The sequence below is a fragment of the Phyllobates terribilis genome, unplaced genomic scaffold, assembly GCF_046119375.1.
Source record: "Phyllobates terribilis strain yellow unplaced genomic scaffold, ASM4611937v1 Scaffold_11__3_contigs__length_659146591, whole genome shotgun sequence".
Classification (NCBI taxonomy): Eukaryota; Metazoa; Chordata; class Amphibia; order Anura; family Dendrobatidae; genus Phyllobates; species Phyllobates terribilis.
In genome coordinates, this window is record NW_027362771.1 from 311419109 (window position 1) to 311563287 (window position 144179).

The 144179-nt window shown below is 44.2% G+C and overlaps 2 protein-coding genes across 3 annotated transcripts; both read left to right on the forward strand.

Moving 5' to 3' along the window:
* The first annotated feature begins 743 nt into the window (after window positions 1-743).
* LOC141166152 (transmembrane protein 53-like) lies at window positions 744-45025 on the forward strand. 2 transcript variants are annotated; one of them, XM_073652557.1, is made up of 3 exons: window positions 744-1081; window positions 36516-37047; window positions 37939-45025. In XM_073652557.1, exons 1-3 carry the CDS (start codon window positions 1007-1009, stop codon window positions 38301-38303), a joined length of 972 nt encoding a protein of 323 aa, XP_073508658.1. In that variant the 5' UTR covers window positions 744-1006; the 3' UTR covers window positions 38304-45025. The 2 variants fall into 2 exon arrangements, with proteins under 2 accessions (XP_073508658.1, XP_073508659.1); XM_073652558.1 differs by lacking the exon at window positions 744-1081 and adding an exon at window positions 25327-25506.
* Window positions 45026-58121: 13096 nt separating this feature from the next.
* RBM28 (RNA binding motif protein 28) lies at window positions 58122-117441 on the forward strand. The gene is made up of 19 exons (XM_073652559.1): window positions 58122-58345; window positions 63808-63960; window positions 64063-64154; window positions 66190-66265; window positions 66653-66745; window positions 71264-71335; window positions 71438-71648; window positions 71940-72109; window positions 72535-72598; window positions 74125-74234; window positions 75092-75165; window positions 77228-77363; window positions 82457-82521; window positions 82780-82938; window positions 83079-83228; window positions 85640-85714; window positions 95315-95733; window positions 113862-113961; window positions 114830-117441. Exons 1-19 carry the CDS (start codon window positions 58228-58230, stop codon window positions 114968-114970), a joined length of 2478 nt encoding a protein of 825 aa, XP_073508660.1. The 5' UTR covers window positions 58122-58227; the 3' UTR covers window positions 114971-117441.
* Window positions 117442-144179: the final 26738 nt, after the last annotated feature.

The following is a 144179-nucleotide window of genomic DNA, read 5'->3' on the forward strand; positions in this document are numbered from 1 at the left end:
AATACAGTGTACACTCGGCCCACCCTGAATACAGTGTGCACCCCCCATCCTGCCTACAGTGTACACTCCCCCCCACCCTGAATACAGTGTGCACCCCCCACCCTGCCTACAGTGTACACTTCCCCCCACCCTGAATACAGTGTACACTTTCCCCCACCCTGAATACAGTGTGCACCCCCACCCCACCCTGCATACAGTGTACACTCCCCCCCCACCCTGAATACAGTGTACACTTTCCCCCACCCTGAATACAGTGTGCACCCCCCACCCTGCCTACAGTGTACACTTCCCCCCACCCTGAATACAGTGTGCACCCCCCACCCTGAATACAGTGTACACTTTCCCCCACCCTGAATACAGTGTGCACCCCCCACCCTGAATACAGTGTGCACCCCCCACCCCACCCTGCATACAGTGTACACTCCCCCCCCACCCTGCATACAGTGTACACTCCCCCCACCCTGAATACAATGTGCATCCCCCACCCTGCTTACAGTGTACACTCCACCCCACCCTGAATACAATGTGCATCCCCCACCCTGCATACAGTGTACACTCCCCCCCACCCTGCATACAGTGTACACTCCCCCCCCCCCCCTGCATACAGTGTACACTCCCCCCACCCTGAATACAATGTGCATCCCCCACCCTGCATACAGTGTACACTCCCCCCCACCCTGCATACAGTGTACACTCCCCCCCCCCCCACCCTGCATACAGTGTACACTCCCCCCACCCTGAATACAATGTGCAACCCCCACCCTGCAGCTGTCCTGTTCAGGAACTGCGCATTAGGGAGCGTCTGCCAATAGCCATTACTAGTGGAGACGCACAGCTATCCTTACAGCGCATCTCTTGTATTGGATCCTCAGAGTCAGCCCTCCATGGAGAGTTGCTACCACAGCAGCAGCTCGTTGTCACACTCCCAATATGGCAGATCTGGCAGTGCTTCCTGTAACTTGCACACGCTCCCTTACCCAAGGTCCTCAGCACTCCAGGCCGGGTCATGAGAAGGATTCTGGGTGACATGATGTGCGCCCTGCGCCGCACTGTCCAGAGCACAGCAGCCTACCTGCGGACGGTGAGTGCTGGGCCGGGACATGGCGGGTTAATGGAGTGCTGGGCCGGGACATGGCGGGTTAATGGAGTGCTGGTGATCAGAGCAGCTGATGTCAGTACTGGAAGGAGGGGCAGAGGCTGGCAGTGCATGTGCTCACCCTGCAGAGGATCCTGCCAGCACCTTGCTCTTCAGATCCTTCTTTTCTGCCCTCAGGCCTCTTTCAATGTCCGTATTATGCACAGACACCACGAGTACTCATTATAGCCTATGGTGATCTTCACATGTCTGTTTTTCTCCTGGCAGCACAGATGACACAAGCCAATACAAGTCTATGTGTCTGTGAAATACAGGTACATCACACGGATGGCATCAGTGTACCATCAGTGTGCCGTCCGTGTCTGACACCGCTACGTATAGGATCAGCTCTGTAACTTCATTCTTTCTGTATCCATACCGGAAAAACTCTGATGACACCGGTCCTGGTTTTATACGGATGTGTGAAGGGGATCACGTTCAGTATTTGGTCAGTGTTTCACATCAGTATTTGTAAGATAAAATCATGAGTGGGTGATAAATACAGAAGTGGTGACGTGTTTCTATAAGGCTATGTTCCCACGATGAGCCTTTGGTGAGTTTTTGAAGCTGCAGAATTTCTGCACCTATTATTTATAGTAGGTTACTTGTGTTTTTCTCGCATTTTTGTAGCGTGTTGTTTGTCTCTGGCTGGCTGTCATGCTGTAAATAAAGCTGATACTTCCTAATATTTGGCTTTGACACGTTATTGCTATATTAGGATTACATGTGTTTCCACTGCAGAATCACTCTACTAACGAGGTGCGTTTTTTTTTTGCTGCAGATTTGCAGCATCTAATGTAAATCTATGGGGAAAATCCGCACACCAAACTCTGCGTACTCCCAAGACAAATTGACCTGCTGCAGATCTGAAACACGCACCGCAGGTCAGTGAGTGGGGAGAAGCCGGCGAACTCCCTCTTGTCTGACCATAGTCTATAGCGTGCTCTCGGTCACCGGTGGCTTTAGATTGTTTTTCTCTGACACGTCGCAGCATCTCAGAATCAAACATACTTGGCTGATTCATTACAGCCAGTGCCTGTCACATGCGGCCCAAGGATTTTTGTAGCGATCTGATGTGCCAGTAATGAGAAATCTAGTGTAAAAGCAATATGCAAATCAGGCTGGAAGTGCACTAGGGGCGTGTCAGTACAGTCGTGGCCAGAAGTTTTGAGACTGACACAAATTTTTGTTTTTCACAATTTGCTGCTTCAGTGTTTTCAGATCTCAATGTTGGCGTGCTCTGTTTTTTTCTAGCGCAAAGCACACAGACCCCCCCCACCCCAATTTTGTCCTATTCTGAGCCTCAACATCAGATCAGTATAGGAAATGTTACCCGTTTTTTCTCAGATCCGTGATTTATGACACTCCATATGTTTCTGGGTCCAAATGCTTTCAAATAAAAAAAATAAATAAAAAAATCGGACAGCACACGGTCGTGTGAATGCACCTTAAGGCAGACATTTCTATGGTTACTCGAGTACAATTAGTAGCATTTCATACACTTATACATTTTTCTTGAAGGGAAACTGTCAAGTTATTTTCTGATATAACCTAAGGCCACTACCTTTCTGCCCCATTTGACAGAATTCTATAACGCTGCACATATTACTCCAATTCACCCTGCAAGGCAAAAAAAGACCTTTTATTATACTTCCTTACAGTGCGATCCAGTCCAATAGGCATCGCTGCTCTTGGTCCGATGCCTCCCTTCTTCTTTCGATACCGTCTTCCTGTGCTTCATGTGGATGATGCATCCCTACCTCATCCACACAGTGCCCCCCTTCATGCTCCTGCGCCGGCATTCATCTCTGCACTGTCGAGGGAAAATCAAAGTACTGCAGTGCTCCGGAAAAGCATAAGTAGGTGAGGTGAGTATAATAAAAAGGTTTTTTTTGCCCTGTAGGGCGAATTGCATACATACAGGTGCATCTCACTAAATTAGAATATCATCAAAAAGTTAATTTATTTCAGTTCTTCAATACAAAAAGTGAAACTCATATATTATATAGCATCATTACAAACAGAGTGATCTATTTCAAGTGTTTATTTCTGTTAATGTTGAGGATTATGGCTTACAGCCAATGAAAACGCAAAAGTCATTATCTCAGTAAATTAGAATACTTTATAACAGCTTGAAAAATTATATTAAAATCCGAAATGTTGGTCTACTGAAATGTATGTTCAGTAAATGCACTCAATACTTGGTCGAGGCTCCTTTTGCATCAATTACTGCATCAATGCGGCGTGGCATGGAGGCGATCAGCCTGTGGCTCTGCTGAGGTGTTATGGAAGCCCAGGTTACTTTGATAGCAGCCTTCAGCTCGTCTGCATTGTTGGGTCTGGTGTCTCTCATCTTCCTCTTGACAATACCCCATAGATTCTCTATGTGGTTACGGTCAGGCGAGTTTGCTGGCCAATCAAGCACAGTGATAGTGTTGTTTGTAAACCAGGTATTGGTACTTTTGGCAGTGTGGACAGGTGCCAAGTCCTGCTGGAGAAGGAAATTTCCATCTCCAAAAAGTTTGTTGGCAGAGGGAAGCATGAAGTGCTCTAAAATTGCCTGGTAGACGGTTGCGCTGACTTTGGTCTTGATAAAACACAGTGGACCTATACCAGCAGATGACATGGCTCCCCAAACCATCACACTAGACCTCAAGCAGCTTGGATTGTGGCCTCTCCACTCTTCCTCCAGACTCTGGGACCTTGATTTCCAAATGAAAATTGCAACTCTGGGACCTTGTGGAGTGTGTCAATGACTGCCTTCTGGACATCTCTCAAGTCAGCAGTCTTCCCCATGATTGTGGAGCCTACTGAAACAGACTAAGGGACTTTTTAAAATGCTTATGAAACCTTTGCAGGTGTTTTTTGTTAATTATTTTAATTTACTGAGATAATGACTTTTTTTTTCATTGGCTGTAAGCCATAATCATCAACATTAACAGATATAAACACTTGGAATAGATCACTCTGTTTGTAATGACTCTATATAATATATGAGTCTCACTTTTTGTATTGAAGAACTGAAATAAAGTAACTTTTTGATGATATTCTAATTTAGTGAGATGCACCTGTATGTGGAGAATTATGGATCTGCTGCAGTTCTAGCAGTTCTCTGAATGCTATGCTCTGTATAACCCTGTCCACACCACTGATTGGCAGCTTTCTATGTACACTGTGCATAGGCAGAAAGCTGTGGTGGAGACTGGGTTATACAGGTGCAGTCAATGGTGGGGATGGGGCTATACAGAGCTCATGAATATGGAGGACTACGTGGCAGCAGGTTTACTAGTCCTCTAGTGATAAAATCACAGTTTGATCAGCAGATTATTATAACTACAGCAAGCAGCCCAGAAAGGGACATCACGGTCTCTGTCTCTACATTATGCTGCTCTCATATCAGGGAACAAAATCTGATGACAGATTCCCTTTACGCAATTGATTTGTGGGTCATTCCACATCAAGTGGACCAGTTTTAAAAATCGTCCCCACTCGACCTTCTCCGCTTTTGTTGAAAATTTATAAGGATGTACATGTATGTTTGAAAAGAGGTTCTGTAAATTTTTAGGGCCAGATCTCAAATACATTGGGCACTGTTGACCTTTCACTGGAGGTTCCACAAAGCCTGCGGCTTCAGCTAAGAGGATTTTGCAAACTTTGGCACATAGACATTAGAGTTCTATACTGGCTATGATGCTGAAATTTAGCATACTAGCTCAACTTTTGCTGCTAAACACGATAAAATTATTACCGGCTATGACAAAACAATATTTCGGCCGCAATTTTGTGTCAAAGTAGCTTGTAAAACGCGTCGCATAAAATTTATGCCAAACATTGTCCATATATAACTCAAGACCAAAAACCAATAGTAACTGGTGCTTTGCCCTGTACACCAAACATCTACATGACTTTGCATTGCTGCAATATCACGGTCAAACCATATGTATTTGTGGAAATATTCACACCCACATATGATGAAAAACGTAAAAAAAAACGAATTTTAACTATTTTTAGGTCAAATTTCTCAAAAAGGGTACCCCTAAAATATATTAATTCTGATATCATTAGAAAGAGCACATTTTTCTCTGCAAGGATCATTGTTTTTTTTTTTGGAGTCTCTCAGTTTAAGAAAAGAAAAATGCCACTGAACATGGTGTTATTTATTAATAAGCAAAGAATGGTAACTGCACTATTCAAACCCTTGCGTTGGTCCATGGTGGTTATACCACAACCAATTCCCTAAGAATTGGTATTATAATCCTACTAAGAATTGTAATAATGCTGTCTTTCGAGAATTGGCAGCCCCATCGCCTAGGAGCCATGGCCGATAGCCGTGCAAGGCCAGCCGCGGGCGGTCTCTTTATCGCAGGTTCCGAAGCCTGAGGGTGGGTGTCTTTGCCTAGGATCCCAAGCCTAATATTGGGTATCTTTTGTTTGTTCCCAAGCCATAATGTTCAGTCTAAGTGGTCTGGAATTTGCAACATAATCGGTTTAGAGAAGCTGTATTGTCGGCCCATTGCTGTTGCAGCTGGTGCTGGAATTATTGCAATGATTGACTGCTCGGGAATCCAGCATGTATCATTTCTCACAGGCCAGTGAAAGAAGCTAGCTGGTCCATGAGGATGCATACAATTTATTAATGCATCATGGTCGTCGACTGAAATTTCAGAAATATTTCCAATCCACCAGTTCCTATCGTAAATGCAGGCAATGTATTGCCCTGGCTGGAGGTTTGCAATTGGCACAAAAAGCATTTCTGATCTGACAGATCTATCTACATGGGCAATGAAAGATGATGGGTCATTTGACACCCTTGAAATGCAAATCTTTTTGTCATCAATTGGCACAAACTGGTGATTTTCTCTTGTTCCAGCAATTGTATGTCCATCTTTGAACCTTTCCTCTTGAACTACCCGTATTTCGTCAATTTTTTCTTTTGGAACAAAAAAAATTTGATTCCATGCAGTTGCTCGTTGCAAAAGTTGAATAAATCCACCGGGGTCAGTATTTGGTTTTCAGTTGGGCGTTGAAGACTGGCACGAGCTGCCAACCTCTTTGCTGTCTTTCCAATCCCATCACAGGGCGACTTTCCATGACTGGTACCAAAAAAATTCCATTCAGCGCTGATATTGAAATCAGCATTGTGGTGGCACAAGTTGAGAAAATTTTTGTACTGGGCTGCAGATCCATCGCTGAAGTAGTGGATATGACGAATCCCATAGATGAGAGTCTTGAGATACTCCACAATTACTGTTAAGAAAGTGTGGACTGCAACTGTGTCATGTCGTGAGCAATCACTGATTATGCACAAGCTGATGTTCTGCGCAGCTTCACCATTTAACTCCTTAAGTAAATTACAAATGGGTGTACTGTAGCTTGACTATTTTCCCAGTGGAAACCTTGAATGGCATCTTGGGTGTGAATATTTCCACAAATACATATGGTTTGACCGTGATATTGCAGCAATGCAAAGTCATGTAGATGTTTGGTGTACAGGGCAAAGCACCAGTTACTATTGGTTTTTGGTCTTGAGTTATATATGGGCAAAGTTTGGCATAAATTTTGCGACGCGTTTTACAAGCTACTTTGACACAAAATTGTGGCTGAAATATTGTTTTGTCATAGCCGGTAATAATTTTATCGTGTTTAGCAGCAAAAGTTGAGCTAGTATGCCAAATTTCAGCATCATAGCCAGTATAGAACTCTAATGGCTATGTGCCAAAGTTTGCAAAATCCTCTTAGCTGAAGCCGCAGGCTTGGTGGAACCTCCAGTGAAAGGTCAACAGTGCCCAATGTATTTGAGATCTGGCCCTAAAAATTTACAGAACCTCTTTTCAAACATACATGTACATCCTTATAAATTTTCAGCAAAATCGGAGAAGGTCGAGTGGGGACCACTGGTCCACTTGACATGGAATGACTCTTGTGTGATAAATGCAATGCCTGGGGAGTAGGCAGCTGTGATCCCCACCCATGTTATTAATTATGGAATTAGGGCACCTGTATAATGTCTGCTGACAAATAAGGAATATAGAAGGAAATGTTTTTTTGCAGTGATTCTTATAACATAGTTATTGAATTCACACAGTTGTACCTAGCATCTGTGTAAGGGTCGCACAGGCCGAGGTGTATTACAACCCTAAAAACTAGTGACACTGGTTCCCCAGGGTGTATGCGCTGGTGACCTTTGTAGATGTCTGCCTCGATGGTCGCCTACTGGAAGATGACTCAGGGACACAGTGCACACGATTATAAGAAAGAAGTCCTTTCAGTTTGTAAAAATAAATCGTATTTTACTTGGAACTTGATTAAACATATATAGGTGGCAGCAGAAATAAAATTTGGTCAGTGCATCTTCTTTCTTAGGCCGCGTTCAGACAGCTGTATTGAAAATTGGGCCAGTCGTGGCCTCATATTGTGGGCGTAACTGGCTTTGTGTGCTCGTCCGCGTTGCAGATGAGTGCCAGAGCTGCCTTTCATTGCATGTGACGCCCCCCCTGGGCCGTGGGGTACCCGGAGCCGGGCCGGTAGATGCTGGGGGTTGTAGTCACTGTGGCGGTGACCCGGGCCGTGACCCAGGGCGGTCAATCCAGGGGTAGTCTATGTGTAAAGGTGTTTAATGTCCGACTACACCACCTGTGGAATGCGGTCAATAGGACCCGCCGCTGTGGAACAGTCCTCTGAAGCTGGTGGTATAGCAGCTAAGATAGTGTAACTCCCCACAGGAAGAGTGTAGCTCCAGGGCAGCGAGTGTAGTTGATGGTGGTTATGGTGCAGGTAGTCAGTAATGACACAGTCAGATCGTGCAGTCCCAGGGTCTTTACTCGTGGCAATTATACAGGCCCCAACGGGAGTACTGGCTAGTAATAAGGGTCCGGTCGGTCTGGGAGGAAGCATAGAGTCCCCCTGGCCAGGTGGAGTTGTAAGCCTGCCGTTCTTCCCTGAGTGTAACATGCTGCGCTCACCCGTATGGCTGGCAACTCGGGCTTTGTGGATTCCTCGCTCCTCTGTGGCGGTGCTGGTTCCCTTTGTGCTGCTGAGCCTCCGGGCTTCTGATGGGGCCAGGAGACCTGCAATCTCCTGCCCTGCGGTATCTGCTGCTGGGTTTGCAGTCCCCACAGCCTCGGACTCCGGTGTCCGGTACTCTGTGTATACTGGCCAGGACGAGCTATCTCCAGCTCCAGTCCCTGGCTCCTTGCTCCTTGATGTCCTAATCTCAGCTCCCTGACACTGAACTAAACTAACCCCGCCCCCAGATACCAGTTGCCAAGGGGAGGAACTCCCCTTGCTGGCCTGGAACCAGGAAAGTGTTGCATGTGTAGTATACCTGACCAAAAGGGCCCCTGCTTGCTTCCAGACATGGTATTACCTCTTTTGAGGGAAGCAATACCACTGTGGCAACCAGGCCCTCTGGGGTGCCACACATGCATTATTCTAGCCGTAAAACAGAGCAAAGTAGTGCATGTTTCAAATTTATTCCCTCCCCCCACATAGACCATTGGTTTACATGGAAACCAGCCAAGTGTATTTGCACACTGCCTATGATGGGTCCATGTTCTGTCTGTGGTCTGTGGCACATGCACAGCTCACTGACCAATTTATACAATCGTTTCAGGTATTGTGGTTATATGTGTAGGAAGATTTCTTGTAAGGCTGTGTGCCCACTATGCTTTTTTCCGCTGCAGAAACTCTTAAAAAATGCTTGGTAGAAGGTCTGCCATGTTCCCCAATGATAATCCACACATGCTGCGGAAATTTCCGCTGCGGATTATCATTGCGGAAAAATCCGCAGCACTACCAATTATTTTGTGGAAGCACGGCGTTTTCGCCACCATTGACTTGCATTGAAACGCATTGAATCCGCATCACTGCATCTGTACATGCGGAATCCATGCGTTCCAATGTGTGGATAGTACCCGAGTCTGGAGAAGAGGAGACTCTCCTCTGGACCCGGGTACTATAGAACCTGTAAAAAAAAATAATAAAATAAAAAATAAATATTATACTTACCTTCTGATGGCCCCCGGTGTGCTTGTCTTGGCTTTCCGGCAGCTCGCGGTGGACTGAAGGACCTGCGCTGACGTCATTTAGTCATGTGATGGCGCTGACGTCGGCAGGTCCTTAAATCTACCGTGAGCTGGACAAGGACACCGTGGGCCATCAGAAGGTACGGTAAGTATAATATTTATTTTTTATTTTTTTTCCATTCTTTCGGTCACACTATATAAATCCATGGTTTCATGGATTTATATAGTGTGACCAAGTTGTCAAGCACTTTCCAAGTGATGCTAAAATGACCCTCCATACTTTCAGAAAACCTTCCCTTCTTCTGCCCACAGGTTTTTTCAGCCGGGCCCAGGAATGACAAGCTCAGCCTTTTCACTAACATATCGAAGTCTAGCCTACACGTTGCCTTAGCTCTTCCTCTTCTCCTTTGCTGTCTCAGGATTAACCCAAACCCTCACCTATGCCTTCCTGAGCTCCGTGCCCACTTCAGCTGAGCTCTCCTTCCTTTCTGCTTCATTTTCCTGGTTATCAAAAGTGCTCCAGCCAAGTCTGGGGTCTGAACTGCTACTACTACAATCTAGTTTTTTTTCTTACACCTGGTTGTCAGACTTCCTCTCAGGACTCATTCACACCACCATATAAATCGGATGAGTGCTATTCAATTTTGTTATCGGCTAGCGCACTGACCAATGTTGTCCAATGTGGCAGTGCTGATGACCATTTTTTTTTTTTTACTGACTGTATCTGTCTGTGAAAAAAATGATGACATGCTGCAATTTCACTCTGAAATTGGATGGATGTGAGAAAAAAATAGGATGCCATATGGAGCCACAGTACAGCATCTGATTTTTAAAGATACGTTACACTCCTGTGGCATTGGAAAGTGTATATGGTCCTGTTTATGATTAATAGCTGCTTAGAAAAAAACGGATTGCACGCGGATGACAAGTGAGAAAAAAATTGTCCTACTTTTCTGGATGAAAATCAAACCCATTTATGCTAAACCCCTGTAGACCCCCCAAAAAACTTTTTTAAATTCGCGCTGCATGGTAATCCGGTCAGTGTGATCCGATGGACATGGTTCGGGGCTTCTCCATCCCTCTCCCCGGCTGCTGCTCGTCATCCTCCTTCTTTACTTGACGTGGATGACGCCTCCCTGCCAGGCAAAATCTTGTGCCTGCGCACAGAAATCGTGACTCGCGCCTGCGCACTATCCTTTGCCCTACTTCCAGCGCATGCACACTTATGTTTTCGGCTGTGCCCGCAGTAGATGAAATCATAGTGCACAGGTGCAAGCCACGATTTCTGAGTGCAGGCACAAGATTTAGCCCGGCAGTGTGAATGACGCGAGGCGTCTTCCTTGTCAATTAAAGAAGGAGGATGACGAGCAGCAGCTGGGAGGAGGGATGAAGAGGCCCGAAATCTCGCCCATCGGACCGGACAAACCAGATTACGATGCAGTGCAGGAGAATTTAAAAAGGTTTTTGGGGTGTCTACAGCGGGAGTGAGGGGGATATATAAGTATTTATGGAATTCAGCATAGGCGCTGCATAAGGTGATAGTTTTAGTTCATGTAGGACAAAACTGGTGACCAGTTCCCTTTAAAAAGAACCTGTCATCACAGTTATGCATGTTAAACTAAAGGCATGCCCATAATGGCGCTGTTACACTGATTTAATACATACATTCAGTGAAGAAATCCGCATCTTGGTTGTATTAAAATCATCATTTTTGGTTTTGGTGTCCGTGCATGGGGTCGGGCCTGTGGGTAGGGTCTTCGGCTCTGTCACAGTCCCTTCTCTGCCTCTGGTGTCTTTCTCCTTTTGCTTATTTAAATTTCGCGCCTGTGCTGTCCTAGCTGCAAGTGGCACTTGTGCAGATTCATCTCCTGGCAGTCTTGAGAAAAATGGTGCCGGTGCATGTGCAGATTAAGATCTCAGCTCAATGACAAGCCGAGACCTCAACCTGTGTACACGCCGCCACCGGCGCCATTTTACTGAAGCCCACCACAAGATCAATCTGCACAAGTGCTGCCCGTGGCCAGGATGGCGCAGGCGCAATATTTAAGTAACAGGATAAAGACACCATAGGCAGCGAAGGGAACAGGGCACAACCGAAGACCCTACCCCACAGTCTTGGCCCAATGCACGGAGACCAAAACTTCTAATGATTATTTTAAGACAACTAGGCTGTGGATTTTTTCACTGAATGCATGTATTAAATCAGTATAACAGCGCCATGATGTGCATACCTTTAGTTTAAACCATTAGTGACCACAAATACGACTTAAAACTGACCTGAGATATAAAGTGAATAGCATCCCCCGACGGGTGAAAATGCAGCAGCTGTCAGCTGTACACTATAGCTAGCTCCCTGCGGCATCAGCCACGATCAGTGCACCGACCATGACCATTTAATCTTTTAGGTGCTGCTATCAATAGTGACTACAGCATCTAGATGGTTAACAGACTATGCGGGCTCCATCTTTAACCCCATCGGCACCCCGAGATCATGATTGTGTAGTCCTGATGGTTGCCATGGCAATTCACGGCTAAATAACAGCTTTAGAGTCTGCTGGTTATAGCGGCCTGTTCAGAAATTACCAACATTTAGGTGGTAAAAATAATATTTTTCTTTCCTGTCATGCCACTTTGCATTAATTCCTGAAAAGTACTGTAAGGCAGCGCTAGTCATCATGCTGGGGGATACTCGCTGCACCGGGTCAATTAAAGCACACCAGCCACGTTTTCCAGTATTTTACAAACCAGCAGCTTATTTTACTTCATAACTGCTATAACCGAGTCCAACTCAGTGGCTCGCCGACATATTACATATAATGTCCAGGAGCCTTTCAAGTGGCATACAGGCCCACTTGGCTCCAGTTACAGCCTCCAGCAAAGTCACTTATAGCAATGTCCATATAATACAGTGTTTTACCTTTGCCGGGTTTTAGCTGTTTCAGTCAGTTTTGTTCTGCCACCACTGTGGCTTTACGGCTTCCCAGATGGGGGTCTCCAGCCTGCGTTCCTTCAAAGGCTACTGGTATGTTGTCTCACCTAACATCCAGCCTTTTCCTTCCAGGACTCTTGCCTTCCAAGCCTCTGGCCCTCCAAGGCTACTGGTATCGCTTACACCTAAGGATCCAGCCTCTGCCTTTCAGGCTTCACCAGGCTTCACTAGGCCTCACTAAGCCTCTCCAGGCTAGCAGTGTCCCACATGGGAACAGGCCTCACTCCTTACACACCCTGTCTCAAAACTACCAGGGTTTATATATCTTCCAGTGCACACATGTAGCACCCTGAGGATTCGGCTGCTACAGGGGTATTGCACCTCAACCCAGAGGTGTGATATTCCACTCCCGGGTAAGGATGGAGTGTGGAACTGAGCTCGGTAGGCTGCATGCACTACATACATCCCATTTCCGAGGAACAGGCCGACGGTACTCCCACTTAGAAATGTGTAGGTACGACCGAGTCTGTTCCTGGCTGGAGTGGGAGGGGGGTGGTACATCCCAAGTAGTGTAGGGGCAGATAGGGGGAGCAGCCTGGGTAAAGATAGGAGCTCATTGGGTGCTGGTCACCTGAGCTCACACATAGAGGGTGTATATAAGGTGGGCACCATCAAAGAACAGGGTCAGTCAGCCACAGTCAGTCAGGCTGTGAGTCTTTGCAGAGAGAAGTCAGAGGAGCAGAGAAGCCCCAGAGAGAGAGAGAGGAGAAAGTAAGAGAGACCCAGAGGGGGAAGCAGAAGAGAGGACTCTGAGACCCCAAATTCAATCCCCGGGTGAAGAGTCGGCATCAGGGTACCGGAACCCAAGCTGGTGGGGGCAAAAACACACCCCAGCCAGAGACCGGAGGCCGTGGGCAGCGTCTGCCACGGCCACCCACCACATCCACCACGAAGGCATACCACGTGGAGGGTCAGGGAACCCAAGGCCAAGGGTCTCCCAACAGAAGGCCCGAGGGAGCTGGACCTGGGTGGATCACTAGTGGGGACGGCCAGAGAAAGGACAGAAGGAGAGCTCAGGGTCACGCTCCGGACTCGCTTGGGGGTTGGCTGGATCCAGGACCTGGTGGATGCAGCACGGCTCGGGAGGTCACTTGAAGCTGGAGTGACCGGAACATCAGCAGTGAGTAAATACCCTAAACTGCATAACCCGACTCTGTCTTCCTTTAACACCTATGCTGCACCACCACAACCCCCATCCTCTGCACCTGACCCCCTGAGGCTATACCCCACCCGTTGGGGGTTATACCACCAAAAGCTGCACCAACACCATCAGCCTCAGCGGACCCTGCTGCAGCGGCGGCCATAGTGACCGCAATACAACGGGTGGCGTAGTCGACATTAAGAACTTAATAACATCTGTAGGACTGCCACATACAACTGAGTTTGACACCCTGGGCACGGACCGGGTCACAGCCACTCGGAAGACTACAACCCCCATCTGATCCGGCTCCGGATATTCCCCTAAAGAATATGGCCCAGGGGGCGCGTCAACTTTGGCGTAGTCGGCAGGATTACGTGCCCGCAACACCCGGGTACTGCGTGCCTGAAGAAAAGTGCAAGTTTACCTCAAAAAGAAGTCTCCTGCCGGTTCCGGAGGGTCCCCGCCATCGGACCCCATCACCAGTCGATTCCCGCCGGTTGTCCGCCATTAACAGCTTTTTCCCGCCATCTGCAGAGTTTCCCGCCACTGGGAAGCGATTCCCGCCATTTCCAAAGGTTTCCCGCCTTGGAAGAGCGGACGCCATTATGGGCGTGCCAGAGGGTGGCGAGAGGCCACCTCCCATCGTGGGCCAGGACCGAAAATGGCGCCAAAAGTGGAAACCGCCCCCACCAACAGAGACTGTGATGCTAGAGGTGTCTGTCAGCGTGAAAGAACTCCCCCTGGAGCTGACAGTCACCAAGTGGCCCCGGGACGGCCCTCGAGGTGGGAGGAGACGAAAGGAGAGAACAAAGATGGGTGCCGCCTGGAGCAGTCGAGAGCGAGCGCACCCGGAGGCAAGAAGCCTGGAGAAGAGTAGCGGAGGAGCTTACCCGGAGATGGCGAGAAAGCAGAGCAGCACCGGCCCGTTGGCCAGGAGCCTGCTAGAGACAGAGGAAGGAGAGCAGAGCAGCACCGGCCCGCTGGCCAGGAGCCTGCTGGAAGAAGAGCAGAGCAGCACCGACCCGTTGGTCAGGAGCCTGCTGGAAACCACGACCCCACTAGGCCTAGTGGAGGTCCTCGCACAGCTCCCCCGAGACCGGGAGTGTGCACAGACTGCCCTGGAGGGCCTCGCACGGAGGATGGCCCGGGTACAGCGAGAGACATTGGCGGAGTGGAGCCGAGAGATGGCCCAGCAAACCAAGACCCGGAGCACGCCAGCCAAGATGAGGAGACAGACCGCCTCTGAGGATGGCGCGGGAGGACCCAAGGCCGGAGACGGCGCCGAGAAGGGAGCCGAACGCATGGAGGCAGGTAAAGGGGACGTCTATACCCCAAACCGGGAAACCGCTTACCTGCCCCAGCTCCCCGTCGCAGAGCCCGAAAGTCCCCCTGCTGTGCCCGAAAACGCCATGTCACCGACGCAGACTAGGCCCCAACCGGAAGCCGCCGCCGCGACCCCTGTGACGCCATGCGCAACGACCCCGAGCGTGGCAAAACAGGAAGTAACACCAGCCTGGTCGCAGGGCCTAGAATTCCCGGGCGTCGCATCACCAACAGCGCCCCCTACCTCCGCAGGGCCTCCGGCCTGGCCGCAAGGCCAGGTAGCCCAGGGCGCCGCCGTCCTAACGGTGCCCTTCACCTTCCAGGTGCCCCAGGCCTGGCCGCAAGGCCTGGGTAACCCGGGCGCCACCACCACCGCGCCCGCGCCCGTAAAACCAAGGGTGCCGCGTCTGGGAGAGGACTTGTTTGCCCAGCACACGTGGCCGGACGGGCAGCCTTTCATCTGGCCCCAGGAATATTATGGACTGGAGCACCAGAGGAGGGTTGGGGCCATGTGTGCACCCCTGATTCCGGCTCCGAAGCCCGTGATAAGGATCTCGCCCCCGCTTGAAGAGACCCAATTTGAGTGGGACCCCACCGGAGAAGATCTAATGGGGTTCACTCAAGAAACCCGGGCAGCTGCAGCGGAGCGTGCTGAGTGCTGCCGACAGCAGCTCGAGGAGTTTGCGAGGGAGCGGAGAGAGAGGCGGGTCCGGGAACAACAGGCCCAAATAAGGAGCGCCGAGCAGAAGAGCCGGAGCAGGAGAGACCCCCGTGCAGCGCATAGTCCCCGCACCACCGGGACTGTGATAAAGTTTAACCTGCAGCATGGGTGGGGCTTCATCCGAGACCACCACACCCTAGGCGACGTCTTTGTGACCAGAAGAGACGTTGAGTCTCACCTACCGGAGGGACACAGAGGTCGTGACCTTTACATCGGGGCCGAGGTCACCTTCACCCGGCACAAGTGTGCCAAAGGTCCCTACGCCCTCCATGTGCATCGCCTGACGGAGGAAGAGCTGCGGTGTGAGGAGGAAGAACAAGAGGACCCGGACGGGTCTGAAACTAGAGCCAAAGGTAACCAAAAAGCAAGAGCAGGAGGACGCCGTCGCTAAGGACAGCGAAGCAGAAGCTGTATATAGTTGCCCGTCGGGGCACAGTAAACTGAAACCGTGAACTGAAACTGAAACTGAAACTGTTGCTGTTGCTAATATAGTCCCCGTTGGGACCAGCATGTGTGAACTGTTACCCGTATTTCCCTAAATCCCACTGACCGAGGACTGAGAGCGGTCATTCCTCTCTAATACCTGGCCGAGGACTGAGAGCGGCCATATCCTTGTATATAGTTGCGCGTCCTAAAGCGCCCCCTACCGGTTTTATAGGAAAACCAGTTTTCCAGAGAGACTGTCGCACTTTACCCGGTCACACGTTGCACAGTGACCGGAGGAGGAGCCAGAGGCGACGAGAAATGTTTTAAATTGAAATATATATATATAATGTTTTATATGCTTTATATGTTTTATATGTTTATGCAAAAATTTGTATGTTTTGGTGTTATTTATGTCTTACAGCCCGAGGACGTGCTGTGATTTACCAGGGGGGAATGTAGCACCCTGAGGATTCGGCTGCTACAGGGGTATTGCACCTCAACCCAGAGGTGTGATATTCCACTCCCGGGTAAGGATGGAGTGTGGAACTGAGCTCGGTAGGCTGCATGCACTACATACATCCCATTTCCGAGGAACAGGCCGACGGTACTCCCACTTAGAAATGTGCAGGTACGACCGAGTCTGTTCCTGGCTGGAGTGGGAGGGGGGTGGTACATCCCAAGTAGTGTAGGGGCAGATAGGGGGAGCAGCCTGGGTAAAGATAGGAGCTCATTGGGTGCTGGTCACCTGAGCTCACACATAGAGGGTGTATATAAGGTGGGCACCATCAAAGAACAGGGTCAGTCAGCCACAGTCAGTCAGGCTGTGAGTCTTTGCAGAGAGAAGTCAGAGGAGCAGAGAAGCCCCAGAGAGAGAGAGAGGAGAAAGTAAGAGAGACCCAGAGGGGGAAGCAGAAGAGAGGACTCTGAGACCCCAAATTCAATCCCCGGGTGAAGAGTCGGCATCAGGGTACCGGAACCCAAGCTGGTGGGGGCAAAAACACACCCCAGCCAGAGACCGGAGGCCGTGGGCAGCGTCTGCCACGGCCACCCACCACATCCACCACGAAGGCATACCACGTGGAGGGTCAGGGAACCCAAGGCCAAGGGTCTCCCAACAGAAGGCCCGAGGGAGCTGGACCTGGGTGGATCACTAATGGGGACGGCCAGAGAAAGGACAGAAGGAGAGCTCAGGGTCACGCTCCGGACTCGCTTGGGGGTTGGCTGGATCCAGGACCTGGTGGATGCAGCACGGCTCGGGAGGTCACTTGAAGCTGGAGTGACCGGAACATCAGCAGTGAGTAAATACCCTAAACTGCATAACCCGACTCTGTCTTCCTTTAACACCTATGCTGCACCACCACAACCCCCATCCTCTGCACCTGACCCCCCCTGAGGCTATACCCCACCCGTTGGGGGTTATACCACCAAAAGCTGCACCAACACCATCAGCCTCAGCGGACCCTGCTGCAGCGGCGGCCATAGTGACCGCAATACAACGGGTGGCGTAGTCGACATTAAGAACTTAATAACATCTGTAGGACTGCCACATACAACTGAGTTTGACACCCTGGGCACGGACCGGGTCACAGCCACTCGGAAGACTACAACCCCCATCTGATCCGGCTCCGGATATTCCCCTAAAGAATATGGCCCAGGGGGCGCGTCACACACAGGACCTGTGCTGATGTCACAGTCATGTGATCAGACCTACTGTGTGCACAGGCCCTGTGCAATGTCACAGTCATGTGACCAGTCACCTGAGGGGGGAGGTACATGGTCAGCCAAAACACATCCTGGACCATTACAGTAATGCCACAAGCCGCTGCATTACAGTACATAAAGGGTTAATAAACTACCTTACAGCAGTTTTGAATATGTTATCACTTTTAGGGGGTTTCCAATATGTAAGTCCAACAAAGTCAACTCAAGTCTAAATTGGTCTCTAAAAAATAAGTTTTGCAAATTTCCTTGAAAAATTGCTGGTATAATGATGATAATAATAATTTTTATTTCTATATCGCCAACATATTCCGCAGCACTTTACGTTTCAGAGGGAACATGTACAGACAATAAAGGCATTACAGAGTAAACACATTCAATAGATACCAGGAGGAATGAGAGCCCTGCTCACAAGCTTACAATCTATGAGGAATGAGGGGAGACACGAAAGGTAAATGGTAAAAAGTGATTGTATTTTGCGGTCCGGCCATCAATATAATAAATGGGGGTATTCATATAACGCTGCATGAACCGGTTACCAGCCAGTATGTGTATAAGTACAGATACAGAGAGCTATTACGTGCATGGAGGGTGTGTGATCAGACGCTATGAGGGTCCTGATTTGGAAGAAAAATTTGTTCAAAACGGGGATGGTTAGATAAGTGTGGTAAGGCTATAGGCCAGTGTAAAGAAATGCGTTTTAGGCCATGCTCAAAACTGTGGGTATTGGCAATTATTCGAATTGTCCTGGGTAGTGCATTACAAAAAATTGGCGAAGCTCGCGAGAAGTCTTGGAAACGGGAGAGAGAGGTTCGGATTATTGAGGATGTTAGTCTTAGGTCATTAGCAGAATGGAGGGCACGGGTAGGGTGATAGAATGAGATGAGGGAAATAAGTTTATGTTGGACTCTGTAGCGGATGGGTAACCATTGGAACAACTGGCACAGGGTAGAGTCATTGGTGTAGCAGTTTGAAAGAATATGATCCTGGCTGCTGCATTCAGGAGTGATTGGGAGAGGGAGACCGATTAGTAGAGATTTGCAGTAGTTCAGATGAGTATGAATACGAGCAACAGTAAGGCTGAGTGCACACGATGCGGTTTTAATGCTCGGAAACGCATTAAAACCGCTTGGTAAGAGGTCTGCCATGCTTATCAATGATAATCCGCATGTGCTGTGCACATGATGTGGCAATTTCCGCTGCAGATTATCGTTGCGGCATGAACCGCAGCACAACTAATTTGTGACCAATCGCGCCCATTGACTTGCATTGAATCACAGAAAACCCATGTATAATATCTACAGTACAGACCAAAAGTTTGGACACACCTCATTTAAAGATTTTTCTGTATTTTCATGACTATGAAAATTGTACATTCACACTGAAGGCATCAAAACTATGAATTAACCCATGTGGAATTATATACTTAACAAAAAAAGTGTGAAGCAACTGAAAATATGTCTTATATTCTAGGATCTTCAAAGTAGCCACCTTTTGTTTTGATGACTGCTTTGCTCAGTCTTGGCATTCTCTTGATGAGCTTCAAGAGGTAGTCACCGGAAATGGTTTTCACTTCACAGGTGTGCCCTGTCAGGTTTAATAAGTGGGATTTCTTGCCTTATAAATGGGGTTGGGACCATCAGTTGTGTTGTGCAGAAGTCTGGTGGATACACAGCTGATAGTCCTACTGAATAGACTGTTAGAATTTGTATTATGGCAAGAAAAAAGCAGCCAAGTAAAGAAAAACGAGTGGCCATCATTACTTTAAGAAATGAAGGTCAGTCAGTGCGAAAACTTTGAAAGTGTCCTCAAGTGCAGTTGCAAAAACCATCAAGCGCTACAAAGAAACTGGCTCACATGAGGACCGCCCCTGGAAAGGAAGACCAAGAGTCACCTCTGCTTCTGAGGATAAGTTTATCCGAGTCACCAGCCTCAGAAATCGCAGGTTAACAGCAGCTCAGATTAGAGACCAGGTCAATGCCACACAGAGTTCTAGCAGCAGACACATCTCTTCAACAACTGTTAAGAGGAGACTTTGTGCAGCAGGCCTTCATGGTAAAATAGCTGCTAGGAAACCACTGCTAAGGACAGGCAACAAGCAGAAGAGACTTGTTTGGGCTAAAGAACACAAGGAATGGACATTAGACCAGTGGAAATCTGTGCTTTAGTCTGAGTCCAAATTTGAGATCTTTGGTTCCAACCACTGTGTCTTTGTACGACGCAGAAAAGGTGAACGGATGGACTCTACATGCCTGGTTCCCACCGTGAAGCATGGAGGAGGAGGTGTGATGGTGTGGGGGTGCTTTGCTGGTGACACTGTTGGGGATTTATTCAAAATTGAAGGCATACTGAACCAGCATGGCTACCTTAGCATCTTGCAGCGGCATGCTATTCCATCCGGTTTGCTTTTAGTTGGACCATCATTTATTTTTCAACAGGACAATGACCCCAAACACACCTCCCGGCTGTGTAAGGGCTATTTGACCAAGAAGGAGAGTGATGGGGTGCTACGCCAGATGACCTGGCCTCCACAGTCACCAGACCTGAACCCAATCGAGATGGTTTGGGGTGAGCTGGACCGCAGAGTGAAGGCAAAAGGACCAACAAGTGCTAAGCATCTCTGGGAACTCCTTCAAGATTGTTGGAAGACCATTTCCGGTGACTACCTCTTGAAGCTCATCAAGAGAATACCAAGAGTGTGCAAAGCAGTCATCAAAGCTAAAGGTGGCTACTTTGAAGAACCTAGAATATAAGACATATTTTCAGTTGTTTCATACTTTTTTGTTAAGTATATAATTCCACATGGGTTAATTCATAGTTTTGATGCCTTCAGTGTGAATGTACAATTTTCATAGTCATGAAAATACAGAAAAATCTTTAAATGAGAAGGTGTGTCTAAACTTTTGGTCTGTACTGTATACATGCGGATTTTCTGCGTTTCAATGAAAATCGACAGTCGCAAAATTGCACCGGAATCGCGCTGTTGCTGGTACCCACGTCGGGAGAGGAGGCTGATACTCCTCTCATCCAACTGCTGCTCTGGCTGATAACAGCGAGATCAGCGTGGATGGGAGGTGCAGCAGCCTGCTTCTCCCAACCCACATGCCAGCGGCAGTTAAAAATGAATCAAAAGTAAAAATAAAAAAAATAAACCTTCTACTCACCTGTCCGGCGGCCCCCGGTGTCCTCTTGGACAATGCTGTCCCGTCGGCGGCTCGCTGCTCACTGCAGGGCACGGACTCGCACCCTGCAGTGTGCTTCTAGCACCTGCGGTGACGTCACTGATCACCTGATGGTCGCGTGACCATCAGGTGATCATTGCTGCAGAAATCAGCTGATGGTCACGTGACCATTAGCTGATTGCTAAAGCTGGTAATCAGGTGATCTGTCTCATGACCGATCAGCTGATGCTTACCGTGGGAACCTTCACAAGAGAATTTGACATGCTGCGGTCCTGAAAGACACGCCGCATGTCAGTATCTGCGGGTGATTCGCAGCCTCTGATGCACGCATAGCGGACATGGGATTTCTAGAGATCCCATCCACAATGCTGTAACATCTGGACACTGTGGGTTTGACGCTGTATATACAAGCAGCATGTCAACTTCTGTAGCGGACACGCTAGTCTCTGCTTCAGATTTTGACCGATTTAAGTGTCATTATATACGGTGGATTCACATTTAACGACAACAAAAGTGCGGCATTATAACTCCGCGTTTTGGATGCAACATAAATACGTTGTGTCCAAAGCGCTGCTGAGTGCTGATCGGGGGACATAGTGGCTAACGAACCAGCTGGAAATGTTAATTATGGCCAGGGAAAATGTTTGCCTAGTGGCACATTACCAGGCTAAAAAAAACAGCTCACAGCAGACGCATAAATTACGTGAATAGAAATGCTAATGAAGATTGGGTGAATAGGACTAGCTGACGCCCAGCTCTTTTGTTTGGTGGTGTCAAGGTGTCAATCAGACCTTTTCATGATCAAACAAAGTAAAGAAACAGTCAGACACAGAGTAAACACTTTATTTGAAATACAACAGACCCATTCTTTAATAATTTAAATGAACCAATATACTCACCCCAGTTCTTATTGTAATCTAAGGGCTTAAGCAATGTCCCACCAACTTTATTTAGCTCCAAAAAACATTCATGGATACTCAAAAACGCTTAAAAAAACACGTCAAAAACGCATGAGGTTTTTCTGGCAAGGAGAGACAAAAATGCTCAGGAAATTTCTGCTTCAAATCTGCATCATGGGCACTTAGCCTAAGAGTTTTTGCAGAGTCAAAGAAAGGTTGAATTCTAGAGACCTTTTTGCTACATCTCTAGATGTACAAAATAACATGATCACTATTCTCTATGGGTATGTGGTGTTCTATAAAAAATTTGGACTCCACATGGTCATGTGGATGTAGCCTTAGTGTCCCTATCCATGACTGTCCTGCTTTCAAGGTATCCACACAAAATTATATCTCCTGATGTAGTATGACTCCGTTACAGAGCTTCTCCATACACTATGAAATCCCCCACATTTTGCAAGTACAATTTCCCCCATATAGTGTATCCCTCCCACATTATGATTCTTTCTACAGTTCCTTTTAGTACGGTCTAAGGGCCCCCACTGTGACTTTTAATACGGTATGAGGGCCTCTACTGTGACCCTTGCCAATACCAGGGCTGTGGAGTTGGAGTCGGTGTCCATTTTGGTGGAGTCCGAGTCGGGATAAAATGGACTGACTCTGGCTCCTAAAATATATAATAAATTGGGTACAGTAGTTCAATGCAGTTTGTGGGGAATATTTTTTCATAAGAATTTGGGAAAGTTATGAAATGTCCTATAAATGTCTGACCTATTCCTGATCTAAGGGTGTAGACTTTTAGCTGAGATGAATCTGTGCTACAGTAAATTTATCACTTGAACATGAGCCATGTATGAGGGAGTTGGAGTTGGTGTCATGGAAATTGAGGAGTCGGAGGTTTGGCTTACCGACTCCACAACCCTGGCCAATACAGTATGTTGCCCCTCCTACCTTTTTGCAGAAAATGCGTTGACAGAATGAAAAAAAAAATTAAAATACTCGTCTAGTCCTGCTTCCACAATGCATTACTCCAGTCTGCAGACTGAGGCTTTGCACAGGAGGCACGATCTAGTGACATCATAGCGCCTGCATCACCAGAACTCAGGCACACTGACTGGTGTAGCAAGGAGCTGACAGCTCCCTGCTCCACCATCCTATTCAACTGTATCTGCATGTTGCAGATGCAGATATCGTTGTAATTGGGACGCTAGGAAAGGGGCAGTGCTGTATGGCATCAGGTCTCATAGTGCTTTGCCGCCATGGAATATAGTATTTGCTTAAAATCACACAAAAGGAGGTTGTGCTGTGTGTGTATGAACATCTACACATAAGGATGAATTTGCATGCTGCAGATTTTGTATCAAAAATGTCTACAACTGTTTTAATTTATCTAAAACATTGGATCAATGTAACAAATTTTCAGTTCAAGAAGTGTGTGTAATTGAGCGAAAATTTGGCCTAAGACCAGGCTCTGATAAGTGTATAGTGAGAGACAGAAACTCAGATGCAAACAACACAGTGAAGATAAATCTAATCCCAATGGACCCATGTTATTGCATATAGGACTAATAAAGAGAACGGGCCATCATCTTGTAACAATAAAGATAAGGGGGGATTGTTCCTCTGTGAAGCAGAGAAACAAAAAGATGGCCACACAAGTTCAAAATTGTAAAGAAGTAAGAAAATTCCTTTATTAACACATGTAGTAAACACAAATTACAAAGATAAATGCGGACGACAGAGTAGACACAGAGTGCTGGATCCACATGAATAAAACAATGTTAAAAACTGTGACACAGCGCCCGAAAGGTCAGCCTATATAGCAAGTGGAAATATAAGGGGGGGGGAGCGACAGGGTCACATGTATTAATAAATATATACCACCCATCATGAATACCTTTTACAAATAGTACCCCCAAAGCAATAATATCCCATCACAATCAAAATACCCAGAAACAAAAGGGTTAAAACCCTTATACAGATGGAAGTAATACAACCAATTGGTCATAAATAAGCTAAAATAGCTATGTACCTGGGTAAGGCCACCAGACAGGCTCTGCTACCGTCTGATAAGTGTATGAAAAATCGTAGGGTTTTCAACCAGGAAACAATTTTTACCCTTAGGGCGCAGTCAGACAGCCATACAACACAGACGATGATTGCATTGCAATATTTGGACTGGCCATCGGCTGTGCTGACCGGAACATGACCGCCTGTGTTTCTATGCAGCAGTCACGCTCTGGTCAGGGGAGCTGCCAGTCAGTCCGAACACTGCGATGCGATATTTGTCCATGTTATACGGCCGTCTGATGGCGCCCTTATAGTTATTCTTGTGCCTGTGTTTTACGCCCGTTTGACATCTGTATTTATACATCAACATTTAAAAATGTACGTGATCAAATACTGTTTCCTATGTTAATAACTGAAATATATCCGTAAAAACGGATGCAATATTTTTTTTATTATTATTATAGCGACATTTATTCCATGGCGCTTTACATGTGAAAAATGGGTTTACATAGCAAAAACACTTACAATAATCTTAACAAAATGAGTCGACGACTGATACAGGAGGAGAGATGACCCTGCCCGCAAGGGCTCACAGTCTACAAGGGATGGGTGAGGATACAGTAGATGAGGGCAGAGCTGGTCGTGCAGCAGTATGGTTAAGCGAGGGTTACTGCAGGTTGTAGGCTTGTCAGAAGAGGTGGGTCTTCAGGTTTCTTTTGAAGGTTTCCACGGTAGGCGAGAGTCTGATACAGTTGTGCTCAAAAGTTTACATACCCGGCAGAATTTTTCCTCTCTTGGCCTTGTTTCAGAGAATACGAATGATAACAAAAAACCTTTTTCTCCACTCATTGTTATTGGTTGGGTGATGCCATTTATTGTCAAACTACTGTGTTTTCTCTTTTTAAATCTTAATGACAACCAAAAACATCCAAATGACCCTGATCAAAAGTTCACATACCCTGGTGATTTTGGCCTGATAACATGCACAGAATTTGACACAAATGGGTTTGAATGGCTACTAAAGGTAACATCCTCACCTGTGACCTGTTTGCTTGTAATCAGTGTGTGTGCATAAAAGCTGAGTGAGTTTCTAGGATGCAGACAGACTCTTGCATCTTTCCTCCAGCCACTGACGTTTCTGGATTGTGAGTCATGGGGAAAGCAAAAGAATTGTCAACGGATTTACGGGAAAAGGTAGATATCCAAGGAATTGATAATGCCAGTCAGCAGCGTTCAACTGTGATTAACAAATGGAAAATCAGGGGCTCTGTGAAGACCATACCACGGTCATGTAGACCAACAAGAATTTCGGCCACAACTGCCAGGAAAATTGTTCGGGATGCAAAGAAAAACCCACAAATAACATCAGCTGAAATTCAGGACTCTCTAAAAACTAGCTGCGGACTCTTGTACAGGGGCCCACCGGAGGATTCTCCTATGGGCAAGTCCAAGCCTGGTCACGAACATCCTCAAATAACGATGAATTGTAACAATCTATGCATTTCATTGTTATATAAATTTGTGATTGAGGATAATGTCATATCTGCATGTAGCTGAAAAGTGGGGCCCTGGAGTTGGTGTTGGTGGCCCCTTCACACCCCAGTCCAATACTGGACACAGTGTGGACATGACCTTAAGCAGCTTTAATTAAACTGCTACATAGAAAATCAGTAGAATTAAAGTTAACAAAGTGATAAGCTTTGCACTGTACAGATAGGAGACCTACAGGATAAGCAGGTTCTGCCGCTCTTATCTGCTGTCACATGCAGACTTGACGAATAAACCACATTGTCTAGGAACCCTAGCAGATAGGATGGGCGTATGACTTTGACCTAAACCTTGGGAGGGAACTTGCTGTACAGAACAGAATGACTCGGATTCTTGCTATCATTGGAAGAAAGCTGGAGCGGAGGAGCGGAGTGGCCGACATACCTGAGGTATGTTTGATATGAAATTCCAGAATGTCCTCATGTTCTTCTGGTTTGGTAAGACAATCTGTGTCTATGAGAGGAGAATAAGAAGCATGGGTAGCAAAAAGACTAGTTCTTCCCAATAGAAAGTAAAGCTTATGCACCCTTTACAACACCTTGTATGTCATATATAAAACTACATTAAAAATGCTTTTTCCAGTGTTGGTTTTCAGCGGATAACGCTGGAAAAAAACGCTCAAAACAATGATTCTATATATTTCTATGTAATAACGACTTTCCGTCCATGTTCAGGCTTTTAAAGGGGTTGTTGCCTTTTCAATGAGATTTCTCTGGCTGCAGTTTGCCATAAAAAAACAAACTGAGCTGTACCGAGCTGTTTTCCATGACTCCACTGCTGCTCCTGAAGTCTGGCATTGAGTGCATCGCTTACGTCAGCGCTGCAGCCAGTCACTGAGCTCAGCTGCTCTTCATGTGAATGGTAGACCACCGTCAATGTGATGTTAGCACGCCAACCAATGCCAGACATCGGGAACAACGGCGCAGTCCTGCTGGAGGGCTCGGGGAAGATGAGTTGGGAGGAATCTAATTGAAAAAGAACAACCCTTCTTATGCTTTTAAAAGTAGTAACGTGCATTCTTTAGGTGTTTTCCGATGGGAAGACATTCGATGCTCTAAAATAGATGTCAATGGGAAGAATAAAAATCACTGGGAAGATACTTGAATGCTTTTTGTCAAGCAATTCTGCTGAAAAACAGCATTTTCTCTATTGCTTTATGGATTGAAAAAAAAAATTTAGTAAAAAAACCCATAAAAAACAATGCTCAGAAAATTACTAAAAAACAAGAAAGTAAGATGCTCCCCGCTTAATTGTAAAGTGCTGCGGAATATGTTGGCGCTATATAAATAAAAAAAAAACAAATATTATAAAATTATTATTATCTTCTCTAAAATCTTCCTCAAAATCTCTTGGAAAACTCTTCCCATTCATTGCTATAAGAAATTCACTTTGCTATTCATCTTATTTTATTTTTTTTTTTACTTTTTTGAAAAAGGCCTGGTGGGAAAAAATAGTGCCTTTCACTTAAATAAAAAAAACCTCTTCAAAATGACATCAGGCAAAGTAAAACTTCACCAAAAACCCCCAATAAAAGGAGATTTTCCTGGAGTGGTGTCTACTTGAAGAATTCCTGCGCTCCTCAAGCTACAACCAAGACAAAAAAATGTGCCAGGACAGAATGTAATAATGCAAATTACCATAAAATATATACTCTATTAGATAAATAATATATAAATAAATACTTAAAACAATGAAACACAAATAATTCCGAAAATGCAGACAAAAACTGAGATTAGTGGGTGAGCAGCAGTGGGAACCCCAAAATTAATATGGAACACCCAGTTAAAAAGGTTGTCCTCTACTTTTACATTGATGGCCTATTCTTAGGATAGCTCATCAATTTCTGATCGGCCGGGGATCCGGCACCCCCGCCAATCAGCTGTTATAGGTGGCGGCGACCGCCGGCCGGAAGTACCCACTTGCGGAGCTAGCCATCTACTTCATGGCCATGATTAAGATCTCTTTAGGTTGAAACGTGTAGATTTCGCTATTTGCTGGTGTGCACTGCTGCTATTTTTAACTTGATACAATAAAGATATTTTCCTCCTTCCCCCATGATGGCACCACGGAGAGAGGGGATCCGCCCTTCAAGGACAGGAAACCTACAGATAAATAGGGCGGCACCTCTCTCCCGCATCAGTTGGTTTCCTGTCCTTGACAGGGACCTTCAGAAAGAAGAAGGAAAGAAAGATAGAAGATGGACTTACCAGGCCTGGCCAGACTGGTTCAGGCAGCGGGAGTTCCCTGCCTCGGCTGGTGCGGTGTCCTGTAGCGCCACCGCTGGGGTCAGTGGGCCTCTAGGGTGGCAGGGAGACGCAGCACAGGAGAAGACCGGAGTCGCCATGTTCTCCAGTGGTGTCGGGGCCCAGGTGGTGAGTATGCCTGGGCTTCCGGGGCCCAGGTCAGTGAGTATGCCTGGGCTTCCGGGGCCCGGATCGGTGTGCATACCTGGGCTTCCGGGGGCCATCGCGGAAGCGCGCGCGCCGAACGCCTCCCCGGTGTCTGCGTGTCTGGGCTCATTGACGCCTTCCCTCTGACGCGAGCCGCAGTGCACCACTGGGTGTCGGCGGCCTGGGCGCGCGAGCGCACCGGAAGTGTTACGTGCCGCGGTGCCCTCTGGGAGCGGCGCGTTTGAACGCGGGAACCGGGATGCCCAGCAAAAGAAAGCGTTGGGGGGAGGGATGAACTCCCCTATGGGGGGGCGTCCCCCGTGCTGGAAGGTGCACAGGTGGACAAGCCAGGTGAGGGGGCGGAGCCCTATAGGGGTTAAATTGCCGGGAATGCACATGGGAAGTGCTTCCAGGCACACTCTGGCACCTTTTTGGCTATGAGCGAGCAGGAGGTGCAGTCCCTGCACCCCCACTCACCACCACTTCCACAACATGGGAAGCGTATGAAAGGACCCCCCAGTGACCGCCAACACAGCCAAGGTGACTGTGGAAGCGGGCGGTCTGACAGGTCTTCGCAACGCGACAAGGACTCCAGCGTGGTGTCAACCTCGAGGAAAGACCCAGCTACTGGAACGGGTTCCTCTTCAAATCCGGTATTCCCTCTTACAACGGGATGGTAAGTGATCTTCGTGAAAGCTCACTTGTAACTTGGGACCCCCCCTCTCTTTTCTCTCATCAGGGAAGGAAGAGTACGGGCAAGTCCAAACACAGGACCTGCGCGCTTTGCGCAGAGGATCTGCCCACCACATGGCAAAAAAGACTATGCAACTCGTGAATTGAACAAACAATCTGCGAGGAGACCCCTAAGTTCTCCTCAGCTCAGATCCCTGATTAAATCCCAGGTTGAGGATACCTTCAAGTCCCTGCAGAAGGGGGGGAAGAAACGAGAAAAAAACAGGAACCTATCCCCTGTATCAGGATCTAGCAGTTCGGACGGGGAGGTGGTAGACTCAGATTCGTCCTGCTTATCTTCGTCCTCGTCATCTTCTGAGGGTGGGGGTCGTAGCTGTTTCCCTATAGAGGGTACGGATAATTTAATTAAGGCAGTTAGGTCCACTATGGGGTTGGTAGATCCTCACCCTAAGAAATCAGTCCAGGATATGATGTTTAGTGGACTGGAAGAAAAGAAAAGAAGATCTTTCCCTCTTAATGATAAAGTCCACTCCCTTATTAAGAGGGAATGGAAAGAGCAGGGAAGGAAGGGCTTGTTGTCACCTAAGAGAAAATACAAAAGAGAAAAAAATATTCAGCTCACCTGATTGCTGTAGGCTTTAAATGAAGGGAAGCACAGATACGTGTGGCCTCACGTGTTTGCACAGAAAAAGAAGAGAGGAGAAACCAGCTTCCAAAAGTGCAAAAATTTATTGAGATTAATCCACGCAGTTTAAAATATCCAAGTTACTTCGGGGAACCTCACATAAAAAAAAAAACGCAACGCGTTTCGAACACAGACTTGTGTTCTTTGTCAAAGCTAACCTGCATATAGCACACTATGATATTATACCCAGTGATGACCAATGAAATCAATAAACTGGGTCACATGAGAGTGTGAATAAGGTGCATAATTAGTGTGAGCCAATCACATAAAATGGGAAAAACATATAAAACCAATATAGAGGAAAAGAAAAATTAAAACATTTCTTTTAACAACAGGTGTTACATGAAATATATAAGATCAATTAACAGGAACAAGATTAATAGTGAAACATACTGTAATTTCACGGCGTGCATTGAGTCCGTCTGGGAAACGGGATCCGAGATTATAAATCCAGAATGCTTCTCTGGTAAGCAGACAGCGTCTGGAATCTCCTCCTCGATGTGCAGGTTTAACTCTTTCTATACCAATAACCTGCAGGGAACTGCAGGATCTTTGATGGCATTCAATAAAATGTCTAGAGGCATGTGAAATATTACGATTAGCACTAGAAAGAGAAGATATATCAGTTAAATGTTCTGAAATACGAACTTTAAGCTTTCTTGTGGTACACCCAACATATATGAGATCACGTATTTTGCATGAAATTATATAAACCACACTAGAACTATTACAGTTTATATAGTCTTTGATTTTAAAAGTTTCTGTGTGATTATAATTATGAAATTCTTTGGTTGCTGATGTATGTTTGCATGTCCGACATCTATTTTGACCACAAGTATAAAGGCCAGAGCAATTCAACCAATTATTACATTTTTTATTTTTAGAGGAAAAAAGAGAGGGTGATACAATATTACCGATGGTAATACCTCTCTGTGCTACTACAGAACAATTGGTTTGTAAAATCTTAGATAGAATTGCATCCTCATACAAAATGGATATATGTTTGAAAAAAATAGATTTAATGGTATTGAAGTGTGGGCTAAATTGCAATGACAGAACTAATTTATTAGATTTATTAGCAGAATTCTGAGTAACCCGTGATCCAGAGTTCTGATATTTTTTGTTTTTGATTATATGTTTGGCTCTATTTAGAGTCCATTTTGGGTACCCTCTCTCCGACAATTTAGACCATGTATGTGTGAGTTCTGAAGACAGAATATTATCATCATTGCAATTTATTGCTACACGTGTATATTCGCCCACAGGTATCGCTTTAATAGTGTGAAACGGATGACTACTACTACCACAAGAAAGCTTAAAGTTCGTATTTCAGAACATTTAACTGATATATCTTCTCTTTCTAGTGCTAATCGTAATATTTCACATGCCTCTAGACATTTTATTGAATGCCATCAGAGATCCTGCAGTTCCCTGCAGGTTATTGGTATAGAAAGAGTTAAACCTGCACATCGAGGAGGAGATTCCAGACGCCGTCTGCTTACCAGAGAAGCATTCTGGATTTATAATCTCGGATCCCGTTTCCCAGACGGACTCAATGCACGCCGTGAAATTATGTTTCACTATTAATCTTGTTCCTGTTAATTGATCTTATATATTTCATGTAACACCTGTTGTTAAAAGAAATTTTTTAATTTTTCATTTTCCTCTATATTGGTTTTATATGTTTTTCCCATTTTATGTGATTGGCTCACACTAATTATGCACCTTATTCACACTCTCATTTGACCCAGTTTATTGATTTCATTGGTCGTCACTGGGTATAATATCATAGTGTGCTATATGCAGGTTAGCTTTGACAAAGAACACAAGTCTGTGTTCGAAACGCGTTGCGTTTTTTTTTCTATGTGAGATTCCCCGATGTAACTTGGATATTTTAAACTGCGTGGATTAATCTCAATAAATTTTTGCACTTTTGGAAGCTGGTTTCTCCTCTCTTCTTTTTCTAAGAGAAAATACCCCTTCGAAGACCCGGTATGCTCCTTCTGGGGGAAGGCGCCCAAGTTAGACATAGCAATAGCTAAAGCCTCTAAAAAAATTTCCCTGCCATTTGAAGACATGGGGGTGCTAAAAGACCCAATGGACAAAAAAGTGCACTCCTTCCTGAAAGGAGCTTGGGAGGCGACAGTAGGAGGGTTAAAACCCACAGTGGCAGCCACATGCACAGCCAGATCTTTAATGGTCTGGCTAGATCAGCTTGAAGCGCAACTTAAAAACAAAACATCAAGGGATAACATACTAGGCTCCATCCCAGTAATAAAGGGCGCAGCAGCTTTTTTGACTGACGCATCCACCGATTCCGCCAGACTGGCAGCCAAGGCTGTGAGTTTTTCTAACGCAACCAAGCGGGCCCTCTGGCTTAAATTGACCACCAAACAAAATCTAGGCTGTGTTCCATTCCTTGCGAGGGTGAGTTCCTATTCGGATCTACCCTGGATGATATCCTTGACAAAGCCGGGGATAACAAGAAACGCTTCCCGGTCCTCTCCGGTACTTCATACAGGAAGTCCTTTCGGAGCAGGAAATTTATGCGCAGAAAACCCCCCAAAGACCAGGATAGGTGGGAGAATAGGAGGAAAAAGGCCAAAGGGTTTATGTTTAACAGGCCCCCCCCCCAGCGACAACAGGAAACCCGCCCAATGAATGTCAGCCCCAGGTGGGGGGGAGACTTCTTCATTTCCTCCCAGCCTGGGAAAAAATATCGAACAGTTCTTGGATTTTAGACCTGATAAAAACAGGACTAAAATTCCAGTTTCACTCTTTTCCCCATCCGAACTTCGTCATAACCCCCATGAGGTCATCAGGGGTAGAACAACTAGCACTAGAACAAGAGATTCTAGGCCTAATAGGGAAAGCAGTCCTTTAGGAAGTCCCTGCACAGGAGGAAGGCGAAGGATTCTACTCCCCTCTGTTCCTCAGGACAAAAACAGACGGGACATTCAGGACAATTGTAAACCTGAAAAAAATTGAGCAAATTTCTAAAGGTGCAATCCTTCAAGATGGAGTCAATGAAATCGTTGTTCCCAGACCGTTTTATGGCTGTCCTGGATCTCAAGGACGCCTATTATCACGTCCCCATACTCGGAGACTACCAGAAATTCCTGAGAGTAGCGATATCGCTAAAAGGTATAGTCAAACACTACCAATATACGGCCCTTCCCTTCGGCCTAGCGATAGCGCCCAAGGGTTTTCACAAAAATAGTGGCAGAGGTAATGGCCCATCTGAGGGAGCAAAACATCCTGATCACCCCGTACCTGGACGATCTGCTAATAATAGGCAACTCGTTCAACCATTGCAAGGACCATCTAGCAAGGGTCATGGGCTCCTTGACGAATTTAGGCTGGCTTCTGAACCTTAAAAAGTCCAGGTTCGAGCCGGATCAAGTACAATAGTATCTAGGTATCCTATTAGATTCGAGGAATCAGGAATGCCGTCTCCCGGCAGGGAAAAACAAGTTTTTGATGACAAAATTAGCCGACCTTCTAAGCGCTCTTTTAGTGACTTTTCTGCCCCCAAGATTTCTCATTGCAAGTCCCTGGTGTGCAACTGAGCCCAGCGAACCCCCGGGATGCAGGCAGTCATGGAACCTAGAAGCGACATTGCTCCCCGCAGAGTCATAGAGGGATGGTCTTTCACATGAGATATCCGGGCTATCATATTCTGGATTTCCCTAACATGGTGGACGGAGGTGGACAATCTCAGTGTCGCAGGTCCTAACTACAGATGCAAGCCCCAGGGGGTGGGGGGCTCACTTAAACGACCAAATAGCTCAGGGGGTCTGGTCAGACGATTTGGAAGGGGTATCTTCCAACATGAAGGAACTTCTGGCAGTAAAATTCGCTCTCTCAAAATTCCTAAACACCCTACGGGGACACCATGTAAGAGTTTTTTTCAGACAACAGGGTAGTATTGGCATACTGGGGGGACCCGGTCCCATTCTCTACTACAGGTGTCAAAATCCATCCTCCAGGTAGCAGAGAACAATCTAGAGTCCCTGTCTGCACTCCACATAAAAGGAACAGAAAATATCACAGCAGACTTTCTGAGCAGGACCCAGCTGAGACAGGGCGAATGGGAGCTGAATCAGTTGGTGTTCAACTAAATCACAGAGTTTTGGGGGAACCCTTCCATAGACCTATTCGCCAACTGGCAGAACAAAAAAGTGGACATATTCTGCTCAATCTGTTAGAACCCTCCTATTTGTTTTTTCCATCTTGTGTTTTGCGGTCACGTGACCATCTGCCTTTATATTCCAGCTCTGCCCTTGTGGCTGTGCTGGACTTCAGTGTTTCTCTAGCCTGGTGCTTCGGTGCCTTTCTCTGTCAAGTTCGCTTGGTCCTCTGGGACCTCTAGTACATTTTTGTCAGTTTGTCTTTTTGTGTTCTGCAACAACTTCTCTGTTTAGGAGGTGTCCCATTTTTGTCCCAGTCCTTAGTTCTTTTAGGGACCCCTCCCTTAATTCTATAGGTCTTCGTTCAGACTAGCCGAGGACTAAGGCGGGTCTGTTCACTAGGAACAGGCTGCCCGCTACATCGTAGGGATTCAGCTTAGTCTTACTGTAGGGACAGCTTTCCACTATCTTTCCTTAGTACATGTTGCAAATCATAACACAATCAACCCCAAGGGGAACCCAGTGGCATTAGATGCCTTCTCAATTCCATGGAACCACCAGCTAGCCTATGCCTTTCCTCCGATCGCTCTGATTTCGGCGATTCTGAGGAAAGTCAGGGAAGACAAGGCAAACATAATTCTGATTGCCCCCTTCTGGCCAAAGAGGCCCTGGTTTTCCTGACTGAGGATAATGCCCACCTCCGACCCCTGGGTTCTTCCGGAGATTCCGGATCTACTTTTCCAGGGACCGGTCCTCCACCCTCAGGTAGCAAATCTACACTTGACAGCCTGGATTTTGAGAGGGCACTCTTAAGGGATAGAGGGTTTTCCCTGAATTTAATCTCCACTCTACTACAGAGTAGGAAACCCGTAACCACGAGACTTTACAGTAAAACCTGGAAAAAATTCCTCTCATTTGCGGGTTCGAAGGTACTAGGGGAGGCCCCCATTACTTCCATCTTAGAGTTCCTGCAAAAGGGGTTGGAGCGGGGTCTGGCCACAAGCACGCTAAAGGTTCAGGTTGCGGCACTAGGAGCCCTATACAACTGCGACCTGGCCAGAAATAGTTGGATTTCTAGGTTCATCAAGGCATCACACAGGTCTAGGCCCATCCCCCCCGGAATACTCCTCCTTGGGACTTAAATTTAGTTCTTTCAGCCCTAACCAAACATCCCTTTGAACCTTTAGCGAATGCATCTCTAAAAGTCCTATCTCTTAAGACGTCTCTCCTAGTAGCCCTCACATCGGCACTTAGAGTTAGCAACATACAAGCCTTATCAGCAGGGCCCCCCTTTACGCAAATTCTAGAGGACAGTGTGACACTTAGGATTGACCCAGCATACCTTCCTAAGGTGGGATCACACTTCCACAGATCGCAGGACGTCACCCTCCCTTCCTTTTGCTCAAATCCTAAAAACAGGGGGGAAGAAGACCTACACACCTTAGACGTCAGAAGGTGTATTATCCAGTACTTAGAGGCCACACGGGAGTATAGGAAGGACAGGTCTCTCTTTGTGTGCTTCCAGGGACCTCGGAAGGGACAGAAAGTTTCCAAGGGCACACTGGCAAGGTGGATAAGGGACGCCATCTCCCCGGCATACTCATCAAGTGGGGAGACCGCCCTGGAGGATTTAAAGGCTCATTCGACTAGGGCAGTGGCAGCCTCCTGGGCGGAGAAAGCCGGTGCTTCAATTGAACAGATATGTAGAGCTGCAACCTGGTCTTCCCCTTCTACATTCTTTAAGCACTACCGGCTGGATCTAACCTCTTCTTCGGACCTTACCTTTGGTAGGAGGGTTCTGGAAGCGGTGGTCCCTCCCTAAACGACACTTCTCTGCAATTCTCTCCGTGGTGCCATCATGGGGGAAGGAGAAAGACGTAGTTACTTACCAGTAACGGGATTTCTCAGAGCCTATGATGGCACCCGTACATTCCCTCCCTTCACGCATGTGTGTGCACATTTATTTATTACCTATGTTTAGTCACAGGGTGTGTCTGGTAAGCTCCTTAAAAATGTTAAAATTTGTGTTACTAACCTGGCGGTCCTCTCTGTGTTCTGTACACAACTGATGTGGGAGAGATGTGCCGCCCTTTTTATCTGTAGGTTTCCTGTCCTTGAAGGGCGGATTCCCTCTCTCCGTGGTGCCGTCATGGGCTCTGAGAAATCCCGTCACTGGTAAGTAACTAAGTCTTTTACTTTTTTATCCGCTGGATTCTTCTACTATATTATATTTATACTACTAAATACTCACTAGTGCCCATTTAACGCCTTAGTGACCAGGCCAAAGTTTTCAAATCTGACATGTCACTTTATGTGGCAATAACTCTGGAATGCTTCAACGTATTCCAGTGATTTTGAGATTTTTTCTTGACATATTGTACTTTATGTTAATGGTAAATTTAGGTTGGTATGTTTTGCGTTTATTTATACAAATAAATTTGACAAAAATTAGCAATTTTCAAACTTTAAATGACTATCTTTTTAATCCATCAAAACAAGGTGTATCGCATGTGCCTCTGTATCCCGTGCAGACTTGGTATAGCCCCTATTCTAGGTTGTAAAAACGTACTCCAAGAATCCAAGGCACCGGGTATCTTCCTTCCACAAAAATATTTTTATTGACACCAGTGTACACACAGGAAAGTTAGCAACGTTTCGACCATGCAGGGCCTTTGTCAAGCCATGAAAAAAGTGCATCTTGGCTTGAGAAAGGCCTTGCATGGCCGAAACGTTGCAAACTTTCCTGTGTGTACACTGTTGTCAATAAAAATATTTTTGTGGAAGAAAGATAACCGGTGCCTTGGATTCTTGGAATATGTATACCTTTAATTCAGAGAGTCTTACCACACAAAGAAAGTTAATAACATTTTCCTCATGTCTACTCTACATCTGCTTTATATCAGCACAATCTGTAAAATGTTCTTTTTTTAGGATGTTAGAAGCTTTAAAAAATGTAGCAGTAATTTTTTCATGTTTTCAAGGAAATTTTCCAGATGTATTTATTTAGGGACCTATTCAGTTTTTAAGTGACTTTGGGGGTCCCACATATTGGAAAACCCTCAATGCAGATATTTTCTCTGGTCGGATTTGAACCTAGTACTCCAGGCAGTGGTGCTAACAGCTAAGCCTTGGTGTGACCCCGGATGTCTATATTGTTTAGCTACAATTTGAATATTTGTGTGTTCGACTGGTTTATACATCCTATTTTCTACCAGTAGAAGTCCTTGTATACAGAAGAGTGGTTCCTCTTCCTACATCTATGTATAAAACTGCAGAAATTGACTTCATTCTATATCCATTCCCAGTGGTGTTTGAATAGTAGCACTTATGTGTGTACGCATGTTGTCACCAGAACAAATCTGTAGCCAACACCTTTTATTCTTGCCTGTGGGGCCTGTGACCATGAAAAGTGTTTTCCTGTACAAAGCTGCACAAATTTCTGAATTGGGCCTCTAAATGTATCAAGTTTAATGTTGGTGGCTGTTCCTATTCTTTTACAGGGTCGTCTTCTCCATTATCAAGCAAGTGCATCTCCTGTTGACCTTACTATGAAAGCATCTTCTGGATCTGTCCTTCAGGAACCAGCTTTGACTACCACATTGCCTCCTTGTGTGAAAAAGTATTCGAACTCTGTCTCCTTGTACATCAACCCGGCAAAATCTGAACACTGTCCATCTCCTCGTCCACTGTTACTGTTCCTTCCTTGGCTGGGCTCAAATGCCCGATCCCATGAGAAGTACATTCAGCTGTACTTTAAACTGGGCTTTGATGTGTTAGTGGTCGAGAGCTCAATATTGCACTTTTTGTGGCCCAAGACTGGCCTGGACTATGCTGGATGCTTGTTACATCTCCTGATGGAAGAAAAGGATCTTTCTTCCCGAAAACTTTACCTCCATGCAATGTCTATTGGTGGCTACACATTTGCACAGATGTTGGTGGGGTCATCCAGGGAACAACGGGAAATTCTGGAGAAGATACAAGGTCAAGTGTTTGACAGCCTTGTGGTTGGCAGCATGGAAAGGATGGCAAGAGGTGAATAAAGATTTAGGCCTGATTCATCATTTGCGTTTTTTTTTTCTAAATTGCTTTCCTTTTTTGTCTTATGGCATTAGCTGCCGTTTTTTACATGAAATTCTTCAAGATGGCGCACGCGGTTCATGAATTTGGCACAAAGTAAAAAATGGTATATTTTTCTGTTTGAACTGTTTTTGCTAGATTTTAGCTCCAAAAGTTGCACATTTCATAAAATGGTGCAAAAGTATTAGTGTACTCAAATAGACTAGGGGGTGACTTGAGTAGAGGTGCACTAAATTTTGTGACTTTTTAAAGTCCTCATTGATGCATCGGGGAAAAAAATAAGACGCACATATAAAATATAGACTTCAAAAATGGTGCAAATAGAATAATGAAAAAAAACAAAACGTAAAGCACACAAAACTAGACAAAAAACAGGTGCAAAGGCAATGGAATTGGGGCGTCAGTGCCTTAATTTTAGGCAATCTATTTTTATTAAATATTGTGTGCTTTTTATTATACAATTTTTTTAGTTTTTTTCCTCAATATAACTGAAACCTTTCTGAAGAAAACCTTTTGTATGCACATGTTTTCATTGTAAAGTAGGTCCAGAAATGCCCAATGATAGCAGCATAATTTAAGATTATCTTTGAGTATTTATCATGTATGGGCACCTTTTTAGTTTTTGCTTTTTTTGATTACTTTGGCTCATTTATACAGTGTTCTACAATTTTTAGTTCTTTGTTCTTGCCTGTTTTTAAAAAATACAGAATTAGATTATCGTACATCAGAGATATGGCAATGATCTGCTTGGGTTTTTTCTATTGTGTTCTAGATCCTGTACCTCGAATATGCTGTTTTTATATATGAGTCAAAGTCAAAATTACTCATACTTTTATTCTTCTGCAGGTGTGGCACGTATGGTTACTTTCCCTCTTTTGGAGTCATTGATGGTTCGTGTAACGCTACTTTACTTTTCACTTCTAAAAGCCCATACTGCAGACTACTATGAAAAAGGAATTCAAGCATTTTGGGAAAACCCAGTCACCTGTCCTGCCCTGTTTTTCTACTGTATGAATGACCCAATGAGTGACCATACTACAGTGGATAAACTCCTGCAGTACTGGGAGAAGAAAGGAATCGAAGTGCAGGGCAAGAAATGGGAGCAATCAGTACATGCAGGACATCTACGAAGGCATACACAGGAATACACAGATATTCTGAACAATTTCATTGGTGGTCTACAGCCCAGAGTGCCAAAAAGCAAACTGTAACTGGATTGCTGCACTGTTCATTCGCTGCGCTGAAGTGTCATGGCCAGAAGTTTTGAGACTTGCATGAATTATGGTTTTCACAAAGTTTGCTGCTTTACCGTTTTTGCATTTTTAGTCCTGTCTCAATGGTATACTGGAAAACATTTACTTGTCTTGTTCACTGAGCCACTTAGGTATCACATTTTCCTTATGACATGATGCTGTGAATGAAATCCACTAGTATGCCTTTTGAATTCCAAATAATTTATTTTAGAAGTGTTCGAGAAATCAATAAAGCACAGCCTTGAAAGGTGTACTCAGGATTTCCCTTGGCTGCAATGAACAGTTCAGTCCTCTTTCTAAACCTGTGGGGGTCTTGAAAAGAACAACACCACCGCCAGGATGGAGGATCACAATGGTCTATCAGGATGGAAAAAGCATTGTTCATCACTAAATTTCTCTTGGATCATTGGAAAAAATTGCTCTTGGATGATGTTAAGATACCATTCTTTATTACTGACAGTGTTCTTAGGCACAATTGTGCATGAGCCCACTCCTCCTATGAATTGCAATCCTGCACATTAATGGTCTCAGGATGCTTTACAATTAAAATATGACACAGGACTGATGGTAGCACTTACCTTTTCGTCTCCGGACAATCATTCATCCAGATGTCCCAAATAGTATGAAGGGTACTTCATCAGAGAAAATAATTTTACCCCAGCCCTCTGCAGTCTGACCCCTGTATGTTCTGCAGAATTTGCCTGTCCTAATTTTTTTTATTAGCAAGAAGTACTTTTCTTGACACGAGGCCAGCCTATAAAAGCCTTTGCCTTACTGTGTGTACAGATGCACTGAAACCTGTCTGCTGCCATTCCTGAGCAAGCTCTGCACTGATGTTGAACTGATCCCATAGCTGAATTCTCTTTAGGAGACGGTCTGAGTAAAGAATGGTATGTAAACATCCTTCAGTATCAACTTGTCCCAATAAACCAGGAATTATTTGGTGATTGTACAATGCTTTTTCCAGCATGATAGAGCATCATGTCATAAGAAAAAAGTGATAACTAATTGGCTTGGTGAACAAAACATTGACATTTTGGATTCATGGCCAAGAAACTCCCCAAATCTCAATCCCACGGATAACCTGTCGTCCATAATCAAAGCGGGTGGACAAACAAAAATTGTGCTAAACTTAAGCATTGCTCAGGCAAAAATGGATTGTAATCAGTTAGGATTTTGCCCAGAAGCTGATATGCAGCATGCTGGGGCGAATTGTAGAAGTCTTGAAAAAAATAAAGGTCAATGTAAATTTGACCACAATTTGCTGTAAATATTGAGTTTTTACATAGACTTGATGTATTTGTCAGTAACATGCAAACGCATAAAATCCTTATAATTGTACTTCAGTTACCATAGAAACATGTGAGTAAAAGATCTAAATTAGCAAAGTTTGTGTGTCCGTATCAGAACTTTTGTCCACAATTGTACACTGCATTGAAGTAAATATACAACTATAACATATTTTGACTGGGCTTCTCTGGATACTTCTACAATGTGCCACACTTTAACTGAAAACCAATACCTTTTGATTCAGTATAGAGAAGAAAAACTGTATATCCAGCAATTCCTGTGCAAACAACATGTTATTTATCACAACTGTGCATTTATTTAGTATTCAGAAAGATGGAGATTCTCAGAAAAGCACTTAAACCCTTTCCGGACATCTGACCTACATGTACAGTACGTCACGCTCGGCAGGAGATCCAGCAGCATGACGTACAGGTACCTAATATAGGAATATACATTGTCTCACTAATAGCAAGCTATGTGACTATATGAAGAATTCACAGCTATACTAATGTGAAAGGCTATAACCGGATAATAGAATAGGAGTCCAGCAGAAGGTCCTCTCATGGTGGCCCCGCATGTGCATATGTCTTGCTGAGCTTGTGCGTCCTCTTTATTAGCCATGTGGTTCCTGTGTACACTCTCACATAATGGAGACTAAAAGCCCTAAGTACTCAGGCACATGGCTAACAATAAGGAGTTTGGCAAGACATCTGCACACGTGAGGCACAGTGGGGACTTGGGGCAAAGGTAGAGTATACAAGTGTGATAATGTATATACATTACCCCTATGTATATCTGAATTCTCTCTTTATTTACATAGTGTACTATTTGTGGGACAACCCCATTAAGCTCTGCTCCTGATATAAAGGTACACACATTACTATTATATTAATATTTGTATTTACCCAGAGGCCTTCAGATATCAGCGCCATTTCCGGCTTCTGCTCAACATAGAAAAGTGTTCCAGTCAAGTCCTCACTGCTAACTGTGAAGGCAGCTGGCTGAATGGCTCATTTCAGTAACTAAGCCAGGTGAAAGAGAAGGGCTTGTCTTGGATATTAAAATGAGACTTTTGGAAAGTCCTCTTCACGTAGTGCCTTAGTCACGTGTGGCAATGGGAACGCTTTCCTGTATTGAACAGATGCCGTAAGTGGAGCAGCCAGGACCACTGCTGATATCAGCAGATATTAATACAAATATGGCAGTAAAGCCCTAACCCCTGCCCTAGGACAGATTATTCCAGCTATTACCTCCTGTTTTTCTCAGTGTTTATGAATGAGAATGTAAAGTTGTGTGAAATCTACCTCCTGTCTCATCAGAAGCTTGGGCTGCACCTCCGCATCTCCACCATGCGATGTGCTAATGGATATCGTTCTCCACTGTCCACTGCACTTGCCAGCACACTGTGGACTTTGGTGAGCCAGAATGTTTCTAAACTACAATCATTAAAAAAAATTGTGGGTGTAAGATTTTTTGATGAACTGCCATACATCTACTAAGAGAAATAAGCCCCAATTAGGGTGATCTTACATGGTGAACTTAGAAAAACTGCTGCATACACATTTTACCTGTTTCCTTATATGTAATAGCACTAACCAGAAAAAATGCTGACAATTAGGCTAGGGTCCCACACATCACTGTGTCAGGGTTCCTGTTGGATGCCCCAAAAACCAGGAACCCTTACAGGTTGTTGAAGTCACTTTGGGCTCTTTTCCAGAAGTATTGGTCTTTTTCAGATGTACACAAAAATATGGCAGGCCATGTTTTGTGAATGGCTTAATGCCGGAGTGGAGGTCTAAAGTGACTGTCGGCCTCATATTACAGAGTAGCTTTGTCAGGGTTTTTGTCAAAATCTCTGTTTTTTGTGGGATTCCTACAAAATCGCTGACGGGATACTCTGTGGAGAGCACCATATATGTGTGAACCTAGTGTTCGGGTGGTCTCCTCAACATGGAGGCTGGTTCCAAGCAGTGCCTGGAAATACAGTTCACCCCCTTTGCACCAAAATTTGTAGAACTAAAGATTTTTCAATCTGATTCCAGGGATACTTTTGTGAATGGTTGATCTTTAATTCTTACAGGGGTTTTCCAGGTTGAATTGTTTTTACTCTAAAGACTTGTCCTATCTAAAAATAAGAAAATGAACTTTTCTCCACTGCTGCATCCGGTCCTTGTTGATATGGTTGTAGCTTTGACGTCGTGACTATAGCATGTGACCACTACAACCAATCACTGGGCTCACTGGTCTTGTGCTGTGTACATAGACATAACTGCTGAACCCATTGACTGGCTGCAGCGGTCACATGCTGTAGTCATGATGTTAGTACTGCAGCTGAAGAAGAACAAAGGTAATGGCAGGAGGTAAGGCTCATTTTTTTTTCTTTTTTTATTTTAGATACAACAAGCTAGGGAGTAAAAGAAAATGAAATGTGGCAACCCCTTTTAATTATTATACTGTGAACTATCAGAATATTATTGCATCACGGAGACTACCTCATACAATAAACCTCGTTTATATCAAAAAGCGCCTATATGTATTCAAGGGGTATTCTGGTTTCAGCTATGCAGTTTTCTCATATGATATGTATCAATTTCTTATGAATTTGGTGTATGTAGTCAATGGAAAAGAACCTTTTATTTATTGCATCCAGTGGAGAATATAGGTTGTGGTTATGTGGTGGAGAATATAGGTTGTGGTTATGTGGTGGAGAATATAGGTTGTGGTTATGTGGTGGACACACGGTTACAAGGCAGAATCCTGATATCTGTACTGTAACAAACCATGTACCTGTGTCTCCATCACAATGATCAGGATATATTTCATCCTCATACATCACCATTCTCTGGAAGTCAACTATTACAATGCTATGTAAGGTCAAAGATAAAGATTGTATAACTTTTCAGAAACTGTACAATAAATACCCATTACTTGCTGAAACCTATTACTATAACGCCAAACTGGCGTCTTCATCAGGCTATGCTGTCAGCATTGAGACACGTTGCATGGATTTTTTTACCTCTAATTTCATGGCTGTTTGTTGTGATTTTACACTTTTGAGTAACACTTTTAACAATAAAATACTACACTCCTGTAACGGGGCCGGGTGGTGGAACCTCTGTGCCTTGGATCAAGGAGGGACCCCGAGGGGCAGGTGTTATACTGTGGACGACCTTGTAATAGAGCAGGTGGCTCCCATGGGTCAGGTAGCTGGGACTGACCGGAGTAGCGGGTGGACACAACAGGTAGGTAGCAGTCTCTGGGTGAGTAGGTGGGTGGTCACGGGAAGTGACGGCTGAGCGGGTAAGAGTCTCTTGGCTGGCAGGCAGGCGGTCACGGCAAGTGATGACTGAGCGGGTAAGAGTCTCTTGGCTGGCAGGCAGGTGGTCACGGCAAGTGACGGCTGAGCGGGTAAGAGTCTCTTGGCTGGCAGGCAGGTGGTCACGGCAAGTGACGGCGGAGCCTCCAGGTAGGCTAGCAGGCGGGTAGCAGGTGAGCGCTAGCAGGTACGGCAGGTAGCAGGCAGGTAACTGGCAGGTGCTTCCTGGTCCGCTGGTGGACTTGCCCATAGACAGACTGGCGGATGCAGGAGACAGACTGTCGGGCTGAAGACAGGACTGGTAGTCAGGCTGGCAACAGGACCTGAAGCAGAGGTGAGTATGCTTTGCAACAACTTTGCTCGGGCACCTCCATTTTGGAGGAGGTGCCTTATATATGGGAAGTCCTCCGGCTATTGGCCGGGGACTCCTTAGGACAGCGCGCGGTCCCTTTAAGAGAGGGGGAGCGCGCGTGCGCCCTAAGCACAGTGCCCGGGAAGGAGCGCGCGCCGGCAGCAGCGAGGGAAGGAGCGCTGGAGGACGCCGTGCGCTGAACAGGAAGGTGAGAGGGATGGCGTCTCTGCCTAGCAGGAGGCAGAGACGCCGATGCTACAACTCCGCTGGATTAACTACATGTTAATTTGGAAAATCTAGGCCTAGCCCAAAGCATATCATTTTGTGTAAGTGCATGAACACAATGTGCGCTCAGCCTAACTAAACTGTGGCAATCGCCCTCACTTCTAATTCCTAATTTGTTCTCATCACATTGCAGCTTTGTCTTAGTCCAGGATCAGATGAGTGTATGAAAAATCATCCATTCATTCATGTTGTCATCTGTGTATCCGTATTTTATATCCTTGTGACATCCATAATTATGCACTAACATTTTAAAATGTACGCGATCAAATAGTTTCCTTTGTTAATAATGGCAGTATGTCTGTAAACCTCAGATGCTACATAGATAATCATTAAGGGATCCGATTTTAATTTTTTTTTAAAAGGAACCTATCACTAGAAAAAACAGTATTAACGTGCAGATATGGGGTTAATCTGCATGTTAATAGCGTTACGGTGCCCGGCGCCTGCACTTAGCCTAACGCTATGGGGACAAAATTAACTTTTATTCTCCTTGGCAGCATTCCCATTTTAGTCACGGGGGCGGTGCAGTTGTGTTTTCTGTTACTGCTCTGACTACAGAAAGCGGCGGCTGTAACTTCACCCCCGCCCTGACTGACAGCCGGCCCTAATGCCAGGGGTGCAGTTACAGCCGTCGCTCTTTAAATTCAGAGCAGTAACTGAATCGGCGCCACCCCCCATGACTGAAACAGCACCTTCAGCCCTAACTGACACTCCCTTGGGGCCGGCTGTCAGTTAGGGTCGGGACACGGTCACAGCCTCCGCAATGTATACTCAGAGCGGTGACTAAACCCGTGCTGGTGCTGCCCCCGTGACTGAAACCGTAACACTGCTGGGGGGAATAAAGTTCATTTTCTCCCCGCAGCGTTTGGCTATGTGCAGGCGCCGGGCAGCATTATAACACTATTAACTTGCAGATTAACCCCATATCTGCAGGTTAATAGCATTCTTTCTGGTGACAGGCTCCCTTTTAATTTTTTGCGCACTCATAGATTTGGGTAGGCGATACTCATCCAATACTAAAAAAAGAAAAAACCTGATCTAAACGGTTAGATTTTTGTTTTTATAAACATGGATAAGCACTCATACTTGCAGCTGTGCGGCCTCCCGCTGTCTCTGGGGGGGGAGCTGTGCGGCCCCCTACTGTGTATAGATGGCTACGTGCGGCCTCCTGCTGTGTATAAATGGCTACGTGCGGCCTCCTGCTGTGTATAAATGGCTACGTGCGGCCTCCTGCTGTGTATAAATGGCTACGTGTGGCCTCCCGCTGTGTATAGATGGCTACGTGCGGCCTCCCGCTGTGTATAGATGGCGCCGTGCGGCCTCCCGCTGTGTATAAATGGCGCCGTGCGGCCTCCCGCTGTGTATAGATGGCTACGTGCGGCCTCCCGCTGTGTATAGATGGCTACGTGCGGCCTCCCGCTGTGTATAGATGGCTACGCGCGGCCTCCCGCTGTGTATAGATGGCTACCCGCGGCCTCCCGCTGTGTATAGATGGCTACGCGCGGCCTCCCGCTGTGTATAGATGGCTACGTGCTTCCTCCCGCTGTGTATAGATGGCTACGTGCGGCCTCCCGCTGTGTATAGATGGCTACGTGCGGCCTCCCGCTGTGTATAGATAGCACCATGCGGCCTCCCGCTGTGTATAGATGGCTATGTGCGGCCCCCTGCTGTGTATACATGGCGCCGTGCGGCATCCCGCTGTGTATAGATGACTATGTGCGGCATCCCGCTGTGTATAGATGACTATGTGCGGCCTCCCGCTGTGTATAGATGGCTACTTGCGGCCCCCTGCTGTGTATAGATGGCTACGTGCGGCCTCCTGCTTTGTATAGATGGCTACGTGGGGCCTCCCGCTGTGTATAGATGGCTACGTGCGGCATCCTGCTGTGTATAGATGGCTACGTGCGGCCTCCTACTGTGTATAGATGGCTACGTGCGGCCTCCCGCTGTGTTTAGATGGCTACGTGCAGCCTCCCGCTGTGTTTAAATGGCTACGTGCGGCCTCCCGCTGTGTATAGATGGCTACGTGCGGCCTCCCGCTGTGTATAGATGGCTACGTGCGGCCTCCCGCTGTGTATAGATGGCTACGTGCGGCCTCCCGCTGTGTATAGATGGCTACGTGTGGCCTCCTGCTGTGTATAGGATGATTGTGACATCTCATATTGTGTGTAGGGTCTCATACTGTATATAGGGGATGTCAGCATACTTAATTGTGCTCAATATTAAGTCATACAATTTATGTAAAAAAAAATATTATAATTAATATATTAATATTGTGCCAAATTAATTTCACGTGAACTATCACATGATCTATCACAGGGGATCATGTGACATGTCACGTGATATATCAGGTGTGTGTGTGTGTGTGTGTGTGTGTGTGTGGGGTGGGCCCTGCGCCTTCTAAACTACCCGGGGCCCTTGCTACTCTTAATCCACCCCTGCTTCTGTTGCCGGCATCAATGGGAATCGCACTGCACTCGGGTGACATCCGAGTGCAGTGCGATTTTTCACACGACCCCATAGACTTATATGGGTGCTGGCGATCAAAATTCAACATGCAATCACAGCAAGCTGCAATTGTTTTTTTCAGTCCGATAAGATGCCTATGAGCACACATAGATTAATAGTGGACTGGATGCAATCTGATTTTTTTTATCGGATTGCATTCGTCCAATTTAATTGCAAATGAGAGCGAGCCCTTACAAAAAGTTTACCCCAAAGAATGAGGGGATGTTAAGAGAAATGTTGTCTCCTAAGCAATCTTAAGCTGAAGGCAGCCAACATGTTATCATGTAAGGCAAGGACTAGACTTTGGTGCAGCTGCAAGGTTAAAACTGCTGTAAATGTAGAACCACAACCAGTTTTTTGACGTAGCCACATATAAAGAGCTGTACTACTGGTTTTGCCATGTTCATGTAAAAATATACTGTTTTAGCATTTGTCTTTGGTTTATGCTGCCGCTATATCTGTCAACGTCGGTGAGTAAAATATGGCAAAGACGACATGTAGTTGTTCTTTTTCAATACAATAAGTCCTGAAGACTGTGTGGTTTTCAAATGCAAAACATGTCTGATATTTTTATGCATTAATTATGGAACATCTCAAGGGCATAGTTTACAAGAGAGAACTGAAAAACACAAAAACAAACAGTCTGAACACCGCCTAACTTGTTAATGTGCAGCCTTGTATTAGAAAAACTGAGCTCCAACCCCCTACAAATAAATGTAAGGAAATTAATCAGCACAGAATGTTGGCCCGCACGATGAATGTCTCCAAAAGGGGCTCCATTGTTTACTCTCAGGCAGCCAAAATGCTCTGCGCACACGGCTATCCTCCGGACACTTCAGGTTTTATTTAGTATATAGCTTGATCTGTAATAATGATAAAATGTGCGTCTAACAAATGCTCTTCTGATCTGTGCCTCATGTAGGATTCTAGAATACTGACTTGATGTAATGATGTTACATATATTCTATATTTCTTGTACAACAATGTTTCACACAGAAGAGTTAAATATTAATAACTTATGTATCTCAATATAGTGATTAAATAATAAATATTCAAAATGCTGTGTGTTTTTCTTCATCATTAAAAAAATAAAAGTACAAATACATTGTATGGGCAACCAGAATAAAATGCTAAAATCCATTATTGTACATAGAGGGTATATTCACATGATGCGTTTGCGTTGCTTTTTTTGTTTTGTTGTTGTGACTACTTTGTATGAGCATACCCTAAGGAAACAATATAAAATAAACCCTGAAAAAGAATTCCATTCATGTGAATCAGGTTGTTTTTGGTGCATTTGCATGCTTTCTGCAAGCCCCTTTCTGAAGACAAGGATAAGCACAATTTTCTGCAACAATTTTGCCTTATGATGATGACCTTTCAGAAAACAATGGGGCATATTTATCGATACTATTGAATTATTGGCACAGATTTATAATAGTGTGTTATGCCATTTGATAAATCTGGTGCATCTTCAAACTATCTAGTTTAAGGCCACAATTCAAGACCTGCAATTTTCTCGCTGGTCCTGGTGAGAGTGCGTGCTGTAGTCAGACGCTTCTAATTTATTAAGAGATTCACGTCTCTTAAAGGGAATCTGTCAGCAGGTTTTTGCTACCTCATCTGAGAGCAGCCTGATCTAGGCAAAGAGAAGCTGAATCCAACAATGTATTGTGTCAGAACGGTTGCACATAGTAAACTATCAGAGCTTTTAGATTTAGCATGAAGCAGAGCTGAGAAAGCTAACCCCGCCCACACCAGGCTCTGTGTGTACAATATCCATAGACAGTGAGCTGCTCATCATAGAAGGGGGTGGAGTCAGACCAGGAGACACAGCTGCTGTAGTACAAGCAATGATAAACTCCTGGTGCTAAAACAATCATTGTAGGCAAACAAAACCACAGAGGTAGATAAGAGAGGCATCTCTGAAATCTGTGTTTTAACCCCTACAGCAAATTGTCTTCAGATTACATAGCAAAAACCTGCTAACAGATTCCCTGTAATGAATCAGGAGCGTCTGACAAGTGGTGTGCGCCTTGCCAAAAATCTTACTCCAGTAAGACAGACATAAAAGCTTTGATGAATTTTACCCCTTGTTTCCACCAAGTATATTTGGTGTACCATATTGCCCTTTCCAATAAACCTCTCTTCTTTCAGCGAGCTCACACCCCATTGTTGTACAAGGCAGAGAACTCATCTAAGACAGTCTTTTGCACTAATTGTGCCAAAATACTGGCACATTTAGCTTGAGAAATCCACCCACTGATGTAATTTAGCACAGTTATTATGTCCATACTGATGGTAATCTATTTATTTATTTTACTCACTTACATAGTACCACTAATTCCACAGCGCTTTACATACATCATTATCACTGTCCCCATTGGGGCTCACAATCTACATTCCCATTACATCAGAATGTCTTTGGAGTGTAGGAGGAAACCGGAGGAAACCCGAGCAAACACAGAGAGAACATACAAACTCCTTACAGATGTTGTCCTTGGTGGGATTTGAACCCAGGATCCCAATACTGCAGTGCTAACCACTGAGCGACTGTGCTGCCCATACAATGTAGAACATGTAAAGGAAGAAGCGAGGCGAAACGGCGTTGGTTTAGAGGGAAATGGAGCTTGAGACCTCTAAGGCGGCGTATTTAATATAGGTATCTTACCCTCCACATGTTTTACATTGTATGTATGCCATATAATTTGGAACCTGGGATCACCTTAGGCTAACAAGTTGGGTGGGGATTAATATACCCCTTACTACAGCACCGGCACTTTAGGCTCTAATACCCTTGGCTTTTCCTTTGTGTGGATCTCTATTCCATGTTTATTGGTTCTTCAGGCATTTTCTGTGTCCTTGTGGAAGTTTTCCATGTCATTTTATGTCTAGTATTTGATTTTATGTATTAATTCAATAAAAAATGTAATTTTTTTAATTTTATGATTGCTTGAATCTCTTCTTATCCTGGGATAGGAGTATCCTGCTCTCAGGTTGTTTGGGGAATATACACGGTAAGCTTGGAATGGATACAATAGTAACAGACTTCGTGGAATCTTGTGCCATCTGGCTACCATGGAATGATTAATTCTAAAGTTCTCGCTCCGACAAATGCCGGAATAATGAGAGAGAGAGAATGTTTTAAGGCATTTTTATTACTTACTGCAAAGTCAAAATTTTACATACATTTCATTAGTATTTGGTACCATTGCCCTTAAACAGATTGAGTTGGGTCATACGTTTGGGATATCCTTTCACAAGCTTCTCACAATAGTTGGTCGGAATTTGGGCCCATTCCTCCTGACAAAACTGGTGTAACTGATCCAGGTTTGTAGGTCGCATTGTTCGCACCTGCCTTTTCAGCTTTGCCCATAAATTTTCAATAGGATTGAGATCAGGGCTTTGTGATGGCCACTCCAAAGCATTGATTTTGTTATCCTTAGGCCACTTTGTTATCATTTTGGCAGTATGCTTTGGGTCATTGTCCATTTGGAAGACCAATTTCCGCCCAAGCTGATGTCTTGAGATGTTGCTTTAGTATTGCCACATAATCTTCTTTTCTCATGATGCCATGTCTCCAAAAATTAAGGTCTGTGTTCCTGTGTGCATTTGCAAACATTAATCTGGCTTTTTTATGTTTCTTTTGGAGTAATGGCTTCTTCCTGGCATAGTGGCCTTTCAGCCCTTGTTGATACAGTACTCGTTTAACTGTGGATATTGACACAATTTTACCAGCTTCCGACATCATTTTCACAAGGTCTTTTGCTGTTGTCCTTGGGTAGATATGCACATATCGGACCAAAGCACGTTCATCTCTGGGACACAGAACCCGTCTCCTTCCTGAGCACTGTGATGGCTGGACATTCCTATCTGGTTTGTACTTGGGTATAATTGTTTGTACAGATGAACGAAGCACCTTCAGGTATCTTTAAATTGTACCCAAGGATGAGCCAGACTTGTGCAAGTCCACAATTCTCTTCCTGATATCTTGGCTGATTTCTTTAGACTTTCCCATGATGCTACACAAAGAAGCAGTGTGTTTCAGGTGTGCATTAAAATACATCCACAGGTGTCTAACTCAGATGCCTCAAAACGCATGACATCATCATATAGGCAGTCCAGAATTGTTTAAAGGCATAGTCATCTTAGTGTATGTAAACTTTTGACTTTGTAGTAAGTAATAAAAATGCCTTAAAACATTCTCTCTCTCTCATTATTCTGCCATTTGGCAAATATTAAAAATTATGGTAATCCTAATTGACCTAAAACGGGAAAGATTTATTCTGATTTCATGCCAGATATTGAGAAAAACATGCATATATGTCTTTTTATATAGTGTATGTAAACTTCTGGTTTCAACTGTATTTGCCACAGCCCCTTGTCTCCTGTTATGTATATAGTGCAGCCCCATGTCTTTCATTATGTATATACAGCAGTCTGTGTTTCCTTTGTGATGTATATAGAGCAAAGTCCCAGTGTCTCCTCTGTGATGTATACTGCAGATCTCCCACTACTTGGGTTCTATGTTACATGAGCAGTGATGAATTTCCCACAGCGAGGAGACCTGCAGTGTAATATACATCTCTATTCGGTATGACTTACTGCTGCGGATTCTTTACAAAACTAATCATCGCAAAGAGTGAACTGTGCTCTAGACCGTCCCAAATTGGAAAAGCAGTTAAAAGTAGCAACATCATCAATACCACCTAACATCACAGCCGCACCAAAGAAGCCGTTCCAGACGTCACATTAGGGTGAGTTAATTAAATGTTTGACCAAATATAGCAGGATAATTTTCAAGCTAATCATTTTTTACGGCCCTTGATTGATGGTCTAAATATCTAAATGGTCCCCGGCAGAAAAAAGGTTACCCACCCCTGATTTACACTATGGGTTAATTCGGCCTCAGTGTTAGATTTTTATTACATTTTTTTATGGATTTAATCTAGAAAAAAATAAATCAATTGCCATTTTTTTACATTTTTACTGATCGTTATAAATAAAGTGATCACTGTCTTGTGCTGGTTGTTGTGATTACAGGGACACAAATGTGTCTTATTTGCTGATTTGTGCTGTTTATTTAAAAAACAGTAAAAATTACATTATTGTAATAGTTTTTCATTATCTTTTAGTAATTTTAGAGTAAGAAATTTTAATTTCTCTTTCCCTCTAGAATATAGTAACATACATCAGTATATAGCAATACATTTCTATCTCTGTATCAGTATCATTTGCCTGGGATTTCCGAGCCTGCACTGCAGAGTCAAGTATAGAAAATTCTTCCATGTTGATCAGTGTAGGCTGTGGCTCACAGCTTTAGCTGCTTTTTGCAATGATAGAGATTGTGAGTTCAAATCCAGGTGAGAACAAATCACAAGGAAAAAAAGATAAAATAGCATTTTTTGTAATTGTTTTAATTATTTGTTTAGTAATCTTATAGGAAGAAAAATATTTGATTTTTGTTCTCACTCTAGAATACAGGGTGTAATGCAGCAATTTTCACGACATTGCAATAAAGAGGCAGTGACCCAGATTAATCCAATTTCAATGTCTTAATTTTCTACTCACAAACAAAATCCAAAACTTTATCCTCCGGTTTGCAGCCGGATCGTCTATAACAGTCTGTATCTAATCCATTGCCATGGATGAGTCAATGGCTTTGCTTTCTCTGGCCTGTGTTTTAGCCTCACACAGACCTGTCCTGCACAGAGCCTCCTGCTCTGATGCTTGCAAAACAAAAATTTACACACCCAAAAGCTCAATTGAAAGTTTAAATGGGTTTCACAGACATGGGCCACTCCCAAAACCCGGAGTGGAGGGAGAGATCCATCCCACTACCATCCTACAGATCTCTCCAAAATTAAGCCCATGTCAAAATTTTCTTAAATCTGACCTGGAAAAATAGTTTGACCAAATCCAAACTCTCTTCTATATTGCATTGTAACCACAGCTGTGGCTGTAATTACAATGCTCTCCAGCGGGTTTAGTATGCTTCTATGCGCATCCTGGGGGACACATCCCCTCACTGCTTCACAAGGGACATAGAGAAAAATCTGTACATAGTGTATTTCTATGTACCAGTATCATGTGTCTGTGGGTTGGGTTCAGCGTCTGCAATGCAGATTCAAGTATACTAAATTCTCCTATCTTTATCAGTGTAGGCTGTGGCTCATAGCTTTAGCTACTGCCTGCAATGATACAGGTTATGGGTTTGATTTTCTGGGAAACTAGATCCTAAATAATGGAAAACGCCCAGAGAAGAGGATAAGTGGAAGTGAAGACACAGCCCTAAAATCGGGACATTTTGGAGCTATGTCGTAAGGTATGTTCACATTGGACGGATGGCGGTAGATCCATGAGTACTATGGCCATTCTCGGATGTCAGCATTTCAAGATCATGTTTTATCTATGTTTTTCAAGCCTCTGTGCTGTCTCTCCGCTGACTTACCCATTACAATCCCTGGTGCCAGTCTCACACTTGGCTTAGTCCTGACACCGTTAGATGACCTGGAAAAGGAGTAATAATGAATTAATATAGGAAATAACTTTACTGCCACGCAGTTTTATCATTCAAAAATACCAGGTTTGGCTGTTATTTTACTGGCTTCCAGGTAGAAATACTGACTGTACCAGTAATTTACCAGCTTAGGTAGCAATCCTGACATACAGACACAATGCACAGATGTTTGTAATTACAACACAAGTGGGGTGGGCGCCACACTCTCTCCATCACGCAAGATACTTCCTTCAATGCGTTTTACTCTAAGTATTCTCACCATCTTTTAATTACCTGCCACGTTGCATCTATCCTTAGACTGAGATAATACCATTTCCTATATACAATAACTGTGAGTGACAATGATTCCTGTATATTCTATATACACTGATCAAAAAAATAGTTTGAGTTGCAAATCATTATTCATTACATGGTGGAATGCGTTGAGAACAATAAAACATAAAAATGCTCAACATAAATCAAAAATATCGCATGGAGGTCTGGATTTAAATAATACTTTAAATCAAAGTGTAAAATCAAATTACAGGCTAATCCAACTTCAGTGGAAATGTTGCTCAGTAGTGTTCGTGGCCTCCACGTGCCTGTATGACTTCCCTACAATGCCGGGGCATGCTCTTGATGAGGCGAAAAATGTTCTCCTGAGGGATCTCCTCCCAGACCTGGATTAAAGCATCAGTCAACTCCTGGACAGTCTGTGGTGCAATGTGGCGTTAGTGGATGGAACGAGACACAATGTCCCAGATGTGCTCGATTGGATTCAGGTCTGGGGAACGGCCAGGCCAGTAAATAGCATCAATGCCTTCATCATGCAGGAACTGCTGATACACTTCAGCCACATGAGGCCTAGCATTGTGTGACATGCAGAAGTAGTGCTGTTGCTTCAAACGCATCCAGCAACTATTAGAGTTAACACATTCACAGGAGACAGGAAGTGTTGTGCTTCAGAAGCATCCAGCAACTAGAGAGGTTAACACAGTCACAGGAGACAGGGAGTGGTTAGCAGAGCCCCAGGGATTTGTGGGGAACTTGTCTATTAGTCTGGCTGGAGCCGAAGGGAAAGGTGGAGTGTGTGTGTGTGATCTGTATCTCACAGAAGTGCCCGGGACGTGAACAGGATTCAGATCATGAGTGAAGCTAAACACAGGTCAGATAGACTTCCTGAACTAACAGTGCAGAGTATTATCAGGCAGAAAGATAGGGAGTGGAAGGAATTGTGTCACAGGGATTATCTCCCTCATCAAACCCTCCCCTCCTCCATCTCAATGCAGGATAAAGAATGCTGTGTACTACTGTGCCTTTGTGAAGGAAAAGCCTGTGGTTGTGGGTGCATAGAAGTGTGCTGCTAAAGAGACTTGATCTGTGCTGTACTGTGCTACTGGAAAGACTGTTTATTCTTGTGCTTTAAGAAGAAACTACTGTTTGTTACTGGAGCCTGTTGCTCAAGAGACTTAAATTGCACTGGTTAAATGGTAGTGTTCTACTGTTCATGAGGACTCATGTCAAATGTGTCTGGTCAGCAAGTGAATCCACCTACCTGTTTGTGCCTGAGGGTCAATACCCTCTGTATGACAGAGAGCTGCAGCATATGGTCGCCATGAGTAACGGTTCCCCCAGGATTCCAAAGAATTCATGTAACCAGTCTCACCCCTATCTGAACCTAGTGGCGTGCGTGTAACAATTGTCATGCATCAGAATGGACCCAGGGCCCACTGCACCAGCATATGGTCTCACAAGTGGTCTGAGGCTCTCATCCCGGTACCTAATGGCAGTCAGGGTACCTCTGGCTAGCACATGGAGGCCTGTGTGGCTCTCCAAAGAAATGCCTCCCCACACCATTACTGACCCACTGCCAAACCGGCCATGCTGGAGGATGTTGCAGGCAGCAGAACGTTCTCCATGGCGTCTCCAGACTCTTGTCACATGTGCTCAGTGTGAACCTGCTCTCATCCGTGAAGAGCACAGGGCGCCAATGTGGAATCTGCCAATCTTGGTGTTTTTTAGCAAATGCCAATCACCCTGCAAGGTGTTGGGTTGTAAGCTCAACACCCACTTATGGATGTCGGGCCCTCATTCCACCCTCCTGGAGTCTGCTTCTGATAGTTTGAGCAGACACATGGATGTTAGTGGCCTGCTGGAAGTCATTTTGCAGGGCTTTGGCACTGCTCCTCCTGTTACTCCTTGCACAAAGGAGGAGGTAGTGGTCCTGCTGCTGGGTTGTTGCCCTCCTACGGCCCCCTCCACGTCTCCTGGTATCTGCTCCATGCTCTGGACACTGCTGACAGACACAGCTACAATTCATGCCACAGCTCACATTGATGTGCCATCCTGGATGAGCTGCACTACCTGAGCAACTTCTGTGGGTTGTAATGTAGACACCGCCTCATGGTACTGTACCTCTAGGGGTGAGAGCAATGACAAAGTGCAAAAGTGACCAAAACAGCCAAAAAGGATGAGAACAGAGAAATGGTGTATGGTCACCACCTGCAGAACCACTTATCTATAGAGGGTATCTTGCTAATTGCCTATCATTTCTACCTGTTATCTGTTCAATTTGCACAACAGCAGGAAAAATTGATTCACAATCAGTGTTGCTTCATAAGTGGACAGGTTGATTTCACAAAAGTGTGACAGGCTTGGATTTACATTATGCTGTTTAAGTGTTCCTTTTATTTTTTTGAGCAGTGTACATATGTACACTTCAACAGCTTAGATAGACATTGTCCAGTTATTAGCACGTGCATGTATTTTTTATATTCATACTATGTGGCAATTGTCTGCTGACATCATATGTCTTTTTGCTGAGTTTTTGGAGTAGGACATCCACATTTTTGAGGAGATTTGAGAGTTTCTGCAAATTTAAAGCCTCGCTGGGTACTCTTGGTATTTGGTCAGTATTCCATCAGTATTTTTTCTCAGGAGTTGGAACCAAAACCAGGTGAGGAACAATCAGATAACAGGTACAACCCCTGGCAAAAATTATGGAATCACCGGGCTCGGAGGATGTTCATTCAGTTGTTTAATGTGGTTGAAAAAAAGCAGATCACAGACATGGCACAAAACTAAACTCATTTCAAATGGCAACTTTATGGCTTTAAAAAACACTAAAAGAAATCAAGAAAAAAAATGTGGTACTCAGTAAGAGTAATTTTTTTCAGACCAAGCAGAGGGAAAAAAAAATATTGAATCACTCAATTCTGAGGAAAAAAATTATGGAATCATGAAAAACAAACAGACAAAAGAACACTCCAATACATCACTAGTATTTTGTTGCACTACTTCTGGCTTTAATAACAGCTTGCAGTCTCTGAGGCATGGACTTAATGAGTGACAAACAGTACTCTTCATCAATCTGACTCCAACTTTCTCTGATTGCTGTTGCCAGATCAGCTTTGCAGGTTGAAGCCTTGTCGTGGACCATTTTCTTCAACTTCCACCAAAGATTTTCAATTGGATTGAGATCCGGACTATTTGCAGGCCATGACATTGACCTTATGTGTCTTCTTTCAAGGAATGTTTTCACAGTTTTTGCTCTATGGCAGGATGCATTATCATCTTGAAAAATGATATCATACCCAAACATCATTTCAATTGATGGGATAAGAAAACTGTCCAAAATATCAATGTAAACATGGGCATTTATTGAAGATATAATGACAGCCATCTCCCCAGTGCCTTTACCTGACATGCAGCCCCATATCATCAATGACTGTGGAAATTTGCATGTTCTCTTCATGCAGTCATCTTTATAAATCTCATTGGAACGGCACCAAACAAAAGTTCCAGCATCATCACTTTGCCCAATGCAGATTCATGATTCATCACTGAATATGACTTTCATCCAGTCATCCACAGTCCACGATTGCTTTTCCTTAGCCCATTGTAACCTTGTCTTTTTCTGTTTAGGTGTTAATGATGGCTTTTGTTTAGCTTTTCTGTAGGTAAATCCCATTTCCTTTAGGCGGTTTCTTACAGTTCTGTCACAGACATTGACTCCAGTTTCCTCCCATTCGTTCCTCATTTATTTTGTTGTGCATTTCCTGTTTTGGAGACATATTGCTTTAAGTTCCCGGTCTTGACGCTTTGATGTCTTCCTTGGTCTACCAGTATGTTTGCCTTTAACAACCTTCCCATGTTGTTTGTATTTGGTCCATATTTTAGACACAGTTGACTGTGAACAACCAACATCTTTTGCAACATTGCGTGATGATTTACCTTCTTTTAAGAGTTTAATAATCCTCTCCTTTGTTTCAAATGACATCTCTCGTGTTGGAGCCATGATTCATGTCAGTCCACTTGGTGCAACAGCTCTCCAAGGTATGATGACTCCTTTTTAGATGCAGACTAACGAGCAGATCTAATTTGATGCAGGTGTTAGTTTTGGAAATGAAATTTCCAGGGTGATTTCATAATTTTTTCCTCAGAATTGAGTGACTCCATATTTTTTTCCCTCTGCTTGGTCTGAAAAAAATTACCCTTACTGAGTACATTTTTAATCTTGATTTCTTTTAGTGTTTCTTATAGGCCTAAAGTTGCCATTTGAAATGACTTTAGTTTTGTGCCATGTCTGTCATCTGCTTTTTTTCAACAACATTAAACAACTGAATGAACATCCTCCGAGCCCGGTGATTCCATAATTTTTGCCAGGGGTTGTATAATAGAAACAAGTTACCAATTCTGCATTTATCACCCACTCCTGGTTTTGTCTCTCACTCCTGAGAAAAAATACTGACCGAATACTGATAGTGGGGCCATGGCTTAAGGCACCAATACATCTAGGCCGGCAATTTTCACACTGGTCTTGATGAGGGGACGTGTAGGAATCAGGTGCACCCAATTCATAAAGAAGTGCACGCCTCTTAATGAATTCAGAGCATTTGAGGAGTGGTGAGCACCTCCTGCGCCTCACCAGATACCTTACTCCATTCACCCACTGGAGTAAGTTTTCTGCCATAAGTGAACATGAATTATGTGAGCCGTGGCATCATACCCCGTCCTGCACCATTTTGGTGGAGTTGAGAGAAACTAGCGTGAAAATGTAAAAAGGGATAATTTTTGTGCAACTCCGAGTTATGCAAAAAATGTTGTGGCTTTTCAAAGCAATTTACCCCAGAATTCTATGAAAATCTTTGCTGTGATGAATTGGTGTTTATGGACGTTCTCCTACTGACATGAGTGATCCCATTGAAGAACATTACAGCCAGTTCCATCCAAATGGCTGATAACAGAGAACCAATGAGCAAAGTGGGTATTCTGGGAATCCTTTTTTTTTTTTACACTAAATACAATATAACAATAGAGAAATTGCATATACAGCTGTCCCCTCAGAAACAGTTCTCCTATTTGTAGTCTGTCGCCATAAGACACTGGTATTAAAATAATTAGGGACTCCACACTGACACTTCCCAATGGGAACGAGTTCAGTTTCAAGTCTGAGAGCAAAGTGTAGGGAGGCGGGGCCGGAACCAATGCACAGGGCGACTCGGGCGGGGGACTCATTACAGACACTGACTTCCGGAAGCGACGCGAGCAGGGGACGGACTACAGGCACGGACTTCCGGCTAATATGGCGGCGCCCAGGTGAAGCGTGCTTTGGGCTGAAGTGTGTGCGGTGATGGCGGGGCTCACGTTATTTATTCGGGGTCTCCCGGAGAATGCCACCAATGAGCGGCTAGAGCTGCTCTTCAGTGAGTGCGGACCCCTGCGGCAGAGCTTCGTGGTGCGGGAGAAAGGTAATACACGACACGTAGCCATCAGGGGCACTAGTACCGTGTGCTGGAGGGACCCGTGTGCTTGTACAGGTGGTGTCTGTCCGGCCATTGTGCCACATATGTACAGAGAGGGGGGGGGGGGGGGGGAGCTGGGACGGGGCATGATGAGTGGCAGCGTTCACTATGACACAAATCTTACTCCAGCAGGGGTTGGAGTAAGATTTGTGGCGGGGTGCGCGCCTCTTGTCTGCTGCTCCTGATAAATGCAGAGGCATATATGAGTCTTCATGAATCAGAAACGACTGACTCCAGCACACATAATCAAGACCGGTGTGAACAATAGTGGGTTTGATGTATCGGACACCAAGTGTTTATAGGGGTTTCTTACAATAGATATCTGCATAATGTTATAAATGTGTAATCAGTGGGGGTCCCAGATATAGGGCAAACAGTTATCACCTTCTAGTAGACAGATGATATTGTGAGTAAACCCCCTTTTTCTATTAATTTCCAATCTACTGTAGGATGACAACCTGTAATTATCACAGAATCTTTCCTAAACCTCCCTACTGCCAGCACATGCTTCTAGCTATTGACATTCCCAAATTGCTATTTTTGCTGAAGAAATCCTTCTTCCCAGCAAGACGTTATGATATCATTGTATTTGTGTGACAACCACTTTAAAGGGATCTGGTATGTTACAAAAATTGCCATAGTGTAGGTAATGATCTAAAAGAAAGGGATAACCATTACCACCGACCTGTTGAGTCAGCTTCCAATTAGAGACATTACACTAGTGGTCTCCAAAGGTTCTGCAATGATGATGTCCTTTCTATCATTTATGTGACTGCTGCATCTATGTATATAATGCAAAAACTCGGCACTCAGAACTTTAGTTTCAAAATTTAAAAGCCGTAAAGTGAGTGTTACACAGCAGACGTTTCGGTCCCATGGACCTTCATCAGTACACTCTATAGGAGGGATAGGTGTGGGACTCGGTGTCTCCCAGGAGAAGTTTAAATCACTGTCTTGTGCAAGGCTTCATACACGTGTGCGGGTCATAATGCGGTATCCACCGCTTGTTACGATGTGGTGCCACAGAGTGTACTGATGAAGGTCCATGGGAACGAAATTTCTGCTGTGTAACACTCACTTTACGGCTTTTAAATTTTTTAACTAAGTTCTGAGTGCTGAGTTTTTGCATTATATATCTACTGGCATTGGACCCTGCTTGAACACTGTATATAGGAAGTGCAGTGATCTTCTTCTTTATTGCTGCATCTATGTGTCATGTATGCAAACATCACCACTGAGGCCAGTGACTGGCTGCAGTGGTTGTTAAAGTCAGATGGGACTGACATTATCACTTCCAGCATCAATGAGGACCACTAGAGCCGTGGGAAATTCATTTACTATGTAATGTTTTTATTTTATAATAATCCTTATCTTTGGGCAACTTTAGTAAAATCCCCCAAAACACCTCTAATGGGGTACTCTTTTATTTATTATGATTGATGACAGTCGAACTCTCGATCATGTACTTAAAGTGCAGCAAAGCTCCAGCGAGTACTGCCTATATTTTACAGTGCTCCATACAGCACAGTTGTGCACTTTTAATAACTGCTGTGCTGTCACACTGTCGCAGCGTACAGGGGGGTCAGGGGCCTGAGCTGACCCTAGACGGGGGCCCTGACTAATCCCTCAACCTGGAGATACTGTTAATGGTACAGAGGTCCAGGCCGCCAGCGTAACCCTAAACTCCTGAATATCCCTGAACCTAAGTAATCTAGTCCTGAGAAGGACCCCGATCACAACAATGGGGAACAGGATAGAAAATGCCCAAAACACAGTACTAGACAAACGAGACAGTACAAGGGGAAAACCAAAAACCACCTTGCATACAAAAACTAACACCACAATTACAGAGGGAACAACAACAGGTTAGGAGATAAATGATAAGGGGAGGAAGGGAACAAACCACACCGCATACTCCTCGCTCCGAACTCCACCAAACAACGATCCACTCTAAAGGTCTGCAAGAAATGCTTTCACCGACAACTTCCCTATCAGACCAGCAGGTATTTGAAGGAATCCCAATACTGCAGCATTAACTGCAGCTGGGCGAGGCTGAGCCTCGTCAAGCACAGAGAGAGAGAATTAACTCCCTCACAACCAAAAAACACAAAGCACCAAAAACTCAGCTGCGAGAAGTCGGGCTGTGTAGTCGCGACGATCTTCGTGGCGACACACCCATGACATGTGCTTGCTATTGCAGCTCAGTGCTTTTCTCAAACAGCTGATTGCTAGTGGTGCCAAAAGTCAGACACCCAAAGATTTAAAACTCGCAGCCTATCCTAACAATGGGCTGTTCGTTTAGAGCAGGGTTCACCAACTCCAGTCCTCAAGGCCCACCAACACGTCATGTTTTCAGGATTTCCTTAGTATTGCACAGGTGATGGAATTATTGCCTGTGCAGGTGATGCAATTATCACCTGTGTAATACTAAGGAAATCCTGAAAACATGACCTGTTGGGGAACCCTGGTTTAGAGTAACTGGGGAGAATCCATTTAGGACGATGTGCACTTTTTCACCAAATTTTCAGATGGTTGTAAAAAATTAGTCTGGTGTCTGCAGGTCCTGTGTAGACTGGAAACAAACTGTATGCAGGTATTTGTCAGACTGTGTCCTTTGCCGAGCAGTAGGTTTGTTGTCAGTTCTATCATTCTTTGACAAGAATAGTGCAGAATACAGTGCTGTTTGTACCATTACAGTAGTGGAAGTCGTTAATGGACATCAGACTGTACCCACTATAGCTTAGCTGTCATTAGCTCCTGCGTGGCCTGATATAAGCCTTGAACAGATTTTCACTTTACAGCTAGATTCAATGTGTAGCTGCCACTGCCAAGTACTGCAGATTATTTTGTATTCTATTGAGTAGGAAGGGTTCTACAGTATTGATCAGCGACTGCTACACATTGCACAGAGCTGTGCTTTGCAGCTCATTCAGTGTTTACATCAGGCCACCACCATATCTAATAGCAACTGATTGGTGCTGGTACTGGGTATCAGATGCTCACTGATACAATATTTATAACCTATCCTGAAGATAGACCCTCAATAAATTTGCTTGGATTACCCCTTTAAGGTCTATATATCTTATTTAGGAGGGCACCACCTAGTGGACAAAAAGGGGTCAACTGCTACATATCAATTCAAGTATCAGAAAGAAAAAAAAAAAAAAGATATGTAGACCATACTGATCACCTCAAACTATTTTATTTATTAATACCAAATAATAACAAAAACAAGCCACAAAAATCTTTAAAAACATTTAAAAGGTAAAAAAAAAAAAAAAAAAAAAAAAAAAATGGCTGTGTATACAAATAGCCAACATGGTTTAGATGTAGGCCAGGTGATTCTATCCCGTGGTTCCAGATCAAAAAATATTGGTGCATGGTTAGTCAATTTGGTATATTACCATAAAGTGCATTGTGCAACCATAACCTCATGTATGTCAAACTCAAAACATGGACATATTGTAAACAGAATTGTCATGACCTTAGATTTAAAATGCATAAGACATACAAAGCAAAGTTTACATTGAGCCAATTTATAACAAACTTGTATAACAATAATTGCTATATGGTGTGGACTCTCAGTTTCAAGATGCAATAGGCAGATGTAAAACACTTGTAGAGTCATTATATAGTGCAGAGCTATGTACAATTCATTCAGACTTATTCCCCAAATAGATATACAATACCAGTATGACCAAGATGTTTTGAGAGCGATATCAAAAGTACAGTTGGGTCCATATATATTTGGACAGAGACAACATTTTTCTAATTTTGGTTCTAGACATTACCACAATGAATTTTAAACAAAACAATTCAGATGCAGTTGAAGTTCAGACTTTCAGCTTTCATTTGAGGGTATCCACATTAAAATTGGATGAAGGGTTTAGGAGTTTAAGCTCCTTAACATGTGCCACCCTGTTTTTAAAGGGACCAAAAGTAATTGGACAGATTAATTAATTGTAAATAAAATGTTCATTTCTAGTACTTGGTTGAAAACCCTTTGTTGGCAATGACTGCCTGAAGTCTTGAACTCATGGACATCACCAGACGCTGTATTTCCTCCTTTTTGATGCTCTGCCAGGCCTTCACTGCGGTGGTTTTCAGTTGCTGTTTGTTTGTGGGCCTTTCTGTCTGAAGTTTAGTCTTTAACAAGTGAAATGCATGCTCAATTGGGTTGAGATCAGGTGACTGACTTGGCCATTCAAGAATATTCCACTTCTTTGCTCCTGGGTTGCTTTGGCTTTATGTTTTGGGTCATTGTCCATCTGTAGTATGAAACGACGACCTATCAGTTTGGCTGCATTTTGGCTGGATCTGAGCACACAGTATGGCTCTGAATACATCAGAATTCATTCGGCGGCTTCTGTCCTGTGTCACATCATCAATAAACACTAGTGACCCAGTGCCACTGGCAGCCATGCATGCCCAAGCCATCACACTGCCTCCGCCGTGTTTTACAGATGATGTGGTATGCTTTGGATCATGAGCTGTACCACGCCTTTGCCATACTTTTCTCTTTCCATCATTCTGGTAGAGGTTGATCTTGGTTTCATCTGTCCAAAGAATGTTCTTCCAGAACTGTGCTGGCTTTTTTAGATGTTTTTTTAGCAAAGTCCAGTGTAGCCTTTTTATTCTTGATGCTTATGAGTGGCTTGCACCGTGCAGTGAACCCTCTGTATTTACTTTCATGCAGTCTTCTCTTTATGGTAGATTTGGATATTGATACGCCTACCTCCTGGAGAGTGGTGGTCACTTGGTTGGCTGTTGTGAAGGGGTTTCTCTTCACCATGGAGATTGTTCTGTGATAATCCACCACTGTTGTCTTCCATGGACGCCCAGGTCTTTTTGCATTGATGAGTTCACCAGTGCTTTTTTTTCTTTCTCAGGATGTACCAAACTGTAGATTTTGCCACTCCTAATATTGTAGCAATTCCTCAGATGGGTTTTTTCTGTTTTTGCAGCTTAAGGATGGCTTGTTTCACCTGCATGGAGAGCTCCTTTGACCGCATGTTTACTTCACAGCAAAACCTTCCAAATGCAAGCACCACACCTCAAATCAACTCCAGGCCTTTTATCTGCTTAATTCTAAACTCATGAGATGCAACATATTCAATAATATAGAGGCAATCAATTTGCTCACTAGTCCAACAATAAGGGACGCAAGCTAGCCAGGATGAAGCAGTTACACACATTCTTTTCTCTACCTGCTTTTTTCTTTCTTTTTTTTTCCTTCCCTTTAAGGTCTATTTCACATGAGCATCATGTGAGTGCTTTTCTTTGCCCTTATTGCAGCCATAAGTCCTGGCATGGTTGCATGTTTCATAACAGCATTGTAGGTCTGGATGAGACTCACTAGACTTGCTCTATTCACTGTGGATGGTGAAATATGTTTACTTTACTTGCAGGGGTAGAAAAATGTCGTGGTCTTGGCTATGTCACATTTTCTATGCTGGAGGATGCCCAGAAGGCAATGAAGGAAATAAAGGAGTACGATGGAAAGAAAATCGAAGTGATGGTGGCCAAGAAAAAGTTACGTGATAAAGATAAAAAGGCAAAAGGTACTACCAAATGTCGGATTATGGAGTAATAAGTCAAAGTAAATGTGTTTAACCTCTTTTCTGGTTGTATGACTTGAACTTATATGCATTTATATGTTTTAGAAACAAGTGAGAATGCAAAACAAAGCAAACCAAAAGATGTCAAAGTTCCACCCAAGAAAGCCAGACTGATCATCCGCAATCTGAGCTTTAAGGTAAAGTGTGAAGGAGATGCCTGTGATTATAAGGAGCCATGCTATGATAAAATAAATCTATACCAGATCTTCAGATGAGTGTCAAAAACTATAGGAAGTTGTAATGACTTTTTGTGTACAGTCTACATAAAGTAATATGTTATTGTGGGCCTTAAACATTAGGGATATGACTTCAATGAGCTGTTCATCCCTTCAGTAGCTGGATGTCCGTGAGGTCCTGTAGACATTGGCACTTTAGCAATATCCTTTTTGTTTTTGGTGTGATTATTTTAATCTTTTCTATACATATTGAACTGGTCTTGTAAATTTTTGAAACTGTATAACGTAGCTGCCCCCACTCGCAGGAATTGCTCCCCCACTGTGATGTCCATTTCCATCATGGTGAACCACCTTAGAGCTGTCCTGTAATAATGCATGTTAGTGTGTGTGTATTTATGTAGAAGAATTTTGCAGGAAATACAATAGACTAGAGCTTTACTGAGAATGTTTTACAAAACAAGCCATAACACATATTCATATAGGACACCCATTACATGGACATAATGTGAACTGGTACAGTACAGTTTTATTATCCTAGGTGAATGATGTAAATGGCTTTTCCTCTATGTGAAAAAATAAAGGGGTTGTCAGGGTTTGAAAGCAAAGTCTGCAGTCACTTCACATGACTGCAGATCTATCTGCACGCGGTCTTGATTCCCGCGGATTGCTGATGCGAGTGAGTGGTCACATGGCCGCATGTATTCTGTTTGCTTCACTTCTGTTGAGAGAAGCTGAGTGAGCCTAGTCGGCACGTGACCGCTCACTTACTCTCTGACAATTTCGGGGAATCAGGACAGTGTGGATAGCATTCTGTCACTGATCAGAAGTCTGCAGTCTTGTGAAGTGACAACAAACTTTGCTCTCACAGCTGGACAACCCCTTTAATACTAATAGAAATCTAACTTGCCTACATTCTAAAATTGCGCCTTATGACTCTTAACTTGGTTAAAAATTACATTACATGGCCATATTGATGTAAAAATTAAAAACTGATTGCAGGGAGAGATAATGGGGTCAAGTAGTGATATTCTGTTGGGTTTCCTACTGATCCCCCTGTGCATGACCACTACGGTCAGGTGATGATCATGTGTCCTCACTTAGAAGCGTTTTTAAAAAATAGTATAATTTTAGAAAACCTTTTCAGTTCTTAAAACTTTTTATGGATTTGAAACTTGCTTTGAGGCCTACACTGGCTTGGTCCTTTAAGGATCAATGGGGACGTCCACATCCCATTTTTAACAGCTCCACTGTCCACCATAAAATATATGGTGTACTTGCTACGTCATCCAATCACTGTGCTGTGTTCGCCTGTGTTACCTTATCACTGACTGCTGAAGTACAATCCGAAAAAGTAGTAAAGGCTGCAGCGGTCACGTGACATATCAATGTCACGTGACTATAGGGTGGTCAGGAGGGATGATGCCCTGAGGAATGGCACCAGTGCGGGAGGTGAGTATATTGTGTTTTTCTTATGCTGATAAGAGGCTGTTCAGTAGTGGACAATCCATTTAAGAATAATCTTTAGTCGCTAATCGTTATTGTGATAAACATCATTATGTGTGAGCATATAAAGTTATTGACAGTACATGGTTATCTCCATGGCATGGGTTGTCAAGTGACCCCCCCACCCCCCTGGTCACAGAAGTAGAGGTTCCTACTGCACATGGTTAACAGGACTGATGTCTGACCATCTAGGAAAGCATTCTGTCACCAAAACGAAGCGGCGGCCATTTTAATGTAGTAAAGTAATTATTTCTCTAGATAAAATGAGCGTGATTTGAAATTATTTAGGAATTAACTTATGACACTTTTTTTTATTTATCTTTTTTTTTTTTTTTCCTATTCTCGTAAAATTCTCTTAAAAGATGTAAACTTTAGGTCGGTGCTCGCGCTACTAACTCACTCCTCAAGTGGTCAATTATCTTCTCGTGTTCGCTCTTTTTCTGTTCACATACAATCTATTGTGCTGATTGTCCATTATTATTTCCCATAACAGTGCTCTGAAGAAGATCTCAAAACATATTTTTCCACCTTTGGGTCTGTGATGGAGGTCAGCATCCCAAGAAAGCCAGGTTAGATTAATTTTTGAATGTTTGATATAAAATAGTGTTTTTGTATAGAGAGGTCTGGAGTAAAAGCTGTCAAAGGTGTACGGCCTTAAGCGATTTCTCCTCATTCCATCTGTTTAGTACAAGCTGTTTCTCATAGTACCTTATTCTGATGCTTTACATACAGTTGTCTGCTGGTGATATTGGTAAATCATCGTAACCTAACATTTTTCTCTCCATTTTGCATATCCCATTATTCAGCCTTTGCTGTGTCGCAAACCTTCTCAACATGCACTCAATAGGACCTATACAATCCGCTGTCCTCAGGGTTTCTTTGTATATCTAGAAGTGCAATATTCTCATTTTGTTTCTTTACCAGATCACTAGTAATAAACGTGCTTTGTTCAACAGATGGAAAGATGCGAGGATTTGCCTTTGTGCAGTTTAAGAACATGCTGGAGGCCAGCAAAGCATTGAAAGGGACAAACATGAAGAGTATAAAGGGTGAGTAGACTTACAAATGTAATGCATGTGTCAGTCTAACATGCTTTTTTGGGGTGTAAATTTAAAATAGAACTAACAAAGTTGCACTCTGTCTTGCTATATCATGCAAACATGAAATGTGAAATTTAGAATTGTGCTCGGTCAGAGAGCCAATGTATACAGATATCAAAAGACTGACTGTCACTTGAAAACAGATGTGAACAGGTGCTTACTAAGAATAGCCATCTCCATATGTAACTAACAAAGTAACATAGTTTTTAAGGTTGAAGGAAGACTAAGTCCATCTAGTTCAACCCATAGCCTAACATGTTGATACAGAGGAAGGTAAAAAAAACCCACGTGGCAAACACTAAGCTCCACATTGGGGGAAAAAAATTCCTTCCCGACTCCATACGACAATCAGACTAGTTCCCTGGATCAGCGCCCTATCGAGGAATCTAGTGTGTAATATATATATATATAACCTGTAATATTATACTTTTCTAGAAAGGCATCCATGCCCTTCTTAAATTTTAGTAGTGAATCACTCATTACAACATCATCTGGCAGAGAGTTCCATAGTCTCACTGCTCTTACAGTAAAGAATCCGCGTCTGTGATTAGGATTAAACCTTCTTTCCTCCAGACGTAGAAGATGCCCCCTTGTACCCGTCTCAGGCCTCAGAGTAAAAAGATCAGTAGAAAGGTCTTTGTACTGTCCCCTCATATACTTGTACATAGTAATAAGATCACCCCTAAGCCTTTGTTTTTCCACAGTAATTAACCCCAAGTGTAATAACCTGTCTTGGTATTGCAGACCCCCCAGTCCTCTAATAACCTTGTTCGCTCTTCTCTGCACCCGCTCTAGTTCAGCTATGTCTTTCTTATACACCGGAGACCAGAACTGTACACAGTATTCTAAGTGTGGTTGCACTAGTGACTTGTATAGAGGTAAAATTATGTTCTCCTCATGAGCATCTATGCCTTTTAATGCATCCCATTATTTTATTTGCCTTTGCAGCAGCTGCCTGACACTGGGCACCAAGCGTGACCTTGTCGTCCACCAATACACTCAGGTCTTTTTCAGTGACAGTTTTGCCCAGTGTTTTACAATTAAGCATATAATTATACATTTTATTTCCTCTGCCCAAGTGCATTACCTTACATTTATCCCCATTAAAGCTCATTTGCCATTTATCAGCCCAAGCTTCTAGTTTACATAGATCCTCCTCTGTATTGATTACCCTGCAGAGTTTAGTGTCATCTGCAAATATTGAAATATTACTCTGTATGCCCCCTACAAGGTCATTAATAAATATGTTAAAAAGAAGCGGGCCCAATACTGACCCCTGTGGTACCCCACTGTTAACTGAGACCCAGTTTGACTGTTTTCCATTAATAACCACCCTTTGTTTCCTATCACTGAGCCAGTTCTTAACCCACATACATATATTTTCCCCTATCCCCATTGTTCTCATTTTATGTATCAACCTTTTGTGTGGAACCGTATCAAAAGCTTTTGAAAAGTCCAAATACACAACATCCACTGCATTTCCTTGGTCCAGTCCGGAACTTGCCTCCTCATAAAAGCTGATCAGATTAGTCTGACAGGAACGGTCCCTCGTAAACCCATGTTGATATTGGGTCATGAGGTTATTCTTCTTCAGATACTCTAGTATAGCATCTCTTGGGAAACCCTCCCGGATTTTACCCACAGTAGAGGTTAAGCTTACTGGAATATAATTTCCAAGTTCGGCTATTGTCCCCGTTTTGAATATTGGCACCACATTTGCTATACGCCAGTCCTGTGGTACAGACCCTGTTATTATGGAATCTTTAAAGATCAAAAATAATGGTCTATCTATGACGTTACTTAATTCCTGCATTACTCGCGGGTGTATCCCATCAGGGTCCGGGGATTTGTCAAGTTTAGTGATTTTTAGAGGCCGCCGTACTTCCTGCTGGGTTAAGCAAGTGACATTAAGGCTGTGTGCCCACGATGCGTTTTTTAAGCTTTTCCACAGCGGCAAAAACTCTGCAGAAACGCATGCATGGTAGAAGGCCTGCCATGTTCCCCAATGATAATCCGAATATGCTGTGCAAATGCTGCGGAAATTTCCGCTGTGGATTATCATTGCGGAAAAAAAGCGCAGCACTACCAATTATTTTGCGGAAGCGCTGCGTTTTCGCCGCCATTGACTTGCATTAGATCGCATGGATTACGCATCACTGTAGATGCGCATTCCATGCGTTCTAATATGCGGATGGTACCCAGGTCTAGAGGAGAGGAGACTCTCCTCCGGACCTGGGTACCATAGCAAAAAAAAGAAAAAAAGAATAAAATAAATATATACTTACCTTCTGGCGGCCCCCGATGTGCTCCTCCTCGCATGCCGGCAGTTCACGATGGACTGAAGGACCTGCGCTGACGTCATAGTCATGTGACTGGTTACGCGACGCTGACGTCAGCAGGTCCTTCAATGTACCGCTGCCGGCAAGGGAGAACGGAGGGAAGCTGGACACCGGGGGCCATCAGAGGGTAAGTATATATTTATTTTTTACCATTCTTTCGGTCACACTATATAAATCCATGCCGTTTGCATGGATTTATATAGTGTGACCAAGTTGACAAGCACTTTCCAAGTGATGCTAAAATCGCTTGGAAAGCGCTTGTCAACCCGCATGCGGAAATGCAAGTGAAGAACGCTTCACATCCGCATGTCCCTGGCAGGAAAAACGCATGTAGAAATCCGCATGCGTTTTTTTTTCTGCCAGGGAGATGCAGAAACACTCAGGAAACGCTCATCTTATTAACGGATAAATTAAAACTTATTATTTTGTGATCACTATTACCCAAGTGACCCCCAACTCGTATATTTGTTATGCTGTCTGGCCTGTTGGTTAATATTAGGTCTAGCTGTGCCCCTTTCTTGTTGTGAAAGGTAATGGTCTCTCATAGTTGTCAAAAACCTATTACCTTTGCATGAACTACAGGTTTCTGTTCCCCAATGTATTTCAGGGTAGTTGAAGTCCCCTATAATAATGACTTCTCCTTGAGTCGCTGCTTCATCTATTTGCTTTATGAGGATATTCTCGGTTGCTTCCATTATTTTTGGAGACTTCTAACAAACCCCTATCAGTAATTTATTATTTTTGTCCCCTCCTCTTATCTCCACCCACAGGGACTCTACATTTTCATTAGATTCACAAATATTCTCACACAACATGGGTTTTAAGGATGATTTTACATATAAACACCCCCCCCCTCGCTTGTCATTTCTGAACGGACTATAGCCCTGTAAATTAACTTGCCAGTCATGGCTCTCGTCCAGCCATGTCTCAGATATCCCCACCATGTCATAATTATTTTCCAACAAAATTAATTCTAATTCCTCCACTTTGTTGGTGAGGCTTCTGGCATTAGTGTACATGCATTTTATGTATCTCTCTGTACCTCTATTCCTTCTTACTATATTGACTGTTCTAACCCCACCCCCAATTTCTTTCTTTGTGCCCAGGTCACTACCTTCACTATCTTCCCCATCTATAAAATTAATACCCCCCTCCCCCCCCATCCCTAGTTTAAATAATCCTCCAACCTTCTAGCCATTTTCTCCCCCAACACAGCTGCACCCTCCTCATTGAGGTGCAGCCCGTTCCTAGCGTAGAATCTGTAGCCAACTGAGAAGTCAGCCCAGTTCTCCAGGAACCCAAACCCCTCCTTCCTACACCAGTTCTTGAGTAGCACTCTAACGCTATAGCATGGAAACTTGGAATATATGAAATCTTAATTGCATTACTGCTCTAGAAATAGGAAAAAACGAAGATACTTAGTGCATAGATTGGCTAATTCATGTGTACCCAGCCTCTGTGACAAGGCGATCTTCTTTGCTGGGAATCTAGCCTAATATGATTCCTCAAGCTATCAGCCCAGGAGAGGAATCATGTTAGGTTAGTTTCCCAGCAAAGAGGATTGCCTTGTCGTTGGCTACTGGGCATGCATGAATTGGCCAATTATGTGCTAAGTATCTTCATTCTTTCCTATTATCTAGAGCAGTAATGCAATGCCAATTTCATATATTTTGTGTTTGCATGCTATAGTGCCACAGAGTGCAACTTTATTTATAAGTTATATATGGCATGGGCTACTCTTATATGCACTCATTCACTCCTGCTCTCTGGAAGTGACGGTCAGTCTTTAGATATAATTTTAAGATGGAAGTCTGATTTCCCAAATGTGATCACAGAGCTAGTGCTGCACAGTGAGTGTCGCCTCATTGTCTTGGTAAACCCTGATAGAAATATTGCAGTATTTGTAAGGACAGTGTATGGGACCATTGTGGCCATAATGTGATTAAAATAGCCTAAACTAGACCACCTTGTTTTGTCAACGCTGTCCTAAATGGCAGTACAATGGGAAAAATAAGAAACAAAATGCATGGAGAGGATGGTGTGAAGCATTTTAAGACAGACAAAATGTTTCAGTGAATGAAGTGCACTTGAACCTGTTTTGTCTTATCTTTTTTTTTTTCTTCCATAGGTCGAACTGTTGCTGTCGATTGGGCTATTGCAAAGGATAAATACACTGCAACTCAAGGACCATCAGTCAGCGGTGAGTTACCTTTATCTGGGTTTCTTTTCTAGGTCCTGAGGCAAACAATATGCTAGAATTACCCAAGTAATGTGTGCTATGGTTTTCCTACATTGTTTCCAGAAACCAAGAAAAGTGACCAGAAGGAACAGCTCAAGAATTCATCAGATGATGAAGAGTCATCGGATGATGAAACTACAGCTCCACTAAAAGGTGGAGATGATAAAGGTGAGGAGGATGATGGTAGTGACGAGGAAGATTCAAGTGAAAATGACACAGAAGAATCTGACGATGAGAAGGAAACGTCTCAACAGAAAACTAAAGGCAATAAAGTGTAAGTAATGTGTAATTACTTTGAAAAAAAGTGGTTTATCCTATTTTCTCTTAGAATTTACATCACCTATGCTACTTGCTTTTCTTTTCCTTTTAATTTGTTCCACTATTAAATGAATGATTTCACTGGTAAAGCAATAAGAACTATTACACTCAGGCTCGATCAGTATCTGGAACTTAATTGTGAAGGTAATGGTGGATGAGAATAAGAGTATTTAACACTGTTGTTTTTATTGCTGTGTGCAGTTAATGGGCTAACATATGTATATGTGCCTGGTTCTGTGATTTTTAGGCCTATTAAGAAACCTCCGACTACTAGAAACAAGGTGAAGGATGACTCTGATAATGACGAGGAGGAGGAGGATGATGATGATGAAGAGGATGATGAAGATGTATCTGAAGACTCTGGTCAGGAGAGTGATGTAGAAGATGAGTCAGGAGACTCTGAGAGCGAGAAGAAAGGTACATCATGATAACAAAGGGGGAATCCCAAAATGATCGTTTTTAGTTTGCCAGTAGATAAAGCCACTATCGCTGAATCTGTTAGCGGCACATGCTTGTATGAAGTGGACATCTTTTTACTTCTGATCCAATGGGAGAGCATCGCAGTTAAAGCCCTGGGAATGAAGTCTAGCTATGCTGCTCCATTAGCACTCCACTTTTTGTACTTGTGAACTCCTCTGAATTAATGACATTGTATTCCATTGTGTGTTATAATGTCCTCATTATGGGCAATAATACATGCACTACCCAGATGGGTGTCTAATGGGAAAAGCCCTATACCAGGCATTGCACTTATGTTTGTATAGTTTACTAAAATGATATTTTATGATGCTATCATAATGTACTAAAATGACCATCTTAAATTTGTTTAATTTGTATTTTAGTCAAAACTAAAGTGAAGAAACGATTACCGTCAGATGTCGGCGAGGGAAAAACATTGTTCATAAGGTGAAGCTTTAGCTTTGTTCAACTCGCTTTGTCAGAAGCATAATGTGAAATACACCCAAATTCCAGCTCTGTCAGCACTGAAAAGCAGAAAATACCCCTCAAGCAGTTCATCAATGAGATGTGCACCAACAGAGAAGCCACATTACGTGTTTGCCCTTTCAAGTCCTTCATTCAGTGATGTAGTACAACAGGGCTTCTGAATTAATTCCCTTAAGCAAACCTAACCTTGTCTTCCATTTTGACACTTATTCGTGTGTTCGTTGCTCTTGAAATATATCTACAGGTACATCTCACTAAATTAGAATATCATCAAAAGTTAATTTATTGCAATTCTTCAATTCAAAAAGTGAAGCTCATTTATTATATAGAGTCATTACACACAGAGTGATCTATTTCAAGTGTTTATTTCTGTTGATGATTATGGCTTACAACCAATGAAAGCACAAAAGTCATTATCCTAGTAAATTAGAATAATTAACAAAAAACACCTGCAAAGGCTTCCTAAGCGTTTAAAAAAGTCACTTAGTCTGTTTCAGTACGCTCCACAATCATGGGGAAGACTGCTGACTTGACAGATGTCCAGAAGGCGGTCATTGACACACTCCACAAGGTCCCAGAGTTCCAATTTTCATTTGAAAATCAAGATCCCAGAGTCTGGAGGAAGAGTGGAGAGGCCACAATCCAAGCTGCTTGAGGTCTAGTGTGAAGTTTCCACAATCAGTGATGGTTTGGGGAGCCATGTCATCTGCTGGTGTAGGTCCACTGTGTTTTATCAAGACCAAAGTCAGTGCTGCCGTTTACCAGGAAATTTTAGAGCACTTCATGCTTCCCTCTGCCGACAAGCTTTTAGGAGATGGAAATTTCCTTCTCCAGCAGAGCTTGGCACCTGTTCACACTGCCAAAAGTACCAATACCTGGTTTACAAACAACAGTATCATTGTGCTTGATTGGCCAGCAAACTCGCCTGACCGTAACCCCATAGAGAATCTATGGGGTATTGTCAAGAGGAAGATGAGAGACACCAGACCCAACAATGCAGACGAGCTGAAGGCTGCTATCAAAGCAACCTGGGCTTCCATAACACCTCAGCAGTGCCACAGGCTGATCGCCTCCATGTCACGCCGCATTGATGCAAAAGGAGCCCCGACCAAGTATTGAGTGCATTTACTTTACATACATTTCAGTAGGGCAACATTTCGGATTTTAAAAACATTTTTCAAGCTGTTATAAAGTATTCTAATTTACTGAGATAATGACTTTTGTGTTTTCATTGGCTGTAAGCCATAATCATCAACATTAACAGAAATAAACACTTGAAATAGATCACTCTGTCTGTAATGACTCTATATAATGAGTTTCACTTTTTGTATTGAAGAACTGAAATTGACTTTTTTTATGATACTCTAATTTAGTGAGATGCACATGTATGTATAGCTATCTATATTACATTTAGAGATATAGAACATAACTCTAAGTAATAGTAGATGTGTGTGTATACATTATTTTTTTTCATTTCTGTGCTGTAGAAATCTGTCGTTTAACTCTGAAGAAGATGATATAGAAGAGTTGTTGCTGAGATATGGCGAGATTAAACATGTCCGGATAGTATTACACCCTGATACAGAACACTCTAAAGGTAAGCCTGACATCGTGCCAAAGGACTTCTGATAATAAATCCAGGAATGAGAAGCAATTGTGTTTGGTAAAATATATAAATTGTATAGTAATCACTTATAGCAAGCATTTCTTCCCTAACAATGTATAGAAATGTCAAAGGGCTCGCTCACACGAGCGTATAAATCGGACGAGTGCATTCTGATTAAAAATCGGGTTGCACTCAGAGCTAGGTTATACTATGGGGAAGTGCAGATCAGTGATTATTTTCTCATGCTGATTTAGCGTGAGAAAAAAAATGGCAGCATAATGTGGGTGCATCTGAGAATCTGACTGCACGCACCCATGCAAGTTTATGGGTACGTGTGAAACATTGAACTGTACTCGGATGTCATCCCAGTGAAGTCCGATTACTGTGGCGCCGGCAATGAAGGAGATGGAGAAATGACTTTCTCCATCATCTCCGCACCCATGCTGCTATTCTCTCATGCGAGAGGATCAGAGCACAGAACACTGACACTCGGATCAGACTCTGACAAAATTTGAGCTGAGTGTCATTTGCATGATTGGCCTCGACGGCCGTGTGGCCGTGGCCTGATGTAAAGAATGGCTGGTGTGCCTCCACCAGATCAAATCTAGCATGCACAGTGGTTAAAGAGAACTTTTTCTGTTTCTTACATATGTTTTATTATAAAATTGTTATTCTGTAGTTTATAGTCCACTTGTGTGTATTACCAATACATAGCACTAGTGGAAGGAAGTGATAGGTTGGATATTTCTCGATTCTGTGATGTTCAAACTGCTTCTGATTTTTTTGAAAATCCATTTTAGTTATGTTAACTTTCCACCATTTTTTCACCATTTCTTTTTCCCTTTAAGGTTGTGCATTTGTGCAGTTTGTGAATAAAGAGTCTGCAGAGAAATGCTTAGCAGCTGCCAAGGATGAGTCAGAGGTATGAGGTTTATCTCCAAGTTATGCCAACATATTCATAATAGGACCCTTGCTTTTCAATTACTTTTAAAAGGATCTATACTTTCAAAAAACATTGCGTAAATTCTTGTATTCTCATGTACTAATAAACGTTGCACCATATCTGAAAATTCATTCTTTTTTCACTTTTGAGCTACTTTTTCCTTCTCACTCACCAGCTCAGCTTATTTTGCTCAAGACAAAACTGTCTGCCAGCATAGTGAGGTGTCAGGTTACAGCTCTTATTATACTCAATGGGGAGGAGGAGTGAGAGAACAGGCAGAGAGAGACACAGAAGTATCCTGCTAAGAGTTGTATATAGTCTTTTCTATCACTTCAGAGCTGGATTCATGTAACATCCCTGGCGGCGTGCTGATGTGGCTTACCATCTCCCACCATGCAAGACCGCCAACTTACCTACCAGTCCAGGCTATGCACTGTGCTCCTCTACTTGTTGTGTGCATGTCTCTTGTCTGCTGGCTTAGGGCGGCGGTGCTGGAACTTCCTGATTCTTAAAGGGATAGTGCGCGCATTCCTAATGCATCCCCAGCCTATTGCTTTGAGGCACTGGATACTTAAGGCACCCTCGTCCAGTGGGAGGTGACTGAGCAACACTTTCTTTCACAGTGTTCTGTGCAACTGTGAGTTGCCTGGTCCTGTCCTGTATCTATCCTGTTCTGCCACCCTGGGAGCTGAATTCCCAGGCTCGTACCTGGATCTCTCTCCTGTGTTAGTTTCTGTCTGTACTGTGTCCTAGCCCTTTACCTATTTGTCTCTATGTCTGATCCTTCCCTTTGCCTGCAAACACTGCAGGAACTCCTACCTGTTGTCTCTGTACTCCAGCTTGTGAGTGTGTCCACTCGCTACTTCATAGCAAGTACCTTGTGTGTATCTGGCTCTGCTTGTCCCGTTTCCCTGCCCCTGTATGTACCTCCTGTGTTCTAGCTACCTTCCTGTCCCTGTCTGTTCCATGTGAACAGGGCCCACTCCCGCCTGGCCGCTCCTGCGGCACTCCCGCCTGGCCGCTCCTGCGGCACTCCCGCCTGGCCGCTCCTGCGGCACTCCCGCCTGGCCGCTCCTGCGGCACCGCCCCTGTATCCCTGTACTGGTTCCCATCCCGCCTGTGTACCAGCCGTGCCCGCCCGCCTGTGTACCAGCCGTGCCCGCCCGCCTGTGTACCAGCCCGTTCCTGCATACCCCGGTGTGGATCAACAGCTGTGTGACCGGGGTCTGCCTTGGAGTACCACCTGGGCCACCTCCCTAGTCCCTCCTTGGTTCACGGAGTCTACTAAGCCACCCTATGAGCCACGGTCGGATCTGACAAGGCCCCTAGTCAAGCCCCTCCAGGCATTCCTTGGTTCATGGCCCAGTGCGACCACAAACGACACTCACAACAAACAGTCTGGGCGTGAGCGTAACAATTCACATCTACTCTGCTCAAGACTTCTGCATAACCTTCTACATATAGCGTCTTCTTTCTGTCTGTGCTAATTAGGGAATGAAAAGCAGGATTCCTGTGTGCGCTCCTGTGTCCCTTGCTGTGTGTGCGCTCCTGTGTCCCTTGCTGTGTGTGCGCTCCTGTGTCCCTGTGTGCGGGGCTGTGTTTGGGAATCATCCTAGGTGCTAGTATCCTCCCAATAGCTCGAAGTCAATTGCAATATAGAGCCTGCAGTTGGGAAAATTGGGGGAAAATGGCAGATAATTCATACGCCAACCAGAAATAGTATTGCTCATACACACCCACGACAGCTTAGTTTGAAAAGTTAATTGAAAGTACAGATAACCTTTAATTAACCAGTAATTCATTACAGTTCATAATCAATAATCTTTAAATCATTGTGTCCTTTTTGCTATCCTATTCTTGTTTATGGCAGGATACGTTTTACATGCTATAATCTGTTCCCCACGTGTAAACGGTGACTTATGAACCATGTCCTAATCCTATTGTTGGTTATGTAAGCCATTCCTGCAGTTATAATCCTTAGGTTTAGCGCTCACTTACTGTTCTTTGTCACACACCACGTTTTATTTTTGGTCCAAATCAGAATGGAGGGTTGAAACTTGCTGGAAGGAAACTTTTCATGGACCTGGCTGTGAGTCGTGAGGAAGCCGAAAAGCTACGCCAAAAGAAAGTAAAGAAACCTACAGGAACGAGAAACCTGTATCTAGCGAGGGAAGGATGTGAGTACAATGCTGTCTGTGCATCTTGGCACACTTTACTATAATTTTAATTCTTAACGTCAAAGCGTCTAGTAAGTAAATGGTCTGATGCAAAAGGAAATGTCTAACACCTGTTTATAAGGCATAACAGAGATCAGATAAGGGCACATGTTATAAAGATATAAGCTTTATTTAGAAATTCAAAAAAGGAAAACCTAAAAACATGCATGAAAAATGAATTCACACAGCAAAGAAAGAGATCCAAAGACCATATTCATATATACCTGGGTACAAATGCCATTCAGAAGAGAACTGCATACAACGATGCACAATATGTTCCCTACCACAAGCTGGCTTGCGCCAGTAGACACAATGCCAATATAGAAAGACAGAATTGCACATCATATATCAGAAAATATCAGATTGCTTGGTAAATTGTCATTCACAGGCAGAAGCTGTTGGAGATGCAATGACTATAAAACACCATGAGCAGGGAATCGTGGTGTCTAACACAGCCAATGTGCGTTTCACACAGCATGCTTTGTCAGAGGGTGGATGCAGATTGTCATGAGCAACTATTTTTGCTGATACTTTAATACATTCCGTCCTTTGGTCTGTAACACATATTGCATGTGATTCAGACAGGAAACTTTAAATCACATGATCTAACCACATGACTTTAAAAAGCACAAACCAAAGAGAAAACTACCTACAAATGCCAGTAATTAAACATTTTTGAAAAATACCATAGAAAAAATCCGAAAAAATGGCACCAATAATAAGCATTAATGATGAGCGAGGGTGTTCTGTTAACCCTTTCAGCAAGTATGCTTGGGTGGTCGCCAAGTATTTACGATGTTCTCGAATGTTATGTTTGAGTCACTCCGTGTGCATGATTTGCGACTGTTTGATAGCTTTTATACATGTGAGGAATGCCTAACAAACAGGCATTCCTCACATGTATCAAAGCTGTCAAACAGTTGCAAATCATGCACACGGAGTGACTCAAACATATCATTCAAGCACGCCAAAGATACTCGGAAAACACCTGAGCATGCTCGTAATTCTCGAGTGACGAGCCCGCTCGCTCATCACTAATAAGTATGTAACTTAAAAAAAAACAAACAAAACAACAACTCGCGTTTTTAAATGTGTGTTTGTGAAAGGTTATCTCCTGTCCAAGCCACTGGCACTTTAAGGCTAAGTTCACACAAGCATATACAAAATTGTCGCTTTTCATCCAGGAGGAAAACTCAGATTTTTTTCTTTCACTTGTCATTCTTATGCAATCCATTTTTTTTTTTTAGGAGCAGCTATTAATCATTTACAAGACCATTTACAGTTTCCTATGTTAGAACTGTAATGTGTCCACAAAAATCATATACTACACATATGAAATCGTTTTTTTTTTTCTGCACACCCATAGACTTGAATGGGTAGGTCTGATTCGATTTTCAGAATAAATGTGTGCATGCTGCAATTTTTTTTTTTTTTTCCACATGCAAGCTTGGTCTGAAAAAAATCGCTTGTCTGCACTGCCCCATTGAATAACATTCATCCGAGTGTTGTCCTTTTTTTTTTTTTTTTTGTTTACAGACAGCATTCAGTTCAAAAATAGTCGGTGTAATAGCCGTGCCTGTGCTTCGTCTATATAGATATTACTTGCAGATGTAAAACTCACAAATGCTGTGATCTTATACACCTATTAAAGGGAATTGGTCAGCAGGTTTTGGGTACCTCATCTGAAAGCAGCCTAATGTAGGAAAAGAGACCCTGATTCCAATTATGTATCACTTAGCTTACTCAGTGCTGCCGTTCTGACAGTTTTTAGATTTAGCAATGCAGCAGAGCTGAGAAAGCTAACCCCGCCCACACCAGGATCTCTATGTAAATTGTCTTTTGACATTGCGCTCCTTATCACAGGAGGGGGTGGAGTTGGACTGGCAAGTACAAGCTGCTGTAGCTGATGTAGTCCAAACAAGGATAATCACCAGATTAATGTCCTCAATAATATGCTAAATCCCTAATAAATGAAAAACAATACATATATATAACCTACAAAAGAAATAAAGGAATCATAGTGCTACAAAAAATTTAATAAATGAATTTATAAAAGCACCACTCCAGCGGGTTTATTGCACCGCTGAAGTGGTCCTTTAAATGTAAGTCCCCTCCAGCAAAAGTGACCTGTATGCAGCTCCATTGTTTCATGGAGCTGAGGGGAGGTCACTTCAGTACAAGTCTATGGGAGCCTCTTTCCATTTAAAGCGCCATTCCAGCTCTGAATAAACCCCCTTGCTGGAGTGGTGCTTTAAATATAACTCAGAATTCAATAAAATACTATGCATGTAAATAGGAAAAAAGAAGGGAGAAGGAGAGAGATGCCCACGTTGGGGCCAAAGAAGCCTAGTATAACACAGAGAAAAAAAAGTATAGAGAGGTCTCCAATCAAACATCGGCAAAAAAATATTAATTAGTACATATGTATTTTGGTGTCGCTTGACCAAAAAGCACATTAATATGGCATAATTCCAATAAGATATATCTATGGACATACAATGCTGGACTGAATATCTCAAAGGCCAATATAAACATATTACTAAGCCCACAATACATAAAAATAAATTATCAAATATTTAAGTATGATACGACCAATTTCAGAAATGGAGCTCTCTCTGGGAATACAATATAAAGCTAGATTACTTAGAGGACAATGTAAATATTGAGTTCACCTATTGGTGCAGTTGGTAGTAAATATATTGATATACCATGCCCAGAGAGATAACTATTTCCTTTTTCATATTTACATGCATAGTATTTTATTGCATTTTGCATTATATTTAAAGGGAATTGGTCAGCAGGTTTTGCTATCTCATCTGAGAGCAGCTTGATGTAGGCAAAGAGAAGCTGAATCCAATGATGTATCACTTAGATTATTAGGTTCAGCCGTTCTGACACAATCAGAGCTTTTAGATAGAGAATGCAGCAGAGTTGAGAAAGCTAACCCCACCCACACCAGGCTGTCAGTGTACATAGCTATAGACAGTGAGGTGCTTGGTACCAGAGGGGGTGCGCTGCTTTGTCCAGCAATGATAAGTGCCTGGTGCTAAATCAATGGTTGCAAACAAAACCAGGGAACTTGATCAGAGAGGCATCTCTGAAATCTGTTGTGACAATACTGCTTAATAACTTAATAAGCCAGACTTTTAAGGCCCTGTCACACTAAGCGATATCGCTAGCGAGATCGCTGCTGTGTCACGGTTTTGGTGACTCACCAGCGACCTCACCAGCGATGTCGCTATGTGTGACACTTTGCAGCGATCAGGCCCCTGCTGTGAGGTCACTGATCGTTGCAAAGTGTCCTGGACCATTTTTTGGTCGTTGGCCTCCCGCTGGCCAGCACACATCGCTGTGTGTGACCAGCGGGACCAACGATCTGGCTGGTAACCATGGTAAATATCGGGTTACTAGGGGCACGCGCGCACTTAGTAACCCGCTGTTTACCATAGATACCACTCTGCTACGGTGAGCGGAGGCTCCAGCGCACCGTAGCAGAGTGGTATCCATGGTAAACAGCGGGTTACTAGGGGCACACGCGCACTTAGTAACCCGATATTTACCATAGTTACCAGCCTGCTCCTGCTTAAGCAGCAGGCTGGGAACGGGAGCAGGACATCGTGGAACGATTCTTTCCACGATATCGCTGCTCCCCTCATCGCTGGTGAGCCTGCCTGTTTGACAGCTCACCAGCGATGTATTAGCGATGCAGCAACGATCCCTGACAGGTCGTATCGTTGTCGGGATCGCTGCTGCATCGCTTAGTGTGACGGGGCCTTTAGACTTGTTAATCCAAGAGAAATACAATATTATCTTTGTGTATTTATGTGCCTGGTCAATAAGAACAGACCAGTATTTGTATAACCCTGATTGTTGTCTCCTCTTTGGTTCTGGAACAATGAATGTTTGTTAATTATTTTGATTAATGTTTGTTGACCCTTTGGCTTATTGACTCACAAGACAGGAGGACAAACTAAGCAAATTCATTAAATGCTCAAAAAATGAGACATGAGGTTGCCATTTTTCCAAAACCTGTGGATGTATACTTAAAAAGGGGCATATGCTTCTGTAGCCGTCAGACTTGGGGCAGAGATTGATAGAGACGTAAACACTGAGAATCAAGGAGAAGCAAGAGGACACTCACTCTTCACACCATCAGCTTGGTAGTATGGCTTTACCCAAAGAGACACAGATTTGGATTCTACATGATTCTAGTCTAAGGGTATATAGCCCTGACTGGAAAGATATGGATCTGCTCCATTGACCATCAGAGAGACCATGGATACATTTGGGGAGACCAGGTTGGGACGATGAAGTCACCTGGCCCCATTGATATGTTGTTTGGGGTTGCCAGGAGGGACCCACCGGTCGCCTGGAACTCCGAGACCCACCGGTCATCTAGCCCCATGGAAACGGAGAGGCCAGGGTGGGACCCTTGGGTCTCCTGGCCTTGTACCTCGATGGACTGTTAGCTTCCTAAGCTTGCCGCTACCTACTCTCTGTGGGGGCCCGCCAAAAGCGGGGGGGCCACGGGTTGAGGTAGTTGCAGCTGTTCTATCCCAGGCGGAGCGGAGGGGTGAGGATTGTGTAATTTTGTACCATCTTGGGTATCTGCTGGGACTGTTCTGTTTATTGTTCGCTTTGTGGTTCAATAAAGTTTTGCCACTCTGTTTTACCCTTACCTTGTTGTCTGAGTAGTATTACGCCCACGGAAGACCCCAGATCTTCACATCTGTGTTTAACCCCTACACCATGCTGTCTTCATCTTACATAGCAAAAACCTGGTGACAGCTTCCCTTTAATAAATGATAATTGCCAGGTGATAAAACCTTCAGAGCAAGAAAACCGCACACAGCCTGACCTGTGACACATCCTTGAAATCTGTGTTTTAACCTTTACCTCATGCTATCCTCAGATAACAACATATCAAAAACCTGCTGACCGATTGCCTTTAAAGGACTATACCACTATGTTTCAGTTTACGTATATTGTATCCATTGTATATCTTTATTCATTGACCTTTTTTGTTTTTATTAATTTGACCTGTGTACTTCTAGTGATTCGGGAAGGAACAAAAGCCGCTGAAGGAGTGAGTCCAGAAGACTTGGCAAAAAGAACTCGGGTAAGGGCTAATACTAATATGGAAAATATCAGATTTGCAAGAGGAGGAAAACTGTAGCGCTAACGATACTTTCTTTTACTGCTTCATATTATACCGTAGGTTTCCGTTATTATGTAGAAGTTCCACTAAATATGTTTTAGAACATAAAGAATGTAATCTACTGGGAACAAACTTGCACCCCCTCCGTACTGTCAGGATTCTGCCCCATGTTTAGTAGCTTCATTATGTGAGGAGTTCATATCTTGTCGTCTTTTCCAGTTTGCAGAGATAAAACGGCTAAAGTTGAGGTCTCAGAAAATTTTTGTCTCCAAGACTCGTCTTTGTGTTCACAACATTCCTAAATCAGTGGACGACAAGAAATTACGTCAACTGTTTTTGACTGCAGGTGATGGAGATCGGTCAGTCAAAATCAAAGAGGTAAGTAAAAGAATGAATATTGAACAATGCCCACTATAATGTGAGGACCCTAGCGATGTGCCAGGACTGCTGATATAAGGGGAGGTATCCTGATGACTATGCTTTAGCTACCCGTACTGATATTGTGGTCTCCTTTACAGTGCCGTGTGATGAGAGACATGAAAAGTGTGCCAGGAAATCCTAAGGGTAAGTCTCTGGGTTTCGCCTTTGTGGAATTTGTCGAACATGAGCATGCACTGGCAGCCCTGAGACAGATGAACAACAACCCAGATCTGTTTGGACCAAAAAAGGTGAGATTTTATCCATCATATTTTAATACCCACACGTTATCGTAAAATAGTACATTTTTCAGAATACTGATGTAATGTTTTCATAGGAAAATGTCCTTGAGTGGCGCTGTGTACTACAGATTGCTAGCTCGTCGCAAAGAATTAACAAAGGGGTTGCAGACTGAGTATTATAGAGTAACCATCGTTTTAATATGTATTTCATAAATAAATAGTACATATGAAAATAAGCAACATTGTTATATATCTGATCAGAGTCATTTTGCTTCTTTCCCCTCCTGGATTGATCTTTCTTTCACAATTCATATGTAAAAAAAATGTAAAATCTGTTTTAATCGAAGAAAGATTTTCTTAACCCCTTCACAATATATGACATACATTTACATCATATTTCATGTCCCTGCCTTTGATGTGGGGTCACACACCGAGTCCGTATTTTTCCCAGCACATGACTGCTGATTTTAACTAGCCATCATGTGCCTTTAACAGCCACAGATGCTGATGCACTGCTATGTATAGGATAATTGCAGCTTCATTATTATTAAATGCAGTGGTAAGTTAATGCCCGATGTATCAAAATATAAAATTAATCCGATTGGTAAACAGCATAACGAAAAAAGAAAAAACTCCGGACTTACGTGTTTTTCTTTTTTTCTTTTTTGCCTGCTGCAACAATTCAATAATATACAATAACAGGCAATTAAAACATTGCATCTAACCCAAAAGGGTATCAATAAAAACATCGGCTCATGGCGCAAGAAAATAAGCCTTCACACAGCCGCAGATCCCGAAAAATGAAAACGTTGCTGAACTTGGAATATGGCAACAAAAGCAAACTTTTTTTTTTTTTTCTTACAAATTTCCACAAATGTGGAATTGCTCTTTTTCTTGCAATTTCACTGCACTTGGATTTTTTTCCCACAATTTTCCAGTACACTAGGTGGTAAAATGGTGTCATTCTAAAGCACAGCTTGACGGAAAAATAAGGTATGGCTCTTGGAAGAAGGGGAGGAAAAAACTAAAAAAAAAAATCACGCTCGGGGGAAAGAGGCGCAAAAATTGGGCCTCGTTCAGTATTTGACCTCAGTATCTGTAAGCCAAAACCAGGAGTGGAACAATCAGAGGAAAAGTATAATCGAAACACTTCACTACTTCTGTATTTATCACCCACTCCTGGTTTTGGCTTACAAATACTGATGTGAAATACTGAACGTGTGCACATGGCCTATGAAGCAAACACAGGCATTCTGCTGCAAGTTCTGAAATGCCAGTTACAATTCTCCATAGAACTTTTTGAGCACCAACTGTCATTTCTTATTTCAGTAAGGACAAGTACACTTTGTGTTTGATCCCAACATCAGTGGCTCTGTCGGGATTATGTCCGAAGCCCTGGAACATGGGATTTGGGCACCTATGCAGGCTGAGTCACTGTGCGCTCCTTCTGACACCAATTTTGGCCACTTGATGCGGACACCAAAGCACTATTGATCTCATCTTGGTGCCCACCTCAAATAGGCCAGTACTGCTGAATATTGTTGACAGAGCCACTGATGTGATGATGAAATGCAATGTGAACCTTGGGCTAATGGGAACGTCTGTGTTTACTGAAGAATAATCAGTCCATGAAGAGAAAGAAGCGGAGTTCTGTAAAAAAAAAAATATTACAGAGTATATTCTTTTTTCATTGTGTACTATTGATTTTTGGGGAGAAAATAGATAAAACAATGGTTAGTGTTGAACGTAAATAAATACTGATTGGGAGAACGTTGCAGACCAAAGAAACGGTCCTCCCAATGTATCTGCCATAAGATTTTTTTCAGAAGGACTTTGTATTTAGCTGCTCAGAAATCTGGTTCTAGAAACTCATGCTAACCATGGCGAAACATGCATTTATATGGAAATTTAGTGACCTAGTAGAAGACCACCATAAACTTATAGGAGATGTCTAGGATTTTTTTCTAAAATTGCCTCAAACCTCGGAATGTAATAAAATAACTTTTACTTGCCTGGTAAATCTCCCTCAGCTCCAGCGCTGCTACTTTGGTAGTCCCACTAGCCTTTAACTGGCCTGAGCAGTTATGACATGCTGACCTTGCTACCATCACCGTTGTGTCCAGTGATTGACTTTTAGTGGTCACATGTAGATTGTCTATGCATCGTTAAGATTGGTTTGGCAGCCAGAGGAGCGCGTGACTTACCAAATGGGTAATAGTTTATCAGAAATCCTAGACAACCCCTTTTAAGGCATAATTACTAACCCAAAAGTTCAAATTACCTATCCAACATGACCCCTGAATATTGTCCATGTCTACTTCAGTCATGTTACAGGACATGTTGTGTTTGTTAATGAAGTCACATGTAACTTGAGCCATACAGTTTTTTTTTTTTTTTTTTTTGCAATTTTCACATTTCAGAGGCCAATTGTGGAATTCTCCCTGGAGGATATGGATAAACTAAAGTTAAAGGAGAGGAGAGCTCAACGCAGTCTAGTAAGCAACAATTTCTTACATTTTTCCACTTTGCCATGTTATTTGCCTATATTTTTGGTTCCACCTCGTACTGTTAAAGTGAGTCTGATATCAGTATTACTTTATGATCTATATACAGTGGCATGTAAAAGATTGGGCGACCACTGGTAAAAATTACTTTTATTGTGAACAGTTAAGCAAGTTGCAGATTAAATTATTTCTAAAAGGGCTAAAGTTAAAGATGACACATTTCCTTTGTATTTTAGGGAAAAAAATAAAAATTTTAGTCCTGTACATTTTTAAAAATCACAATTAGGCAAATGAGCCGATGCAAAGGTTGGGCATTCTTGGAGATTTGTGTGTTCAGATAACTTTGACCAAGGTTTCAGACCTTAATTAGCCTGTTAGGGTTATGGCTTGTTCACCATCATCTTTGGGAAAGGCTAGATGATGCAAAAAGTGTGTTTTATCATATAGAGCAGGGGTCTCAAACTCAGCCAGGTAAATGGGCGTCCTGTAATAATGTCCCTCATGCTGTAATAAGGTCTTCAGTCCTGTCGTAATGGTCCACAATAAAATACCGCAAAAGGCACAAGCTGAAGGTTTTACAATGGCCCTCACAGGCCACTGATCGGAACATCCTTGAAAATGTGTTGCTAGACCTCAAAATAGCAGTGCATGCAAGACAACCCAGGAATCTCGCAGAACTAGAAGAATTTTCCAAAAAAGAATGGATGAAAATCCTTCAAACAAGAATTGAAAGACTCATAGCTGGCTACAAAAAAAACATTTTACAAGCTGTGATACTTTCAGAAGGGGGTGCTACTAGGTACTAACCATGCATGGTGCCCAAACTTTCAGCAGCAGAAGGGAAGGAAGGGAGACACAGATCCATTACTAGTGGTAGGCGGAGCCCCATAGGATAGTTCACCTCAGATTTATAAAAAGTGACGACCGGCCTCTCCAGCTTAGGCTCCTCCTACTCCCATGTTCCTCAGTTTTAAATTTGAGGTCGCAGAGGATAGTCGCTGCCTTTGCAGCACCTCAGAAGATTTTATTTTTTATCCGGAGACCTGGACCCCCCGTGGTCTAGAGGTCTCAGGGGGTCTCAGCGCTGCTGGGACCACTGACCCTCCCCTGGCGGATCTGCGTACCCCCTAAGGAGGTCCCTGCAGAACCCTGCTGGCCCCGGGGGATACAGGGCGCTCCCTGGCGGAGACTCACACCGCTCTTATGGGGTCCCTGCGTGCTCCGCCATGGGGGGGGAGCAAGGGCCACGGCGCCACACATCCCTGGGGGTCCCTGTGGCGCTCAGCTGGGTAAGTGCTCTTATGGAGTGCTTTCTGTCACTGTATGTGTTTTTGCGGTGACTGCTGTTTTTTTCTGCTTGCAGGGATTTCTCCTCTGCATGCAGCGCTTGATCCTCGGCGGGCAGGGGAGCGGGGACTGAGGATTCGTGCACTCTTTTCATATTCGGCGGGGGGCGTGGCTTAACGTCTCAATGCTGCCAGTTTGTGACAGGAAGTGCCGGGAAAGCGCGCGCTGGAGATGCCCCAGCCCCTTCTTCTTCCGGCCAGCGTCCATCCTCGTGCAGCGTCTCCTACTCCCTGCTCCCCGCTCTCATCACACCGAGAAGAGCAGTTTCTACGCCAGCTGGTGAGTCTCTCCTGCCTTATAGGCAGAAAGTTCCTTCTACAGCGCAGAGCACTTTCCTTATGGCCTAGGCTGACAGGGTGTGCTGTATACGGCGCTGCTACTTCCCTGCTGAGATGGCTCTGACACACACCTCTCAAAAAGGGTAGTGTGGATCAGTAGCGTTAACCCCTTCTGAACGGGGTCTGGCCCATCAGGCTGTTAACCCTCTCTGGAGGTGCACCCTTCTGGGATCAGAGGGTGCTTCTCTCTAGTGTGTCAGGTTAACTTTTGCTCTGCAGGCCACTGGGGTAGCTTTTCTCCTTCTAGGAGGAGCTTTAACCCTTCAGTGCCGGGTGATTTTTTTTTGTGCAAGAACAGGCTGTGATAGTGGAATTTACACATCCTTGGTCACTGCACCCATTGTAAGGTTATTACCGCCTTATCCGCGACGCTCGCAACTGTGTGGGGGCATGTCGGATCAGGGACCAGGGGGCGCGGACCTCTCTCCCGGTCCACTTCAGGATCGGTCACGCGTATCTGATACGCCGGGGTCTTCAACGGCGTCAGGTTCGACGCTAGTTGGGGGTCTCAGTGATGTTAAGGTGGAGGCGCTCACTCGTTCCATTGACAGTCTGTCTGACCTCCTGGGTCATTGGGTCTCTGCTAAGTCCCAACCGACGTCTAGAAGCAAGAAGCGTCTCAGGCCTGTGGCGGCGCTGTCTCCTCCGCGCATTGCGTCGGAGGCTTCAGAATCGCCGACTGACCCTTCTGGTGAGATCTCCTATTCTGATGAAGAGAATCGGCGGGGTCGCTCTGCTTCGCTTTCGGGCCGCGTGGACGCTTTTGTTAAAGCTATGCGGGAAGCGTTACAACTGTCTGAAGAGGTGACGGAGCGCCCTGGCAAATCGGCCCGGCTGTATCAGGAGTCGCGTCGGGCTGCCGATGCACGAGGAACTTAACAAGGCGGTGTAGAAAGAACGCCTGTGTCCGGATAAATGTTTCCAAGGGGCGCGGTTGTTTGATGCCCTGTATCCCTGTTCCACGGAAACGATCACTAATTGGGTCCCCTTTCCTGAAGTGGATGTGCCATTGTCTCAGCTGAGCAAATCCTCTTTGCTTCCTGTTAAAGGGAAGGCGAGTCTCCAGGACCCGCTGGACAGAAGGACGGCAAAGTCCATCTACGAGGCCGCGGGTCACGGATTCCGAGCGGCCTTGGGGGCCATGTGGGCTGATGAGGCTTCACTGCGGTGGTTGGATCAGCTGCGGACGGCATGACAAGATGGAACTCCGCTGTCTGAAGTGGAAAGGCTCTTCCAGCTCTTGGAAGAAGCGGCCCGATATGGCAGGGACGCAGTGCTGGATACTACTGCGGTGATGTCCAGGGCTCAATCCTCGGCCGTCTCTGTCAGGAGAGCACTGTGGCTTAAACAGTGGACCGGTGACGCAGTATCCAAACAGGGTTTGCTGAGTCTGGCGTACAAGGGAGGTCAGCTGTTTGGTTCAGACCTCACGGAGCTGATTGCTAAAGCCAAGGCCAAAGATACGGCCTTGCCGCAGCGAAAGGCAGCGGTTACTACGTCTGGCAGGTCAAGTGCCGGTAGTGGTCGTCGGTCCTTTCGGCCCCGGGGTCGGTTCGGTCAGCCTTCTTGGAGATCGGATCGTCCCTCGCCTTCCGGAAAGAAGTCCTCCCAGAAATCCCGTACTCCCTGGAAACAACATTTCCGTCAGGACAAGCGGGAGGTTGACAAAAAGCCCCCTAAGGCGGACTGACGCCAGGAACCCTCTCGAAGGCTCTCGGGTGGGAGGTCGTCTTCTACAATTCGGGTCTATTTGGGCGTCACACGTATCGGACGCCTGGGTGACGCGGGTTATGTCGGAAGGTTATTTCATAGTTTCATTCTCGACCCCCTTACAGGTTTCGTCAGTCGCGCATCCCGTCCGAGCCCAAGCTAGCTGCCACTCTGCTGCAGGAGGTCGACTCTCTTCTGCAGCAGGGTGTGGTGATTCCGGTTCCGCCAGAGGACCAGGGAAGGGGGTTTTACTCCAACCTTTTTGTGGTTCCCAAAAAGGAGGACAAGTTTTGCCCTATTCTGGACCTCAAAGATTTGAATTTGCTTGTCCGGACCCGAAAATTCCGTATGGAGTCTCTTCGCTCCGTCGTGGCGGTCCTGTCGCAGCACGATTTTTTTGGTGTCTATCGACATCCGCGACGCCTATTTACATGTCCTTATCGGCAGGGCTCACCAGCGCTTCCTGCGGTTCGCCACAGGTCAGGCCCATTACCAGTTTGTGGCCCTACCATTCGGGTTGGCCTAGGCGCCCAGGGTTTTTACACAGATTCTGGCGCCGCTCATGGCGCTCCTTCGAAAGCAAGGAGTTACGATTCTCCCCTACCTGGACGACCTGTTGATTATGTCATCCACAGCGGAGGAGGCGGTAACGGCTCGCAATCTCTCCCTTCAGCACCTGGAGGTCTTCGGGTTATGAGGTCGGCGATGGCAATGCCCCTTCAGAAGTGTATGCGCCTTCTGGGTCTGATGGTGGCAGCAATGGAAGCGGTACCTTTTGCACAATTTCATTCCCGGGGTCTCCAAAATCTTATTCTGACCCGTTGGGACCGATCGCCGGCTTCGCTAGATCGCTGTGTCGGTATCTCCCGCAGGGTGCGAGAGTCTCTTGGATGGTGGTTACGTCCGGAGGCTTTATCCCTGGGGAAATCCTTCCTACTCCCACGGTGGTCGGTCATTACCACCAATGCCAGCCTGACTGGTTGGGGGGGGGTTTGGAATGATCTCTCGGTTCAGGGGGTCTGGTCGTCAGAGGAGGCGTCTCTGCCGATCAACATCCTGGAGTTGAGGGCGATTTTTCTCTGCCTCCGACATTGGACTATCCCCTTGAGCGGTCTGCCGGTCTGGATTCAAGCGGACAATGCGACAGCGGTCGCATATATCAACCATCAGGGCGGGACGAGGAGTTCCAGACTCATGATGGAGGTCTCTCGGATCCTGGTATGGGCTGAGTCCAGGGTCCCAGCCATCTCCGCGATTCACATCCCAGGAGTGCTGAATATCACGGCGGACTTCCTCAGTCGCGAGCAGGTGGATCCTGGAGAATGGAGTCTTCATCCGGAAGTTTTTACACTGCTGTGCTCCTGTTGGGGGACTCCCCAGGTGGACTTGATGGCATCCAGGCTGAACGCCAGGATTTCGACGTTTATGTCCAGGTACAGGGACCCGGAGGCTGTGGCGGTAGATGATCTGGTGGCCCCGTGGGACCAGTTTGAGCGGATCTACGTGTTTCCGCCGGTATCCTTGCTTCCTCTGGTCATCCGGCGGATCAAACTCGAACGGATTCCGGCAATTTTGGCGGCGCCGGATTGGCCGCGGAGGGCGTGGTATTCAACGCTGGTGTCTCTTCTGGCGGTGCCTCCGTTTCCACTGCCTCTTCGCCCGGACCTGTTATCCCAAGGGCCCATTTGTCATCCGGACCTGAAGTCGCTTCGTTTGACGGCGTGGCACTTGAGACCGAGATCTTGACCCGTCGTGGGTTTTCGGCCGAGGTCATTGCCACCTTTAAGGGCGGCCAGAGGTCCAGCTACGACCAGGATTTATCACAGAACTTGGGAGGCCTTCTATTCATGGTGTTCTGGATCGTCGAGGAACCCAAGGGTTTTTACATTCCCAACTTCTTGGCTTTTCTGCAATGTGGTTTGTCCAAGGGTCTGGCGGTTGGTACCTTGCGGGGTCAGGTATCTGCACGATCTGTGCTTTTTCGGAAGGCTATTGCCTCGCGCAGGGATGTGCGCTCGTTTTTTCGCGGGGTTGCACGTCAGTTTCCGCCTCGGAGGGCGTTTGTGGCTCCTTGGCGGCTCAATCTAGTCTTGGAGGCTCTTCAGCATGGACCGTTTGAGCCTATGGATTCAACTACGCTTTACTTACTTTCTTGGAAGGTGGCCTTCCTGTTGGCGGTCACCTCCTTGAAGGGTTTCTGAGTTGGCGGCACTGTCTTGCTCGCCCCCTTTTCTGGAGTTCCACCCGGATCGAGTGGTGCTTCGTACCCGTGGCGATTTTTTTTTTTGCCTAAAGTGGTGTCGCTTTTCCACGTCAATCAGGACATCGTGTTGCCCTCCCTCTGTCCGAATCCGAAAAGTCCAAAGGAGCGAGCCTTGCGCTCGTTGGATTTGGTGCGGGCTTTGAAGTTCTATCTGTCAATCACGCAAGGGTTTCGGAAGTCGGACTGTCTTTTTGTGATTCCTGCTGGTGGTCAGCGGGCCTCCAAGGACTCTATAGCTTGATGGATACGTTCGGTTATCCTGGAAGCGTACCGGCTCAGGGGCGAGCCTTGTCCGGTTAAGGTTCGAGCTCATTCCACGAGAGCTGTTGGTTCGTCGTGGGCTTTTCATCAGGGGGCCTCGGCAGCGCAGCTCTGCCGGGCGGCTACCTGGCGCTTTTTTCACACTTTTACTAAATTTTATAAAGTGGACGTGAGTGCTTCCGCCGATGCGGCCTTGGGACGCAGGGTCCTGCAGGCGGCGGTGGTTTAGGTTATCTTTTTATCTAGTTTTGGCGCTTGTTGCGCGCTTGCCTAAGTTGTTGGGGTGTTGGTGATTCTGCCACTGTTTCCCACCCTTGAGTTCTGGACTGCTTTGGGACGTCCCACTAGTAATGGATCTGTGTCTCCCTTCCTTCCCTTCTGCTGCTGAAAGACGGATTTTGGTAAGACCTTACCTGTAAAATCCTTTTCAGCTAAGGAAGGAAGGGAGACACAGCACCCTCCCAGGGCAGAAGTGTATTATTGTTTTTCCAGATTCGGCGCGACTCCTCTCTGATGGCAGTCATCGGGACTGGGGTCGGCGCGCTAGGGCTCTGTTCCAGCATTGCCAGCTCATCGCAGTTGTCAGGTCCAGTGAGTAGTGCCTGGGACTGTGTGTTCTTTCTGTTACATGTATAACCTGTTCTCTCGCATTTCTGAATTTTCAGAAGGGGTTGTGTTGTTCTGCTGGTGTTGTCTGCTCTTCCTTAGCTTGTGTACGGACTGAGGAACATGGGAGTAGGAGGAGCCTAAGCTGGAGGGGCCGGTTGTCACTTTTTTCTAATCTGAGGTGAACTATCCTGAGGGGCTCCGCCTACCCACTAGTAATGAATCTGTGTCTCCCTTCCTTCCTTTGCTGAAAAGGATTTTACAGGTAAGGTCTTACCAAAATCTTTCTTTTTCATCTGCTCATTTTCCTTTATGTAATTTTTAAAGAATTTGTAAAGAATGAATATATATCATAAAATATAAAGAATTGTGTAACCTTTTAGAGATAATTTCATCTTCAACTTGCTTAACTCTTCACAATAACAGTAATTTCGACCAGGGGTGCCCAAACATTTACATGCCCCACTGTAGCCCTTCAGGACATCACTTAAATGACATCTGTTACTCTGTCATTTTTCAGTTATTTTCACTTTAAGGTTATGGAGTCTTTCCAGAAGAAATAATAATGATGTGTTAATGTAGCAGCGTTGAGGATCAGATTTTATTACATTTCATTTGGAAAAGGGTGAAATCCAGGAAAAAGCATAAATGGGTGAAAGTGTGAAATCCTCAGCATGTCAATTCATAACTCCGATTTCACCCTCTGCAATGCAAAGGGGGAAATGTGTGGCAAATCCACAGTATTTCCACAATGCAGTACACAGTGGATTTTGTTGCCCTGAATTTCCTTGCTGGAGTTCTGCATGTTAGTCTACTCTACCTTTCTGCTTATGTCTGAATGTGTCCAAAGGCTTGCACTCAGATCCAGGTGGACTGCATTGACTGGTGTTCATATTCTGTCATGTTAAGAAATAGAATTCATCAGCAATTTTGTTACATTACATACATAAAATTTAGGACCGCTTCAGTGTAAGTTACTAAAAGAAAATCTGTCACATACACCAGAATACATTTATCATGTGACATTCTACCAATTACAAAGACGTAGAAATACAGCACTTTGGTGACTCTTCTTCAAGAGCTAAGGGAACTTAATCTGTAATTTGAGATGTAAGTTTGTATAAGCACTTCTTGACAAGTACATGTCAGAAAATTGCTATTTTTTTCTCACCTTTGCCATATTGCCAAAAGAAAGAAGAGAAATCAATATGTATGTTCTCTAAAATAGTACAGATTAAAACTAACAGCTTGTCCTCTGAAAAATAAGCCCTCACACAGCTCAACCAATTGAAAAAAAAGCTCTGGATCTCCGAATATGGTGCTACAATCTAAAATATTTAAAAAAAAAAAAAAAAAAAAAAGTCTACAGTAGAAACAAAAAGCTTCATAAATTTGGGATCACTAAAACTGTACTAAATGCACAGAATAAGAAAACCTATCACTATGTTTTAAGCCAGTGAATCACCAGCAAGGCACTAGTTAAGCAAAGGCTCACACAGTACTGGTCATGGCTTTATTGGCACTATGTATACTGCCCAGTACTGCTTGAAGAGGGTTCTGGACTCAGGCTACCCTAAATATCTGCTCCTTTACTGATGGCTAAACACCTAGGGTTGACATGGACATGTTTGGAATACTAAACCTCATCAGCTAACAACATACTGGTTATTAAGAGTCGTAAACGTTAGTGACATTGAACAGTGTGCGGGAATGGGTTAAAAAGAGAGTACTTCCCAATAGAAAAATGTTAATCAATTTAAGATCGCGCCTTTTACCCTCGTTCCTGACCAGGCGCATTTTCATGTGTTTCTTGTGTTTTTTTTTCGTACATGCAATTCAAAGAGCTATAACATTTTTTTTCTCGATCGTATATTCAAGTATTTTTTGCGCTCTTTTTGATACACGGGGGTTCATTTTTATGTCACTTACATTCTCTCTTCTTTTTGCAAATATCTGGTGATATCAGTGGGAAAATAAGGGAAATAATTGTTTTTCCCTTATTAACATTTTTTTTGTGTTCCCCATTATGAAATAATTTTGATATTTCAAACCTTTTTTTAATGCAAGCAAAACCTGTACCATTGTTTTTGGATTGACAATGACATTTTTATTTATTCATTTTATTATACATTGTGCCCCTCCCCATAAGGTCATAAAAGACCTTTTGGGGGGCATTTCAGTATGAAATTACTTTTATTTTCATCATGTTTCCCTTGTAACCGGGGCTGGTATTTTATCCCCAGTTACAGGGAAATGCAGCTGGCTACGTTAGAAAGCTGTCTGGATCGTCTATGACCGAGCAGCTCCTGCTCCCTTATGATACACAACCATCACCTGTATGTAGGAGAAAGTGCCGTCAGTTCTTCCTACTACTGCATGCATAGCTCTTCTTTATCGGTGTTTGTACATAGAGAATACAGAGACAGTAATAAATCGTCTGTGCCTTCTCTGTGGTGAGTCTGGCTGCCTCTGACGGCTGGATCCCCAGCCCCGCAGCTACACGATCATGTTTATTTGTGCTCCTAATCATTGATGTTTTAGAATGTCACCGCAGAGTAGGGGTTGGGACCACCCAAACATTTAAAGTCTGTGGGAGGTTCGGAAGTGGTTAAAAGTTAAAACATGTTTTCTTACATTTATTCCTAATATACAGGGTGGGCCATTTATATGGATACACCTAAATTAAATGGGAATGGTTGGTGATATCTGCTTCCTGTTTGTGGCACATTAGTATATGGGAGGGGGAAAACTTTTCCAGATGGGTGGTGACCATGGTGGCCATTTTGAAGTCAGCCATTTTGGATCCAACTTTATTTTTTTCAAACTTAATTTAGGTGTATCCATATAAATGGCCCTCCCTGTATAATATAAAATGATAGTATCGTATGACAGTTTAGATTATCTGATACCTGTAACTAAGTGATAATTATCCTTTTTTGATAGGGCTATTGTTTATCATGTCAATGAATGCGTACCTTTTCTATTGTATGATGTTGTGATGGATGCACCTGTGAATCTAAATGGCAAGTTATATTAGCCGGTCATTTACATTAATTTAATTTGCAGGAGATTCTGAGACAAAAACAGGCTAAACACCAAGCAGCCAATACCTCCGCGATACAGCCTGTCGAGACCAATGCCGAAAAGAAACAGAAAAACAATAAGGGTAACAATCCTCCAACTCAGATTGTCCAAAGAAAAGTAGAACCGAATCCTCAAAACACACATGCTCACAAGGATGGCACCTCCACACAGGGCTCATCACATAATCCGCAACTAACCAATAAGACCACTCAGAAACCAATGAAAAGACCGCATCCAGCTAATACCAAAGGGGTAAAAACAGAAGGAAAATTGGGGTCGTCTGCTAAGACTCAGTGGTCAGGTTTCCAAACTAAAGACATAATGGAGCAAGAAGAGCTTCCCGATGGCAAGAAGAGAAGGAAGGTTCTAGCCCTGCCCTCTCATACAGGTCCCAAGATAAGGTAAGACTACAGCGGACCCCCATTCTTTGCTGACTCTTCATAGCTCTTTGTATGATCACCTGTTTTTTGTCTTGTTTTCATGTAACAATGGTATAATAATAATTTATTTTTTATTTATGGTATCTGTACTGTCTAGGTTAAGATGAGATAGATATATAGATAGATATGTATGTATATATGTTTATGTGTATATATTTTTTTTTTTTAAAAGTAGTAATCCTTAAAGCATTTATCAGTGAGTATTCTTGTTACCTTGCTACATTTTTATGAATTGATTTTATTACAATTTTGACTTGACCATATGGAAAAATGGTATGCTAAGGTTCATGTTCCAATGTCTGAACATTGGAACATGTCTCCAATCCTGTAATAATGGTCTCCAGTCCTGTCATAATGGTAGTAATGATCATCACCTCCATCTTGTACTGATCACTAGTAATGAGCGAGCATGCTTGCTACTGCTCGGTGCTCACCCGAGCATCTCACTGCTCGAGATGCTCGGCGCTCGCCGAGTATTTCCGAGGTTGCTTGGTGGGAGTTCGGATCCCCTCCCTGCATGTTTGGCGCTCTTTACAGAGCCAATGAACATGCAGGGATTGTCTGCCACTCACTGTAATGCCGCAGCCATGTTGGTTGTGGCATTACAGTGATTGGCTGGCCGCACAGCGTCATCAGGTCTATATCAGACATGGCGCTGCCATGCTTTCCACAGTCTCTCCGGAATCAGACAGTGTAGGGAGAGGTGCTGCTGGGCTAGGGAAAGATTTGCTTGTTTCTAGTTAGTGTAGGTATTCCAAACTATATTAGACACATATCCATCTCAACAAACAGTCCTTCTGAGGACTAATCCATCTGCAGAGATATCAGGCAGGCAGTGCATATAGCAGACTAAAGTGCATATAGCACAAGAGGCTAGATTCCATTTTTTTTCTGATGCTGTTAGATATTTCTAGAAATAGGCCGAGGTCTCAGGGGCCAGGAATATATATATTTTTTTATCTTAATCCTCATTATTTGCTTAAAAAGCAATCCAGAGAACAGTTTTTATCGGTCGACCATGACAGCACCACGAGGGAGGGAATCCGCCCACCAAGGACCGGAAACCTACAGGCTTAAAAGGGGGCGGCCCTCCCTCTCGCCTCAGTTTGGTTTCCTGTCCTTGATGGAGGAAGCCGGTCGCATGCGTAAAACATGGATGGCGACGGCTGTGATCCTGCGCCCCTGTCTGGGGACGGCAGCTCCAGCGTTGGCCGATGCTCGTGCGCCCCTATATGGGAGAGGCACAGCATCCTGAGGCACTGGGGGTTCTCTCTCTTTTTTTTTTTTTGGTTGCATTGGGGCTGCGCCCCTGTCTGGGGTGGCATCCCCTTTTTTCTGCCTCAGCCAGGTGTGCCTCCCGTGGGAGTGTAGGCCCTGGCTGAGCCTCAAAAGTGCGGTGGGGTCTGCATTCCAAGTGGGGGTGACAGCCCACCATCACCCTCCGTAAGTATGGGGAGGGGGGGCGAGGGCCAAGGTGATTGTGTCCCCTCGCCCTGCCCTGGGTGAACGCAGCGCGGTACATCGCGAAAGCGCGGCTTACCTGTGGAAGCGCTGACTGCATGCGTCCTCGCGCGAAGCTCGTGCGGCGCGTACTTCCGGGTTTCGGTAAGTCGCGGCCCGATGTCACCGCCACTCGGCGATCATGTGCAAAAGAGCGCGAAATTCAAAAAAATAAATAAATAAAAAAATAAAAAATAGTGTGCTGAGGCGCTGCTAGAGGGGAGGAGCCAGTACCTATTTAACCTATCAGGTAACATGGCTCAGTGCTTCCCAAACCTTCATTCTTTCATTATGGAGTCTGAAGGTGTCCAGTTGCAGCAGCAGCAGCAGGTTGAGCAGCCGCCATCTTCATCTCAGCGGCTGTCTGGGGAGCCGTTGAACGAAAAAATGTAGGGCTTAATCCTTAGCAAATGGAAAAAAATGGAAAGGAAGGGTGCTCTACCTCCATTCTTCACAAGGAAGTACCCCTTTGAGGAATCTGCCTCTTCCTCCTGGGAAAAAGCCCCCAATATTGATGTGGCCATTTCCAAAGCCTCTAAGAGTTCCTCCCTTCCATTTGATGATATGGGAGCTCTTAAAGACCCCCTGGATAGAAAGGCTGATTCTTTCCTTAAAGGGACCTGGGAGACTTCGGCGGGAGCCCTAAAACCCGCGGTGGCAGCTACTTGTACCGCCAGGTCCCTAATGATCTGGCTGGACCAGCTGGAAGCCCATCTCAAAAACAATTCCCCCAGGAAGGAAATCTTGGCGGACATGTCTCTTCTTCAGGGGGCGGCAGCCTTTCTGGCGGACGCATCAGCAGATTCCATCAGATTAGCAGCAAGGTCGGCCGCCATGTCTAACTCGGCCCGGAGAGCTTTGTGGCTAAAATGTTGGCCGGGGGACATTCATGCGAGGATAAGACTCTGCGCTATCCCTTGTGAAGGGGGACATCTCTTTGGGTCGGTTCTGGATGAGCTACTGGATAGAGCAAGTGACACAAAAAAGGGCTTTCCTAACCTATCTGCCCCCACGTACAAACGTCCTTTTCAGAAAAGAAGGTTTCTACGTAATAAGCGCCAGAAGGGTCAGGATAAATGGGAAGACCGTAGACCGAAAGGTAAAGGGCTCCTGTTCAGATCCTCTTCCGCTAGCCAAGGCCCCCGAAAACCGAGCCAATGACTTGCGGCCCAGGTAGGGGGGAGGTTATTGGGCTTCTTACCTGCCTGGACAAATATCTCTTCTAATAATTGGATCCTTGGTCTGGTAGGTTCCGACCTGAGACTCGACTTTCAGCGAGTCCCTCGTGGGAGGTTCATTCTGACCCCAAACCGGTCCTCAACACTGGAGCAGATGGCCCTACAAGTGGAGGTCCTGAATCTGGTCCATAAGGCCGTCTTAGTGGAGGTCCCGATAGCAGAGAAGGGACTGGGGTTCTACTCACCGTTGTTTTTGGTCACTAAACCTGACGGATCCTTTAGGTGTATTGTTAACTTTAAGGCCCTGAATAAATTTTTGTTAATGGACTCCATTTTAAAGGTGGGAATTAAGTCTACTATAAAACTATTGTTCTCAGGCTGTCACATGGTAGTATTGGATCTAAAGGACGCATATTACCATATACCTATACACAGAAGCTTCCAAAAATACCTTAGAGTGGCCTTGGTCATAGGGGATGAAATCAGACATTTCCAATTTGCGGCCTTGCCATTCGGTCTCGCTATAGCCCCTAGAATATTTACGAAGGTGATAGCGGAGGTGATGGCTCATGTACGGGAACATAATGTGTTAATTATCCCTTACTTAGATGATTTTTTGATCATTGGAGACTCAGCCACTCAATGTCTCTCCCATCTTAAATTGGTCTCCTCTATTCTGGAAGGCCTGGGCTGGATCCTAAATCTGGAGAAATCCAGGGTAGTCCCTTCGAGAGTACAGCAGTTCCTAGGTATCATGCTAGACTCAGACCTCCAGATGTGTTTCCTTCCAGAAGCCAAAAAACAGAAGGTCAAAAGGCTGGTGGAGGGAGCTCTTGCGAACCCGGTCATGTCCCTTAGGGCTGCAATGTCCTTACTTGGTACCCTGATATCTTATCTGCCGGGGGTAATGTGGGCACAATACCACTCCAGAGTTTTACAGTGGGACGTCCTACAGAATGAGGTCTCGTTACATGGGCACTTGGAGAGACGGATGTTCCTATCTCCCCGGTCTATTGACTCTACAGTGGTGGGTGAATTTAGAAAACTTGTCTCGAGGAGTTCCCTGGGTGGTCAGAATATCTGAAATAATTAGAACTGGCGCAAGTCTACATGGATGGGGAGCTCACTTGGGGGATATGATTGCCCAGGGGTTCTGGTCGGACGCTGAGAGAGCTCTTTCCTCTAATACTAGGGAACTACTGGCAGTTGATAGGGCTGTTAATCATTTCTTACCATTCCTTCACAATAAGAACATTAGGATCCTGTCCGATAATAATATAGCAGTAGCTTATATTAACCATCAGGGGGGTACTCGTGCTGGATCGCTAATGAGCGTGGCGGATCATCTCTTTCAGATTTCGGAACACCATCTTCTCTCTTTAACAGCCCTCCACATCAAAGGGAAAGAAAATTCAAAGGCAGACTTCTTAAGCCGTCATTTTTTAAGGCAAGGCGAATGGGAACTAAAACAGGACATTTTTTCCCTATTAGTCCGGAAATGGGGTCTTCCGGTGGTGGATCTCTTCGCCACAAAACAAAACCGGAAGACAAAGGTTTTTTGCTCCCTAGATCCGAGAGAAAGGCCCCTGACAGTAGACGCTCTCCAAATCCCTTGGAACTTCAGTCTGGCCTATGCCTTCCCACCATTAAACCTTCTGCCTATGGTACTAAGAAAGATCAGAGAGGACAAGGCAAGGGTCCTCTTGATCGCCCCCTTTTGGCCCAAAAGACCCTGGTTCTCATGCCTGAGGAACTTGTCCATCTCGGACCCTTGGGTCCTGCCCGAAGTTCCGGATCTCCTCAGCCTGGGTCCAGTGCTCCATCCGCGAGCTCCGGGCCTCCACTTGACGGCGTGGAATTTGAGAGGTCCCTGCTAGAACTAAAAGGTTTTTCCCCAGAGTCTAGTATCTACTTTATTACGTAGTAGAAAGCCTGTCACTACCAAAATTTATGCAAAAGTTTGGAACAAGTTTTTATCTTTTTCTAAATCTTCAGTGGATAAGGGAGCGCCAATTGGGAAGATTTTAGAGTTCCTACAAAGGGGCTTCGAGCTGGGGTTAGCAACGAGCACCTTGAAGGTCCAAGTGTCGGCACTAGGTGCCCTCTATAACTGTGTCCTCGCAGAAAACTATTGGATTTCCCGCTTTATAAAAGCAGTAGGTAGGTCCAGGCCGGTTACCAAAACTAATGTCGTTCCATGGGACCTAAACCTGGTTCTGAAAGCGTTAGCTGGGGCACCCTTTGAACCAATAGATTCTGTATCCTGAGATCTATTACCCTCAAAACAGCGCTTCTTGTAGCCCTAACATCTGCTAGGAGGATTGGTGATATTCCGGCTCTGTCCTCTGGCCCTCCCTTCACCCAGGTTCTGGACGACAGAATAATTCTTAGAGCAGATCCAGCATACTTGCCTAAGGTAGCTTCCCGGTTTCATAGACTTCAGGAAGTAATATTACCCTCTTTTTGTCCGAACCCTAGTAATCAGATAGAAGCAGATTTCCATGCTTTAGATGTGAGAAGGTATGTGGTTAGGTACCTTGCTGTCACTCAGCCCTTTAGGAGAGAGAGTTCCCTGTTTATCTCCTATCAGGGGGTTAGGAAGGGGCTTAAGGTCTCTAGATCCACCATAGCTAGAGGCCATTACGCTAGCCTATGTATCCAGCGGAGAAGAAGCACCGCGTGGCCTGAAAGCTCACTCTACCCGGGCGGTGGCAACCTCATGGGCAGAGAGGTCTGGCGTCTCGATGGAGGATATATGTAAGGCAGCTACCTGGTCTTCTTCATCTACCTTCTATTAGCACTATAGACTAGATCTGGGTGCTTCGTCTGACCTCACATTTGGGAGAAGGGTGCTCCAAGCGGTGGTCCCTCCCTAGAATCTTCATCTCTGCAATTCTCTCGTGGTGCTGTCATGGTCGACCGATAAAGAGATTAGTTACTTACCGGTAACGGGATTTCTCGGAGACCATGACAGCACCCTTATATTCCCTCCCTTCACCCCTTTTTGGGAGCACTTCTTATCTGTTTTCATTCTTTATTCTCACACATTGGTGTTGTAAGAAAATGTATATACTGTTTGTTTCATGATTATGTTGCTATGTCTACTAACCGGGAGGGCCGCCCCCTTTTAAGCCTGTAGGTTTCCTGTCCTTGGTGGGCGGATTCCCTCTCTCGTGGTGCTGTCATGGTCTCCGAGAAATCCCGTTACCGGTAAGTAACTAATCTCTTTCTGCACCATTTGCTTGTTGGCACTGCAGAATACAGCCAGGTCCTTTCCATATTACAGCGCTAAAAATCAAGCTATTTAAAACTGTGGTTTGTCTGTCACACGGATTACATAAAATTGCGCTGAAAATACTGCCATTTCTGGCCTCCATTAAAAAAAAAATTTGTTTGTGTGTCAGTGAAGCTATTGACACCAGTTTGCTGTTTAAAATAGTTACCTACCGGCCAGGTATTTAAAACTGGTTTGTCCGTCACACGGATCACATATAAGTTCGCTCCAAATTCAGCTAATTGTAGTGAGCGTGGAAGATATTGTCCTTCATTTAAAATGGGCAAGGGACTGGTAACTGGGACGTGATGGTGATGGTGCATGCAGAGGCCGAGGCCGTGGGCAAGCTGAAATTGTGCCACAACAAACACCCACATCTTCTCACCTGACCTTCCTGTCCCAATTAATAGGGGACCGCAGAACACTACTATTGAACACAGAGCAGTGTGAAAAGGTTATTGGTTGGATTGGTTGGATAACAGATAATGCTTCCAGTCACTTAGCCACCACTACCACCATCCTGTCTTCCACACGGTCAAGTCTCAGTAGCGCGGAGTCTGGACCGCATATTCCTCACCCTGATCCTCCTTCCTCCCACCGTGCCGAGTTCCCAGAGCCAACTGATCACACACTTAGACACTCCGAAGAGCTGTTCACTTTTTCATTTATAGATTCTGGCCTCTCGCCCGGTCCACTTGAAGTGGGGCAAGAGGAGATCACATGTAGCGATGCCCAAATATTTTAGCAGCCACGGTCACACGAAGGCGATGGTGGGAAAGTGTCGCAAGAGGTGGACGATGATGACACAATTGCCAGAAAGTCAGGAGGAGGACCAGGGTGCAGAAGTGGAAGACAAGGTGGTGGATGATATAGTAACTGACCCAACCTGGCAGGAGGACATGCAGAACAAGGAAAGCAGCACACAGGGGGAGGGAGGCAGAGCACCCCAACAGGCAGGAAGAAGACGAGCAACCGTTCCCCGTAACACCAACACGAAGGAAGTTGCCAGTACAACTGTTATGTCTTCCCGAGTCTGGTTGTTTTTTAAACACTCTGCCGATAACCACAAAAAGGCCATTTGCACCACCCGCCAGACCAGCATCAGTAGGGGTGGCAAAACTACCAGCCTGACCACCACCAGCATGATCAAGCACATGGCAGCAAAGCACCTGACTTTGTCGGCCGAACCCCAGGGTCCAGGAAAGGTGTCGGTGGGTGGCACCATTGCTTCTTCCGCTGTTGTGCATTCAAGCCAATCCCCTGTCCATGGTGCATGCGAAGATGCCTCCTGCCCTGCACCTGTCATTGCACACTCTCAAGTAGCAGCATCAGGAAGCACGTCCATGTCCTTGTCCCAGCGCATTGTTCAGTTGTCCATACCCCAGTCCTTGGAACGGAAGCGCAAATACGCAGCCAACGCCGCAAAGGCCACAATACTAAATTCACGCATTTCTCGACTGCTTGCGCTCGAAATTTTGCCTTTTAGGCTCATGGAGACAAGCTTTCCGCAACCTAATGGTGGCCGCCGTTACTCGGTACTCTGTCCCCAGCTGCCACTATTTCTCCCGGTGTGCCATCCCCGCATTACACAAGCACGTGTCCCAAAACATTAGCCGTGCTCTCAACAACGCAGTTACCGGGAAAGGCGGCTCTGAGGCGAGGCGAGCTCACACACGTACCATGCCTGGCCCATGTGCTTAACCTCGTGGTTCAGCGGTTTCTCAAAACCTACCCGGAGCTGCCGGATCTGCCTGTTAAAGTACGCCGCCTGTGTGCCCATTTTAGAAAGTCAGCTACAGCTTCCGCCGCCCTTGCAGTGTTTCAGCAGCGTTTGCTGCTTCCGGCTCACAGACTGGTGTGTGATGTCCCCACACGTTGGAACTCTACACTGGAGATGTTGGGAAGGATTTGTGAGCAGAAGAGGGCAGTTGTTGAGTACCAGCATCAACAAGGCCGTCGGTATTCAGTTCAGACTCCACACATAAGACCTCAAAAGTGGACATGGATGTCAGACATATGTACCATCCTGCGAAACTTTGAGGACTCCACCAAGATGGTGAGCGGCGATGACTCCATAATTGGCGTCACCATCCCGCTTCTCTGTCTTCTGAAACGCTCTCTGCTCACAATCAAAGAGGATGCATTGCAGGCGGAGCACGATGAGATGGAGCGAGGAACCATACAGGGTGATTACACACAGCCCAGCCTTATCTCATCGCAACATGGATTGGGTGGCAATGTGGAGGAGGAGAAGGAAGAACAGGAGCTAGTTTCATGCGCAATAGATGGTACTACCTGCACAACTGTCTGTTCAGAGAGGAGGAGGAGGAGAGCATGGTCACTCGTCCTCTTGGTGAGGACACGGAAGTCTTGCCTGTTAGTAGTCTGGCACGCATGGCTGAGTTTATTTTACGCTGCCTTTCCCATGACCCTCGCATTCTCAAAATTTTGGGTGACTTTTCTACACACTGTACAAGGAGAACTTTATGTCTTATTCCAGAGGCGAACAGGTCTACAAAAATGGGGCAGTACCAGAAGGCCCTTGTTGCAGAACTAATAAAAAAAAAAAATTCCCATCTGAAAAGCTGGCGGCAGAGGTCATAGTTCGTTGGACAACCAAGGACTACAGGCGAGAGAGAGAGAGAGAGAGACAACTCCAATCCAGCAGAGGCAGGGTAACACTGTCAAAGTTCTGGGAGAATTTTCTCAGCCCCTCCCATCGCACAGGCCCTGAGGCACGGGGTACTCTCACAAGGAGTGCAAAGTTTGGAAAGATGCTGAGGGAGTACCTTGCCGACCGTACCAACATCCTCTGATTCCTCTGTGCCTTATAATTATTGGGTATCCAAGCTGGATACGTGGAATGAACTGTCTCTCTACGCCTTGGAGGTCCTGGCCTGCCCTGCCGCCAGCGTTTTATCAGAGCGGGGTTTTGGTGCCGCTGGTGGAATTATAACTGATAAGCGCATCCGCCTGTCAACTGAAAATGCTGACAGGCTGACTCTTATAAAAATGAACACGGGCAGGATTGGGACAGACTTCTCAACACCACCAAATGATAGTAGCGTAACAAACTCAAATCCAGTGTCCTTTTTTTGGGAGGTGTATTCCCATGCACCTCTTCACACCCACACATGGGTATACGCTTCCTGATTTTGGCTATTTGCTCTTGTCCTTCTCCTCATCCTCATCCTCCACCACCATATCACCAGGGTGACCGTGGTCCGTGATTCAACACCCACATAATTTTTTTAAATGGTCTTTATGATGTCCTTAAATTTTTTTTTTTTTATACAGTATGTTCATGTATACCCCCCCAGGGGTAAATGTTTGTCAGCCCATACACTTTAGTTAGTATGCATTACAAGTATAGGAGACCAGCTCCTTTCTAATGGGAACATTTCTAATGGCATTGGAGTGCCTCCCAATTTTTGGCAGCTTTTGCATTCACTGCATAGGCAAATACTATGGGAGACCCACTTCCTAATAATGGGAACATTCTTTTTAGGAGGCTCTCCGACCTCTACGTCTCTTGCAAGGGGCATTGGAGTTCCTCCAAATTTTTGGCACCCATTGCTTCACTGCATAGCCAACAGTATGGGAGACCCTCTCCTTTCTAATGGGAATTTGTCATTACTTTGGCCCTGCTCTGTGTCTTTTAAATTCTTAGTGGGGTTTTTCCCAAATTTTGGCAGCCCTTGCAGTCACAGCATGGGCATTACCACTATAGGAGACCCTCTCCTTTATAATGGGAACATTTATTTTACTGAGACCCTCCTCTGTCTCTTCAAAGGGGTATTGGGTTGCGTCCAAATTTTTGGCATTCCTTGCAGTCACTGCATACGCAGTAACAGTATAGGAGACCCACTCGTTAATAATAATGGAAACAACAAAGCATAGCCGGCTAATGGCTCTCTAACAATAGCGAGGGCTGCCTGATGGCCTTATAAAAATAGTCTTTGTGATTTTTCAGAGTCCCTCCATCATAAATGAAACAGGATGTGTCTGATAATGTGTCACACACCACATGGCCAGATAAGGTTGTAAAATGTTAAAATGACATTTCCCAGTGAATGCATTTGTCTTAAAAAATAACTTAAAAAAACAAAAAACAAAACACAGTAGGATCTTTTTTTAGTATAAAAAAACAGAGTTGCCAATGTAACCTCAATGTAATCATTGTTCAGCTCCTGCACCACCTCCATCTCTGAAATGACCACATCAGTCACAAGCTGAAAGCACTGCCTTGGCCAAGCGGCAACAGGCTGTACTGAAGATAATATGCTTAATACTTAGGTGACAAACCACCCAGCGCTGCAGAGTTGTTGAAAGCTGTAACACAGCAGCCTGATCTGTGGCTCTCACCACTGAACATACAGCCAGGCATGGTTGTGTGACAATGGGCAGAACCCGGTGACTGAGAAATGACAGCCAGAATAGATACGGTTTCCCTCTATGCCAGTCCTTTCGCCGAGCTAAAGAATATGGCTGTGGTGAAATACAGCTCACTGAGAAGCTGTTTCAGATTGAAAAACATTCGGCCCACCAGAGGATTTGATTCTGAGGGCTCACCTTTCTCCCCCGCTCGAGCCCCATAGCAGCTGCAAAGTTAGCGCTATCATGAACTCTCCTGATGTAGAAGCCGGGGCCCACCGGAGGATTCTCTGGTGGGACCGTCCAACCCTGCCAAGAAACAGTCCTGCCTAAGAAAAGTGTGTGGGAAGGTTTCCGGACACTCTATGGCTGCTTTTTTACTGAGGTGGATACCCCCGCAAACATGGGGAGAACATACATCCTTGCAGATGTTGTCCTTGCTGGGTTTTGAACCCAGGATCCCAGCGCTGCAAGGCTTCAGTGCTAACCACTGATCCAATGTGCTGCCGTTCACCCTCTGCAAGTTTCTCCAGCCTGTTAGATATCACTTACTGCCACTCTATCTTCAGCTCCTTTGTGAGAAACTAATGTATTTGGGCAGCCACTCAGTCTACCAAATATAATTTCTGAGAAGGAAATTGGGGACTGCTTTGCTACTGGTACTGGGGGCAGTGCTAATACCATGGCATTGTACCATAGTTTACTGGAAATATTCCAGGCTGGTAGGAGGCAAGCAGATTACCACAGAAAAGTATCAGCAGTAATGTTCCGGGACCTGCGCCTGTAGAAGGTGGAGACAATACCGGGACAAATAGTGGTGGCTGGGGACCGAGTATGAACACCCGGCCGGCCACCGGCATGAGGTTGTGAAAAGCTTCCGCCACATTTCAAGTGCAAGCAGCTTTAGAGGACTTCCTGGGAGAAATGACAGCTGGAGTAGATACGGTTTAAAAAAAGTCAGTCCTTTCACCGAGCTAAAAAATATGGCTGTGGTGAAATACAACTCACCGACAAGCTGTGTACTGGCTCCGTACCCTCCCTGGCCACATTCACTTGACCACGTGTTTGTGGTAGGCTTTCCTTCCCAGCAAGTTCACTGGGGAGGGCATGGGTAATGATGTAGGACCCGTGCTTGTGGAAGGCGGAGACGACACCGGGACAAATAGTTGCGGCTGGGGACCGAGTGTGGATACCCGGTATCCGCCACCATAAGGTTGCAGACAGCTTCCGCCTCCACGAGCGTAAAAGGCCACATTTCAAGTGCAAGCAGCTGTCAAAAATTTGGCAGTATAGTATTGCAGCCGGTGGGTGGCTGGCTGCCTGCATACTTGCGCTTGCATTCCAAGGAATGGGGTAGGGACAACTGAACGCTGCACTGGGACAAGGACGTGGACGGTGATTGTTGCAACTCTGCAACAACAGGTGCATGGCGGGAGGAATCTTCGCATTCGCCAATGCTCACTTATGATGGGCACACTTTTAGGCAGTGACCTGGAAGTCAGAGATGCTTCCAGAGGTCTTCCCCATGCTGTTCCCATGTCTTTTCAGCACTGTATGCATGTGTCTGATGATGTGTCACACACCACATGGCCAGATAAGGTTGTAAAATGTTAAAATGACATTTCCCAGTGAATGCATTTGTCTTGGTTGAAAGCAATGCAAAAGTGCAAAAACGCAACAAAAACGCTACGTATGAACATAGCCCAAGGTGTGGAGGAGCATTTTTGTTTTTGGTTATTTATTTTGCCTTATATACAAGTCATTACCCTGGAAAGGATGTTCCTTAACATATTTCCCAGGAAAATCCATTTTGGTTTCGTTTTATTGTGAGTCCGTAAAAGTGGCGTAATACCTCTGACAACGTTGTTGACAGCGGTGACCTGGGAGTCAGAAATGCTTCCAGGGGTCTTCCACATGCTGTTCCCATGTCATTTGAGCACTGTTCCCATCGATTTTGGGTAATTTTTAGGCACTCTACAGACTGCTGGGGGGAGCCGCCTGAAAATGCTCAAGTTTCCCATAGACTTACATTGGTCTTGTTGCTCGGGTCGAGCACCCGAGTATTCCAATGTGCTCGACCCGAGCAACGAGCACCCGAGCATTTTAGTGCCCGCCCATCACTATTGATCATCATCCCCATCTTGTAATGAATGTCCTATATTCTGTCACTTTTTACTTACACACAAATTCCTTCTCACCTGACCTTCCTCCCTCGGCCATTTCAAGTACTGAAACATAGGAAAGGAAATTCCAAATGGAATGAAATAATGAAGAAAAAGAAAATAAAAACATTTCTGCCATTCTTTTTCTAGCTTGGTTATTACAGCATTCATTGTGCAGTAGAAATGACCTGGCAACATGATTCTCCAGGTCTGTACAATCACAACAATGCCAAATGTGTATTTTCCCCCCTGTATTTTAGTAGTTAAAAAATTCAGAACATCGTTTATTTTCTTAGACTTTTTTTCTCTCTTGATTTAGCTGTCAATCTGATGATTTTATTAATAAGATTTGGGGTACATACATTTTAACTCTTTATCCCAATGGCACAGGTGGGAAAAAAAAGCAGCCTGGGCTGTATCTGGCTTTCATCAGGAGGCAGACACTAATTAGTTTGCACCCGCCAGTGATACCCCTCATGTAGGCACTGAGCTAATCTTAGTTTAGTATTTGCAGGAGGCATATATACCGCAGGTATGTACATCTGCTCCATTTTACCTCTTTCTCTTTTTTAGGTTGGCAATACAAGGCTGAATAATCACCCTTTTACCCCACATGAGGAGGGAAGATCAGCAAGGCTTTAACAAGCCCTACCTGCAGACGAAATAACTCTGCCTTAGCCCGCCAGCAATAGTGACTCCCAGTCCTCCATGCTTTCCACTGGCGTTACATTTCTGGCCAAAGAGAAACTAAGGCTATGTTCACATGTTGCGTCTTTGCAGCGTATTTTTTAGCAGCCAAAACCTGCTGTGCTGGCAGTGAAAACACTGCGTTCAAAACTCCCATTTTTCACATGTGCAACAAAACTGCTTAGTTGCGTTTTTGCATTTTTTCATTACCTTCTATGGGTGAAAAACCACTGAAAAAATGCTGAAAGGATTGACATGCTGCAGATATAAAAAAAACAATTATACCGATCTAGTCCCACATATAAGTACAGGTCACAGCAGCATATCTTACAGACCCGAACAAGAGAAGCCTGACTAAAGGCCCCGTCACACTAAGCGACGCTACAGCGATCCCGACAACTATACGACCTGACAGGGATCGCTGCTGCGTCACTATGTGGTCGCTGGTGAGATGTCAAACAGTCAGATCTTCCCAATGATGCGGTGACCCGTAGCGACCTGTATAACGATGCACGCCTATGTGTTTGTGTCTGAGTCGTCAACAAGGTCGTTGGTAAGGTGTCAAACACACCGATGCATGCTACCCAGCGGGGCCTCAACGATCAAAGAAATGTCCAGGCCATTTTGACACGACCAGCGATCTCACAGCAGGGGCCTGGTCGCTGCTAAGTGTCACACGTAAAGAGATCGCTACTGAGGTCGCTGTTGTGTCACAAAACTTGTGACTCGGCAGCGATCTCGCTTAGTGTGACTGGAGCTTAAGACCATGTATAAATGCAACAGTGAACAACTTTATTGACAAATAGATAAAAGCATATAAAAAGTATCAGACAAAAGGAAAAATGGACAGGATGGTTAGATGCCCCAAGAGATTGCACAATGTATGCATGCATGAAGGAATGATAAGTAAGTAGATTAAGTATGTATAAATAAAAAGGTGCAATAGTCAAAGGTGAATGATGCCAGTAATACTAATAATCCAGCCATAATAAATAAGCATAAATGAAGATAGTAATGCTATACATCCAACATATATAAAGTAGTGACTGGAAGCACACACATCAGAGAAAATCTCTCAAAATATAATTTAATTTATACAATGTTACAGCATGGTCAAATGCATGGCACCAACCAAAGTAAAGGTTGACTCGCAGTGTCCGGCCAACCTAACATTAGTTTCACACAGCATACTTCATCAAGAGATTTTCATCTCCTGACTAGGTGCAAATCCCAGGGGGTGGACCCACTCTTCATGCCAAAATTCTGTGTCCTCACTAGTGTCCTCACTAGTTCTGAGATCACATGTGCCTTCTCTTTCTGAGAATGTCCATTTTCTCCAGACTGCTAAACTGGAAGCAAGCCTCCTTTCTCTTCTAGTTCCAAGAAGTCTGTCATCTCTGTGGACCCTTGTAATTTCGTTTGACTGTAGGCTCTGCAATTGGTGGTTTCCATGTTTGAATAGTGTTCCCAGCATTTCCTGTCTGCAGCTGCTAGACTTGAATAGCTACTTGAATCTAGGTGTGCCACCATGTCAGAATCCTGGGGCAAGTGTTACTGTCAGGAAACAGTAGAAGTATGCCATTTTGCATACTCCCACTGTAGTCTTAGATTTCCATGCGATCAGTCAGAACCTCATGCAGCCCCCACCGCTCAGCCCCTGCTGGGTCTCAAAGCAGAGTGGGCACTCTCTATAGCATCAGAACTGACACCTCATTCAGACATCTAGACCCATTGGGAACATTCTGGGTTGTTTAACTGCACAGACTCAGCCAGGCCAGGTCCCTCAGATGTTGAAAAAAACCTCTACTGCAGGGGAACCCTTTTGAAATATTGTAAATGGCTAAGGTCCAAACACTGCAGCTAACTGTCACCATCCCCTACCTCTTCACCCTCCCCTACACCCAAGGCACAATGCTCCATGTTTCATCCATAGTCAAGGACCTCTCTGAAGGAGAGATTACCTAGTCAGTCTCGGACTTGGATTAGGTCTCCAAGCTCATTCATAGTCTACAGGCTTATAACCAGGGCTGTGGAGTCTGACTTGTATAAAATGGACCGACTCCTAAAATATATATAATAAATTGGGTACAGTAATTCAATGCAGTTCGTGTGGAATATTTTGTCATAAGAATTTGGGAAAGTTATGAAATGTTCTATAAATCTGTCCTATTCCTGATCTAAGGGTGTAGACTTTTAGCTGAGATGAATCTGTGCTACAGTAAATTGATCACTTAAACATGAGCCATGTATGAGGGAGTTGTGGAGTCTGAGTCGGTGTCATGGAAATTTAGGAGTCGGAGGTTTGGCTTACAGACTCCACAGCCCTGGTTTGAAGTGCCATTGTTTGTTTATTTATATCCAGTTTTGATACTAGACCCCTGTTAACATGCCAGGTTTTTGTCACTTAAACATGAGCCATGTATGAGGCAGTTGGAGTCGGTGTCATGGAAATTGAGGAGTTTGAGTCGGAGGTTTGGCTTACCGACTCCACAGCCCTGCTTATAACTAATATCAAGCAGACTGTGGCTGTCATTGACAATGACTACACTTCCTTCTAGGAGACCATATCTTTACAGCGCCCTGACTAAATAAAAAAAAAAATGTTCCCCTTACATCCAGACTTTAAGAATGAACTCTCCAAAGTATTGTGCTGACAGTTTTTTTTCACCAAACCTAAACATTTAGATGTCATGTATCCCCCCTATCCAGAGGATGCACTGAAAAGATGGTCTTCCTCTTTTGTTGTCGACTCTCCAATTTTCCATCTGTCAAAGCACAGATGCAGCTCTATTCAAAGACCTGCTAGACTGCAAAATCAAGTTGTTTGAAAAATCTTCCTTTAGAAGCTGCTCGTTTTGGTTCTCACCTCTTGCCAGGTTGGTAAGGCTAGCACCATCTTGGCCAAACTGCTACAAGACTGTAATCTTGTCTGGCTTTTTCCCTCTGGAGATCTGTTGCATGAGACCTGCTAAATCCCTAAAAGGGCAGACATATATATTTGAGGTGACCTTTACACTTCTTTTCTCTTTGGCCACTCTTTGGTTCTCTTTTTACTTTTTTGTAGCGATCCTCTACATCCAATGCCTCATATGCTGTGGCAAAAAAAAGGCTCTAACGGCCTTTACCATAACAGATTCTGGCCTGTTTGGTGAACAGTTGGATAAAACCACCTCGGAAGCGTCCGGTGGAAAGAGTACCCATCTCTGCCAGAACAAGCACAGCTGTTCCATCCCTCAGAAGAGATTCAGGACTTTTTTTTTTTTTGCTTCTTTTTTCGCTTTTCCAACAACATTGCTTTTGTAAGAATTGGGAAACGCAAAACCACCAAAAAGCCCTCTTTTTAGCCATTCAACTTCTGGCTTCACTGCAAACATATCTCAGAATCCTCAACCAAGCCTTCCTCGGCATGAAGGGCGGTTCTCCCAGAGCCAGAATAGGGTGGAAGCATGACTGTCTGGTTCTCCCACGTTCAAGATTCCTGGATATGAATCTGTTTCTATGGGCTACAAAATGTAACTGTCTTTTAGGTCCACCAAACTATTTTTCTCATTACCCCTCAGAACGTCTGTCCTTAGCACACTTTTTGTGTGTAATCCAGACTCTTAGAACAATGGGTGATCATGTCCGCTCCTCATTTGGAATGTTACCACAGTTTTTATTCAAATACTTTTGTGATCCCCATGAAGGATGGCTCAGTTCACCCTGTTCAGAACTTCGGCTCAACCTTTATGTGAAGATTGGATTCCCTTGGGACAGCTAATGTTACCTATAGAAATCAATGATGCATTCCTTCACATCCTTATCTGACTCATCAGCATTTCCTTTGTTTTGCTGTTGGATCTATCCACTTCCAACTAGTGGCCTTCCCTTGATCTGGCACTACTCCACAGATGTTCAAAAAGGTCTTGGTCTTTGTGTTGGTCATTCTTCACTCCAATACCATATCTTGATGATAACGTGATAAAACCCTGCCTGAGTATCGGCTCTCTTAGGTCAGACCTTGGTCCTCTCTGTATCATTTGTGTCTGCTTACATCCAAGTCGACTGTTCAAACTTTTGTTCAGGCAGAGGCCCAAGTATTTCCTATTTCCTCCTTATCTTCCTTTCTCACCCTGGAACCTCAATTTAGTTCTTAATATACTGTAGGAATCTCCTTTTGATGAGCCGATTAGCTCAGTGGCTATAGCAGTGATGTGCACTGTGGTAGTCATCACTGCAACCAGTAAACCATCAACGGAGCAGCGGCAGAGAGCTGGCGTTGGACCAGGGGAGGGTGAGTAACAGCTGGGTTTGTTTTATTCACATTCAAGCCTCTGCTAAGGTAAATGTTTATCCTGGAAAACCCCCTTGAAAGGAAACAGATGGTGCAGAAGCCTGCCAAACTTTCATGGAAATCTGATTACATCTAGCCATTGTTATTGTTATTCGCATTCTCATATGTATTGGAAATTCTCTATCGTATGTAAAGGTGCAGTGTATGAAAACATGGACTATTTTTGTGCAGTAGTTCTATGTTTTATTGGAGTTGTATCTGAAGGTATTTCACCCTGTGGCCTGTATGTCATTGCCTTCAGCTATAGCAAGGGAAATGGCACGGTCTCTCGAACCGCAAAGCACTTTTTTGGGGTGAGGCTCCGCAGAAAGGGTGGAGATGTGTGGCTGAACAAATTTACTACAATTCACACCAGAAAGTAGTGCGAAATCTACGCCAGCTGATAACTTCTGGCAAACGTACAGGAAGAGATGTGCCTGATGTGCCTCCAGCATGTTTTTTTAAAACTGGTCTTAATTGATGTCCGCCAAAGTGTTTAATACGGAATTATTTTATACTTTACATGTGCAGTAATGTCATTAAACCTGCCTGTAACTGATGTTGAAAGCTTTACTGATTGCTGAACATTTCTCTTTTTCCAGAGCACGTGACAAGGGGAAAGTTCAACACTTGCCACCAAAAAAACCCAAAGCCCAGGTGCAGAGCCGAAAGCAGCAAAGGGTGGTATCAACTGGAAACCGGGTATGTCTTTAGTCGTAGTGCTGGCTATTACAGCATGCAAAGATTAGTGTCTTTACATTCCATAATAACCATAGTTTAACATTCTGGCCATGCATTATGTAAAACTCCAACTTAAAGCCAAAAATATATACTAGAATCTAAAAGTGGTGGAAAACCGCTTTAATCTACCAATAGTGATGGGGTGCTGGCATGCTTGAAGGAAATCTGTCAGCAGGTTTTTGCTATGTAATCTGAGGGCACCATGAGGTAGGGGCTGAGACACTGATTTCAGCGATGTGTCACTTATTAGGCTGTGTGCTGTTTCAATATAATCCATGCTTTATGAGCAGGAGATTATCACTACCTGGACTAGCTGCCCGCATGCATCCTGGTCAATCCACGCCCACACCACTGATTCACCGCTTACTGTCAATATGTAATTTATATAGCCCACACCACTGATTAGCGGCTTTCTGAGTCAGCTTTGAGAAAAACCTGGGAAAAAAATTCCAAGCATGGCGAAATTGCAAAAAAAAAAAATGCAATTTCACACTTTTTTTTTAAATTTTTTTTTGTACTTTCACTAAATGCTAAAACTAACCTGCCATTATGATTGTACAGGTCATTACGAGTTTGTAGATACCAAACATGTATAGGTTCTTTTTTTAAGTGGTTAACCCCCCCCAAAAAAAAAGAAAAGAAATAAAAAATTGCCATTTTCCGAGACCCATGACATGTCCATTTTTACTGGTCAATTTGATGGGGAGGGAGGAAGCCTAAGGAATTGCTGATGGGAACAAGTAGGGGGGATCTAGGAGCATTGACATTTTAGCATTGTAAAAGATGGAAGCTCTTTATACTTGTATCTAAAATATCGTCCCTATTCCAGGAACCTTCAAAGAAGAAAAGGCCACAAAGAAACCAAGAAGAGACTCGCTTCAACCAGCTGGTGGAACAGTACAAGCGGAAGATCCTGGGAAAGCCCAATAGTGCTGTACCTGTTAAGAAAAGCAAATGGTTTGAGGACTGAGTCTGGCTGCCAAGGGACAATCACATCTGTACCGTGTTGTCCTCCATCTACGCAGAGTTTGATTAAAAGACTTCAAAAGAGCATATACAGCTAAGTAACAACAGACACAGGCAGTCTGATCTTCCTGGTGAGATTTGCCTTCTGTCAGACAGCAGATGTACTGAATATGCTACAGACTGGTGGGTCCTATCTTCTGAGGCACCCAACCAATGTCAGGACTGGAAGACGAAGCTCCTTGTATTATATATATATATGATATGTCTGTATTTTCTGTCAACTACAGTGCCGAGGCTTTGTATGTACATCTGCTTTAGGATTCATGGCAGTCTTACCTCCACCAGTCTGACTTTGATGATATTCACACTGTATTTGTTGTAATAGACTGTCTCCAACCTGTACAAATCTTAAGCTTTGTGAAGTATTTTTTTACTGCAGTGTATAAAGAGCATTTTATTTGTTTTTATATAGTTATTAATAAGAGTGGTGTATTGAAACTTTTGAGCTGTGCTTTTTGCATATCTGCAAATCACGGACCATGTGCTCGGACTGGTCACAAGTCTCCTAACCGAAGTCAACAGCCTTATACACTGCTCAAAAAAATAAAGGGAACACTCAAATAACACATCCTAGATCTGAATGAATGAAATATTCTCATTGAATACTTTGTTCTGTACAAAGTTGAATGTGCTGACAACAAAATCACATAAAAATCATCAATGGAAATCAAATTTATTAACCAATGGAGGCCTGGATTTGGAGTCACCCCCAAAATGAAAGTGGAAAAACACACTACAGGCTGATCCAACTTTGATGTAATGTCCTTTAAAACAAGTCAAAATGAGGCTTAGTATTGTGTGTGGCCTCCACTTGTCTGTATAACCTCCCTACAACGCCTGGGCATGCTCCTGATGAGGTTGCGGATGGTCTCCTGTGGGATCTCCTCCCAGACCTGGACTAAAGCATCAGCCAACTCCTGGAGAGTCTGTGGTGCAACATGTTGGTGGATGGAGCGAGACATGATGTCCTAGATGTGCTCAATTGGATTCAGATCTGGGGAACAGGCGGGCCAGTCCATAGCTTCAATGCCTTCATCTTGCAGGAACTGCTGACACACTCCAGCCACATGAGGTCTGGCATTGTCCTGCATTAGGAGGAACCCAGGGCCAATCGCACCAGCATGTGGTCTCACAATGGGTCTGAGGATTTCATCTCGGTACCTAAAGGCAGTCAGGCTACTTCTGGCGAGCACATGGAGGGCTTGTGCGGCCCTCCAAAGAAATGCCACCCCACACAATTACTGACCCACTGCCAAACTGGTCATGCTGAAAGATATTTCAGGCAGCAGATCGCTCTCCACAGCGTCTCCAAACTGTCACATCTGTCACGTGCTCAGTGTGAACCTGCTTTCATCTGTGAAGAGCACAGGGCGCCAATGTGGAATCTGCCAATCTTGGTGTTTAGCAAATGCCAATCACCCTGCAAGGTGTTGGGTTGTAAGCTCAACACCCAATCCTATTGTTCTGTGGCAAATGGCACGCGTCCTGCACGGTGTTGGGCTGTGAGCACAGCCCCCATCTGTGAACGTCGGGCCCTCATACCACCCTCATGGAGTCAGTTTCTAACCGTTTGTGCAGACACATGCTCATTTGTGGCCTGCTGGAGGTCATTTTGCAGGGCTCTGTCAGTGCTCCTCCTGTTCCTCCTTGCACAAAGGCGGAGGTAGCGGTCCTGCTGCTGGGTTGTTGCCCTCCTACGGCCCCCTCCACGTCTCCTGATGTACTGGCCTGTCTCCTGGTAGCGCCTCCAGCCTCTGGACACTACGCTGACAGACACAGCAAACCTTCTTGCCACAGCTCGCATTGATGTGCCATCCTGGATGAGCTGCACTACCTGAGCAACTTCTGTGGGTTGTAGAGTCCGTCTCATGCTACCACGAGTGTGAAAGCACAACCAACATTCAAAAGTGACGAAAACATCAGCCAGAAAGCATTGGTACTGAGATGTGGTCTGTGGTCCCCACCTGCAGAACCACTCCTTTATTGAGGGTGTCTTGATAATTGCCAATAATTTCCATCTATTGTCTATTCCATTTGCACAACAGCATGTGAAATTGATTGTCAATCAGTGTTGCTTCCTATGTGGATAGTTTGATTTCACAGAAGTTTGACTTACTTGAAGTTATATTCTGTTGTTTAAGTGTTCCCTTTATTATTTTGAGCAGTGTATATGCCTGAAGCTGTTGAGTTTGGGTCAGGAGATCCTTGGTCTGTACTTGGACCATGATTTATGGATGTGTGAAACAGCCTAATATGTCATGTGTGTCCAATATATAGAAAGCAATTAGCCATTTCAGATGCTTGGCATTGGAATAATACCCATCAAACCACTTGTTTTTCCTGTGCTCTTTTATTTAATTGTTTCTATCTTTTTCCTTCCTTTACTAGAACAGTTAAATAAAATATTTAATAAAATATGGTGCTGCATCTTTTTCTCCATTCCTTTGTAAAATTAAACCTGGTATCATCATATATCATATATATAATATATTATATTGTCCTGGTGCAATAAATATGTTGTCTGTATAAAAACCATAAGGCACCGATTCTTCAGTCAGTTGCTCAACAGAATTCTGGCGTAAAAATGTTTGAAATGTTGTAAAACAGCAAAAAATTTAGACTGGTATAAAATTTTAGCACAATTAGACCTGGAAACCTTTGATTCATGATCAGGTCTGGTGCTTAATAAGCTGTTCCTGGCCTGTTGGAAAGGCGGAAGTAGGTGTCTGATTTGAAGCATAGTGTATCTGTCACACTGGAGCAAGGAAATGCCTGGCGTACAGGGAAAGAAGGTATAGGGTGCCCTGATGATGGGCTAAGGGGAGAGGGGAGACCCCTAAACACTCACCTGAAACTGCACCCTGCGCTCCCTATTTTCCCTGGACTGGTCCTCCCATCCCCCATGCGCGATCACGTACCTAAGCCCTGGCTGGCCCTGAGCTAGCCCTAACTAGTAACTAGTAAGTAGGTCAGCAAGACCCTAATCTCGCTACTAAGTAAGGAAACAGGGAGAAATCAAACAACAAATGGCACCCTACAGCTTAAACTGGAACAACTTCTCCAAGGAGGTCAGTGTAGGAAACTTATAACTTGCACAGGAGTAAGTTTTAAATAATGGAAGGGAGTGGCAGCGGGTGAGATTAGACCATATGGAATCCCAGCAGGATCAAAAAGGAACTCTTAACCTCTTCCACGCCAAGTGAAAATCAATCCGCTCCACTCAAGTTAAATGCGGAGCGGACTCCAAAGAGGACCTGCGATCTGCCAATCGCTGCGACCTTCTGATCCCAGCTACCCCAAAGGTCTTGGCAGCATGTGGCACATTTGTGACAGTTTCCAGCCGTACAAGTGCCCCCTTGTGAGAATGCAGCTGCACATATCGCATACCTGTAGATCAGCTCTGACAGCATCTTTCTCAACTCTTGGAAGACAGACAAGTATGTTTGTGCCCTCTGGGCGCCACTGGTGCTAAAATTAATATGACAAAAATTTAAATTCTTTGTAACCCACTTATTCTCTTCTGCCAAACTTCATATATGTAAAACTTCACTGTATTCGAAAAATAAAGATTCATCTACATTTATCTATAGGATGCACTCCTGATTTTGTTTTCCAAACATTTCTGAAATGAGTGTAAATGACGTCTTAAGGCCTCATTCAAACATCTGATTTTTTTATTTTTTGTTTTACACCTGAGAAAATCAGACTGATCCAAATCTGATCAAAGTCTGATTAGAATAGAGTGCTATGAGCGTCATCTGATTTTCTCATATATGGTAAAATTTAAAAAAAAATAAATTCATCACTCTGACAGTCCATAAAATTTGGACCACACTTGAATGTCACCCGAGTGCAGTCTGATTTTTTTTTTTTTTTCACAGATCCATTGACATGCATTTCTGACTTTCATCCGACCCTCAGATCAAAATCAGACATATTTTCCGCGGACCACTTGGTTCAAGGAAAAAAAACGAACTTGTGAATGGCTGCACGATAGTTTTGACTTCGGTTTATCCAGTATGTGTCTGCATTAATTTAAAGGGGTTGTACATTTATTACTCTCTTAAAAATAAAGGCACCTGAATAAGATCCCTACTGCTTCTCCATCCTTTCTCTCTGGGCCGCTTCCCCAGTTTCTGCTCCATTTCTACTGGCCTGGTCGTCTCTTGACCGAAGCTGTCAGTGGCCTCAGTGGTGACCAAAGTGCCCTTACTGCGGCCACGACTGATTGACTGAGTGTATGTGCCCAACAGTTGCCATAAATGAAGGTGGTCCAACCCTAAAATTGTCAACCAGTGTTCTAGTATGAAGGCATACTTTAGCACTTGCATTGCCATGCTACTGGCTGATATTGTCAACTTCGTTATATGCGCATTCTGTGTGCTTGCAATCTGGAAAAGACTTTCCAGTAAAAGTGCCTGATATCGCCTGTATACACTGATCATTCGTGTCTTGAAATGAATGCGTTGCCCCTGGCCACTTTTCTGCTTCCAAGTACCTGAGTGACTTTGACAAAGGCAGAGCTTATTTTGGTTTTCCCAGTATGTGTCAGTGTCTACTAAAAGTGGTTCTAGAGAGGGCTAGCGGTGGCCTGTTAAGTCATTGGTGGCCAAGACTTATTCCCGGGAAAGTGAACGTGAGCTCTGATGTTCATAATTTTCGGGCATGTACACCTACTGGAGGGGGACACGCAGACTTAGTCGGAGTGTCCGCTTCCAGTAGGCATACACGCCCGAAAATGATCATCAGGGTGTACGTTCGCTCTGGCAGGACAATTCTAGTCTATGGCCCCGTCTGCGCATATGTTCAAATCCCATTTTACAGAAAGTTCAGATGTAAGCCACAACGGGGCCACCGAGCAGGTGCCTAAACGCAATATGAAAGCACCTTTAACCAATCTGCGCTTATTACAGGCTCCTATCAGTGGCACAGACTCTGAAAGGCGTTTGTTGATCACTGCAGGAGCGTTCATCTGCTGATGTGGAGCAGGAGGGACGTTCTTCCTCTACTTGTATGTCATCCTGTTCCTCATGTGGGGCACAATGAAAGTTTATTGTTTTTGTACTTCCCCCTCCACCCCCATCCTGCATCGTAGATGGGTGGGCTTAATGGATGGTGGGGTGGAGCTTGGCAATCTCGTGGATCTGCTACTACACAAGGTTACATGTATGTGCCGAACTTGCAAAGAGAAGGCAGGTAATTATTACACCGTGACTAAGAGCACATTTACACTGGCAGCCTTGACTACCATTATACGATTGCCAATCGGCTATATACAAGCCCATCAGTTTTCATTTAATGGCTTGTTGAGAAAAAACAAAATGAGCATATACCATGTCGTAAGGAAATGTACGATTACTATTCATGTAAATAACATAGGATATTTGGTTAACACTATTGAGAAAATCCAACCACATTCCCTGCGCGTAGAACTGATTGATTGTTCTGTGCACATAGAGCATAGTATTGGCAGAACACCACTTGGTTACACAGAACAATGGCTGCCAACTTCAGTGACTTTATTTTTTATATAAAGTAAGCTTAAAGGAGTTGTCCAGGCTGAGCAGAACAGTGAAGGTGCTTTATGTGACTGCAGACTGCCAGACCATGACCGCGTGTAATGTGCATGCTGCCGTGATTCCCTCCACGTTGTCGCATGGCAGCATGTGTGAAATTTGCATGCTTGCAGTCACATGCCAACTTGTCTCATCTGGATTTTCTCTATCTTCTTTTATTGCAAGAAGCCAGAGTAGTTGGTATGTGACTGTAAGTATGTAAATCTCTCACTCTTGCTGTCATGTGACCACCCACCTGCACAAGGACTACAGGGGAATCTTGATGGCATGCATATTGCACATTGTCATGATGCAGCAGACTTTACTTTTGAGACTAGATAGCCCCTTTTAAAAAAACATTTTGCCTAACAAACGAGCGTTTTGAGGTAGCCTCGTCAGGTTGGCTGATAAGGAAGTAAGCGGTCCTAGGAACACTCAGTCCTGATTATTGGTTAGTTTAAAGGGTCTTAAGGTTAGTGGACAGGTTAAATGGGTTTTTGCCATGAACAAAATACGTTTTAATCAATGGATCTTAGAATATAAATAAGTTCCACCATTGAATGTATTTAAAAAAAAAAAAAATAATTCCTGCGCTGAGATGATTGTATAAATGTGCCCTTGCTATATACTGTGTAATGGCTATAAAACCAAAGAAATGAGCCAGAGTATAAGTTAGTATAAGTACAATGTGGCCATTTCACAGACACAACCAAAGAAAAAAACAAAATGAGGATATACCTGTAATAATTAAATTAGTAATAGTACATGTAAATAACATAGGGTACTTAGTTAACACTATTTTGATCAAAAAAGTATAAAAGCCACCCCCCCGTGACTAGGTGTACCCAATCATAACAGTCCTAACCTCTAGTATAAACACCCCTATGATGTATAGTTACGTCATATGTCACCTCCCCCTCTTTGATGCGGGCTCCGGCACTGAGACCGCGCCTTTTCAAGCACATGACAGCTGATCTGATCAGCTGTCATGTGCCCCTAGCGGCCGTTGGCGGAATCGCTATCCACCTGTGGCTGTTAACATGTTTAATGCCGCTGTCAATCTCCAACAGCGGCATTTAACATGGCCGCGCCGGAAGCGCGTCATAAGACCCACCCATCGGCGCGCCCATCACATGATCCCGGGGCGCCAATGGGTTGGCATGACAACCTGTGGTTTGTAGGAGACCCCTGTGGTTGTCATAGCAGATGAGCCTTTTTGATACATATAGCAGGGCTGGAGCCCTTCTATTTGTGGCAGGCACAAGCGATCAGATGGTCACAGCTTCTAGTTTCCCATGGAGACTATTGAAGCCAGTAAAAAAAAAAGAAAAAAAAAAAAAAGAAGTTTTTAAAAATATTAAAAAAATAAAACCTAAAAGTTCAAATTACCACCCTTTCGCCCCATTCAAAATACACCAATAAAAAAATCAAATATACACATATTTGGTATCGCAGCATTCAGAATAGCCCGATCTATAAATATATAAAAAGAATTAATCCGACCGGTAAACGGCGTAATGAGAAAAAAATCAAACCGCAAGAACTACCTTTTCTGGTCCTCGCAACATTGCAGTAAGGAGCGATCAAAAGATCGTATCTACCCCAAAATGGTATTGGTAAAAGCATCAGCTTGATGCACAAAAAATAAGCCCTCACCTGGCCCCAGATCCCAAAAAATAAAGACGCTACGGATCTTGGAAAATTGCGCCATTTTATTTATTTATTTTTACAAACAGGATTTTTTTTCACCACTTAAATAAAAAAACGAACCTATAAATGTTTGGTGTCTACAAACTCATAATGATCTGGAGAATCATAATGGCAGGTCAGTTTTAGCACTTAGAGAACATGGTAAAAAACAAACTGTTGATTTTCACTTTTTTGTAATTTCACCGCACTTGGATATTTTTTCCTGTTTTCCAGTACACGATATGGTAAAACCAATAGTATCGTTGAAGGTACAACTCATCCCTCAAAGAAACAAGCCCCCATATGGCCATATTGACGGAAAAATAAAAAAAGTTATGGTTTTGGGAAGAAGGGGAGCAAAAAAATTAAAGCGGAAAAACCCAAGGTGATGAAGGGGTTAAAACCTCACCTTGTGTCAGCCAACCTCAATATAGATAAGGGCAGAGCAAGACCCAGGCCCGATTGTTCGTATACTTGGCCATGGGTAACTATATAGATGAAATGTCTAGCTTAAAAAGGAGGAGATAATCCCCCTGTTTGTACAGAGTGCAAGAAACTACAGCAAAACCAAAGAAATGAGCCGAACATAAGATGGTATACGTGCAATGTGTAAGAGCATGTTCACACTGGCAATTTCACAGACAAAACCCAAGAAAAGAACAAAATGAGCATATACCTTATTTTTGGAAAATAGAACATATCACTTCTTTCAGCGTTTTTTCAGCCATAGGAAGTAATGGATGGTGAAAAAAAATGCTGAAAAAAATCATCAAAATTTGAATCAGCGTTTTTGATGCCAAAATAGAATGGGGTTCTTTTTTTCACAGAACTTTATGTACATGCATAAAAAGAGACAGAAAGACAGTGGAAAAAAAAAAACGCTGAAAAAAACATAAAACAAAAAAAAAAGCACCAAAACTGCAAGAAAAATCCTGGACAAAACGCTCTTGAAGATCAGGTTTTGCAGCAGATTTGTGAAAAAAACAAACCATGATGTGTGAACATAGCCTTAAAGTAAAAAAAAGATGGCAATGCGACCCACAAGGTTGTTCACCCCTGCTTTAGAGCTGTCTCTGGGGGCATGCTCTTTCATCCCTCCTCCCAGGTGCTACCAATCACAGCTCGGCAGGTGGTCTTGCAGACAGTGCCAAGCTGTAATTGGCTGCATCTGGGAGGGTGCAACTCGTGCCCCCTAGAGAAGATTCTAAAGAAATGCCCTTTTGGTCTGCAGTCAGAAATTCCACTTACTGCTCCCAAAAATGACAAATGTGAATTTCTCTGCAATGAAGTGTCACAGCGCAAAATAGAAAAGACCGGTACAAACTGGGGAGCTCAGGGATTTTTAAAAAGTATTTCACTCCTTTTTTTTTTTTTAACAATTAACAGGTCCTCTTTGGCCACATTCACACGTTCAGTATTTGATCAGTATTTTACATCCGTATTTGTAAGCCAAAAGCAGGAGAGGAACAAATCAGAGGAAAAGTATAATAGAAACACTTCACCACTTCTGTATTTATCACCCACTCCTGGTTTTGGCTTACAGATACTGATATGTGAACATGGCCATAAAAGTAGTATCCAGGACTAAATTATCTAAATTATTTTATTTTACTTTGAGCCCCTAAAAAACTAACTAGTTAGCAACTACCTGCCTGTTCTATCTGGTGCCAGCTCAGAATAGACACTGACTGCTCCTGCCAACGATTTAGCTCCACCATGTCAACAGCACAGCTCTTCCTCTTCCGGGCTTCTCTGTCGACGGGGCGTGACAGCCGACATCATATTAGTTGACAACGGGTTTCCCACAGTTATGCAGCTGACTGTCAATCAGCATGATATCAGCAATCACGCCCCGTCAACAGAGCAGAGCGAAAGAGAAGCCGCTGCTCTGTCGAAATAACATCAGCGGAAGCCGCAGGTTTGGCTGTCTTTCACCGTTCTGTGCTGGGCAGAACAGGCAGTTAGCAACTACCTGCCTGTTAGTTCTTGGACCCACAGTAAAAACGTCCCTGGATAACCTCTTTAAATGTGTTTTCAAGGCTAAAGAGATATTTCCGCAGTCACATGCCGACTAGTCGTTTCTTACCCACTGTTCTAGAAATTGAGAGAAGCGGATAAGAATCTATTCGGTAAGTATGTAGATCGCATGATGATTATGATTCGGCATGCCAGGATTCCCCCCTATTGTCATCACGGCAGTGTGCAATGTGTACACTGTCAGGCTTCCCCACTTTTTCCAAAGCAAGTGGATGGTCATGTGACAGCAATTTATGGACTATATATATGTATGCATAAAATGTAAATGCTCCTGCAATGTGCATATTTTAGATGTGTGCCTAATGTGAATATAAATGTAAATTGTGTATGTGTGTACCCCGGCGGGCTTGATGGAGGAGAGTGGACTGGGTGGTGGGGGGGAGGGTTACACAGGGGCCCTTCACTGTCAGTTTCCGCCCGATTCCCATTGATTTTAGTCACTGCCGTTCCCTGTCTTTGCCACAAGGTGGCACTTTAAGTTCACTCAAACATAAGAGCGCTCCTCCACCTTGCCCTTTTAATTTATTTATGTGTAAAGGCAAAATAGCTTGTAGAAAATTACCATATAAAGTGATACAATGCATAAAGATAAGTACACTCTGTGCTAAGCAAACACACTGCAGAATTCCTGAAATCCCCTTTCTAAATAGATGTTCTGCATTCGTGTTTCTTATGTGATACAGAAGAACAAGAAATACGCCTTGTTTCAATTATGCATATAATATGCTTGTGAGGCCGTGGTGGAGTCAAATTACCCAATGTTAATATTAGTCTTGTTATATTAAAAGTTTGTAAATGCTTTTCAGCCTTGCAGTATGTATGGCTCAATAAGGAAGGAGTCAGGAAGGATCCTACTGTATGGGTATCCTTGCAGAGGCCATGATTAGCATGGCGACTAAAGTAGGGGAGTCATTTCCCTAGTTACACAGGTTGAAAAAAGACTTGGGTCCATCAGTGCAACCTTCCTCCCCCAATTATACATTCTTTGTCACAAATATATCTTTAACCCATAGTGGAAATCGTCCAGCCCTTGTATAAAAGCTGTTATAGCGTCAGCCATTACTACCTCTTCTGGTCGGGCATTCCACAGTCTGACTGCTCTGACTGTAAAGAACCCTTTCCTACTTAGTTGCCGGAATCGCCTTTCTTCCACCCGGTTATGCAACTCTTTCAATTTGCCCTTACTACTATAGCGGAGTCCTTCTTGGATTTTTAGTTTGGTTGGAATTGTTAACCCTTGCATTTGTCACAGACTTTTTGCCATTGGTGCATGAGTAAATGGCACCATGAATTAAATATTACAAGAAATTTGGCTGCTTGAGCCCCATCTGGTTCTGGTAGCTTTTGTTATATAAAAAAGCAGTATTAAAATAATACCTTTTGTGATGATAAAATGTTGTTTTTTGTCTTTTTATCTGCAATATATTAGTTTTTAAACAAATCTATCAACTAAATATGCCGCAGTATGAAAGAGTGGAATAATCTGGGTCAATTCTCGAAAAGATCAAAGTACAAATATTTCCCTACCTGAAACTTTCGCTTACTTAAAGAGTAACCATTGTCTTATTTATTTAAAAAGAAAAAACAAACCATGAAAATAGGAAACTTTGTATTATATCTTATTAAGGAAATCTGCTTCTTTCATTCTCAAATTTTTCAATTCACGGGTAATATCTGTGTTCAGTGAATACAAGCTTTTCCAATTACTGAGATAGGAGATGATAGTTGGTGCTCATAAAGTTCTATGGAGATTTGTAACTGGTGTTTCAGGAGAACTTCCAGCAGAATGTCTGTGTCTGTCTCTAGCTCTTCCCCTCCATAGAATTTTAAAAGCACCAACTATAATTTCCTATCTCAGTAATGAAAAAGTCTGTATTAACTGAACACAGATCTTACCTGTGAGATGAAAATGGGAACATGTGTCTTAAATGAATACAGATTTTAGTCATGAATTGAGAGTGAAAGATCAGTCCAGGAGAAGAAAGAGGCAAATCTCTGATAAGATATATTACAATGTTTCTTATTTTCTTGTGTACTATTGATTTAAGAAATTAGAATTAAAATGACAGTTACTCTCTAAGTCAAAATACAGCACCAAGGGTTGTCTTCTGTGTTCCCTAGGACAGAGCATGAATAGGATACAAATGGTTATATAGGCATCAATTAATTAACCAGTGGATAACCCTTTAAAGGGAAGGTGCCATCAAAACATTTTTTTTCAACAATTGAAAAAATGTAAAGTATTAATGTTTTCATTTTTTTTTAAATATCGTTTGTTTTTAATGAAGTAAAATATGAAAAATAATTTACATCCACTCTAAACCTAATGCTAGAAGTGGATCAAACCAGCCATTTTAAAATGTATTAATTGGGAGGGAAATTGGTGTTACTTTTGAAAATTTTAGCTAAGCTAATATGAGACTTCTTAATTGTCATTGGTTGCAGTTGAATAAGAACTGAGCAGCAGATCTCAGCAACCGCCACAAAGCAATGTACAGAGCTGTACTGTCCCCCCTGCTCCATATATACAAATTACATCCATCTGCCACTGAAGCTGATAACAGCTGACCGGTGGGGGTGATGGACTTATCTCATATCAATAAACTATCCCATGGATGGATCAACAACATCAAGGTAGTGGACAATCTCCTTGAGTCTTGACTTGAAGCCGTCCTGAATGATTTGAAGCACTAGTGGAACTATACTGGTATGCCATCTTCCGATTATAATACAGTTTAAGAGTTTAAAGGGATTTTATGGAATAGACATTTTCTAGGCAGAGGCTCATATATGCATAAAATAACAGACACAGCTGTTACTCCCTCTTCCTAGGTCCAGAACTGGCTCTCTGCCACTACCTAGACAATGGCGCTGAGCTCAGTGATTGACTGCAGTGGTGATGTGCACTGTTTGTTATGTCTCCCCTGCAGCTGGTAAGCAATCGTAGAGGCAGCAGAGAGTCAGCACTGGACACAGGGAGGATGAGGAACATCTTTATATATATATATATATATATATATATATATATATATATATTACACATACATATGCCTCTGCCAAGGCAAACATTTATTCTGTAAATGAAAAAACTTTAAAGGTCTCCTTGCTTAAAGAAGAGTGCTCAAGATATTTTCAGAAATGCCTTCCCGAGATGGGATCATCCTGTCAGTCTCCATGTGCCATGAGATGCAATTTGATGAAGTTTTGATGATACAAGTTGACCTGAGACATTGGAGTCTGAGAAAGAAATTAAAAGTTTGCCCTCCAAATAGTTAAGAAAAATTTCAACCAGGTTCTTCAGGGTCAAAATGGTGCAATCAAAATGGCTTGAACTTTCTTCTCCCTAATCTTCTGGATGAGTCACCTTCTTTTTAAAAGGGTAGACCACTATTGGACACATTCTTTTGAATACCCCCAGTGTGACAGAATTGTGAAGACTGCAGGCCGTCAGCAGCCACTAATAGGCTCCAGTGCTCCCATGACATAAGCAATGTTACCCGACTGCCGGGGGGGGCACAGGACTCGGAGTGGAGGAGCGGCGTTCATCCGAGAGTTAAGCATACTTTTTTTTTAATAATATTAAGCGGACTAGGTGCATTGAAAACGGGGTCGTTCTTTAGTGGACCACTCTTTAAATATTCTTGATAACCTGAGAAATCCGAGAAACAGATGTAAATAATCAAGCAACTCCAAGACCATAGGTTGATATCTGAGCATCCCCATCTCTTGAATGACTGCAGACATTTGTGATAATTGAAACGTCTCTGTCTCTCATGTGTGGACTGCTGCCATGTCCAGGAGATGCTTGGCCATCCGGCACAATACCTTCCCACCATGACTCCGGAAGGCTGGGATCAGCATTCAGGCTCAGTTACAATAATCTGTAGGGCCTAGTCTGAAATAGAAGAAAAAATATATATATTTTTTAATCTATATGATTAAGTGATGTCTCCTTAACCATATGTATGCTGTTCATGTTCTGTCCACGGGAATGGGGTCAGGAGTCCCTCGGGTGCTGCCAAGGGCGAATGTGAGATGGCACATTTCATATTTTAATCTTTTTTCTTTATATACTGGCAACCAGATGTAGTTCAGTTCAGCACTGTAAGTAATGTGTAAATATTTTATGGGAAAACTAAAGCATAAACTCTTTGCTGGCTTTCTAAAATTATTCTGTCAGCAGTTTTGGCTTCTGCTTTATGCTTTGTATAGTGATTCGCTTTCATCATCTTATGTCAAGTGAGCGGCTTCCCTGTCAGAAAATAGAGACAGATAGTCAACAGTACAATTACGTAAAAAGAACAATCCCATACTTTATATAGGATGCTCTTGAAGCTGCGCAAAAATGACAAATATTGAAAGAAATAAGGGCATCTAGGAGGCACACAACCAGATTCTACCACTGATATGACCTTTATTATATACAAATACACTTAGACAAACAATATAAAACATAATTACAAACAGGATGCTCTCTCCCATGGACAAAACTGCAAAATTAAACATAGGCATTATACAGTCATGGCCGAAAGTGTTGGCACCTTTGAAATTGTTCCAGAGAGTGAAGAATTTCTACCAGAAAATTATTGCAATTACACATGTTTTGTTATACACATGTTTATTTCCTTTGTGTGTAGTGGAACAACACAAAAAAACAGAAAAAAAAATAGCAAATTGGACATATCACACAAAACCCCAAAAATGGTCCGGACTAAATTGTAGGCACCCTCAACTTAATATTAGGTTACACACCCCTTGGAATAAATAACTGCAATCCATCGTTTCCTATAACCATCAACAACTTCTGCCACCTCTCAACTGGAATACTGGACCACTCTTCTTTTGCAAACTGCTCCAGGTCTTTCATATTTGTAGGGCGCCTTCTCCCAAAAGCAATTTTAAGATCTCTCCACAGGTCTTCAATGGGATTTTGATCCGGATTCATTGCTGGCCACTTCGAACTCTCCAGCGCTTTGTTTCCATCCATTTCTGGGTGCTTCTTGAAGTATGTTTGGGGTCATTGTCCTGCTGGAAAACGCATCACATAGGATGCAATCCCAGCCTTCTGACACTGGGCTCTACATTGCGGCCCAAAATCCTTTGGTAATCTTCAGATTTCATGATGCCTTGCACACAGTCAAGGGACCCAGTGCAGACACTGCAAAACAACCCCCAAACATCTTTGAACCTCCACCATATTTGAATGTAAGTACTGTGTTGTTTCTCATTCCCTGAGCTTGCAGGACATCTTGAATTTCTTTGAAACTTGATTGGTGCTACCTATCCACCATCCAGACTATCCTGCGCTGCAACCTTTCATCAATTTGTCTCTGCCGTCCACAGCCAGGGAGATTAGTTACAGTGCCTTGGGTTGTAAACATCTTGATTATGTTCCGCACTGTGGACAAAGGAACATCAAGATCTCTGGAGATGGACTTGTAACCTTGAGATTATTGATATTGTTCAACAGTTTTAGTTCTCAAGTCTGCATACAGTTCTCTTCTCCATGTTTAGTGTGGCAAGTTTGAATGAGCATCACATGCTTGAAACAAAGTTGTTTACTCACAATTTTGGAAAGGTACCAACAATTTTATTTGGACAACATTTGAGGTTTTGTGTGAAATTATGTCCAATTTGCATTTTTTTCTCAGTTTTTTTGTGTTGTTCCAATATGCACAAAGGAACTATGCATGTGTCCAACAAAATATGTGTAATTGCAATAATTTTCTGGGAGAAATACTTAATTTTCTAGAACAATTTCAAGGTTGCCAACACTTTCACCATGACTGTATATATGGGAAAAGTATTGGGACCCTAACACATTACAACATAAGAAAACCAACAGCTGACCCCATCTATAATGGCTTCAGCCAGAGTGCGTGGCAGCTTAAGCAGAGTTTGTCATTTACTCCAGTAAGCGAAACGCCAGCACTCCGTCCTTCTTGAGAAACTCTGCGTTTATTGTAAATTTATTCCATACATGCTAAAACCACTGGATACAGATCATCAAAGATCAGATGTTTGATGATCTGTGTTCAGGGGTTTTAACCCCCTCGAAGGGCATTTATGAGGTCAGACACTAATGTTGAATGACAGCACCTAGGTGGCAATTTCAATTCTAGTGTTTCCCGAAGGTGTTCAATGAGGTTGAGGTCAGGCTCTGTGCTGGCAGTATAGCTCATCTACACTAAGCTTCCACAACCATGCCTTTATGGACCTCTGTTTGTTCACTGGGGCCCAATCATGCTGTAACAGAAAGGGGCCTTCTCCAAACTCTTCCCACAAAGTTGGAGGCTAAAATTGTCCAAAATATCTTAATGTGCTGAAGAATTAAGATTCAATTTCACTAGAAGTAAGAAGCCTAGGCCTACCCCTAAAAAACAAGCTCACTAAACATTACGTTCTCCTGATGTTTGGCAAGCTCAGACTAATTATTTAGATTGCCAGATACAATGGGTACGGAAAGTATTCAGACCCCTTTAAATTTTTTACTCTTTGTTTCATTGCAGCCATTTGGTAAATTCTTAAAAGTTCATTTTTTTCACATTAAAGTACACTCTGCACCCCATCTTGACTGAAAAAACCCCCAGAAATGTAGAAATTTTTGCAAATTTATTAAAAAAGAAAAACTGAAATTTCATATGGTCATGAGTATTCAGACCCTTTGCTCAGACACTTATATTTAAGTCACATGCTGTCCATTTCCTTGTGATCCTCCTTGAGATGGTTCTTCTCCTTCATTGGAGTCCAGCTGTGTTTAATTAAACTGATAGGACTTGATTTGGAAAGGCACACACCTGTCTATATAAGACCTCACAGATCACAGTGCATGTCAGACCAAATGAGAATCATGAGCTCAAAGGAACTGCCCAAGGAGCTCAGAGACAGAATTGTGGCAAGGTACAGATCTGGCCAAGGTTATAAAATGTCTGCATTACTCAAGGTTCCTAAGAGCACAGTGGCCTCCATAATCCTTAACTGGAAGAAGTTTGGAACCACCACAAATCTTCCTAGACCTGGCCATCCAGGCAAACTGAGCAATTGTGGGAGAAGAGCCTTGGTGAGAGAGGTAAAAATGAACCCCAAGATCCCTGTGGCTGAGCTCCAGAGATGCAGTAGGGAGATGGGAGAAAGTTCCACAAAGTCAGCTATCACTGCAGCCCTCCACCAGTCGGGCCTTTATGGCAGAGTGGCCAGACGCAAGCCTCTCCTCAGAGCAAGACATATGAAAGCCTGCATAGAGTTTGCTCAAAAACACATGAAGGACTCCCAGACTATGAAAAATAAGAATCTCTGGTCTGATGAGATGAAGATAGAACTTTTTGGTGATAATTTTAAGCAGTATGTGTGGAGAAAACCAGGCATTACTCATCACCTGCCCAATACAATCCCAACAGTGAAACATGGTGGTGGCAGTATCATGCTATGGGGGTGATTTTCAGCTGCAGGGACAGGGCGACTGGTTGCAATTGAAGGAAACATGAATGCGGCCAAGTACAGAGATATCCTGGATGAAAACCTCTTCCAGAGTGCTCTGGACCTCAGACTTGGCCGAAGGTTCACCTCCCAACAACACAATGACCCTAAGCACACAGCTAAAATAACAAAGGAGTGGCTTCAGAACAAATCTGTGACCATTCTTGACTGGCCCAGCCAGAGCCCTGACTTAAACCCAATTGAGCATCTCTGGAGAGACCTGAAAATGGCTGTCCACCAACGTTCACCATCCAACCTGATGGAACTGGAGAGGATCTGCAAGGAAGAATGTCAGAGGATCCCCAAATCCAGGTGTGAAAAACTTGTTGCATCATTCCCAAGAAAACTTATTGCTGTACTAGCTCAAAAGGGTGCTTCTACTCAATACTGAGTAAAGGGTCTGAATACTTATGACCATGTGATATTTCAGTTTTTCTTTTTTAATAAATTTGCAAAAATTTCTACATTTCTGTTTTTTTTTCAGTCAAGATGGGGTGCAGAGTGTACTTTAATGAGAAAAAAATGAACTTTTTAGAATTTAACAAATGGCTGCAATGAAACAAAGAGCGAAAAATTTAAAGGGGTCTGAATACTTTCCGTACCCACTGTGTATAAGTGTGCTTCATCACACCACAGAACACTTTTCCACTACTCCAGAGTCCAGTGGTGACGTGTTTTACACCATTCTGTCTTACACTTGGCAGTGTGCTTGTTGATATAACATTTTCATGCAGCTGCTCAGTCATGGAGAACCATGTCATGAATCTCCCGCTAAGTTTTAGCTTATGTTAATGGCAGCAGAGGTTTGGATTTTGTAATTATTGAGTCAGCAGAGCGTTGGTGACTTTTATGCACTATACGCCTCAGCACTCAGTGACCCTGGTCTGTAACTTCTGTGTTTCCTAAAAGCTTCCATTTTTCAATAACACCAATCAAAGTTTATTGTGGAATATTTAGGAGGGAAGAAATTCACAAACTGACTTTTTGCATCGATGGCTCCTATTATAGGACCACACTCGAATTCACTGGGCTCTTTAGAGTAAGCCATTCTTTCACATCTGTTAGGACGGGCAGACGGCATTGTTAGAGGTTGGATTTTATACTCATGAGGCAACTGGACTGAATGAAAAATCTGAATTCAATGCTGAAGAGGAATTTCCCAATACTTTTGTGCATATAGTGTATGTGGATAGAAGTGAAACCCTAAACCCCGAGATTGGAACGCAGTGCACAGACTGGCCAGCAGTTCACCTTACTGGAGCGTGACTGCTTCATGTATTTCTATGTAGATGTCGTGCTCGGGTCAGAGAGCCGCTGGCCAGTCGGTGCACTGCATTCTGATCTCGATCCGATTTATATGGTCATCTGACTACTGACAAAGCTCCTATCCATTACAATGATAATCACCGACAGCAATTTGGCATCTGCGTGCTGTCTATGATTCTCATGGATCCTTAGACTTGTAAGGGTAATTTTGATCTATGACTCGAATCAAAAACAGACATGTCTCAAAAAATCACGTACATGTGAATATCCCCAGAGAATATAATGTTTATGTGTTCTATAAAGTAAAAACACTGAAAGAACACATTGGTGACTCCTGAACGTCTGCACGAGTCCTAGAAGATAGATCTTGCAGTGGTATTCAATGTTATACAGTCATGGCCAAAAGTTTTGAGAATGACACCAAAATTATATTTTCACATGATCTGCTGGCCTCTGGTTTTTATTAGTGTTTGTCTGATGTTTATATCACATACAGAAATATAATTGCAATCATATTATGAGTACCAATAGGTTATATTGACAGTTAGAATGAGTTAATGCAGCAAGTCAATATTTGCAGTGTTGCTCCTTCTTCTTCAAGACCTCTGTAATTCTCCCTGGCATGCACTCAATCAACTTTTGGACCAAATCCTGACTGATAGCAGTCCATTCTTGCATAATCAATGCTTGCATTTTGCCAGAATTTGTTGGTTTTTGTTTGTCCACCCGTCTCTTGATGATTGACCACAAGTTCTCAATGGGATTAAGATCTGGGGAGTTTCCAGGCCATGGACCCAAAATCTCTATGTTTTGTTCCATGAGCCATTTAGTTATCACCTTTGCTTTATGGCAAGGTGCTCCATCATGCTGGAAAAGGCATTGTTGGGCGCCAAACTGCTCTTGGACGGTTGGGTGAAGTTGCTCTTGGAGGACATTCTGGTACCATTCTTTATTCATGGCTGTGTTTTTAGGCAAGACTGTGAGTGAGCCGATTCCCTTGGCTGAGAAGCAACCCCACACATGAATGATTTCAGGATGCTTTACAGTTGGCATGAGACAAGACTGGTGGTAGCGCTCACCTCTTCTTCTCCGAATAAGCTGTTTTCCAGATGTCCCAAACAATCGAAAAGGGGATTCATCAGAGAAAATGACTTTGCCCCAGTCCTCAGCAGTCCACTCCCTGTACCTTTTGCAGAATATCAGTCGGTCCCTGATGTTTTTTCTGGAGAGAAGTGGCTTCTTTGCAGCCCTCCTTGAAACCAGCCCTTGCTCAAAGAGTCTCCGCCTCACAGTGCGTGCAGAAGCACTCAAACCAGCCTGCTGCCATTCCTGAGCAAGCTCGGCACTGCTGGTAGTCCGATCCCGCAGCTGAAACAGTTTTAAGATACGGTCCTGGTGCTTGCTGGTCTTTCTTGGGCGCCCTGGAGCCTTTTTGACAACAATGGAAGCTCTCTCCTTGAAGTTCTTGATGATGCGATAGATTGTTGACTGAGGTGCAATCTTTGTAGCTGCGATACTCTTCCCTGTTAGGCCATTTTTGTGCAGTGCAATGATGGCTGCACGTGTTTCTTTAGAGATAACCATGGTTAACTGAAGAGAAACAATGATACCAAGAACCAGCCTCCTTTTAAAGTGTCCAGTGATGTCATTCTTACGCAATCATGACTGATTGATCGCCAGCCCTGTCCTCATCAACACCCACACCTGTGTTAATGGATCAATCACTAAAACGATGTTAGCTGCTTCTTTTAAGGCAGGACTGCAATGATGTTGAAATGTGTTTTGGGGGTTAAAGTTCATTTTCTGGGCAAATATTGACTTTGCAAGTACAGTAATTGCTGTTAAGCTGATCACTCTTTGACATTCAGGAGTATATGCAAATTGCCATTACAAAAAATGAAGCAGTAAACTTTGGAAAAATTACTATTTGTCTCATTCTCAATACTTTTGGCCATGACTGTACTGTACAAACAAGATCGTAACTTTTACTCTACTGAACCGATAACTCATCTAAGAGGTTGTGATTATATTCTTCTTCACCTCTAAAGAACATGCAGCATTTCATTGTTTAACGAAGACGTGTCATTAACGGTAAGAACCGTTATGTTTCATTTCTTCTAACATAAGAGTATTTATAGGGGCCTTTCTTAACAATTTAAATTCTAAAATTACAACACTCAGGCTTATCAAAATCTGTGACTTCCAGTAACATATTGGCCCCAGGCCTTTAGGAAGAAGAAAAGATGACCCCCCTTCTTATGTCTATTTCGTATTTACAGTGCATTATTCCCCTTCACATTTTTCATTTCTACTTCCGTTTCCTTTTATCTTAGTATTTTTGTAATATATATAGAAATCTTATATGTATCATACGTTCTGGAATGTGTATAAAGGCAATTATGTGACCTTGTTTTATCATCTCTCACATTGCTGAGCTTGATCTCTGTACCACAGTGTTCAGAGTCATAAATCATAGCTCTGGATTGTGTGCTGCTGTGCAAGTATCCATCTGGTGAGTGCAGATTTTGTGGATCTAACAATGTTGGTGGTCAAGGGACATTTTCCCTCGCTAGCTGATAATGATAATAAAGAATGCGCTAACTAACTGGAGCTGACAATCTGAAGGTCAGAAACACTGGATGAAGTCAACGGAGTTGAAATATTCTAAAAAATCATGCTGATAAAGGGACTGCTTTGCCTTTGTATTGCAATTGATGTAAAATGTACATTTTTTTTGATTGGAAATGTATCTTGATATATTTGTTCTTCACCAAGCCAATTCAGATTATAGAAATTTCTGTAGCTGTATTAATGGGACAAATCTGTAGGAGGAAACAATTTAATGTGGATCTAATTCCATTATCCTTTTAATGTTAGTGACACTATGAGACAGATTATGTGACATGAGCTGCGCACTTATTCCACACTTAGTCTCTTAAGAACTAGGACAAAATGTTTTTCAAAGTCAAAAGTTATGTTCCTTAGAGGTTTGAAGAAGAAAGTTTATTATTTAGAGATTTTAAAATGTGTCTTCCCCTATTTGGAGAATTTTCTGATCATATTATTCTAAATGATGTATAGGTGGCATTAAAATATTAACAGTTTTCAATGAAGACACTGATTCTGATTTTTTTTTTCAGAGCCTAGTAAGTTTTGTCACTTACTCTAATTAGACAGTCACATCTAAGAGTTGTAGACACCACTGAATCAACAAATGGCACAAGAAAGCCCCAATGAACGTGATGGGTTTATTAATTATCTGTATTCTAAGAAACATCTTAATTGTATGGGACAGGATCTCTACAGATTTATTTAGATGAAATTGCATCAACCAATGTAAGATATCTGAGATTGATTTTCAGACTATGTTCACATGTTGCAGCCTCGATGCAGAGTTTCATTTTAAATAAAAGGGGGAGTTACCAGTGTGAGACATGTAAATAACACAGAAAAGTAAAACTGAACTTTGTCTTCATGCAAACACATTTTTTGCAGTTCTCTGAGCTCTGCTATATTGTAACAATATTGCAACCCTGTCTACCTGTGAGATGGAGTCTGAAGCTGAGAGGAACCTGCAGATGTGTCAGGTATAATCACACACAGCTCTGCAGTGAGATCAGGAGAGCAGAGAGCGGCCATTACACACCACATTGGTAACTCCCCCTTCCTATAAAATAAGACATGAAGGCAGATTCTCATGCAGATCAGTGTCCGACCTATAGCCTGGAAAGCTCATTTACATTTTAGAAAACCATGGATTTCTCTGGAATAAGACATCGGATCGCAGATATCAAGGTATAATTTTATTCAGTTTCCTATGGCCTACATGCTCGTACAGGCGGCTTAGGAGCAGAGTCGGACTGGGCTGGTGGGGTACCGGGGATTTCCTCGGTGGGCCCTGCCCCCCTGCTGCAGAGGAGAGGGGGAGAAGAGAGGGGGGAGTAGAGAAGGGGGGAAAAAAAAACCTGCAGTTTTAAGGGGCATGGGCCCTTTAAAAGCGCAGGCACAGTGTATGCAGGGACGTGAGCACGCAGCGTTCATTACCTGAACCGCTGCGACGGACGTCCCAGTGAAGCAGCTGAAGCTGAGTGTCTTCCTTCGCCGGCCGGCGTATGACGTCATTGTTATGCACCTGCTGTGAAGGAAGCGCGCAACTGGAGGAGGAGGACACCGCACGGGAGCGCATGAAGGTAAGAAGAGGAATCTTTGTGTGTGTGTGTATGAATGAATGCAGAATGGGATGGGGGCCTGGCTGGACACACAAGGGGGGAGCCTGGCTGGGCACACAAGGGGGGGCCTGGCTGAACACATAAGGGGGGCCTGGCTGGACGCATGGGAGGGGGAGCTTGGCTGGACACATAAGGTGGGGGACCTGGCTGGACACATAAGGTGGGGGACCTGGCTGGACACATAAGGGGGGGGCCTGGCAGGACACATAAGGGGGGGCCTGGCAGGACACATAAGGGGGGGCCTGGCTGGACACATAATGGGGGGGCCTGGCTGGACACATAATGGGGGGGCCTGGCTGGACGCATAAGAGGGGACGGGGCTGGCTGGATGCATTAGAGTGGGGCCTGGATGGACACATAAGGGGGGGGCCTGGCTGAACACATTAGCGGGGGCCTGGCTGAACACATGGGAAGGGGGGCCGGGTGGGTATATGGGGGGCAGGCTGGACACATGGAGGCCAGGATGGATGTAAGGGGGGGGCAGGCTGGACACATGGAGGCCAGGATGGATATAAGGGGGGGCAGGCTGGACACATGGAGGCCAGGATGGATATATTGGGGAGGGGGGCAGGCTCGACACATGGAGGCCAGGATGGATATATGGGGGGGCAGGCTGGACACATGGAGGCCAGGATGGATATAAGGGGGGGCAGGCTGGACACATGGAGGCCAGGATGGATATATTGGGGAGGGGGGCAGGCTCGACACATGGAAGCCAGGATGGATATATGGGGGGGCAACATAACCATCTGTCTCTCTAGTGTGTCTCCCTCTCATTCTACTCCTTCTGCTGCCTCCTCTTTCCAGACACTTCAAGCAGCTGTAACTTGATCCCTCAGTGAGTTGACAGTTCATTTTGTTTGGAGTAGGACGGAGTTCAGCTGTATTTCTGAGTTAATGACTAGTTTGTGAGGTATGGTGAGGAGAGGTGGCCCATAAGTGAAATTTATCTGATAAGAAAAAATACATAGTTTACAATATTTGCTTGTATTATTATTTTATGGAAAGTTTGCTGAAACTTAAGTGACTATTTAAGCTCACATCCAATCAGTAAAAAAAACCCCTCAAAACCTGTGTTTACTTATAGACCATGTTGTCAAAAGTTTTATTATTTTTTTTATTGCTTACAGCTAAAGGAACAATGAAAGTGGACTGGATTTTTGAACACATGCCTTTAAAAATCTCACCTACCGTAACAGACAGCAATCTTGTTATTTGTACATGAAATATCCCTTAGGCCAGTTTCACGTGGGTGTAAAATGAACAGATGTTAGTATTCATATTCTGGATGCAACACCCCGTCTCGTGATTGCTTTGAACCATACTTTTACCGTCATTGAAGTATATAATGATCTGAGATTGGCTCTATAGAAATGGCAGGGGTGCAGAAGTTGTGGCCCTGTGAAACCAGCCTTACAATGTGTTAATTGGCACTTTGCTTTCCATGCTGATATACACACCTATTTTGTTGTAACAGTTGCTATCTGATGGATCCGCATTTGCATAATTATGTCATTATCCTGACGCATGTGTACTTGTACATTGTACAGTGTGCGATGCATACATAGGCACTACTAATAGCCGACAGATGCAAAATGCATTTGCATAGCACTTAAGGCTACAAAGACAAGTTAATACTTCCTAATTTAATTCCTAATTGGGGATTTGCATTGACGTTCCTCAGAAAAAGCAGGTCAGGGAGGGTGCAGTAATCTACAAGCATGGTCACGTATTACAAGTGGTGGATGCGGGCTGAACAGTAAAAGCTATGCCTGAGGAATTTGATGAACTGAAGTGCAGTTTCCTTTACGTAATAAAAACTAAGTTGGAAACTGTATCTTCTCACGTTTCAGGACAGTTCAAAGTTATGTTTCCTGTCATTGCCCTGTAATACCGTACACTGGTCCCTTGGGGAGCAGGACACCCGTACTGGTAAATATGACTGATTATGTGTTCTAGCAATGAAGTCAAAGAGGTGAAGAAGATCCATTAAAATGCTTTCTTTATAAAGTGACACCATATCCTGTATATAGCAAGGATTTACATCCATCCTTCTCCTAATAGACTTTGCAGTGCAAAGCAATGGTGGATCCATCTAGCCAGACATGGCATAAACAGCGGAGGCAGCTGATTAGGTTGGCACTCCAGAGCTGTAATTGCAACCTCTGCTTCAGGACATGACATGAAACCTAAGTGCAGTCTTTCTTAGCCACAACCCATTATTTCTTTATCTTTCTCGCTTATATAGCACCATTGATTCAACAACACTTTACAGACATTATCATAACTGTCCCCATTGGGGCTCACAATCTACATTCCCTATCAGAATGTCTTTGGAGTGTGGGAGGAAACCGGAGAACCCGGAGGAAACCCACGCAGAACAAACAAACTCTTTGCAGATATTGTCCTTGGTGGGATTTGAACCCAGGACGCTAGCGCTGCAAGGCTGCACTGAGCCCCCATGGTGGCGTTAAGAACTGTTCCCTACAGGTGTTGTTCATAACAGAAAGAAATAATAAATGCGATATGGTCAGCATCTTTCAAGAAGTGCAGTATACTGACTTCAAGGCAGTGGCTGCATAGCAACTTTAGTAATGGGATGAAACTTCAGAGCAGCCATTGTTCATAGCCAGTGCAAAGTCAAAGCCTTGTCAAGGACATATGTCAGTTTACAAAACCTTTATTAAAGGGGTTGTCCAGTCTTAAGTTACAAGTCTGTAGTCATTTTATGTAACTGCAGACTTGCGAATCCTTACATCATCCACACTGCGAGGATTCTCCAGTGCTGATGCTGCGAGTGGGCAGTAATGTGACCACAAGTATGTGATATGCATACTCCCAGCCACATTCTGACTAGATAAGCGTGGCCTCGCTCAACGTAAGGGTATTGAGAGAGGCCGGAAACAGTCTAGTCAAAATGTGGCCAGGAGTATGCATATCGCATACTTGCGGTCACGTGAACACCATTCCTAGAGCCAGGACCAGAAAATTCTTCCAGTGACCAGTGTGTGCGACGTGATGATTCACAAGTCTGCAGTCACACTGTAGCGCCGGCGTCCCTGCATGCTTCTCCCCTCCCCCGGCAGGGACGCCGACTCACTCACCGCCACGGCCCCCGTTCCGCACTTCCTTCTCCTCCGGCAGCTGCTCACAGATCCCCGGGCACTGTGCTTAGGGCGCTAGCACTCCCCCCCTTTCTAAAGGGACAGAGTGCGCCATCCTAAAGTGTCCCCAGCCAATGGCTGGGAGACATTTATTATTTAGGCACCTTCACCTGATGGGAGGTTCCTGAGCAAAGTTTAAAGTCAATTGTCTGGTCCCCAGTACCCATCAGTCAGTTTACCTGTCCTGTACCTGTCTGCCTTGTGTTCCTGATTTCAGTCATGCTCACCTGCACCTACCTGCCTATACATCAGCCATGTTCATCAATCAATGCATGCTGCACTTTGAACTCTTGGCCCATCAGTTTGCTTCAGATCGAGCCAAAGTGACTTTCATCATGTCCCATCTCACTGGCGAGGTCCTGGCTTGGCTCAATCCCCAATGGGAGCGAAGGGATCCTCTTGTCTCTACCCTTCAGACTTTCTTAGAAGCCTTCCGCAAGGTTTTGATGAGCCTGGACGTGTTTTCTCTGGAGCATCCTCACTTCTCAGGTTGCGTTAAGGTAACCTCACAGTGGGTCAGTATGCCATTCGATTCTAGACCCTGTCCGCCAAACTCACCTGGAACAATGAGGCACTGGTGGCTGCCTTCTGGGAAGGTCTTTCTGTAAGAATTAAGGACGAGTTGGCAGGTCGTAATATTCCCAACTCACTGGATGACCAAGGAGGTGACTCGAAAGAGAAGATCTTTGCGCTTGGCTCCTACCTTTCAAAGGTCGATCAAGCCGTTGACCCCAACTTTGACACCTTTCCCTGAATCCATGCAGATCGACCAGGTAAAGCTGGCCAAGTGCCGTCAGGAAAACTGTCAGGCCAAAAGGAGGTGTTTCTATTGCGGCAGTCCCGAACATTTAATCCGTTCCTGTCTTGAAAAACCTGGGAACTCCAAAGCTCAGGGTCCATTGGAGAGGCTACCCTGGGCAAGGACTACTCCTCTCCTCCCCTGACTCTCTCAGTATCTGTTTCCTGTGGCAACATCCATTTCACTGAATCAGCCTATCTGGACTCTGGTTCCGCAGGACATTTCATTCAACAGGCCCATTGTGGAGCAGTATAGAATCCCCATCCAATATCTGCAGAATCCTTTGGTGGTATCATCCATGGTTGGGAGACCCCTATCCGAGACCATCCTTTTTGTTTCTGAGCCTGTGGAACTTTGGGTAGGAATACTACACTCGGAGAAGATTCCTCTCTATGTGCTCTCAGATTTGTCTCATCCTCTGCTTCTAGGTCTGCCATGGTTGTGAAAATATGAGCCTGTCTTAGACTGGAAATTCGGAGAAGCACTCCGTTGGGGTCAGGTGTGCCACAAGACTTGTCTAGTTCCCATTCGTCCTGCTCGACCACCAGCTACTCCATCAAATCTACCTGGCTTGCCTTCTGCTTATTGGACGTACGCTGATGTCTTTGACAAAATGGAGGCTATGACGTTACCACCTCATAGGCCATATGACTGTCCTATCGACCTTCTTCCTGGCTCTTCTCCTCCATGAGGCCGAATCTACCCCCTGTCTCAGGCTGAGATCTGAGCCATGTCCGAGTATATCAAAGAGAATCTTGCGAGGGAATTTATCCGGAAGTCATCCTCCCCGCTGGAGCAGGATTCTTCTTTGTAAAGAAAAAGGAAGACTCACTTTGACCCTGTATCGATTATAGTGGACTAAACCAGATAATGATCTAGAATAAATATCCTCTGCCCCTCATTTCTGACTTGCTTGATTGTCTCAAAGGTTCCAGGGTCTTCACGAAACTCCACCTGCGGGGGGCGTATAACCTGATCCGAATATGCCAGGGGGCCGAATGGAAGACGGCCTTTGACACCCGCGATGTCCATTATGACTATCGTGTTATGCCGTTTGAGTTCTGTAATGCCCCTGCAGTCTTCCAAGAACTGGTGAACGATATTTTCCCGGGATCTCCTCTACTCGTGTGTGGTAGTTTACCTGGACGACATATTGGTGTTCTCTCCTGATCTGCCCACAAACAGGAGGGATGTTCGCAAGGTTCTGCAGAGAATAAGGAAGAACCGTTTATACGCCAAGTATGAGAAGTGCGTCTTCGAGCAAACCTCTCTTCCATTTCTAGGGTTTATCATCTCTGTGACCAGTCTGAAAATGGATCCGGAGAAGGTGTCTGCCATCCTGAAGTGGCCCCGTCCTGACAGTCTGAAAGCTATCCAGCGGCTTCTCGCTAATTATTACCGCCAGTTCATTCCGCATTTCTCCTCATGGACAGCTCCTTTATCTGCCCTGACCCACAAGGGGGCCAACCCTAAGGTATGGACTCCGGAGGCAGAAAGTGCCTCTGTCTCTTTAAAACAGGCCTTCTCCTCCTGTGCTGCATTGACCAGACAATAATAAGCAATAGTTTTTGGAAGTGGATTCTTCTTCCTCTGGGACCAGAGCCGTTCTTTCCCAAAAGTCTCCTCCTGGCCTTTTGGTGACCTGTGGTTTCTTTTCTAAAATCTTCTCAGCTTCTGAACGTAACTACTTGATAGGCGATCAAGAACTGTTGGCAATAAATCTGGCTCTAGAGGAATGGCGATTTTTGCTTGAAGGATCGATGCATCCTGTGGTTATTTACAAGGACCATAAGAATCTAGCATATCTGCAGTCCGCACAGCGGCTAAATCCACGTCAAACTAGGTGGTCTCTGTTCTTTGTCTATTTCAATTTTATTCTCCATTTCCAGCCAGTGGATAAAAACGTCAAGGCAGATGCACTTTTTCTAGGTTCTTTCTGTCTTCCAACGAGGAGGAAGAGCTTTAACACATCATTGAGCCCTTCAAAATAGTTACTGTCTCTTTGCTGGATTTGTCTCGGGTTCCATCCGGACAAACCTTAGTCACTGAACCAGACAGGAAGCGGGTTCTTCACTGTGGTCACTCATCTAAATTGGCTGATATGCTGGACAGAAGAAAACGGCTGTTCTTATTTCCCTGCATTATTGGTGGCCGATCATGTGCAAGGATATTGCGGATTTAGTCTCTGCCTGTCCCTCTTGAGCCCAGAACAAGGCTCTGAAACAGCTTCCGACTAGTCAGCTACTTCCTTTGCCATACCATCTGCTCCCTGGCAGCATATCACAATGTACTTCATTATCGATCTTCCAGTATCGGCCATCATCTGGGTAGTTGTGGATCGCCAATTTCTCTCCACTGTTCAGCCTCCTGTCCAGGACTGCCACCAGGAATTTCGGGGCCCCACACTGGCAAAATTTTCGGGCTCCCTTGAGACTCCACCCAGGCTCCACCCCAGCTCTGCCTCTACCCCTTGAACCTTCCACATTCCCACTGCTCACTCTTGGAAAAACTCCGCTTTCTGCACCACGTCCTCACCAATCACACAATAACAGTTCCCATCGAACACCATATCATATACATAGCTGAAGCTTTTGTTTTGGCCAAAATATTTTTTTAAGCCACCACCATGACAAGGTAGACTCTTTTGACCAGGCCCTACTCTACTCTAACTTCATGAATGGTAGGAAAAAGAAAGGCAGCACTCACCGAATCCAATGAATAAAATCGTCTTTTATTGCTTCAAGCGTGACATCGTTGCGGTTGGCAGGGGGAGAGGGGACACATGCGTGGGAGAGTGGAATGGATGATGGCCATTTTGCATCTTTACGGCGCTTCTACGGGACCCGGTGACATCCTATTCTTAGGATACGTGATACATATCTGATCTCTTAGGGTCCAACTGCTAGGACCATTACCAAACTCAAGAACTTGTGTCCCA

Coding starts and splice junctions, on each gene's coding strand:
- LOC141166152 (XM_073652557.1), top strand. CDS start 1,007: ATGAGAAGGATTCTGGGTGACATGATGTGCGCCCTGCGCCGCACTGTC. Junction 1,082..36,515: donor CAGCAGCCTACCTGCGGACG/GTGAGTGCTGGG, acceptor ATTCTTTTACAG/GGTCGTCTTCTCCATTATCA. Junction 37,048..37,938: donor CATGGAAAGGATGGCAAGAG/GTGAATAAAGAT, acceptor ATTCTTCTGCAG/GTGTGGCACGTATGGTTACT.
- RBM28 (XM_073652559.1), top strand. CDS start 58,228: ATGGCGGGGCTCACGTTATTTATTCGGGGTCTCCCGGAGAATGCCACC. Junction 74,235..75,091: donor TGATACAGAACACTCTAAAG/GTAAGCCTGACA, acceptor TTTCCCTTTAAG/GTTGTGCATTTGTGCAGTTT. Junction 75,166..77,227: donor CTGCCAAGGATGAGTCAGAG/GTATGAGGTTTA, acceptor GGTCCAAATCAG/AATGGAGGGTTGAAACTTGC.